Here is a 144,179-nt window from a genome sequence, read left to right as displayed (position 1 = left end):
TGTACGCCGGTATACTGTATTTATGTGTATATGTATGGCATATGTATGTACGGTATGTGTATACAATATGTGTACATAACTGTATGTGTGTATGTACAGTACGTGTATATATATGTACGGTATGTGTGTAGGTATGTACGGTATATGCCTGTATATGTATGTACGGTATATGTATGTACGGTATGTGTGTGAATGTACGGTATATGCATGTGTATGTACGCTATGTGTATGTATGACAGTATATGTATGTGTATCTGTGTGTATGTATGGTATATGTATGTGTTTGCATATACTGTATTTATATGTGTATCTGTATGTATGTATGGTATATGTAGAGCAGATACCAGACATATCGTGGTTATGTAATCTACTAGATGGTGGCCCGATTCGAACGCATCGGGTATTCTAGAATATGTGTGTATATAGCAGCCACATAGTATATACTGTAGCAGACACGCAGTATATAACACAGTCCACGCAGTATATGACACAGCCCACGCAGTATATAATACAGGCCACGCAGTATATAACAGTGGCCACGCAGTGTATAACACAGCCCACATAGTATATAACACTGCCCTCGTAGTATATAGCAGCCACGCAGTATATAACAGCCCACGTAATATATAGCACAGCCCACGTAGTATATAACAGCCCACGCAGTATATAACACTGGTCACGTAGTATATAGCAGCAACGCAGTATATAACATAGCCCACGTAGTATATAGCAGTGTGGGCACCATATCCATCTTAAAAAAAATAATTAAAATAAAAAATAGTTATATACTCACCTCCGGCGTCCAGCGAAGCTGTCCCGATGCACGTGCTGCTGCCGCCAGCTTCCGTTCCCAGAGATGCATTGCAAAATTACCCAGATGACTTAGCGGTCTTGCGAGACCGCTAAGTCTTCTGGGTACTTTCGCAATGCATCTCTGGGAACGGAAGCTGGCGGCAGCCGCGCGCACTGGCGGATGACGGAAGGTGAGAATAGCAGGTTTTTTGTTTTTTTTATTATTTTTAACATTAGATCTTTTTACTATTTCTGTGTGATGTGCAATATGTTAGTATTTGGGGCCCCATTTTAAACTTTTGCCTAGGGCCCCACTTTGCCTAAAACCGGCCCTGCATGGCTGTACTAGCTCAAAAGGGTGCTTCTACTCCATACTGAGCAAAGGGTCTGAATACTTATGACCACGTGATATTTCAGTTTTTCTTTTTTAATAAATTTGTAAAAATGTCTACATTTCTGTTTTTCAGTCAAGATGGGGTGCAGAGTGTACATTACTGAGAAAAAAATGAACTTTTTTGAATTTATCAAATGGCTGCAATGAAACAAAGAGTGAAAAATTTAAAAGGGTCTGAATACTTTCCGTACCCACTGTACACTAAGATTACTATGGCTTTAAACAATTCTGGACTGCCCATATGATGATGTCATGTGTTTGCAAGCTTCTGATAGGATTTTTTGGCAACATCTGAGTTAGAGACACACTTGTAGATGTATTTTAATGCACACCTGAAACACAGTGCTTCTTTGTGTAGCATCATAGTAAAGTCCAAAGAAATCATCCAAGTTATCAGGAAGGTGCCTCATTCATCTGCACAAACAATTATATGCAAGTACAAACAAGTTGGGAATGTCCTGCCATCATACCGCTCAGGGAGGAGACAGGTTCTGTGTCCCAGAGATGAACGCGCTTTAGTCCGACATGTGTATATCAAGCCAAAGACAAAAGCAAAAGACGAAGATGAATGGTGGAAGCTGGTTAGATTGTGTCAATATTCACTGTGAAACGTGTATCAACATGGGTTGAAAGGCCACTTTGTCAGGAAGAAGCCATTACTCAAAAAAAACAAACATAAAAAGCTAGATTAATTTTTGCAAATGCACACAGGAAGAAAGACTTTAATTTTTGGAGACATGTACTGTGGTCTGATGAAACTAAAATTGAACTTTTTGGGCATAATGTCCATCGTTACGTTTGGAAGAAAAAGGGACAAGCTTTGAAGCCTAAGAACACCATCCCAACTGTGAAATACGGGGGGTGATAGCATCATGTTGTGGGGTTGTTTTGCTGCAGGAGGGACTGGTGCACTTTACAAAATAGAAACTCGTGAGAAAAGAAGATGATGTGGTAATACTGAAGCAACATCTCAAGACATTAGCCAGGAAGTTAAAATTTGGTTGGAAATGGGTCTTCCAAATGGACAATGACTCGTGATGAGCGAGTGTACTCGTTGCTCGGGTTTTCCCAAGCACGCTCGGGTGACCTCTGAGATTTAGTTTTCATCGCAGCAGCTGAATGATTTACAGCTACTAGCCAGCCTGAGTACATGTGGGGGTTGCCTGGTTGCTAGGGAATCCCCACATGTAATCAAGCAGGCTAGTACCTGTAAATCTTTCAGCTGCCGTGATGAAAACTAAATCTCTGAGCAGTCATAAATACTTAGAGGTCACCCGAGCATACTCGGGAAAACCCGAGCCACGAGTATACTCGCTCATCACTAACAATGACCCAAAGCATACTGCCAATGTGGTAAAGTGGCTTAAGGATAACAAAGTCAATGTTTTGGAGTGGCCATCACAAAGCCCTGATCTCAATCCTATTGAAAAGTTATGGGCAAATATGAAAAGGCAGATGCGAGCAAGGCGACCTACAAACCTGGATCAGTTACACCAGTTTTGTCAGGAGTAATGGGCCCAAATTCTGACCAACTATTGTGAGAAGCTTGTAGAAGGATATAGCAAATCTTTGACCCAAGTCATTCAGTTTAAGGGCAATGGTACCAAATACTAATGAAATGTGTATAAACTTTTGACTTTGCAGTAATAAAAATGCCTTAAAACATTTTTTCTCATTATTCTGGCATTTGACAAATATTAATAATTATGGTAATCCTAATTGACCTAAAACCTTAAAGGTTTATTCTGAATTCTTGTTAGATATTGAGAAAAACATGCATATGTGTCTTTTGATATAGTGTATGCAAACTTCTGGTTTCAACTGTATATATCTATATACAATAAGTGTCCTGCCACTATGACTTAGCATTCTTAAATGGAGAAAGACCTGGTACCTCTGCCCACTAGGAAATAGCCACAACCCCAGATATAAGGCTGTTCTGTGGTGATGTCACAGGAGGGGAGGAGTCAGGGGCCACATGATCACATGACTCCTTTACAGAAATATCCAGAGTAAAGACGCTACATGTAAACTTACACAGTTACATAGGTTGAAAAAAAGACCTAGCTCCATCAATTGTACATTTTGTCACTAATTTAACTATAACTCACCATATTATTTGTACTGAGGAAATTGTCCAGCCCTTTTTTTAAAGCTGTTATAGTGTCGGCCTACTACTACCTCTTGTGATAGGGCGTTCCACAGTCTGAGTGCTCTAACTGTAAAGAACCCTTTCCTATTTAGCTGCCAGAATCACATTTCTTCCACCCATAATCAGTGTCACTTGGTCCTTAGTACAGTCTTTGGAAAGAATAAGTCATGTGCCAGTCCTTTGTATTGACCACACATATATTTATACATATAAATATAGATGAGAGACGTCTTTTTTTCTAAGCTAAACAAGCCCAAGTTTTCTAACCTCTCCTCATATGAGAGGCCTTCCATCTCGTGTAATAATCTAGTTGCTGAATATCCTTTTGTGAAGGACACAATGGCTAATTAAATCAATTATTAACCTTACATAAGCTAGTTCAAATGTGGTGTGGCAAGATGGTGTCTACATCCTGGAACTACGCCCTGGAATCCTTGGAATGTGAGGTGGATACACTGAAGACCATATATGGAATAGACCTGGCACGGACCGAACACAGACTGACACAATGGCTGCTGAGAAGCTGTGCAACACCCTCTTCCTGCCTGCTACATGATCTTTTGTTTATACTAATAAAGTTCAGTTCTGTGCCAGCTCTTGCTGAGAGAGGAGCACAGTCTGACCCGGCATCCGATGTCTTTCTTTTATGCATGCACTTGGCTCATATTTATCAGATCTGCACACCAATGTCCTTACATATAATAATTACCCATTTTTTTAGGGGGCAGCACTTTTTTTAAACAACTTATATTCTCAAATTTTTTGTATATCTCATTGATAATTGAAGAGACAAAAGAATTTATATTAAAATACTGAAATGTATTAATTCATTAGAAACCTTTAAAATACAGGAACAGAATGTTACTGGAAAAATGGAGGCTGTTTGCAAAGTCCACAAACTTGACTTTTTATAGCAATAAAACAGTCAAACTGCTATTATAATTCAATCATGATTATACAACTTTGGCTTTGTTACAAATCAAAAGTGCATGTGCAAAAAGTGCATGTGCGAGTGAAAATTAGTGATTAATCGGATGTGCGTCTTCAGGTTGTGCGGACATTCAGCTCCAATGTCCGCTGATCAGGATGTAGTCACCACCTCCCTCGCCCCATTAAGGAGAGCGATTGAGAGCTTGTGTCTTACAGGATCGCTGCCTTCGGGCTACATTATCATGAATGTGCTGCATAACCAGCGCATGCGCCATTGGACCTAGCAGCAGCCTATGTCACTGCTCTAGATATTTTCCCATTGGAGGATTTTTGTCTTCATGCATGCGCACTAGACACATAGCATCTGATGATGTCACAAAGGGAATTTTTCTCATTGGAGAGGCCCTGTATTTAGACACAAGCCTCCTTGTTCAGAACACGCCTCCGGAAGAAGCAGGGCGAAACGCGCGTCGTGGAAGAAGGCTGAAAGTCCTAACAACAGCACTAAATACACGGCAGTGGCACTTACGCATTTCATCACATTTTATGTGGTCATTACATGCTGGATCACTTGAGCTATACATCTTAACTTTATCTTTTCTGTCACCACGCTAATACTTTATAGGAACCATGAAATACCCATTGGGTAATGTAATGCCATGTGGAATTGCGACATGACAAAATCAAATGAATGCATACCGTGATAACAATTGTGCCAGCATTTTCTAGTGCTTGCATTTAGCAATACAATTCATTATTGTTTTAATACAAATGATTACAAAAACTAAAACTTGGTTTATATATGAATAAGAGGCAACACCACCATCTAGTAGTCAATCAATAAATAGCAATTGCTGTATGTTTACATTTATAGCCACATTTCTGGTTATTGTAGCACTTTATTTTTGCATTTTGCACCTTAAAATCATATGTTAATAATTGAAAAATTTGAGCACTTTCTTTGCACATGCACTTTTGCAACCAAGCTAAAGTTATATAATCATGATTGAATTATAATTGCAGTTTGACTGTTTTATTCCTAAAAAAAGGTCAAATTTGTGGACTTTGCAAACAGCCTCCATATTTCCCGTACCATTCTGTTCCTGTATTTTAACCCCTTCACCCCCAAGGGTGGTTTGCACGTTATGGACCGGGCCAATTTTTACAATTCTGACCACTGTCCCTTTATGAGGTTATAACTCTGGAACGCTTCAACGGATCCTGGTGATTCTGACATTGTTTTCTCGTGACATATTGTACTTCATGATAGTGGTAAAATTTATTTGATATTACCTGCGTTTATTTATGAAAAAAATGGAAATTTGGCGAAAATTTTGAAACTTTCGCAATTTTCCAAATTTGAATTTTTATGCAATTAAATCACAGTGATATGTCACACAAAATACTTAATAAGTAACATTTCCCACATGTCTACTTTACATCAGCACCATTTTGGAACCAAAATGTTTTTTTGTTAGGGAGTTATAAGGGTTAAAAGTTGACCAGCAATTTCTCATTTTTACAACACCATTTTTTTTTAGGGACCACATCTCATTTGAAGTCATTTTGAGGGGTCTATATGATAGAAAATACCCAAGTGTGACACCATTCTAAAAACTACACCCCTCAAGGTGCTCAAAACCACATTCAAAAAGTTTATTAACCCTTCAGGTGTTTCACAGGAATTTTTGGAATGTTTAAATAAAAATGAACATTTAACTTTTTTTCACACAAAATTTACTTCAGCTCCAATTTGTTTTATTTTACCAAGGGTAACAGGAAAAAATGGACCCCAAAAGATGTTATACAATTTGTCCTGAGTACGCCGATACTCAATATGTAGGGGTAAACCACTGTTTGGGCGCATGACAGAGCTCGGAAGCAAAGGAGCGCCGTTTGACTTTTCACTGCAAAATTGACAGGAATTGAGATGGGACGCCATGTTGCGTTTGGAGAGCCACTGATGTGCCTAAACATTGAAACCCCCCACAAGTGACACCATTTTGGAAAGTAGACCCCCTAAGGAACTTATCTAGATGTGTGGTGAGCACTTTGACCCACCAAGTGCTTCACAGAAGTTTATAATGCAGAACCGTAAAAATAAAAAATCATATTTTTTCACAAAAATGATCTTTTCGCCCCCAATTTTTTATTTTCCCAAGGGTAAGAGAAGAAATTGGACCCCAAAAGTTGTTGTACAATTTGTCCTGAGTACGCTGATACCCCATATGTGGGGGTAAACCACTGTTTGGGCGCATGGGAGAGCTCGGAAGGGAAGGAGCGCCGTTTGACTTTTCACTGCAAAATTGACAGGAATTGAGATGGGACGCCATGTTGCGTTTGGAGAGCCACTGATGTGCCTAAACATTGAAGCCCCCCCACAAGTGACACCATTTTGGAAAGTAGACCCCCTAAGGAACTTATCTAGATGTGTGGTGAGCACTTTGACCCACCAAGTGCTTCACAGAAGTTTATAATGCAGAGCCGTAAAAATAAAACAAAATTTTTTTCCCACAAAAATTATTTTTTAGCCCCAAGTTTTGTATTTTCCCGAGGGTAACAGGAGAAATTGGACCCCAATAGTTGTTGTCCAATTTGTCCTGAGTACGCTGATACCCCATATGTGGGGGGGAACCACCGTTTGGGCACATGGGAGGGCTCGGAAGGGATGGAGCGCCATTTGGAATGCAGACTTAGATGGAATGGTCTGCAGGCATCACATTGCGTTTGCAGAGCCCCTAATGTACCTAAACAGTAAAACCCCCCCACAAGTGACACCATTTTGGAAAGTAGACCCCCTAAGGAACTCATCTAGATGTGTTGTGAGAGCTTTGAACCCCCAAGTGTTTCACTACAGTTTATAACGCAGAGCCGTGCAAATAAAAAATATTTTTTTTCCACAAAAATTATTTTTTAGCCCCCAGTTTTGTATTTTTCCAAGGGTAAAAGGAGAAATTGGACCCTATATATTGTTGTCCAATTTGTCCTGAGTATGCTGATACCTGATATCTGGGGGGGAACCACCGTTTGAGCGCATGGCAGAGCTCGGAAGGGAAGGATCATCATTTGCAATGCAGACTTAGATGGATTGGTCTACAGGCGTCACATTGCGTTTGCAGAGCCCCTAATGTACCTAAACAGTATAAACCCCCCACAAGTGACCCAATATTGGAAACTAGACCCCCCAAGGAACTTATCTAGTTGTGTTGTGAGAACTTTGAACCCCCAAGTGTTTCACTACAGTTTATAACGCAGAGCGGTGAAGATAAAAAAAATAAAAAATTTCCCCAAAAAATTATTTTTTAGCCCCCAGTTTTGTATTTTCCCAATGGTAACAGGAGAAATTGGACCCCAAAAGTTGTTGTCCAATTTGTCTTGAGTACGCTGATACCCAATATGTGGGGGGAACCACCGTTTGGGCGCATGGGAGGGCTCGGAAAGGAAGGAGCACCATTTGGAATGCAGACTTAGATGGAATGGTCTGCAGGCGTCACATTGCGTTTGCAGAGCCCCTAATGTACCTAAACAGTAGAAACCCCCCACAAGTGACACCATTTTGGAAAGTAGAACCCCTAAGGAACTCATCTAGATGTGTTGTGAGAGCTTTGAACCCCCAAGTATTTCACTACAGTTTATAACGCAGATCCATGGAAATAAAAAAATTTTTTTTTTCCACAAAAATTATTTTTTAGCCCCTAGTTTTGTATTTTCCCAAGGGTAACAGGAGAAATTGGACCCCAAAAGTTGTTCTCCAATGTGTTTCGAGTATGCTGATACCCCATATGTTGGGGTAAACCCCTGTTTGGGCGCACGGGAGAGCTTGGAAGGGAAGAAGCACTGTTTTACTTTTTCAACGCAGAATTGGCTGGAATTGAAATCGGACGCCATGTCACGTTTGGAGAGCCCCTGATTTGCCTAAACAGTGGAAACCCCCCAATTATAACTGAAACCCTAATCCAAACACACCCCTAACCCTAATCCCAATGGTAACCCTAACCACACCTCTAACCCAGACACACCCCTAACCCTAATCCCAACCCTATTCCCAACTGTAAATGTAATCCAAACCCTAACCCTAACTTTAGCCCCAACTCTAGCCCTAATCCTAACCCTAGCCCTTACCCTATTGGGAAAATGGAAATAAATACATTTTTTACAATTTTTTAATTTTTCCCTAACTAAGCGGGTGATGAAGGGGGGTTTGATTTACTTTTATAGCGGGTTATTTAGCGGATTTTTATGATTGGCAGCCATCACACACTGAAAGACGCTTTTTATTGCAAAAAATATTTTTTGCGTTACCACATTTTAAGAGCTATAATTTTTCCATATTTGAGACCACAGAGTCATGTGAGGTCTTTTTTTTTGTGGGACGAGTTGACGTTTTTATTGGTAACATGTTCGGGCACGGGATATTTTTTTGATCGCTTTTTATTCCGATTTTTGTGAGGGAGAATGACCAAAAACCAGCTATTCATGAATTTCTTTTGGGGGAGGCGTTTATACCATTCCGCGTTTGGTAAAATTGATTAAGCAGTTTTATTCTTCGGGTCAGTACGATTACAGCGATATCTCATTTATATAATTTTTTTTTGTTTTGGCGCTTTTATACGATAAAAGCTATTTTATAGAAAAAATAATTATTTTGGCATCGCTTTATTCTGAGGACTATAACTTTTTTATTTTTTCGCTCATGATGGTGTATGGCGGCTCGTTTTTTGCGGGACAAGATGATGTTTTCAGCGGTTATTATGGTTATTTATATCCGTCTTTTTGATCGCGTGTTATTCCACTTTTTGTTTGGCGGTATGAGAATAAAGCGTTGTTTTTTGCCTCGTTGTTTTTTTTTTTTTTTTTACGGTGTTCACTGAAGGGGTTAACTAGTGGTATAGTTTTATAGGTGGGGTCGTTACGGACGCGGCGATACTAAATATGTGTACTTTTATTGTTTCATTTTTTTTTTATTTAGATAAAGAAATGTATTTATGGGAATAATTTTTTTTTATTATTTATTTATTTAGGAATTTTTTTTTTATTTTTTTTTACACATGTGGACGTTTTTTTTTTACTTTTTTACTTTGTCCCAGGGGGGGACATCACAGATCATTGATCTGGCAGTGTGCACAGCACTCTGCCAGATCTGCGATCTGCTGTGCAGGGCTGCAGGCTTACCAAGTGTCTGCTCTGAGCAGACACTCGGTAAGCCACCTCCCTCCCTGCAGGACCCGGATGCCGCGGCCATCTTGGATCCGGGACCTGCGGCGAGGAGGGAGGTAGGAGACCCTCGGAGCAACGCGATCACATCGCGTTGCTCCGGGGGTCTCAGGGAAGCACGCAGGGAGCCCCCTCCCTGCGCGATGCTTCCCTATACCGCCGGCACACCGCGATCATGTTTGATCGCGGTGTGCCGGGGGTTAATGTGCCGGGGGCAGTCCGTGACCGCTCCTGGTACATAGTGCCGGATGTCAGCTGCGATAGTCAGCTGACACCCGGCCGCGATCGGCCGCGCTCCCCCCGTGAGCGCGGCCGATCGCGTATGACGTACTATTCCGTCCTTGGGAAGTAGGGCCCACCCCACATGGACGGAATAGTACGTCTAATGACAGAAAGGGGTCAAAGGTTTTTCTAGTGAATCAATAAATTTCAGTATTTTAATATATATTCTTTTGTCACTTCGATTAATTTTTTGTCTCTCAAAGATTTGATGAGATATACAAAAAATTGGAGTATATAAATCATATTTACCAGGTCAGGGGCAGACAATCACTAAGATCTCACCTTAAGAGATCATCCCAACATTTTCAGAATGTGGAGCCCAAAACTGGATCCCATATTCTAGATGTGGCCTCACAAGTGATTTATAAAGTGGTAACAATACATTTGAATCGCAGGATTTTCTCTCTCTTTTTATACACCCTAAAATCTTGTTTGCTTTTGCAACAAAACTTGTTATTATTTAATGACTTTCAGCTTTGTCTTGAGCCGTGACTTGATCGATGAAGATAGAAATATCGATCTTGTGCAAGCCTACATAGGTCCACCAGTGTCTTTTCAGCTGTTATCTTGATTGTATCACGTCATAGGGTTGCTGGTCTTTCTCTTCGCCTTCTTCCTTCTGTTCTTCTGACAATTATGTAATTTTTCAGTGATTGCTCTCTTTGTATATGTACAAAGCAGGCAACTTGGTGATCCTTGCTGTGACATGTCTGGCTTTATTTGCTCTGAAATTAATATTTGATCTTCTTGCCATCCATGGTATTCATAACATTCTTCTCCAGCACCACATTTCAAAGGTGTTTTATTCTTCTTCTGTTTTGCGTCCAAATGTTACTACAGAAAATATCAGACTATGTATGAGCTGTGTCTTCGTCACCAGTGAAATGTTCCTCAATTTGGAGACCTTGTCCAGTGTCTTCATTGTTGATTTGCTCACAGCTATCCTATTGACTTCTGGTATTGTCGCTATGCAGAGCACGAGGGTCCTGGTCATTGAAGTAATATCATTCTCCTCTAGGGGGGAAGTGATGTTACGTTTGGAGGCTATAAAGGAGATCTCTTTACCAGGTATCACAAACATACAACACATTTCCTTCTCCGGTCCACCAGGGGGAGCTATGCTCCTATTTATTAGGGCACTCTTCACACTTAGGTAAAACTGGTGGCCTGGAGAGGAAGTTAGGCAGTTGCTGGCTGAGCTTGGCTCAGGTAGTTGGTCCCTGACAGGGGTGGGAGCCTGTCAGTGGCCTAGACAGAGGGTCATGGACCTGCGCCTGCCCTAAGTGTGGCAGTTCCTAAGAACGGACACCAAGGCGAACTGTATTGTAGAGAGGGTGAAAAAAAGTCATAGCAAAGGAGTGGATACCAGGAGAAGTTCTGCCCTACACAGGATGCATCCTTCTGAGGTGCAGAATCCCGGTAGTCGGATCACCGAGGGAGCAGCAGTCCTTTATGCCTTGCTCGAGACCGGCAGGACAGCTAATTGCAAGTTACTGATCCGCCCTTACACAGGAGGCAAGGTGGCACCGCTTAGAGGCCGGGGCATGATAGAGTCCCTGTAAAAAGCCTCAAGCCTCCGGTCATACGGGTTTGTCCTATCCATCTGGGGGACAGAGAGAGACATAACATCGATAACATCTACAACATCTGTGAGGACCTTATGAGACGCTTAGCAGTAAGGTACTACAACACCACAGCGCTAGAGGAAGGCTACTGATTTCCACCTGGATAAGGGGACTCTGGATTTGCCTCCAAACCGGCCAGACTCTGCCTGCCCTGTGATCTGGTGCTCTGGACTGTGGATGCTGAAGTCTTCAGTAAAGGTAAAGAGACTGCAACCTTGTGTCCTCGTTCTTCACTGCGCCTCTCACCATCCACCATCTACATACTGGGAAGCCCTGGGGACATACTTCACCTGTGGGAAGGTATACCATGTAGCTGCCATAAGGGTCAGTAAAAGCTGCGGGATAGACGCTGCGTACATCCACAACCCGCAGTGGCCAGATGTTACAGCCTAGTGGAAGGGATTTCAAGAAATCCCATGCACATAAGCATGCACCGGCGCCTGCTGCTTACCTGCAGAGACGCACATGCGGTGCATCTTTCCAAACTGCAGCATCTCTATTTATCTTGCAGAGACATGAATCTCTGCAAGATAAATATCCTCCGTACAATGCATTGGGCACTGTGAATCCGCACGATTCTATGAATACATGCAAAATCACCTGCTTTCAAAAGCCGGAAGTTCTTTGGATGCAGCATACATGTGCTGCATCCGAAACGTTGCCTAATACTGAATGTCTGCACATACTCCTACTCATCCCACATAAAAATGAGCACCCACTCAGCTGTCAAAATATTCATTAATCAAATAGATTAATTCACTGATGGCTATAATTTACAAAATGGAATCACTTTATGGGGTATTTTTCTACTCTAGTTTCCTGCCACACTGCATGCAGCATTGAAGCTGCTGCAAATGGTGTGTCGCATCTCCTCTGACATCTGCTACTGCGATTTCTGATCCTATCACCAGTCAAGGCCATCATTCATTCTGTAACCAGAAGCTCTGGTCGATGCAGGCTTTGTCCAGCCACTAAAAATAGGGTGACCAGGACCAGTACTAAAAACAATCTGGAAGTAAGAGTGTGTGTGCTGCCAAGCCAGATTAATCAGCTTCCTGCTGCAGCAACTTGGAATGCACCACACCATACTAAATCTCGAAACATATTGATGAAAGTTGGAAACAGCCTTGTTTTCCTCTGGTTCAGGCCTCTGTTCAGCTCCCGAGTTGTGTATTTGATCTATTTGTGATCTTGGCCGTTTCCGAAATTTTTTGTCCCCTGATTTTGTATTTTCTCTGCCTTCCTGGTTCCATCTAAACTATAGGACCCGCAAAGTAATTTTAAAAGTGATTTGCTACCCAAAGCTTTGTTACCTAGCTTTTGTACATCCTTCTGTCATCTTAAATAAGAATGTTGAAAAAATAAGATGGGATATTGGAAAAAAGCTGCCGACCTAAAGTAGAAATACTGTAAATATTATTTATTAACTATTTTGTCTGGTATCACTATCTGATTAAGGACCCTACAAATTAAAACTTTGAAAATGACAAATCTTTGTAAATTATTTGGCAATTTTCAGGTATTTAAAAAAAATAAAACGCAAAATATATCAACCTAAAATTACCAGAAACATCAAGTACAATGTGTCACAGAAAAAAATATTTCAGGATCACAGCAATCAGGAGAAAGGTCCAACGTTGTCACCACATAGTGACACGTCAGATTTGAAATATGGGGCCTAGTTAGGAACAAAATACTGGCTGCGGGAAGCGGTTAAATACATATTTTTGGAACTAAATACTGTAGTCAGAAACCGTGACTATAGACAATAACAAATCTATTGAAATGATCAAGCTCATGAGTCATCATGAGAAAAAAAATTAGTAACTAGTGGTGAAACATATCTGGAGTAATTGACCCCTTTACGACCCCAAGCCTGTTTTCACCTTTGTGACCCACCAAATTTTATAATTCTGTCCAGTGTCACTTTGTGCTAATAACTCTGGAACTCTTCAAGTGATCCCACTGATTCTGAAACTCTTTTTTTGTGAAATATTGTACTACAGGATAGTGGCAAAATTCCTTCGGTATGCCTTGCGTTTATTTGTGGAAAAAAAATGAAAATTTGGCAAAAATGTTGCAATTTTCAAACATAATTTTATGTCCTTTAATCCCTTCCCGACATGCGCCGTACTAGTACTGCTCAGTGGGAATTGCGTTCCCACAAACAGCAGTACTAGTATGGCGCACCAATCGCGCGGCCTCACGCTGACACAATCGGTGCTAGCACTGATCCCGGGCATTTAACCCTTCTGATGCCGCTATCAGTAGTGACAGCGACATAAAGGGGCATCGAGCAGGGAGGAGGCTCCCTCCGCGCTTCCATGAGGACAACGAGATGTGATCACGTTGTCCTGATGGTCTCCATGGAGATCCCTGGCCCCAAGATGGCTGCAGGGTACTTCCGGGTCCTGCAGGGAAGGTGGATTTTGAGCGCCTGCTGAGAGCAAATGCTGGCATGCCTCCTTCCCTGCCGATTAGATCCTGATCTGATACTCTGCAATACAGAGTGTCAGATTAGTGATCTGATGTAATACTGTAATGTCCCATGCGGGGACAATTTAAAAAAGTTAAAAAAAAATATTACAAAGTGCAAAAATATTTTTAATAAAATCCCTAAATAAAGAAAAAAAATTTTTTTTTCCAATAAATTAAATTATTTATGTAAATAAAAAAAACAATAAAAGTTCACATATTTGGTATTGCCACATCTGTAACGACTCTATAAAACTGTCACAAGTTAACCCTTTTAGTGAACACCGCAAAAAAAAAAACGAGGCAAAAAACAATGCTTTATCATCATACCGCGGAACAAAAAGTGCAATAAAAAACAATCAAAGACGGATGTAAGTAAAAATGGTCCCGCTGAAAACGTCATCTTGTCCTGCAAAAAACAAGCCACCATACAGCTCCATCAGCAGAAAAATAAAAAAATATAGCTCTCAGAATAAAGAGATGCAAAAATAATTACCGTATACACTCGAGTATAAGCCGACTCGAGTATAAGCCGAGACCCCTAATTTTGCAACAAAAAACTGGGAAAACTTAATGACTCGAGTATAAGCCTAGGGTGGAAAATGCAGCAGCTACCGGTAAATGTCAAAGATAAAAATAGATACCAATAAAAGTAAAATGAATTGAGACATCAGTAGGTTAAGTGTTTTTGAATATCCATATTGAATCAGGAGCCCCATATAATGCTCCATACAGTTCATGATGGGTCCCATAAGATGCTCCATACAAAATATGCCCCATATAATGCTCCATAAAATTTATGATGGGCTCCATAAGATGCTCCATATTAAAATATGCCCCATATAATGCTGCACAAATGTTGATTATGGCCTCATATAATGCTGCACAAATGCTGATTATGGCCCCATAAGATGCTTCATATAAAAATATGCCACATATAATGCTCCATACAGTACATTATGGCCCCATAAGATGCTCCATATAACAATATGCCACATATAATGCTCCCTACAGTTCATTATGGCCCCATAAGATGCTCCATATAACAATGTGCCCCATATAATGCTCCATACAGTTCATTATGGCCCCATAAGATGCTCCATATAAAAAGGTGCCACATGTAATGCTCCATACAGTTCATTATGGCCCCATAAGATGCTCCATATAACAATGTGCCACATATAATGCTCCATACAGTTCATTATGGCCCCATAAGATGCTCCATATAACAATGTGCCACATATAATGCTCCATACAGTTCATTATGGCCCCATAAGTTGCTCCATATAACAATGTGCCACATGTAATGCTGCTGCAATAAAAAAAATGACATACTCACCTCTCGTCGCTGCCCGCTGCTCCTCAGCGTCCCGTCTCTCCGCACTGACTGTTCAGGCAGAGGGCGGTGCGCACACTAATACATCTTCGCGCCCTCTGACCTCAACAGTCACTGAAAAGGACGCAGAAGACGGAGCGGCAGTGGAATGAGGAAAGGTGAAAATGAAATACTCATCTGCTCCCGGTGCGGTCCCTGGCAGCTTCTCCCGGACAGATGGTCTCCGGGAGCCGGCAGCTTCGTCCTCTGTTCAGCGGTCACTGGTACCGCTCATTACAGTAATGAATATGCAGCTCCACCCCTATTGGAGTGGAGTCCATATTCATTACTTTAATGAGCGGTACCCCGTGACCGCTGAACAGGGGTAGAAGCTGCCGGCACTGGAGACCATGGGACATGCAGGGACAGCGCCAGGAGCAGGTGAGTATGTGACAGTCGTCGTTCCCCTTCACCTGCCAACCCCCCACCAACCATGACTCGAGTATAAGCCGAGAGGGGCACTTTCAGCCCAACAAAATGGGCTGAAAATCTCGGCTTATACTCGAGTATATACAGTATTTTTTCTATAAAATAGTTTTTATTGTGTAAAAGCGCCAAAACATAAAAAAGATATAAATGAGGTATCGCTGTGATCATGCTGACTCGAAGAATAAAGTGGTCTTACTAATTTTATCACAAGCGGAACGGTATAAAAAAAACAAAAACAAAAAGCAATTCCTGAATTGCTGGTTTTTGTTCATTGTGTCTCCCAAAAATCAGAATAGAAAGAGTTTAAAAAATTTCATGTGCCCAAAAATGGTAAAAATAAAAATAGCAGCTCGTCCCGCGGAAAAAAAAGCCATAACATGACTCTGTTGGCCGAAAAATGGAAAAATTAGTGTGTGACAGCAGGCAAACATAAAAACCCGATATAAATCTGGTATCACTGTAATCACACCAACCCAAAGAATAAAGTCATCTAATCACTTATACCGCATGAGGAACAGTGTAAAAAAATAAATAAAACCAATTCTTCACCTGCTGCTGATTTTTTTATTCTGCCTTCCAAAACATCATAGAAAGGCTCGGCTCACATTTATCCTGTGCTCTGCCCTGAGCGCATACACTGGGGTTCCTGTGTAAATCTCTGAAATACGTGATTCAGACAGAACCCCTGGTGGAAAATTCCCTATAATGAGGCAGATGGAGGCACTGTGGATGCAATAGGACCTGTGATCCGGAGGTGCCCATCTTTTTAGGATTGCATAAAAGTGCCGTCAGCCACAGTTTTATGCGCTTCTGAAAAGGACACCGCTAAACAGAGGCCAGACTGAGTTTTTCTGATCAAATCCGGACTCCTTTCGCAGGAAATCTGCTCGCATTTTTTGCACGTTTTTCTCGCGTTTTTTTACGGAGCATCCCAATACAATTATATAGCGGCAAAATCACTGAAATTCTGCAAAATTAATAAACATGCTGCGTTTTTTTCCGAGATGCTTTTTTTGGCGGAAAAAAACACAGCATGGGCACAACAATGCGGAATACCATTAAAAATAATGGGATGCGTTTAGTAAGTGTTTTTAAGTGTTTTCACAGCGGAAAAATGCAGAAAAAATGCGAAAAAAATGCAACGCGTGCACATAGCCTCAGGGATTTCATCTGAATCACGTCAGGGATTTAGATGGAAACCCCAAAGTAAGCGGTCAGCATAGAGCGCCGGATAAATGTGATCCCAAATGTTATGTAAAATGTTCCCAATAAAAGCTTCAACTCAATCCACAAAAAAAAGCAAGCCCCGCTTAAATCTGTCATTTGCTAACGGAAATATAGGGGGCTTCCACATTACTGAAAGCACAAAGGCTCTGGAAAAGCTAAATGGCTCCCTGCTCCCTAAAAGAAATTCAGCAAATTCTCCTCTCTCAAATCCAAATGTCCCCCCCTACACAACAGTGTGCCTAAACAACATTTAACGCCCACATTGTTTGACATTTCTGTAGTGATGAGAGACGGCCTAATTTACAGGTGCGTCTCTCCAGAAGCACGAGATGGGCATAATGTACTGGTGACTGCAACGTATTGATCACTACAACGCACTGGTCACTACAATGGCAGTATGCAATTTTCATTCAGCAACTTTCACTGCTGCCTGTTTCTGGAAAGCACCCATGGAGTAAAAATTGTCACTACATCTGTAGATAAATTCCCAAAGGGTTATAATTTCCAAAATATGGTCACTTGCAGGGGATTCTGCTTTTCTAACACTTAGGGGCTCTTTATATAGAATCCGCAAACTAGTCTAGGAAAATCTGCGCTCCAGGAGGCAAATAGTGCTCCGTCCCATCCGACTCACTCTGTATGGCAAAGTAGTACTGTACAGTCACAAATGGGGTATTTCTACATTCAGCAGAAATTCAAGGTGCTCAATACACATCTAGATAAGGTCCCAAAGGTGTCTAGTTTCCCAAATGGTGTCATTTTGGGGGGGTTCCCACTGTTTAGCCACATCAGGGGCTCTTCAAACGCGACATGGTGTCCGCTAATTATTCCATCAAACTTTGCATTCAAAAAGTCAAATGGCGCTCCTTCCCTTCCAAGCCCTGCTGTGCACCCAAACAGTAGTATTCCCCCACATATGGGGTATTGGCATACTCAGTAGAAATTACACAGATTGTATGGAACAATTTCTCCTGTTACCCTTATGAAAATGCAAAATATTGAGCTAAAATGATTCATTTGGGATTATTATTTTTTTATTTTTTTATTTCTTCAGCTCTACGTTATAAACTTTTGTAAAGCACCTGTGGGTTCAAGGTGCTCAATACACATCTAGATAAACTCCATATGGGGTCTAGTTTCCAAAAAAATTGTCAACGGATCTAAGGGAAAAGGTTGACCTGTATAAAACAGGAAAGGGATACAAAAAGATATCCAAGGACTTGATAATGACAGACAGCTGCATTCAAACTGTGATTAACAAATGGAAAATCAGGGGCTCTGTAAAAACAAAACCACGGACTGGTAGACCAACAAAAATGTAATTCACAACTGCCAGGAAAATTGTTCAGTATGCAAAGAAAACCCACAAATAACATCAGTTGAAATACAGGACTCTCTAAAAACTAGCAGTGTGGCTGTTTCAAGATGCACAATAAGGAGGCACTTGAAAAAAATGGGCTGCATGGTCGAGCTGCCAGAAGAAAGCCATTACTGAGCAAATGCCACAAAGTATCTCGCCTACAATACGCAAAACAGCATGGAGACAAGCCTCAAAACTTCTGGAACAAGGTAATTTGGAGTGATGAAGCCAAAATTGAACTTTTTGGCCACAACCATAAACTTCACATTTGGAGAGAAGTCAACAAGGTCAATGATGAAAGGAACACCATTCCTACTGTAAAGCATGGAGGTGGATCACTGATGTTTTGGGGATGTGTGAGCTACAGAGGCACAGGAAACTTGGTCAAAATTGAAGGAAATATGAATGCAGCACGTTATTGTTATGACCTCACATACTTACCTGTCTTCTCCTGTCCCTCGGCGCGCTCCCGGCTCTGCTTCTCCCTTCTCTCAGTCACAGCGTTCTGTTCTTCCACGCATGTGCAGTCGTGTCTCCTGTGCCGCACTGCCTCCTGGGAGGTTGTGACCCAATGGCTCCACCCCAACATGGCGGCGCCCATTGGGTATTTCTTCCCGGCGTCTTCTCTGGTAAGACACCTTTGCTTTGTAGGTTTCCCTGTACTTCCTGTCAGTGTGCCTATGTCCTAGGCTCCCCGGTCTCTGTACCTTTGTCTCCGTTGTGCCTGCCCTGCGTTCCAGTCTTGTCTGCCCTGTCTGTTCGCCGTGCCTGCCCTGCATACTAGCCTTGTCTGCCTGTCTCTCCGCTGTGCCTGCCCTGTGTTCCAGTCTTGTCTGCCCTGTCTCTTCGCCATGCCTGCTCTGCATTCCTGCCTTGTCAGCCCTGTCTCTCCACCGTGCCTGCCCTGTGTTCCTGCCTTGTTAGCCCAGTGTCTCTGCCATTCCTTCTCCGTGTTCCAGTCTTGCCCACTCTGTGTCTCCGCTGTGTCTGTCCTCTTCTTTTGTTTTAGTAGCCGTCCCTTTGGCTCCAGCAGTTGTGTCTCCATCCCCCTTGGGCCTGCTCCTGTATAGGGGGTGGTTCCATTTGGTCCGATCGTCCTCAGGGGCTCTAGAGTCACGACCCAGAGGGTCCACTCTCGGGTTCTTCTCCGAATCCTTACAGTTATCAGCAAATACTGGAGGCAAATTTGCACTCATCAGCCCGGAAGCTGCGCATAGGGTGTACTTGGATGATCCAAAACACAAGGCCAAGTCGACCTGTCATTGGCTACAGAAGAACAAAGTGAAGGTTCTGTAGTGGCCATCTCAGTCTCCTTACTTCAAAATCATTGAGCCACTCTGCGAAGATCTCAAGCGCGCAGTTCATGCTAGACAGCCCAGGAATTTACAGGATCTTGGAGGCTTTTTGCCAAGAAGAGTGAGCAGTTTTAGCATCTGAGAAAATAAAGAACCTCATCCATAACTACCACAAATGACTTCAAGATGTCATTGATGTTAGAGGGGCAGTACACGTATTAAGATATGGGGTATGTGAAATTTGATCAGGTTCATTTGGATGTTTTCAGTTGTCATTATGATTTAAAAAGACAAAACACAGATGTTTGACAATAAATAGCTTAACCCAACCACTAACCATGAGTGGAGAAAATGTTTTGGTGTTACCATTCATATTCTCTGAAAAACGCCAAGAAAGCAAAAATTCTGCAGGAGTATGTAAACTTTTCAGCACAACCGTAGATGCCAATTCCGTAGAGGTCTGTCTTATTCCCTGAAGGACACTCTGGTTCTGCATGATTCCCTTTGTTCTTTGGCCAAAGCCATAACCCAGGCCATACTGATGGACCACAGAATTTGTGGGAGGCATGGTGGGCAGCAGGATGTCTTGTATTCTCCCCTGGAGCAGACCCGTTTACTCACGGTAGGGTAAATGGAGATTGGAGCTGCCAGTTCTTATGCCTTGAGAGAAAAAACAAAGGACTATGTTTCTACTGTGGTCTCGCAAGACATATTTTAAAGGACTGTTCAGCTCGCTCTCAAGCAAGTAAGTAATCTAAGTTTTGAGCGGATAATCATGGTCACCCAGATATCCAGGTACCCTTTTTCTTCTCAGATAAAGTTATGCTTAAGACGGTTTTGTCTTTCTAAAACGAAGTCTTGCCAGTATTGGCTTTTAATAACTATGGAACTGCTAACTTTATTGATTCTGAACTGGTTTAGAAATTAGGATTATGGACAGTTAGTCTGACAAAACCCATTCACATTTTTGCAATTGACAATACACTACTACTTTACAACTGTGTAAAATTTGTGAAGGTGAAATTCACTCTTCAATCCGGAGCACTTCACTCCATCCATTTGCTGCTTTGTATTGGATAAGTTACCTGCTGGGGTGGTATTGGGGCTTCCATGATTGCTCATTCATAATCCTGTTACTGATTAGCATCAGAAGTAAATTGTTAAGAAATTTCTAAGCTCGGTGTAAGTATGTTCCACAAGTCTGGAGGGTCTACCGGGGTGCCTGAAAGACTTCAGAGATGTGTTCTCGGCAGGGGCGGACTGGGACTGAAATTCAGCCCTGACATTTGAAATCACAAAGGCCCATGCTGTCCCCATCACTGATCACCAGATTGGGATATACAGTATTACAAATAATACCCTGCCTGGAGGAAATCTAAATTTACTAAAAGAACAATGTTTCTAATAGTGCCAATAATATTGCCTTATAAGATTAAATAATTATAATATCAAAATAATAATATTGCAATAATACAGACAAATACCATACTGATCGTTAAAGAAGTTGAGGTTAAAGTCTATGTAACGTCTTACTTCTGATTCCTCATAGCGCACATTGTGGGGATTCTCCGATGTCGGCATTGGGAGCGGGCCATTATGTGACCATAAATATGCAATTTTCACATCTCAGGCCATATTCCAACTAATTGTACTCGGCTTTGCTGATTTCACAAGTATTGAGCCAGACTGTGCACGTCTAGGTAGCGTGACCGCATGCATTCAAATCTTATACTTGCAGTAACAATCAAGGGGGTAACTACAGTAGGAACAGGGCTTGCAATCGCACCAGGACCCTGGCACATAGGGGGACAAAAAAGTCCTATTTAAATAGATAAATGCTATTAAAGACTTTCAATAATTGGGGGCCCCATTATAGCTTTGGCTTTGGGGCCGATGCTGTTCAAGTTACATCACTGCACATGATTACCAACTACCAGCGCCACCATCGAAGAGTGTATGCATTGCACTCTGCAAAGAGTCACTGCAGACTTTAACTTTAAGCTTGGACAACTACTTTAACCAAAACCCCTGTACTAACACTGATATTACCAGCATACATTGACCATATAATGGTAATATCAGTTTTACACCAGTGCCCTGCAGACCATATAAAAGTGCTACTCACTAAATTAGAATATCATCAAAAAGCTAATTTCAGTTTCTTCAATACAAAAAGTGAAACTCATAATATATAGAGTCATTACAAACAGAGTGATCTATTTCAAGTGTTTATTTCTGTTAATGTTGATGATTATGGCTTACAGCCAATGAAAACCCAAAAGTCATTATCTCAGTAAATTAGAATACTTTATAACACCAGCGTGAAAAATTATTTTAAAATCCGAAATGTTGGCCTACTGAAATGTATGTTCAATAAATGCACTCAATATTTGGTCGGGGCTCCTTTTGCATCAATTACTGCATCAATGCGGCATGGCATGGAGGCGATCAGCCTGCGGCACTGCTGAGGTGTAATCGAAGCCCATGTTGCTTTGAGAGCAGCCTTCAGCTCATCTCCATTGTTGGGTCTGGTGTCTCTCATCTTCCTCTTGACAATACCCCATAGATTCTCTATGGGGTCAAGGTCAGGCAAGTTTGCTGGCCAATTAAGGACAGTGATACTGTTGTTTTTAAACCAGGTATTGGTACTTTTGACAGTGTGAACAGGTGCCAAGTCCTGCTGGAGAATGAAATTTCCATCTCCAAAAAGCTTGTCAGCAGAGTGAAGCATGAAGTGCTCTAAAATGTCCTGGTAGACGGATGCGCTGACTTTAGCTTTGATAGAACACAGTGGACCTACACCAGCAGATGACATGGCCCCCCAAAACCATCACTGGTTGTGGAAACTTTACATTAGACCTCAAGCAGCTTGGAATGTGGTCTCTCCACTCTTCCTCCAGACTCTGGGACCTTGATTTCCAAATAAAATGCAAAATTTACTTTCATCTGAAAACAACACCTTGGACCACAGAGCATCAGTCCATTTCTTTTTCTCCTTGGCCCAGCTAAGACACTTCTGGTGTCTATTGGTCATGAGTGGCTTGACACAATTAATGCAACACTTGTAGCCCATGTCCGGACACGTCTGTGTGTGGCGGCTCTTGAAGCAATGACTGCAGCAGCAGTCCACTCCTTGTGAATCTCCCCCAAATTTTTGAATGGCCTTTTTTAACAATCCTTTCAAAGCTGCGGTTATCGCAGTCGTTTGTGCAACTTTTTCTTCTGCACTTTTTCCTTCCACTCAACTTTCCATTAATTAATATGCTTGGATACAGCACTCTGAACAGCCAGCTTCTTTGGCAATGACCTTTTGTGGCTTACGCTCCTTGTGGAGTGTGTCAATGACTGCCTTCTGGTCATCTGTCAAGTCAGCAGTCTTCCCCATGATTATGGAGCTTACTGAAACAGACTAAGGGACCTTTTTAAATGCTTAGGAAGCATTTGCAGGTGTTTTTTGTTAATTATTCTAATTTACTGAGATAATGACTTTTGGGTTTTCATTGGCTGTAAGTCATAATCATCAATATTAACAGAAATAAACACTTGATATAGATCACTCTGTTTGTAATGACTCTATATACTATATGAGTTTCACTTTTTGTATTGAAGAACTGAAATAAATAAACTTTTTTTTTTAAATCAAATAGTTTTTATTAAAGCACTAGATGGCAGCCCGATTCTAAAGAATCGTGAGTCTAGAATCCATATATACTTTATTTATTCAAATGTAAGAATAATACAATTAATAAATAATAGTAAGAAAGAACAAAAAATGGCTGCACTCACCAGCTCTTGACAATTCTTGTTATTTAAGGTACAGTTACACAGGATCCATGAACATGCTTATGAGGGGAGTGATGAAAGACATCAGACAACAACTTTGCGTGTTGTGGCAAATGCCACAACAACGGTTCTTTGCTTAAGAACAATAATGTAAATAATAAATAATATGTATCAATAACTATGTATATTGGTATGTTCTATGACATTTTAAAATATTTCATTATTATGTGGAAAAGCTCTTAGTACCCATACTGGCGCATACTTGTGTGCCCATCAGGTATTTTCACAGTAAAATTTTCACAGGTGGGGCCCCTCGTCCTCCGATTTGGTGGGCGGGGACCCTCGGCCTCCAATTTGGTGGGCGGGGACCCTCAGCCTCCAATTTGGTGGGCGGGGACCCTCGGCCTCCGATTTGGTGGGTGGGGACCCTCGGCCTCCGAATTGGTGGGCGAGGCCCCTCGGCCTCCAATGTGGTGGGCGGGGCCCCTCGGCCTCCGCTTTGGTGGGCGGGGACCCTCGGCCTCCGATTTGGTGGGCAGGGACCCTCGGCCTCCGATTTGGTGGTCGGGGACCCTCGGCCTCCGCTTTGGTGGGCGGGGCCCCTCGGCCTCCGATTTGGTGGGTGGGGTCCCTCTGCCTCCGATTTGGTGTGCGGGGACCCTCGGCCTCCGCTTTGGTGGGCGGGGCCCCTCGGCCTTCTATTTGGTGGGCGGGGACCCTCGGCCTCCGATTTGGTGGGCGGGGACCCTCGGCCTCCGATTTGGTGGGCGGGGACCCTCGGCCTTCGATTTGGTGGGCGGGGCCCCTCGGCCTCCGATTTGGTGGGCGGGGCCCCTCGGCCTCCGATGTGGTGGGCGGGGCCCCTCGGCCTCCGCTTTGGTGGGCGGGGCCGGGCCCCTCGGCCTCCGCTTTGGTGGGCGGGGCCGCTCGGCCTTCGATTTGTTGGTAGGGGCTCCTCGGCCTCCGATTTGGTTGGCGGGGCCCCTCGGCCTCCGATTTGGTTGGCGGGGCCCCTTATCCTCCGATTTGGTGGGCGGGGACTCTCGGCCTCCGATTTGGTGGGCGGGGACCCTCGGCCTCCGATTTGCTGGGCGGGGACCCTCGGCCTCCGATTTGGTTGGCGGGGCCCCTCGGCCTCCGATTTGGTGGGCGGGGACCCTCGGCCTCCGATTTGGTGGGCGGGGCCCCTCGGCCTCCGATTTGGTGGGCAGGGACCCTCGGCCTCCGATTTGGTGGTCGGGGACCCTCGGCCTCCGCTTTGGTGGGCGGGGCCCCTCGGCCTCCGATTTGGTGGGCGGGGTCCCTCTGCCTCCGATTTGGTGTGCGGGGACCCTCGGCCTCCGCTTTGGTGGGCGGGGCCCCTCGGCCTTCTATTTGGTGGGCGGGGACCCTCGGCCTCCGATTTGGTGGGCGGGGACCCTCGGCCTCCGATTTGGTGGGCGGGGACCCTCGGCCTTCGATTTGATGGGCGGGGCCCCTCGGCCTCCGATGTGGTGGGCGGGGCCCCTCGGCCTCCGATGTGGTGGGCGGGGCCCCTCGGCCTCCGCTTTGGTGGGCGGGGCCGGGCCCCTCGGCCTCCGCTTTGGTGGGCGGGGCCCCTCGGCCTCCGATGTGGTGGGCGGGGCCCCTCGGCCTCCGCTTTGGTGGGCGGGGCCGGGCCCCTCGGCCTCCGCTTTGGTGGGCGGGGCCGCTCGGCCTTCGATTTGTTGGTAGGGGCTCCTCGGCCTCCGATTTGGTTGGCGGGGCCCCTCGGCCTCCGATTTGGTTGGCGGGGCCCCTTATCCTCCGATTTGGTGGGCGGGGACTCTCGGCCTCCGATTTGGTGGGCGGGGACCCTCGGCCTCCGATTTGCTGGGCGGGGACCCTCGGCCTCCGATTTGGTTGGCGGGGCCCCTCGGCCTCCGATTTGGTGGGCGGGGACCCTCGGCCTCCGATTTGGTGGGCGGGGCCCCTCGGCCTCCGATTTGGTGGGCAGGGACCCTCGGCCTCCGATTTGGTGGTCGGGGACCCTCGGCCTCCGCTTTGGTGGGCGGGGCCCCTCGGCCTCCGATTTGGTGGGCGGGGTCCCTCTGCCTCCGATTTGGTGTGCGGGGACCCTCGGCCTCCGCTTTGGTGGGCGGGGCCCCTCGGCCTTCTATTTGGTGGGCGGGGACCCTCGGCCTCCGATTTGGTGGGCGGGGACCCTCGGCCTCCGATTTGGTGGGCGGGGACCCTCGGCCTTCGATTTGATGGGCGGGGCCCCTCGGCCTCCGATGTGGTGGGCGGGGCCCCTCGGCCTCCGATGTGGTGGGCGGGGCCCCTCGGCCTCCGCTTTGGTGGGCGGGGCCGGGCCCCTCGGCCTCCGCTTTGGTGGGCGTGGCCGCTCGGCCTTCGATTTGTTGGGCGGGGCTCCTCGGCCTCCGATTTGGTTGGTGGGGCCCCTCGGCCTCCGATTTGGTTGGCGGGGCCCCTTATCCTCCGATTTGGTGGGCGGGGACTCTCGGCCTCCGATTTGGTGGGCGGGGACCCTCGGCCTCCGATTTGCTGGGCGGGGACCCTCTGCCTCCGATTTGGTTGGCGGGGCCCCTCGGCCTCCGATTTGGTGGGCGGGGACCCTCGGCCTCTGATTTGGTGGGCGGGGCCCCTCGGCCTCCGATTTGGTTGGTGGGGCCCCTCGGCCTCTGATTTGGTGGGCGGGGACCCTCGGCCTCCGATTTGGTGGGCGGGGACCCTCGGCCTCCGATTTGGTGGGCGGGGACCCTCGGCCTCCGATTTGGTGGGCGGGGACCCTCGGCCTCCGATTTGGTGGGCGGGGCCCCTCGGCCTCCGATTTGGTGGGCGGGGCCCCTCGGCCTCCGATGTGGTGGGCGGGGCCCCTCGGCCTCCGATGTGGTGGGCGGGGCCCCTCAGCCTCCGATGTGGTGGTCGGGGCCCCTCGGCCTCCGCTTTGGTGTGCGGGGCCGGGCCCCTCGGCCTCCGCTTTGGTGGGCGGGGCCGCTCGGCCTTCGATTTGTTGGGCGGGGCTCCTCGGCCTCCGATTTGGTTGGCGGGGCCCCTTATCCTCCGATTTGGTGGGCGGGGACTCTCGGCCTCCGATTTGGTGGGCGGGGACCCTCGGCCTCCGATTTGGTGGGCGGGGCCCCTCGGCCTCCGATTTGGTGGGCGGGGCCCCTCGGCCTCCGATGTGGTGGTCGGGGCCCCTCGGCCTCCGCTTTGGTGGGCGGGGCCCCTCGGCCTCCGATTTGGTGGGCGGGGCCCCTCGGCCTCCGCTTTGGTGGGCGGGGCCGGGCCCCTTGGCCTCCGCTTTGGTGGGCGGGGCCGCTCGGCCTTCGATTTGTTGGGCGGGGCTCCTCGGCCTCCGATTTAGTTGGCGGGGCCCCTCGGCCTCCGATTTGGTGGGCCGGGCCCCTTATCCTTCGATTTGGTGGGCGGGGACTCTCGGCCTCCGATTTGGTGGGCGGGGACCCTCGGCCTCCGATTTGGTGGGCGGGGACCCTCGGCCTCCGATTTGGTTGGCGGGGCCCCTTGGCCTCCGATTTGGTGGGCGGGGACCCTCGGCCTCCGATTTGGTGGGCGGGGACCCTCGGCCTCCGATTTGGTGGGCGGGGCCCCTCGGCCTCCGATTTGGTTGGTGGGGCCCCTCGGCCTCCGATTTGGTGGGCGGGGACCCTCGGCCTCCGATTTGGTGGGCGGGGACCCTCGGCCTCCGATTTGGTGGGCGGGGCCCCTCGGCCTCCGATTTGGTTGGCGGGGCCCCTTATCCTCCGATTTGGTGGGCGGGGACTCTCGGCCTCCGATTTGGTGGGCGGGGCCCCTCGGCCTCCGATTTGGTGGGCGGGGCCCCTCGGCCTCCGATTTGGTGGGCGGGGACCCTCGGCCTCCGATTTGGTGGGCGGGGCCCCTCGGCCTCCGATTTGGTTGGCGGGCCCCTCGGCCTCCGATTTGGTGGGCGGGGACCCTCGGCCTCCGGTTTGGTGGGCAGGGCCCCTCAGCCTCCGATTTGGTGGGCGGGGACCCTCGGCCTCCGATTTTGTGGGTGGGGACCCTCGGCCTCCGATTTGGTGGGCGGGGACCCTCGGCCTCCGATTTGGTGGGCGGGGACCCTCGGCCTCCGATTTGGTGGGCGGGGACCCTCGGCCTCTGATGTGGTGGGCGGGGCCCCTCGGCCTCCGCTTTGGTGGGCGGGGCCAGGCCCCTCGGCCTCCGCTTTGGTGGGCGGGGCCGCTCGGCCTTCAATTTGGTGGGCGGGGTGTTGTGAATTTGGATTCTGGGCTCCCCCGGTGGCTACTGGTGGAATTGAACTGGTGTGTCATCTTCTCTGTTCACCTGTTCCCATCAAGATGTGGGAGTCGCTATATAACCTTGCTGCTCTGTTAGTTGCTTGCCGGTCAACAATGTTATCAGAAGCCTCTCTGTGCTTGTTCCTGCTCCTAGACAACTACTAGATAAGTTGGACTCTTGTCCATGTTTGTTTTTGCATTTTTGTTCCAGTTCACAGCTGTAGTTTCGTTTCTGTGTCTGGAAAGCTCTTGTGAACAGGAATTGCCACTCTGGTGTTATGAGTTAATGCCAGAGTTTTAAAGTAATTTCTGGATGGTGTTTTGATAGGGTTTTCAGCTGACCATGTAAGTGTCCTTTCTGTCTTCTGCTATGTAGTAAGTGGACCTCAAATTTGCTAAACCTATTTTCATACTACGTTTGTTATTTCACCTTAATTCACCGCCAATACATGTGGGGGGCCTCTGTCTCCTTTCGGGGTATTTCTCTAGAGGTGAGCTAGGACTAATATTTTCCTCTGCTAGCATTATTTAGTCCTCCGGCTGGTGCTGGGCATCTAGAATCAACGTAGGCATGCTACCCGGCCACTGCTAGTTGTGCGTTAGGTTTAGTTCATGGTCAGCTCAGTTCCCATCTTCCAAGAGCTAGTTCCTATATATGCTGATGCTATGTTCTCTTGCCATTGAGATCATGACAGTTTGACCGGCCCACTAAAGGGTTAAAATCCTTGGCTGAGAAAGGAGAGAAATAAGTAGTCTGCTGAAATTTTTTTTTTTTTTTTTCTCTCCTTCTAATCTTTGAATGGCTCTGTGTCCACCTGTTTGTAATGGATCTTCAGAGTGTAACTGCAGGTTTGAATAATCTCGCCACGAGGGTACAAAATTTGCAAGATTTTGTTTGTCATGCACCTGTATCTGAGCCGAGAATTCCCTTGCCGGAATTTTTCTCGGGGAATAGATCTGGGTTTCAGAATTTTCGAAATAATTGCAAATTATTTTTGTCCCTGAAATCTCGCTCTGCCGGAGACCCTGCACAGCAGGTCAGGATTGTGATTTCCTTGCTCCGGGGCGACCCTCAAGACTGGGCTTTTTCATTGACACCAGGGGATCCTGCGTTGCTCAATGTGGATGCGTTTTTTCTGGCCTTGGGGTTGCTTTATGACGAACCTCATTTGGAGCTTCAGGCAGAAAAAACTTTGATGTCCCTATCTCAGGGGCAAGATGAAGCGGAAATTTACTGCCAAAGATTCCGTAAATGGTCTGTGCTTACTCAGTGGAATGAGTGCGCCCTGGCGGCGACTTTCAGAGAGGGTCTCTCTGATGCCATTAAGGATGTTATGGTGGGGTTCCCTGTGCCTGCGGGTCTGAATGAGTCCATGACAATGGCTATTCAGATCGATAGGCGTTTGCGGGAGCGCAAACCAGTGCACCATCTGGCGGTGTCCACTGAGAAGTCGCCAGAGAGTATGCAGTGTGATAGAATTCTGTCCCGAAGCGAGCGGCAGAATTTTAGACGGAAAAATGGGTTGTGTTTCTATTGTGGTGATTCTACTCATGTTATATCAGCATGCTCTAAGCGCACTAAAAAGCTTGGTAAATCTGTTTCCATTTGCACCTTACCGTCTAAGTTTATTCTATCTGTGACCCTGATTTGCTCTTTGTCATCTATTACCACGGACGCCTATGTCGACTCTGGCGCCGCTTTGAGTCTTATGGATTGGTCCTTTGCCAAACGCTGTGGGTATGATTTAGAGCCTTTGGAGACTCCTATTCCTCTGAAGGGGATTGACTCCACCCCATTGGCTAATAATAAACCACAATACTGGACACAAGTAACTATGCGTATTAATCCGGATCACCAGGAGATTATTCGCTTTCTGGTGCTGTATAATCTACATGATGATTTGGTGCTAGGATTGCCTTGGCTGCAATCTCACAACCCAGTCCTCGACTGGAGAGCTATGTCTGTGTTGAGCTGGGGATGTAAGGGGGCTCATGGGGATGTACCTGTGGTTTCCATTTCATCATCTATTCCCTCTGAAATTCCTGAGTTCCTGTCTGACTATCGTGACGTCTTTGAAGAATCTAAGCTTGGTTCGTTACCTCCGCACCGAGAGTGCGATTGTGCCATAGATTTAATCCCGGGTAGTAAATACCCAAAGGGTCGTTTATTTAATCTGTCTGTGCCTGAACATGCTGCTATGCGAGAATATATAAAGGAGTCCTTGGAAAAGGGACATATTCGTCCATCGTCATCTCCCTTAGGAGCCGGTTTTTTCTTTGTGTCAAAAAAAGACGGCTCTTTGAGACCATGTATTGATTATCGGCTTTTGAATAAAATCACTGTTAAATATCAATACCCATTGCCGTTGCTGACTGATTTGTTTGCTCGCATAAAGGGGGCCAAGTGGTTCTCTAAGATTGACCTTCGTGGGGCGCATAATTAGGTGCGAATCAGGCAGGGGGATGAGTGGAAAACCGCATTTAATACGCCCGAGGGCCACTTTGAGTATTTAGTGATGCCTTTTGGTCTTTCAAATGCTCCGTCAGTTTTCCAGTCCTTTATGCATGATATTTTTCGCGATTATTTGGATAAATTTATGATTGTGTATCTGGATGATATTCTGATTTTTTCGGATGACTGGGACTCTCATGTCCAGCAAGTCAGGAGGGTTTTTCAGGTTTTGCGGTCTAATTCTTTGTGTGTGAAGGGTTCTAAGTGTGTTTTTGGGGTACAGAGGATTTCCTTTTTGGGATATATTTTTTCCCCCTCTTCCATTGAAATGGATCCTGTCAAGGTTCAAGCTATTTGTGATTGGACGCAGCCCTCTTCTCTTAAGAGTCTTCAGAAATTTTTGGGCTTTGCTAACTTTTATCGTCGATTTATTGCTGGTTTTTCTTATATTGCTAAGCCATTGACCGATTTGACTAAGAAGGGTGCTGATGTTGCTGATTGGTCCCCTGATGCTGTGGAGGCCTTTCGGGAGCTTAAGCGCCGTTTTTCCTCTGCCCCTGTGTTGCGTCAGCCTGATGTTGCTCTACCTTTTTAGGTTGAGGTCGACGCTTCTGAGATCGGAGCTGGGGCAGTGTTGTCGCAGAAAAGTTCTGACTGCTCCGTGATGAGGCCTTGTGCCTTCTTTTCCCGTAAATTTTCGCCCGCGGAGCGGAATTATGATGTTGGGAATCGGGAGCTTTTGGCCATGAAGTGGGCTTTTGAGGAGTGGCGCCATTGGCTTGAGGGGGCCAGACATCAGGTGGTGGTATTGACTGACCACAAAAATTTGATTTATCTTGAGACCGCCAGGCGCCTGAATCCTAGACAGGCGCGCTGGTCATTATTTTTCTCTCGGTTTAATTTTGTGGTGTCATACCTACCGGGTTCTAAGAATGTTAAGGCGGATGCCCTTTCTAGGAGTTTTGAGCCTGACTCGCCTGGTAACTCTGAGCCCACAGGTATCCTTAAGGATGGAGTGGTATTGTCAGCCGTTTCTCCAGACCTGCGGCGGGCCTTGCAGGAGTTTCAGGCGGATAGACCTGATCGTTGCCCACCTGATAAACTGTTTGTTCCTGATGATTGGACCAGTAGAGTCATCTCTGAGGTTCATTCTTCTGCGTTGGCAGGTCATCCTGGCATTTTTGGTACCAGGGATTTGGTGGCAAGGTCCTTCTGGTGGCCTTCCCTGTCACGAGATGTGCGAGGCTTTGTGCAGTCTTGTGACGTTTGTGCTCGGGCCAAGCCTTGTTGTTCTCGGGCTAGTGGATTATTGTTGCCCTTGCCTATTCCTAAGAGGCCTTGGACGCACATCTCGATGGATTTTATTTCAGATCTGCCTGTTTCTCAGAAGATGTCTGTCATCTGGGTGGTGTGTGACCGTTTCTCTAAGATGGTCCATTTGGTTCCTCTGCCCAAGTTGCCTTCTTCTTCCGAGTTGGTTCCTCTGTTTTTTCAAAATGTTGTTCGTTTGCATGGTATTCCTGAGAATATCGTTTCTGACAGAGGGACCCAATTCGTGTCTAGATTTTGGCGGGCATTCTGTGCTAGGATGGGCATAGATTTATCTTTTTCGTCCGCTTTCCATCCTCAGACGAATGGTCAGACCGAGCGGATTAATCAGACCCTGGAGACATATCTGAGGTGTTTTGTGTCTGCTGACCAGGATGATTGGGTTGCTTTTTTGCCATTGGCGGAGTTCGCTCTCAATAATCGGGCCAGCTCTGCCACTTTGGTGTCCCCGTTTTTCTGTAATTCGGGGTTTCATCCTCGATTTTCCTCTGGTCAGGTGGAATCTTCGGATTGTCCTGGAGTGGATGCTGTGGTGGAGAGATTGCATCAGATCTGGGGGCAGGTGGTGGACAATTTGAGGTTGTCCCAGGAGAAGACTCAGCTTTTTGCCAACCGCCACCGTCGTGTTGGTCCTCGGCTTTGTGTTGGGGATTTGGTGTGGTTGTCTTCTCGTTTTGTCCCTATGAGGGTCTCTTCTCCTAAGTTTAAGCCTCGGTTCATCGGCCCGTATAAGATATTGGAGATTCTTAACCCTGTTTCCTTCCGTTTGGACCTCCCTGCATCCTTTTCTATTCATAACGTTTTTCATCGGTCATTATTGCGCAGGTATGAGGTACCGGTTGTGCCTTCCGTTGAGCCTCCTGCTCCGGTGTTGGTTGAGGGTGAGTTGGAGTACGTTGTGGAGAAGATCTTGGACTCTCGTGTTTCCAGACGGAGACTCCAGTATCTGGTCAAGTGGAAGGGATACGGCCAGGAGGATAATTCTTGGGTGAATGCATCTGATGTTCATGCCTCTGATCTGGTTCGTGCCTTTCATGGGGCCCATCCTGATCGCCCTGGTGGTTCTGGTGAGGGTTCGGTGCCCCCTCCTTGAGGGGGGGGTACTGTTGTGAATTTGGATTCTGGGCTCCCCCGGTGGCTACTGGTGGAATTGAACTGGTGTGTCATCTTCTCTGTTCACCTGTTCCCATCAAGATGTGGGAGTCGCTATATAACCTTGCTGCTCTGTTAGTTGCTTGCCGGTCAACAATGTTATCAGAAGCCTCTCTGTGCTTGTTCCTGCTCCTAGACAACTACTAGATAAGTTGGACTCTTGTCCATGTTTGTTTTTGCATTTTTGTTCCAGTTCACAGCTGTAGTTTCGTTTCTGTGTCTGGAAAGCTCTTGTGAACAGGAATTGCCACTCTGGTGTTATGAGTTAATGCCAGAGTTTTAAAGTAATTTCTGGATGGTGTTTTGATAGGGTTTTCAGCTGACCATGTAAGTGTCCTTTCTGTCTTCTGCTATGTAGTAAGTGGACCTCAAATTTGCTAAACCTATTTTCATACTACGTTTGTTATTTCACCTTAATTCACCGCCAATACATGTGGGGGGCCTCTGTCTCCTTTCGGGGTATTTCTCTAGAGGTGAGCTAGGACTAATATTTTCCTCTGCTAGCATTATTTAGTCCTCCGGCTGGTGCTGGGCATCTAGAATCAACGTAGGCATGCTACCCGGCCACTGCTAGTTGTGCGTTAGGTTTAGTTCATGGTCAGCTCAGTTCCCATCTTCCAAGAGCTAGTTCCTATATATGCTGATGCTATGTTCTCTTGCCATTGAGATCATGACAGCGGGGCTCCTCGGCCTCCGATTTGGTTGGCGAAGCCCCTCGGCCTCCGATTTGGTTGGCGGGGCCCCTCGGCCTCCGATTTGGTGGGCGGGGACTCTTGGCCTCCGATTTGGTGGGCGGGGACCCTCGGCCTCCGATTTGGTGGGCAGGGACCCTCGGCCTCCGATTTGGTGGTCGGGGACCCTCGGCCTCCGCTTTGGTGGGCGGGGCCCCTCGGCCTCCAATTTGGTGGGTGGGGTCCCTCTGCCTCCGATTTGGTGTGCGGGGACCCTCGGCCTCCGCTTTCGTGGGCGGGGCCCCTCGACCTTCGATTTGGTGGGCGGGGCTCCTCGGCCTCCGATTTGGTTGGTGGGGCCCCTCGGCCTCCAATTTTGTGGGCGGGGACCCTCGGCCTCCGATTTGGTGGGCGGGGACCCTCGGCCTCCGATTTGGTGGGCGGGGACCCTCGGCCTCCGCTTTGGTGGGTGGGGCCCGTCAGCCTCCGATTTGGTGGGCGGGGCCCCTCGGCCTCCGATTTGGATGGTGTGGACCCTCGGCCTCCGATTTGGTGGGCGGGGACCCTCGGCCTCCGATTTGGTGGGCGGGGCCCCTCGGCCTCCGATTTGGTGGGCGGGGCCCCTCGGCCTCCGATTTGGTGGGCGGGGCCCCTCGGCCTCCGATGTGGTGGGCGGGGCCCCTCGGCCTCCGATGTGGTGGGCGGGGCCCCTCGGCCTCCGATTTGGTGGGCGGGGACCCTCGGCCTCCGATTTGGTAGGCGGGGCCCCTCGGCCTCCGATTTGGTGGGTGGGGACCCTCGGCCTCCGATTTGGTGGGCGGGGACCCTCGGCCTCCGATTTGGTGGGCGGGGACCCTCGGCCTCCGATTTGGTGGGCGGGGCCCCTCGGCCTCCGATTTGGTGTGTGCTCTGCCTGGGGCCACTGTGCTCTGCCTGGGGCCCCATATGCTGCCTGGGGCCCCTGTGCTCTGCCTGGGGCCCCATATGCTGCCTGGGGCCCCTGTGCTCTGCCTGGGGCCCCTGTGCTCTGCCTGGGGCCCCATATGCTGCCTGGGGCCCCTGTGCTCTGTCTGGGGCCCCATAGGCTGCCTGGGGCCCCTGTGCTCTACCTGGGACCACTGTGCTCTGCCTGGGGCCCCATATGCTGCCTGGGGCCCCTGTGCTCTGCCTGGGGCCCCTGTGCTCTGCCTGGGGCCCCATGTTCTGCCTGGGGCCACTGTGCTCTGCCTGGGGCCCCATAGGCTGCCTGGGGCCCCTGTGCTCTGCCTGGGACCACTGTGCTCTGCCTGGGGCCCCTGTGCTCTGCCTGGGGCCCCATATGCTGCCTGGGGCCCCTGTGCTCTGCCTGGGGCCCCATATGCTGCCTGGGGCCCCTGTGCTCTGCCTGGGGCCCCTGTGCTCTGCCTGGGGCCCCATGTTCTGCCTGGGGCCCCTGTGCTCTGCCTGGGGCCACTGTGCTCTGCCTGGGGCCCCATGTTCTGCCTGGGGCCACTGTGCTCTGCCTGGGGCCCCATAAGCTGCCTGGGGCCCCTGTGCTCTGCCTGGGACCACTGTGCTCTGCCTGGGGCCCCATATGCTGCCTGGGGCCCCTGTGCTCTGCCTGGGGCCACTGTGCTCTGCCTGGGGCCCCATATGCTGCCTGGGGCCACTGTGCTCTGCCTGGGGCCCCATATGCTGCCTGGGGCCCCATATGCTGCCTGGGGCCCCTGTGCTTTGCCTGGGGCCCCTGTGCTCTGCCTGGGGCCCCTGTGCTCTGCCTGGGGCCCCATGTTCTGCCTGGGGCCCCTGTGCTCTGCCTGGGGCCACTGTGCTCTGCCTGGGGCCCCATATGCTGCCTGGGGCCCCTGTGCTCTGCCTGGGGCCCCATATGCTGCCTGGGGCCCCTGTGCTCTTCCCGGGGCCCCATATGCTGCCTGGGGCCCCTGTGCTCTGCCTGGGGCCCCATGTTCTGCCTGTGGCCCCTGTGCTCTGCCTGGGGCCACTGTGCTCTGCCTGGGGCCCCATATGCTGCCTGGGGCCCCTGTGCTCTGCCTGGGGCCCCATATGCTGCCTGGGGCCCCTGTGCTCTGCCTGGGGCCACTGTGCTCTGCCTGGGGCCCCATAGGCTGCCTGGGGCCCCTGTGCTCTGCCTGGGACCACTGTGCTCTGCCTGGGGCCACTGTGCTCTGCCTGGGGCCCCATATGCTGCCTGGGGCCCCTGTGCTCTGCCTGGGTGTAGGACACTGGTGACGTCACTTATCTCCGGACATTAGCTCCGGACATTAGCTCCGGACAATAGCTCCGGACAAAGCCACGGAAGTTGGCACAAATTGCAGGAAGTAGTATTCTAGGCAATTATATATTAGATATGACATGCAGTAACACAGTCTGACACATTTTCCAGACAGGTACAATGAATACAAAACCTATTAATACATTTTCATTTTGTGAAAACAGGACCCTTACCCCATAACCAACCCCCCTCTTCCCTCCCTCCCCCCAATCCCCTACCCATTATCCAATAAAACCATGTGACAACATCACCTCTTGAAAAATGATACCAAGCTTTACAAAAGCTTAACAGTACATGTAGAAGTTCCTCCAGAAGCCCCTAAACAAAACCCATTCTACTCTGCAATAACTCAGCAGATGCCACGGCTGGGTAATCCATCTATCCACCCCACACATTTTCAAATTTTGTATTCTGACCTCTCTTGATGTAGATATTCCTTTCCATAAGGACAATAAAATTTATTTTATTAATAAATTCCTTTTTACCTGGTGGTCTTTCATCCAACTAATGCATCGCAATAAGCTTCCTCACACCATACAACAATCTTGCTATAGCCAAACTTCCACATTCATCCGTAGCAATTGTTCTGTCCTCACTAAATGAGGCAGGCTCATTGTAGCTATCCAGTCAGCTAAACCGCTATACCGGGTCCAATAAGGAGACTGTGGTTGAGTCTGTGCTTTATTAAACGTAGTGGTATATTGATGCGGTGAAACTGTGAACAATGATATACATGGAATCAGTACATGGTATAGAACAAATACATACTACACATGATAAACGTTATGCATTACATTTAGAAGGCTAGTAACTGAACTAGGAGAGCAACTGGTTAAGCTAGGCTAATATAGAAATATCTACAGAGAGCATAAAGACATACCGGCAATGCAATCGCAAGGGGGATGAAGTGCAAGCGTCTTTCCTGGAGAGCAAACTGGAAGTGAAAGGAAAATGGAGGGAAATGTAGGCTGAGCTACCATAATGCATTGCAAGGGAGAATCAGACATAAAAAATACATAACAGAAAAATAGAACAGTCAACATATCTCTGACCGCTAGAGGGAGCCAAAGCACTACAAATAAAGGTATGAATATATCAAGTCCTGTATACTGGCTGAGAAACTGCAAATTATGCAAACAGATAATCGGAGGTAACAAATTAGATGGCGGAGACAGAACACTCCCCGTCTGACATCAACGGATGTCACTACTCCTTTCTTCCGAAGGCAACAATAGGACCAGTTCAGATACCGGTCTGGAAAATGTCTTAGGTTCATTCCCTTTGGTCATCCTTAGTTCAACTTTGCGGACGTTGCCGTCCTTGTTCGGGAACGTTGCGGTAACTAGACCAAGTGGCCACTGGTTCCGGTGAATTTGACAGTCTTTCACAAGAACAAGGTCACCTACGTTCAAATTAGGTTTAGTAGATTGCCACTTCGTACGTGGCTGCAGGGTAGACAAATATTGTTTGCGCCACCTGTCCCAGAAAGTATTTGTAAGACTTTGTAACTGTCTCCATTGGCGCTTGACCAGATTGTGGTAATGTTGTACAATTAGGTAGGCAACATGACATTTACCGGGAAGTATAAGAGGGAATTTCTCCACAAACTCCATCTCAGCTTCTTTGAGTCGGCCTCCTACTCTCAGTAGGCCGCTGTTGTCGATGAATGGGTCGAGTTTTCTCAGTACGCTGTTCACTGGTATTGGAGCTTTGTTAATAAGACATTGGATTTTTGCAAAGTAGGTTTCTCTTTGAACAGTGAGGATGATGTGATTTCTAGAGAACTCTAAGTCAGAGGTAACATAGGTATTTTTACAAAGATGCCAACCTTTACATTTTTCTGTGCCACAAGTTCTGGTGGTCCTGAATGAGCGAGCTATATGTCAGGCAGGTAATGGCTCGAGTAAGTGACTTCCAACTTGAGAATCTGTCGAACCTGCAAGATCCAAGCTGGATAACAGAGGTCATTGTATGAAGTGTAGACACCTGAGGGCGGATTTCAGCATCTGAGTCCTCTCCTACTAGTTCAAAGGTGTCTGGAAAACATTCCTCATTGTACAATAGTTTTGGTCCTGAGAGCCACGTTGTGCTTCCTAGTCGACTTGCGTCAACTGCTCTAGTTGCATGATCTGCGGGATTCTGGTCCGTGGGTATGTAATGCCACTGCTTTGGATGAACTGATCTCCTGATTCGTAGCACTCTGTTATTGACATAAATGTAGAATCGCCTGGTTTCGTTGTGGATATATCCCAGGGCTACTTTGCTGTCTGAGTAGAACTTGGCCTGTGTCAGGTCGATATCCATTTCGGATGTGATGAACTCCGCTAACTCAACAGCTAGGACTGCAGCACAAAGCTCTAACCTGGGTATAGTGAGCTCTGGTTGTGGTGCGAGTTTGGCCTTTCCCATAATGAAACCAATGTGGCACTGACATTTGGAGTCTACAGTTTTGAGGTATGCAACAGCGGCAATTGCTTTGATGGAAGCATCTGCAAATACGTTCAGACTTTGGCTCAGTATCTCAGTAGATTGCACAGGGGCGTATGGTCTTGGCACATTCAGGTTGGAGAGTGCCGCTACCGAGTTCTTCCACTCTTCCCACTGGATCCTCTTATTAGGTGGCAGAGGTGCATCCCAGTCAGATGTTTCCCTAGTTAAGTCTCTTAGTAGGGCCTTGCCTTGTGTAGTAACAGGAGCTGCGAAGCCCAAGGGATCGTACAGACTGTTGATGGTAGACAGGACGCCTCTGCGAGTGAAAGGCCTTTCTTCCTGGCTGACCTGAAAGATGAAAGTGTCTGACTGTAGATTCCAGAGAAGCCCAAGGCTGCGTTGCATTGGTGCGGGGTCTGACCCCAGGTCCAGGTCTCTGAGACCATTACATAGGTCCTGAGAAGGGAATGCTTCCATGAGTTCTTGGCTGTTTGAGGCTATTTTATGAAGCCTAAGGTTCGAGCAGGCAAGCATGTCCTGGGCTCTCCTGAGAAGACTGATGGCAGTCTCATTTGAAGGCATGGCTTTCAGACAGTCGTCGACATAAAAGTCCTTTTCTATGAATCGTCTGACATCTGCTCCGTATTCTGTTTCTCCTTCCTGAGCCGACCTTTTGAGTCCGTAAATGGCGACTGCAGGGGAAGGACTGTTGCGATACTCTGTGACTTCTTTAGTAGGATCATTGTCTCTGTACCAGAAGAATCTTAGGAAGTTCCTGTCTCTCTCTCTCACAAGGAAACAATGGAACATTTGCTGGATGTCAGCGATGAAGGCAATGGAATCCTTGCGGAAGTGCATAAGTACACCCAGCAGTTTGTTATTGAGGTCTGGTCCTGTCAGTAGAACGTCATTCAGGGAGACATCATTAAATTTAGCACTGGAATCGAACACGACTCTTATCTGGCCTGGTTTTTTAGGGTGGTATACTCCGAACATGGGTAGGAACCAGCATTCTTCAGAGTCTTTGAGAGTGGGAGCTAGTTCTGCGTGACAGTTTTCGAAAATCTTTGACATGAAGGAGAAAAAGTGATCTTTCATCTCTGGTTTCTTTTGCAGACTACGCTTGAGAGAGGAGAAACGTTGTAATGCCTGATTTCTGTTGTTCGGTAGACGTGGTCTGTGGGTTTTGAAGGGAAGAGGTGCCTCCCAGCTGTTGGTCTCATCTTTAACGAGTCCCTTGTCCATTACCTCTAAGAACAACTTGTCCTCTACCGACATTGCCACTTGGTTGTCCTGCTTAGTTCTCTGGAAGACTGTGCACCCTAACTGATCCTCATAGCTTCCCGACACTATACTGCTGACATGAGTAAAGTCTATTGAATGGTTGGGCAGTTGGATGCTGTGTGGCAGTTCCCTGACATGGAACTCATTGTTACAAGGTTGAAACAGAGATGGTCGTCCTTTCTCCAATGTTTTTGTCAGCATACTTGTCACAGAAGATGGGGCGTGCATGCGTCCCAAGCATACGTTGCCAATTATGACCCAACCTAGGTCTAGCTTTTGGGCATAGGGAGCATTGTGGAGTCCATTGATATGACGTCTCACTTTATGAACCTCCAGGATATCTCTCCCCAACAGCAGAATTATCTGGGCCTGATGGTCGAGTTCCGGTATAAGGTGTGCTATTCGTTTTAAGTGAGCGTGATGGATTGCTACATCTGGCGTAGGGATTTCAGACCTGTTGTCTGGGATCTGGTTACATTCGATGATCGTAGGTAGCGGTAGGCAGAATTGTCCGTCTAATGACTCGATTTGGTAGTCAGTAACTTTCCTGCCCACTGTTGTCACAGTACCTGCACATGTCTTTAATGAGTAGGGAGTGCTTGGCCCTTTGATGTTGAATAGGTCAAAGAATGTTGATCTTGCCAAGGATCGATTACTTTGATCATCCAAGATAGCATACAGTCTTACAACCTGGTCTCTATGGCCTTTTGGGTATACTCTGACAAGGCATATTTTTGAACAGGACCTACTGTCTATTGTCCCTTTGCAGACCTCGGTACATTGTGAAGTGATCTCTGGCGTAACTGTATCAGTGTTCCTTTCCTCCCCGCCATGCTCACTGTCAGCTGGCGTGTTTTGTGCACTCCATGGAGCCGGGCCAGGGTGTAGAGCAGTGTTATGGTCTGTGGTGCCACATTCTGTGCATTTTACACTGACCTTGCAATCCTTGGTAAGATGAGTTGTGGATGAGCAGCACTTGTAGCAGATACCGTTCTCTTTCAGGAAGCTTCTGCGGTCTGGCATAGATTTTCCTCTGAAGGCTCTGCATTTCAGGAGAGGATGAGGCTTCTGATGAAGTGGGCACTGCTTGTCAGGGTCCTGCACCTTTGTCTCTGATTGGGAGCAGACAGCAGACCTGTAATTAGAACCTGGAGAAGAAACATAAGTCTTGTGTACTGCCACAGATGTTCTGCGTGGATTTGCAGGTGGTGACGGTGTGGCATATGGCATCGCAAAGTCAAAGCTGGGATCGTTTCTAATTCTCTCTTGTTGGTGTATAAAGTCTACAAAAACGGAGAAGGGAGGAAATGGAACACTGTGTTTGTATTTGTACGTGGAACCATGTGTGAGCCACCTCTCCTGTAGATTGTAGTGCAACTTCTGGACTATAGGGTTAACACCTCTGGCTGTGTCGAGAAATGCAAGTCCCTGTAGGTCGTCCTCGTATTTGGCAACTTGGACTTCCTTTAGTAGGTCGCTCAGCTCTCTAAGTTTCTGGAGACCTTTGTTAGAAATGTTAGGGAAGTCATCGATTCTTTTGAACAAGGCCTTTTCTATTACTTCTGCTGAGCCGTAACACTCATCCAGCCTCTTCCAGATCTCTTTGAGGCCAGTCTCAGGGCGGTTTATATTAATGTCTCTGATCCTTACTGCGTGTTTGACTGACTCTTCTCCCAGGTATTTGACTAACAGGTCTATCTCTTCCCTGTGTTGTAGCCCCAAGTCTCTAATGACATTTTGGAAGGAAGCTTTCCAAGCTCTGTAACCTTCAGCTTGGTCAGTGAATTTTATGAGTCCCTTGGCAACCAGTTCATGTCGTGTGAAGAACTTGGCAAATTCTGTTGTGAACTGGTTGTCAGCAGAGTATACTGGTGATGGGTCGCCCTGATAGTGATGTGAGGTGCGTTCATACCTGTTAGTGTCCTCAGGGTGGCGCCAGCCGGTGTCGTATTGCTTTGGCCTGACGTACGGTGTGTCAGCAGGATGATCCATGTTGGTTACCTGGTGAGGGGCAAGGAAGTCATTAGAAGAGTTGTTTTGTCTCACGTTTTCGAGTTTGTTTCTGTCCTGGAGCTGAGCCTCGTGATGACTCTCGCTCACTTCGCTGGAGACGTCGTATTCTTGTTTTGGTACTGATTCAGGGTTATAGTTTGGATCAGAAAGTTCATTAACATACTGAGATGTGCATTGTGGTGAGTCTTGTAGTGGAAACTCCAGACTCGACGTACTGCTTTGGCTATGCAGCTTGGGACTTTGCGCGTCTTCTAGCGATTCCGCTTCGACGAGGGCTGCGGCAGCTTCCCTTTTTACTGCTAGGCTTTCTAAGGCGGCATCCACACGTGCCTTTTCTAACTGCATCCTTCTCTCTTGGTCGGCTCTCTCTAAGCGTGACCTTCTCTCTTCATCATCTAGGCGTGCTTTTTCTAATTTAAGTTGCATCTCTTGGTCAGCAAAGCTTGCTCGTATTTTGGCGGCTTCAGCATTTGCGCGGGCAATGGCGACCGCGCTGCTGATGGATGTTGTCTTTGAGGAGACGGAAGTAACAGATCTTGTTCTATGTGATTTGTGAGACATGGTGTCTTGGGAAAGTGCTTGGCTGTGCAGAGATTGCTGTAGCTGTATTTAGTCTCTGAGTAGCCGGTGACTTGAATCCCACTAGTTGGATGGCTGCCGTTTCACTGTTCTGTCCTCACTAAATGAGGCAGGCTCATTGTAGCTATCCAGTCAGCTAAACCGCTATACCGGGTCCAATAAGGAGACTGTGGTTGAGTCTGTGCTTTTTTTAAACGTAGTGGTATATTGATGCGGTGAAACTGTGAACAATGATATACATGGAATCAGTACATGGTATAGAACAAATACATACTACACATGATAAACGTTATGCATTACATTTAGAAGGCTAGTAACTGAACTAGGAGAGCAACTGGTTAAGCTAGGCTAATATAGAAATATCTACAGAGAGCATAAAGACATACCGGCAATGCAATCGCAAGGGGGATGAAGTGCAAGCGTCTTTCCTGGAGAGCAAACTGGAAGTGAAAGGATAATGGAGGGAAATGTAGGCTGAGCTACCATAATGCATTGCAAGGGAGAATCAGACATAAAAAATACATAACAGAAAAATAGAACAGTCAACATATCTCTGACCGCTAGAGGGAGCCAAAGCACTACAAATAAAGGTATGAATATATCAAGTCCTGTATACTGGCTGAGAAACTGCAAATTATGCAAATAGATAATCGGAGGTAACAAATTAGATGGCGGAGACAGAACAGCAATATCATCCATACAGCCTGGAAGGCAAGTCAGCGGGTTACGCACCACATTTACTCCTGTCACCTCCTGAATCAAATTAAGCACCTTCACCCAAAAAGAGTTGGAGGTGAGCACACGACCACATCATATGTAGCAAATCTGCACCTTCCTCACCGCACCTTGGGCATTCAGAGTCACATCTCAGTCCTGCGTTCATCATCCATGCTGTGGTCCTGCACATCCTATAAACCAGGTATAACTGCGACACCCTCTTAGCTTCACTCAGGGAAGCCATGGGGATGTAATGAAGTATAGACTCCCACTGGGACTCCGACAAGGGACGCACGTCCGCCACCCATTTTTCCTTTATCTTTAACGGATGTTTCAATAAAAAGGTATCCATAAGACCCCTGTACATCAAAGAAATGAACCCCCTCGTACTCCTCCAAGGCCCAATAAGATTCAACAAGCTATCAGACTACAGAATCACCCCTCCTTTTGACAATTTAGGGCGTGCCTCAACTGCAGATATTGAATGAACATATTCTGGGTCAAAGGAAACTCAGTCCTAAGTATTTCAAATGTTTTAATAACATCCCCATCAAGCACCTGAGACACGAACCAAATGCCAATGCGCCTCCACTGACCGAACCCCTGCTATCTCATAAGCTCCGCCAGCCTAGGGTCAAACCAAATTGGCGTATATCTCGTAAATTCCGTTACTCCCTTCCATTGCTTAATTTTCCGCCAGACTTTCCAGAGCATAGCTATTGTTGGGAATTTTGGGGGGTTAATTCTGAATCTGCCTGCTTCTAGGCTAGCTAACAATGGGCCCTTCCCTACTTTGTGTTCAATGATTATCCCCGCTGAAGAACTCTGTTTCGGTTCTCCCCAACCTACTATATGCTGGCAATGGGATGCTATATAGTAGATCCATGGATTGGGGACCGCCAAACCACCCTCATCCTTTGCCCTTTGCAGATGTTCCAATTTAATGCGTGCCCATTCACCCTTCCAAATTAAGTCTCTAAATAGAGTATTGATCCTATAAAATTTTCTCTGAGGCACCCACACTGGAGCATTATGCAATATGTAGGGGAGCTGAGGCATAAGTATCATTTTGATCAAATTGACTCTACCTGCGACCGACAGAAATAGCTTCTTCCAGGCCCCAATCTTCTGCTGGAACTTCCCAAGCAAAGGAGTCAGGTTGAGCTGCACATAGTCCTCTATTTTGTCCGAAACCACGATGCCCAGATATTTAAACTCATGTACCACCCTTAAGGGAACCCCAGGGTCTAGTGTCAGAGCAGCCGCCGCGTCCATGGACAACAACACAGACTTACCCCAATTATTAGATAATCCGGAAAGAGCCCCAAATTTAGTAATACTGTTCATAATGGCCCCCAGAGACGCCTGCGCATCTTCCAAGAACAATAACACAGGGCTATCTTTTCTTTATAGTTTCAATATCGAAATCCCTTTATGTCCTTATCCCTTCATACCGCCAAGGGCTCAACAGCAATTGCAAACAGCAGAGGAGACAAGGGGCACCCCTGCCGCATTCCCCTATATAAAGGGAAAATCCCCGGACAAGAGCCCATTTATCCATATCTTAGCTCTCAGAGACACATACATCAGCTGCACCCATCTTATAAATCTCTCGCCGAAACCCATAGCCTTTACAACCTCCCACAAATACCGCCACTCCACACTACTGAACGCCGTTGCGGCTTCTAAAGACACCGCAACCCTCCGACCCATATTATCCACTTTTACCTGCATATTGAGAAACAATCGTATCAACCCAATTGCAGTACAGCGGTAGCACACTTATGCAGTGAGGAGGCAGTGACCCAACAAAGTTCTAAACCAAAGTATCTTTAATGCGATTACTTCAGAGCATTAATGTCCATTTCACACAAGTATACACCATTAATGTCCAATTCACAGCACTACATAGTACCCGATATGCTCTGGATCGCAGCCGTGAACCATGCCCTCCGGTTTGCAGCAGATAAACACGCTAGTCCTCCTTCAGGCACAGGACAGTCTACCTCTGGTTCACCTCCGGGCACAAGACAGTCCACCTCCAAGATCAGTTGCCATGGGCGACTGCACCGTTGTGTACGCTGTGGGTGCCAGGCCCCTAAGCTGCCTTGCCTGCTTGGCTCCGCTTGTCTGTTTTGCCTTACACAGATCCTGCAGTCTGTTTCAAAATACACAAAATACAAAAACCCCAGAGCAGGTATTCACAACTCTGCCTTTGATACTAACTTGTTCAAGACTAACACTTATTTTTAGTCTGCATTGCAATCACAGTTAAGCCTGTGCCTGCAACGCACTCTCATGGTCTTCATATGCCTTTGTGCTCATCCTGGGGAGAACACACAGTTACCCCTACCTGCGACATTGGTCACTGCCTCACAATTGCAATCACAGCTACGCCTGTGACTGCAATGCACCCCCATGGCCTCAATACACCTCCGTGCGCATCCTTGGGAGAACATTCAGTGACCTCTACCTGTGACACCGGTCACTGCCTCACACAATGTAAAAGGGACCTTTCCTTGTTTGCAATGCTCTAATACATCCAAACGTGATTTATTTACCCATCTTAGATCAGGTAAAATATTCCCAGTTTGACGCTATTTCACCTCTGATTCCTCATATGTCATTTACCTGATTAAGTGTTCGTGCAGTCTTGGATATGTTGGTGAGACTACCCAACATATCAGAGACCGCATATCACAACAAAAATAAGAGGTGCAAAAAAATCAAATGTTGTCCATTCCCTTCTCACTTTTTATCAGCAGGACACAATATTGCACAAATAAAATTCCAGGTATCCCATTGGCTAGGAGGGGTAGCAATAGGATCCTGAAACTCCGAAAAAAGGGACATGTTTTGGATCCACAGGTTGCAAGCATTGGAACCATGTGGTTTAAATAGGGAGTATGAGGTTTTTCACCAATAACATCTTTTATACTAGGTCCCACTCTTTTCCTAGGTTTTTGCCCCCTTTGACCTTTACGTTAATTTTGGCTTATTTTTCTTCTCCAGATCCCCCTAGTGATGGTTGAGGTATATTATTAATTCTAATTTTCCAGCAATTCTTCTGTTTCTTTTCCTTACCTTTTTCTCCCACCGTTTCTATTTTTCACTCTACCCTTTTTTCCCCCCTCTCCTTTTTTTCCCCCCTCATTTTCCTCTTTGTATTCCTTATATATCTCTAGTGCTCCTCCATTGCATGCATGTTCCTTTTACCATTTATTTCCTCTATCACTTTAAATATGATTGTGGACGTCTATAGCATCTCCGTCCTAATGCACATGCGCAGCTTTTTTTCTTTTTCTGTTTGGCCGGCTTCGGATACTTTTCGGCCATTTCGGTCAGTGTACATTCACAACTGACGGCAGCCAATTCCCAGCGACACGGCAATGCAACGTCAATGATACTGCCCCTTCACCCTATTTTAAGCTGGCAGCTCACTTCCGGGGACACCACGAAGCGTCGTTATACACGCCATTCACTTATAGGTGCCGGTACACAGCAAGGCAGGTGAATATAAATTATCCTCTTTCTTCTGTGCAATATATTTCTGTACTTACCATAATGCGTCCTCACCCTTTTTTCATTAATTCAATAAAATGGAGCGCCTTCATGTACGCCCTTTTGTACATAGACTCCGATAAACTGTTTTTATTTATTTTTTTCCAAATTTTTTTCAAGATGATATATATCATACAAATTCTCATATTCATTTTGTTACCTTCCCTTCTTTCTTTTTCTTATACAGTAGCGATAGACTATACCTGAATGAGCATCAACTTCCAGGAAATGATTTGAAAACCTTATATAGATATTACACACATTCTATAAGTGTTTTATTCAGGAAAATGCTATTCCTTTATTTTTTTACCAACCTGGCGAAAATCTTTTTTTCCTGCTTAATTTTGTATTGATTCTGTATATTATTGTCAAAACTCTACTGATTACATATGTCATATCTTGTGATATGTTTATATAGATATCCTTGATAAAGGCCGATTGGGCTGAAACATTGGAAACTATTTCTGCTACATACGGGTTGGCTAAATAAACTCAAGTAAAAAAAACTTTCTCTTGGATTCTGTGCTTAAAAGTACCGTCACACTCAGCGAAGCTGCAGCGATATAGACAACGATCCGACCTAAACTAGATCGCTGGAGCATCACTGTTTAGGTCGCTGTAGAGACGTCAAACACAGCAACTCCAGAACGATGCAGGAGTGATCCAGTGACGTAACGGCGACTCACTTATCGTTCTCGCTGGTTGTTAGCTCCATGTCAAACAGCCGGAGTGTACCGATCCGACACACAAAGGGGCATTGCAGCGTAGCCAGATAGGCGTGTTTCTCCACAGGGAGACACCCAGGATGTGACGTCCCGGAATATAAACCGCGACTCTACAGCGATTCAGTCGTTCCATATTTTTTGAGAGCTGCGTCTTCACGTTCTGCCTTTCCAGCGTCCTGTCCGGAACGACCCTCCGCCAGCTACGATCCACTTCTCCCGGGAGCGTTCTGTCCGGAACGCCATACTCAGTATACTGCAGGCGTCTTCATCGGTTCTTTTCTTGCTCATCAACGGTATGAAATATCTTGGAGTTGTTGTTTGTTTCTTCTATGTATAGTTATGGCTATGCAGCAATGCTTATCTATGTACTAGGTAAAATGATGTATAAAACATCTCCGGCAGCCATCTTGTGCATCTGGCAAGCGGACGCACAAGATGGAGGCACGTTAGGATGCGGTTAGCAAACTCTTTTGCGCTGGCTGCCATTTTGTGCGCACACTATATGGAAAGGTAAACCAACTCTTTTGTGTCTGCCTTGGCTTGGCTGGCCCTGGCCTGCTCCGCTAGTTAATTAAATCAGCACACAACATAACGGTAATATAAAACATGTATTTTTTACAACTATAAAAAAAAAAAAAAAAAAATCAAATCCTCCCACGGCGGTGGGCCAACAGGTGTCACAGCGTACGACCCTGCTGCTTTACTTGCTGCGACATCTCTGTCGCAGGTCTCCAGCAGGCGCTTCTGCCTGGTCAGCAGCTCTCTCACCGTGGGCATTTCTGTGGATAGAAGAGGTCGGAGAAGGGACGGTGATTACGCTGCAAATACGGCATGTGTGAACATACCATGAGATTTACTGGACACTCAATTTGGTCCTGTTACAGAGGGCGAGAACGTTTTTTCTTCTCGCTGTCAAATGTGACATCCCACCGATAACCCCTCCCACTGTCTGTATACTTACGGAGAAGGGACGCCGGTTGCTCATCCCCAGAAGAGCTGCTGACCTCCCAACCCCTTGCTTGTGCCGCACCTAAGGAAGCAAATACATATCTGGTTAACAATTGAACACGCTGTGGGGAACCGCTCGCAGTTTTGGTCACTTACCAATGCTCGCCTCTGGGGAGAACACCACTGACCCGGGGGAAGAAGACGAGTGGCAGAAGGGCGGTGTTGAGGCTGGGGGAGGGGTGCTAGCGCGCCTGGCCCTTACTGCACCTGTAATGTATACAATATTTCAGCTCCCCTCTAATGTCCCGTATAAATAAAATTGCAATGAATGATGGTTAACATACGTGACGGCCTGGGCTGTGGGCTGCCGCTGGTGGTGGATGAAGTGCTGGCAGGTGCCTGTTGCCGGCACCGTCTCTCTACACAAAAATTAAAGAACCGCAATGTTTAGACACCAAAAGTACAGGGCTCCAGACTAAAAAAAAATACCTAGGCGCCATTGGCGGCAAAAGTTAGGAGCCAAATGAAATTTTGAGTCACCAAATGTACGTACATATATAGAAAATAGAGATCACTCTTCCCAATGATGCTATACTCTGCATTGTCTGGGGGATCTGGTGTTCAATGCTCTGCGTGGCCTGGGACACGTATTATTGCATCACTAGGAAGCGCCTCCCGGCAGCGCACGTCTCCTGATTCCCCCCTCCCGGCAGCGCGCGCAGGGTTGCCAACCTCCTCCTAAATGATTTCTGGACAAATCTAGATAAAAATTGCGGACATCCCAAAATTTTATATGTTGGTGGAGATTATGGAACCCCTGACCTGACCATTTTTCACGAACACCGCATTTTCCTCTCAGACAATACGGACATGAGGAAAAAATGGCATGTTTTTCCAGGAATTCCAGGACAAGTTGGCAACCACGAGCGCGAGTCTCCCGATTCCCCCCTCCCGGCAGCGTGCGTCTCCCGATTCCCCCATACTGATACTTGCCACGCATTGTCTCCGCCCGCAACTCTGCTAGATGCTGTGGGGTCTTGAACCGCAAGTCTGCCCACTTCTTGCACTGCAGCGGATGCCGAATCGCCTCTACATAAGGCAAGCAATGCGGTGCAGCACCTCCTGCTTGTGCAGGTTCTTGTGGGCTGGTGCAGTCTCCAGACCCTCATAATCCCAGGCATATATCTTGGCTACAAAAAACTTCAGCTCCGTCAGCCCCAGAGGAGCACAACGATGTCTCGCCGCCATTTTACCTGGAATGACGCTGAGGAGGTCACGCCCAGAGAAGGTCCTTGACTCAGGCGTGATGCCGCGTGATCCGCATCGCTATAGCGTATCCGTTTATGCACAGCGTCGCGGTTATGGCGCCGGCTCCTGAAATCACTCTTTGGCGTTCCCGGTTTCATGCCGCTGCGGTCATCGTCCTGATTTCAGCGGCTTGTACAGTGATTTTAGGGTACGTTCACACATTGCAACTCAGCTGCATACTGTATGTCTGTATCTGTGCAGTGTATATGCTGCATAAATTGACAAGCTGCTTATGAAAAATACGCACCAGCGTAAAGATACACAGCGTATTTTCATATGCAGTGTGTGAACAACTGTTATTAGCAACCAAAGGGTGTCTATGGGGAATGGCAGAAGCGTCAACGCTGCTTATTAGCCCTGCGTATTTAACGGACATATAATATGCGGCAAATACGCGATGTATGAACGCTACCTTACAGTATTGGATATCTTGTGTCAGTGTAGCAAATCATAAATACTAATTTTTTTTTTGCTTTTTCAGGTTGCCATTAGTGTTGAGCGATACCATCCGATACTTGAAAGTATCGGTATCGGAAAGTATCGGCCGATACCGGCAAAGTATCGGACCTAATCCGATACTGATACCCGATACCAATACAAGTCAATGGGACACCAAGTATCGGACGGTATCCTGTATGGTTCCCAGGGTCTGAAGGAGAGGAAACTCTCCTTCAGGCCCTGGGATCCATATCAATGTGTAAAAGAAAGAATTAAAATAAAAAATAGGGATATACAGTCATGGCCAAAAGTATTCACACCCCTGCAATTCTGTCAGATAATTCTCAGTTTCTTCCTGAAAATGATTGCAAACACAAATTCTTTGGTATTATTATCTTCATTTAATTTGTCTTAAATGAAAAAACACAAAAAGAATTGTCCTAAAGCCAAATTGGATATAATTCCACACCAAACATTAAAAAGGGGGTGGACAAAAGTATTGGCACTGTTCGAAAAATCATGTGATGCTTCTCTAATTTGTGTAATTAACAGCACCTGTAACTTACCTGTGGCACCTAACAGGTGTTGGCAATAACTAAATCACACTTGTAGCCAGTTGATATGGATTAAAGTTGACTCAACCTCTGTCCTGTGTCCTTGTGTGTACCACATTGAGCATGGAGAAAAGAAAGAAGACCAAAGAACTGTCTGAGGACTTGAGAAACCAAATTGTGAGGAAGCATGAGCAATCTCAAGGCTACAAGTTCATCTCCAAAGACCTGAATGTTCCTGTGTCTACCGTGCACAGTGTCATCAAGAAGTTTAAAACCAATGGCACTGTGGCTAACCTCCCTAGATGTGGACGGAAAAGAAAAATTGACAAGAGATTTCAACGCAAGACTGTGCGGATGTTGGATAAAGAACCTTGACTAACATCCAAACAAGTTCAAGCTGCCCTGCAGTCCAAGGGTACAACAGTGTCAACCCGTACTATCCGTCGGCATCTGAATGAAAAGGGGACTGTATGGTAGGAGACCCAGGAAGACCCCACTTCATACCCCGAGACATAAAAAAGCCAGGCTGGAGTTTGCCAAAACTTACCTGAAAAAACCTAAAACGTTTTGGAAGAATGTTCTCTGGTCAGATGAGACAAAAGTAGAGCTTTTTGGGCAAAGGCATCAACATTGAGTTTACAGGATAAAAAAAGAGGCATTCAAAGAAAAGAACACGGTCCCTACAGTCAAACGTGGCGGCGGTTCCCTGATGTTTTGGGGTTGCTTTGCTGCCTCTGGCACTGGACTGCTTGACCGTGTGCATGGCATTATGAAGTCTGAAGACTACCAACAAATTTTGCAGCATAATGTAGGGCCCAGTGTGAGAAAGTTGTTTCTCCCTCAGAGGTCATGGGTCTTCCAGCAGGACAATGACCCAAAACACACTTCAAAAAACACTAGAAAATGGTTTGAAAGAAAGCACGGGAGACTTCTAAGGTGGCCAGCAATGAGTCCAGACCTGAATCCCATAGAACACCTGTGGAGAGATCTAATAATGGCATGTTGGAGAAGGCACCCTTCAAATACCAGTGACTTGGAGCAGTTTGCCAAAGAAGAATGGTCTAAAATTCCAGCAGAGCATTGTAAGAAACTCATTGATGGTTACCGGAAGCGGTTGGTCGCAGTTATTTTGGCTAAAGGTTGTGCAACCAAGTATTAGGCTGAGGGTGCCAATACTTTTGTCTGGCCAATTTTTGGAGTTTTGTGTGAAATGATCAATGTTTTGCTTTTTGCTTCATTCTCTTTTGTGTTTTTTCATTTAAGACAAATTAAATGAAGATAATAATACCAAAGAATTTGTGATTGCAATCATTTTCAGGAAGGAACTGAGTATTAACTGACAGAATTGCAGGGGTGTGAATACTTTTGGCCATGACTGTACTCACCCTCCGACGCAGCCTGGACTTTACCGCCGTAACCGGCTTTGTGATTGGTCGCGTAGCGGTCACGCGACCGCTACGGACCAATCAGAGCGCCGTGACGTCATCTAAGGCCCTTCAAGCGCGCATTCTTAGGTACAACGGCTCACGGTTATGGCGGTAAAGTCCAGGCTGCGTCGGAGAGGTGAGTATATCCCTATTTTTTATTTTAATTCTTTTTTTTACACATTGATATTAATCCCGATACCGATTCCCGATATCACAAAAGTATCGGATCTCGGTATCGGAATTCCGATACCCGATACTTGCGGTATCGGAATGCTCAACACTAATTGTCATGTCTATTACAGATGTACATGTGATTGTAGCGGCTGCGTTGTTGGTTGAAGCTCACCGCCAGCTGGAGGCTCACGCGCGGAACACTTGTACTAAGCGACAGCGCCGCATGTGGACTAGACAGTGGCTGCAGAAGAGGAATCAATTGTCCCATATGGGCCTAATTAGGGAACTGCAGGATAACAACCCGCATGATTTCAGGAACTACCTGCGAATGTCAGAGGATTCCTTTAATGTGCTACTTGCTGCTGTGGAACCTTCTATCAGGCGGCAAAATACCAGGATGCGAGCTGCTGTCCCTGTGGATGAGAGACTGGCTGTCACGCTGCGGTTCCTGGCGACTGGCAGGTCTATGCAAGACTTGCATTACTGCGCAGCTATTTCCCGATCCCTGCTCAGCATCATCTGTTATGATCCGGTGACCTTGGAGCCGCATGAGAGACTTTCTCAGGAGTAGGTGGTACCTGTACTGACCGCAAACCCTAAACTAACACCGCAACTAGAAGTAGCCGTGGGATGTACCTAACACGTCCTAGACACCTCGACACAGCCGGAGGACTAAATACCCCTATAGATGGAAATGGGAATTCTATCTTGCCTCAGAGCAGAAACCCCAAAGGATAGGCAGCCCCCCACAAATATTGACTGTGAGTATAAGAGGAAAGACACACGCAGGCAGAAAAACAGGATTTAGCAAAAGAGGCACTTCTAGCTAAATAGAAAAGGATAGGACAGAATTCTAAGCGGTCAGTATTAAAATCCTAAAAATATCCACAGCAGATAATACAAATATTCTACATCTAACTAAAGACATAGAAAGTATATCTGCATCTCCTGAGAATCCAGCATGACTGAAAAATCCAAACAAAGTCTAAGCTGGACAAAAACACAATGAATTGCACTGAATTGCAAAGCACACAGCATGTGTGCACAGAGACAAAAAAAACAGACTTATCTTAGCTGAATTGGCAGCAGGGCATGAGGAACCAGAGAGAGATGCAATCCCTCCAAGAACAATGGACAACTGGCCAGGAGTAATGGATCCTGCACACCTAAATACCTAGTAGAGCTGCAATCAGCAGAAACACCTGCCCTGGATTACAACCCCAAGACAACTGCACTACCACTAACAACCACCGGAGGGAGCCCAAGAGCAGAATTCACAACAGTACCCGCCCCCCTTGAAGAGGGGTCACCGAACCGTCACCAGAGCCCCCAGGCCGATCAGGACGAGCCAGATGAAAGGCACGGACCAAATCAGCAGCATGGACATCAGAGGCAAAAACCCAAGAAAAATTATCCTCCTGGCCATAACCCTTCCATTTGACAAGGTACTGAAGCCTCCGCCTCGAAAAGCGAGAATCCAAAATTTTCTCAACCACATACTCCAACTCCCCATCAACCAACACAGGAGCAAGAGGATCAACAGAGGGAAAAACGGGCACCACATATTTCGGCAATAAAGATCTATGGAAAACATTATGGATGGCAAAAGAGGCCGGAAGGGCCAAACGAAAAGACACCGGATTGATAATCTCAGAAATCCTATAAGGACCAATAAACCGAGGCTTAAACTTAGGGGAAGAAACATTCATAGGAACATGACGGGAAGACAACCAGACCAAATCCCCAACCCGAAGCCAGGAACCAACACACCGACGACGGTTAGCAAAACACTGAGCCTCCTCCTGAGACAACACCAAATTGTCCACCACATGAGCCCAAATCTGCTGCAACCAGTCAACCACAGAATCCACACCAGGACAATCAGAAGGCTCAACCTGCCCCGAAGAAAAATGAGGATGAAAACCAAAATTACAAAAAAGGGCGAAACCAAGGTAGCCGAACTAGCCTGATTATTAAGGGCAAACTCGGCCAATGGCAAGAAAGCCACCCAATCATCCTGATCAGCAGACACAAAGCATCTCAGATAAGTTTCCAAAGTCTGATTAGTTCGCTCGGTCTGGCCATTTGTCTGCGGATGAAATGCGGAAGAAAAAGGCAAATCAATGCCCAGCCTAGCACAAAAGTCCCGCCAAAATCTAGAAACAAACTGGGAACCTCTGTCGGACACAATATTCTCCGGAATACCATGCAAACGAACCACATGCTGAAAAAACAACGGAACCAAATCAGAAAAGGAAGGCAATTTAGGCAAAGGCACCAAATGAACCATCTTAGAAAACCGGTCACAAACCACCCAGATTACCGACATCCTCTGGGAAACCGGAAGATCTGAAATAAAATCCATAGAAATATGTGTCCAGGGCCTCTCAGGGACCGGCAAAGGCAAAAGCAACCCACTAGCACGGGAACAACAAGGCTTGGCCCGCGCACAAGTCCCACAGGACTGCACAAAAGAACGCACATCACGCAACAAAGAAGGCCACCAAAAGGACCTACCAACCAAATCTCTGGTACCAAAAATACCAGGATGGCAAGCCAACACAGAACAATGAACCTCAGAAATCACTCTACTAGTCCATTTATCAGGAACGAACAGTTTCCCCACTGGACAGCGGTCAGGTTTGTCAGCCTGAAATTCCTGCAGAACCCGTCGCAAATCAGGGGAAATGGCAGAAAAGACCACCCCTTCCTTCAGAATGCCGACCGGCTCAAGTACCTCAGTAGAATCAGGCAAAAAACTCCTAGAGAGGGCATCAGCCTTAATATTCTTAGAACCCGGAAGATATGAGACCACGAAATCAAAACGGGAGAAAAACAGGGACCATCGAGCCTGTCTAGAATTCAGCCGTTTGGCAGATTCGAGGTAAATCAGATTTTTATGATCGGTCAAGACCACAATACGGTGCTTGGCTCCCTCAAGCCAATGTCGCCACTCCTCAAACGCCCACTTCATAGCCAACAACTCCCGATTGCCGACATCATAATTGCGTTCAGCAGGCGAAAACTTACGGGAAAAGAAGGCACACGGTTTCATCAAGGAACCATCAGAATTACTCTGAGACAAAACGGCCCCTGCCCCAATCTCAGAAGCGTCAACCTCAACCTGAAACGGAAGAGAAACATCCGGCTGACGCAACACCGGGGCAGAAGTAAATCGGCGTTTAAGCACCTGAAAGGCAGAGACAGCCGCAGAGGACCAATTCGTTACCTCAGCGTCTTTCTTCTTCAAATCGGTCAGGGGTTTAACCACACTGGAGAAGTTAGCAATGAAACTGCGATAAAAATTAGCAAAGCCCAAAAATTTCTGAAGGCTCTTCACGGATGTGGGCTGAATCCAATCATGAATGGCCTGAACCTTAACCGGATCCATCTCTATAGATGAGGGAGAAAAAATGAAGCCCAAAAAAGAAACCTTCTGCACTCCAAAGAGACACTTAGACCCCTTCACAAACAAAACATTATCACGAAGGATCTGAAATACCATCCTGACCTGTTTCACATGAGACTCCCAATCATCGGAAAAAATTAAGATGTCATCCAAATATACAATGATGAATTTATCAAGATAATTCCGGAAGATATCATGCATGAAGGACTGAAAAACCGATGGAGCATTAGAGAGCCCGAATGGCATCACAAGGTATTCAAAATGGCCTTCAGGCGTATTAAACGCAGTTTTCCATTCGTCACCTTGCTTAATACGAACAAGATTATATGCCCCCGAAGGTCAATCTTAGTAAACCAACTAGCCCCCTTAATCCTGGCAAACAAATCGGAAAGCAAAGGTAAAGGGTATTGAAACTTGACCGTGATCTTATTCAAGAGGCGATAATCAATACAGGGTCTCAAGGAGCCATCCTTCTTAGCAACAAAAAAAAATCCCGCTCCCAACGGTGAAGATGGCCGAATATGCCCTTTCTCCAAAGACTCCTTAACATAACTCCGCATGGCGGTATGTTCAGGCACAGACAGGTTGAAAAGTCGGCCCTTAGGAAACTTACAGCCTGGAATCAAGTCAATAGCACAATCACGGCCCCTATGCGGTGGAAAGGAACTGGACTTGGGCTCATCGAATACATCCTGAAAATCAGACAAAAACTCTGGAACTTCAGAAGAGGAGATTGACATCAAAGGAACGTCATTATGAACCCCCTGACAACCCCAACTAGTCACAGACATAGACTTCCAATCCAACACAGGATTATGTATCTGCAACCATGGAAAACCCAGCACAATAGCATCATGCAAATTATGCAACACCAGAAAACGACAATCTTCCTGGTGGGCTGGCGCCATGCACATGGTCACCTGTGTCCAAAACTGGGGTTTATTTTTAGCCAAAGGTGTAGCATCAATGCCCCTTAAAGGAATAGGGTTCTGCAAAGACTGCAAGGGGAAACCACAACGCCTGGCAAATTCAAAGTCCATTAAGTTCAAAGCGGCGCCTGAATCCACAAACGCCATGACAGAAAATGACGACAATGAGCAGATCAAGGTCACAGATAACAGAAATTTAGGTTGTACAGTTCCGATGGTAACTGAACTAGCGATGCTCTTTGTACGCCTTGGGCAGACTGAAATGACATGAGAAGCATCGCCACAATAAAAACACAACCTATTCTGACGTCTGAATCCTTGTTGTTCCGTTCTAGACAGAATCCTATCACACTGCATAAGTTCAGGCATCTGCTCTGAGGACAACGCCACAGCGCGCACAGTTCTGCGCTCCCGCAAGCGCCGATCAATCTGAATGGCCAGAGACATAGAATCACTCAGACTAACAAGCGTGGGAAACCCCACCATAACATCTTTAACAGATTCAGAAAGGCCCTTTCTGAAAATTGCCGCCAAAGCATCCTCATTCCATTTAGTCAGCACAGACCATTTTCTAAATTTCTGACAATACAATTCTGCCGCTTCTTGACCGTGAGACAGAGCCAACAAGGTCTTCTCCGCTTGATCCACAGAATTTGGTTCTTCATATAATAATCCTAGAGCCTGAAAAAAGGCATCTACATTAAACAAGGCCGGATTCCCAGATTCCTGCGAAAATGCCCAATCCTGAGGGTCGCCACGCAGCAAGGAGATGATAATTTTAACCTGCTGAATGGGATCACCAGAGGAACGAGGCTTCAGAGCAAAAAAACAGTTTACAGTTGTTTTTAAAACTCAAAAATTTGGACCTGTCCCCAAAAAACAAATCAGGAGTAGGAATCCTAGGCTCTAAAAGCGGAGTCTGAACAATATAATCAGAAATACCCTGTACCCTAGCAGCAAGCTGGTCTACACAAGAAACTAATCCCTGAACATCCATGCTAGCACAAGACTCCTCAGTAACCCAGATGAAAAGAGGGAAGGAAAGACAAAACAGGCTACAGAAAAAAACATGGCTCAACACCTTTCTTCCCCTTCTTCTGAGATACATTTAACTCATTGTTGGCCAGTTGTACTGTTATGATCTGGTGACCTTGGAGCCGCATGAGAGACTTTCTCAGGAGTAGGTGGTACCTGTACTGACCGCAAACCCTAAACTAACACCGCAACTAGAAGTAGCCGTGGGATGTACCTAACACGTCCTAGACACCTCGACACAGCCGGAGGACTAAATACCCCTATAGATGGAAATGGGAATTCTATCTTGCCTCAGAGCAGAACCCCAAAGGATAGGCAGCCCCCCACAAATATTGACTGTGAGTATAAGAGGAAAGAGACACGCAGGCAGAAAAACAGGATTTAGCAAAAGAGGCACTTCTAGCTAAATAGAAAAGGATAGGACAGAATTCTAAGCGGTCAGTATTAAAATCCTAAAAATATCCACAGCAGGTAATACAAATATTCTACATCTAACTAAAGACATAGAAAGTATATCTGCATCTCCTGAGAATCCAGCATGACTGAAAAATCCAAAGTCTAAGCTGGACAAAAACACAATGAATTGCACTGAATTGCAAAGCACACAGCATGTGTGCACAGAGACGAAAAAACCCAGACACTTATCTTAGCTGAATTGGCAGCAGGGCATGAGGAACCAGAGAGAGATGCAATCCCTCCAAGAACAATGGACAAATGGCCAGGAGTAATGGATCCTGCACACCTAAATACCTAGTAGAGCTGCAATCAGCAGAAACACCTGCCCTGGATTACAACCCCAAGACAACTGCACTACCACTAACAACCACCGGAGGGAGCCCAAGAGCAGAATTCACAACAATCATCATCCCAGAGACATGTAATGCAATCGTCTCAGCTTTACACCGCACTTACATGCCTTTCCCGGAGACCCAGGATGATTGGAAACAGATTTCCCATGGATTTCAGCAGCAATGGCAGTTCCTAAATTGCGGTGGGGCCTTGGATGGGAAACATGTCCGCATCACCCAACCACCACACTCCGGCTCATTTTTCTACAATTACAAGGGTTATTTCAGAGTTATTCTCATGGCCCTCATTAATGCAAACTATGAATTTAAAAGTGTGGCTGTAGGGATCAACGGGAGAGTATCTGATGGCGGAGTTTTGGAGCACACCGATTTTGGGGACCGCTTGAAAGAACACAAAATGGCCTTGCCGCCCAACAGCGACACTACTGAAAAGATGAACTTTGTGTTTGTCGGAGATGAGGCGCTCCCCCACTGCATCCCAACCTTCTGAAGCCCTTCTCCCAGAAAACTCTGACACAGGAGCGACGCATTTTTAATTACAGACTTTCCAGAGCTAGACGCGTTGTGGAGAATGCTTTTGGTATTATGGCAAACCGATTTCGGGTTTTCCACACTGCACTCAACATGAAACTCTCGTCTATTGACTCTGTGGTGCTTGCCTGTTGCATTCTGCACAACTTTCTACGCCGCGGTGATGCCAGTGCATACAGCCCTCCACAATATGTTGACTCTGTTGACCCTGCAAACGGAGATGTAACCCAGGGCGAATGGCATTCTAGACGAGCACAGGGTTTCAGGCTTGGAAAGTCTTGGATCCGGAAGGAACTCTGATGATGCGACGATTTGCAGGGAGAAGTACTGTGACTTTTTCAATGGGCCAGGGGCTGTCCCATGGCAGCATCTCCAGCAGTAGCGCAACTGTTGCCATTTCCTTGTACCATGTATTATGGAATACATTTTTTTGGGTTGATGTGCTCTCGTGTACCATTTTGCTGATCACCCATGCATTTCCTTTTTCTGTCTCAATGTCTACATAAATATATCTATCTATGCACATACTCTAGTTCTGTAGCAAACGAGAATATATCTATCTATGCACATACTCTAGTTCTGTAGCAAACGTGAATCCTGGGAGTCCGCAGCATCCTCTGCCCTAGCGCTTTCCTGATTTATATATATATATATATATATATATATATATATATATATATATATATATATATATATATATATATATATATATATATATATATATATACATAAGCAATAAATGTAAAGAAAAGAGACCATATGAAGCTTATAAAGTTTATTAACATATTACACCAGTAACAAGTGAAAATTGTGGCCCACTCAACGACCGGTAAATGAAGGCCAAAAAAAAACGGCAGTGTGAACACATGAAGTGCTTAGGAAACAGAAGTCTATCTTTTTCAGTCCAAGAACACTACAGATGTTGATAGTAGGTGTCCATCTCGCTGTACTGGTGTGTGGCCGTAGAAGGTCCTTGCGAAAAGTCACCAAAAGAAGGGGGTGGAGGTGGTGTCCGGAACTGCAAATGATGTGGGGCCGGTCTGAGGACAGGAGTGCTGTGCATGGGGGTCTTGCTGGTGTCCCCAATAAAACTGGCCACTGGGCTGACGGTCGCTGCAGGTAAACATTGATGTCTCAGTCAGTTTGCCTGCGGCTGCCGCGTTCAAAACTTCGAACATGACTCTCTCCGCGTGCGTTCGCTGGGTACTGTCCAATTTATTTAAGCGTTCCACAACGAAGGATGGGAATCCGGTGAGCTGGGTTGTGGCATGCTGGGTCATAATGTTGCTGGCCAGTGCCAGGAGATCCACAGGTGTGCCCGCAGTCGCCTTTCTTTTCCGAGATGGGCGCTGTGGACGTGTCTGCTCCTCCACACACGGGCTTAGGGAGGACTGAGGGGTCTCGTCATTGTTGCCTTCCGGGAGCTGTTCAGGAGGCACCTGCGAGTACAGGAAAAAAATTTTTTTAAAAGTCAATAACATACAAACACATCAGCCCTAGAGAGCCCCCACCTCCACAACACCTCTATGCCCGTCCGTGGGAAGCTATGAGGAACAGTTATCTAGGTAGCAAACCACAGGGGTTACAGAGCTTACAGAGCTGGGCTGAACTACTTTTGCCGGCTATACTGTACAAATGTGTGGAAGACACAAAATTTAAATTTATGTTAGACTTTTGAAATTAGACAGCATTTAAAGGAAGGGAAGGACTGTTTGGACATACTTATCTGAACAGGAAGTGGCAACTGTTATTATCGGGTGGATTAACCCCTTAATCCCATATGACGTACTATCCCGTCAAGGTGACCTGGGACTTAATTCCCAGTGACGGGATAGTACGTCATAGCGATCGGCCGCGCTCACGGGGGGAGCGCGGCAGATCGCGGCCGGGTGTCAGCTGCCTATCTCAGCTGACATCCGGCACTGTGTGCCAGGAGCGGTCACGGACCGCCCCCGGCACAATAACCCCCAGCACACCGCGATCAAACATGATCGCGGTGTACCGGCTGTACAGGGAAGCATTGCGCAGGGAGGGAGCTCCCTGAGGGCTTCCCTGAGACGATCGGTACAAGGGAATGTACTCACCTTGTACCGAGCGTCTCCTCCCTGCAGGCCCCGGATCCAAAATGGCCGCGGGGCTGCATCCGGGTCCTGCAGGGAGTACTTCCGGGTGCCATGCAGGCGCTGGTAAGCCTGCGGTGATGTGAGTGAGATCGCCGATCTGATAGAGTGCTATGCAAACTATCAGATCGGCGATCTGTGATGTCCCCTCTGGGACAAAGTAAAAAAAAAAAAAAAAAATTCCACGTGTGTAAAAAAAATAAAAAGAAAAAATTCCTAAATAAAGAAAAAAAATATATATATTATTCCCATAAATACATGTCTTTATCTAATAAAAAAAACAAAAAAACAATAAAAGTACACATATTTAGTATCGCCGCGTCCGTAACGACCCAACCTATAAAACTGTCCCACTAGTTAACCCCTTCAGTGAACACCGTAAGAAAAAAAAAAAAAAAAAAAAAAAGAGCCAAAAAACAACGCTTTATTATCATACCGCCGAACAAAAACTGAAATAACACGCGATCAAAAAGACGGATATAAATAACCATGGTACCGCTGAAAACGTCATCTTGTACCGGAAAAAACGAGCCGCCATATAGCATCATAACCAAAAAAATAAAAAAGTTATAGTCCTCAGAATAAAGCGATGCCAAAATTATTATTTTTTCTATAAAATAGCTTTTATCGTATTAAAGCGCCAAAACATAAAAAAATGATATAAATGAGATATCGCTGTAATCGTACTGACCCGACAAATAAAACTGCTTTATCAATTTTACCAAACGTGGAACGGTATAAACGCCTCCCCCAAAAGAAATTCATGAATAGCTGGTTTTTGTTCATTCTGCCTCACAAAAATCGGAATAAAAAGTGATCAAAAACTGTCACATGTCCGAAAATGTTACCAATAAAAACGTCAACTCGTCCCGCAAAAAACAAGACCTCACATGACTCTGTGGACCAAAATACGGAAAAATTATAGGTCTCAAAATGTGGAGACGCAAAAACTTTTTTGCTATAAAAAGCGTCTTTTAGTGTGTGACGGCTGCCAATCATAAAAATCCGATATAAAAAACGCTATAAAAAGTAAATCAAACCCCCCTTCATCACCCCCTTAGTTAGGGAAAAATAATAAAATTTAAAAAATGTATTTATTTCCATTTTCCCATTAGGGCTAGGGCTAGGGTTAGGGTTAGGGCTAGGGTTGGAGCTAAAGTTAGGGTTGGGGCTAAAGTTAGGGTTTGGATTACATTTACGGTTGGGATTAGGGTTGGGATTAGAATTAGGGGTGTGTCAGGGTTAGGGGTGTGCTTAGAATTACAGTTGGGATTAGGGTTAGGGGTGTGTTTGGATTAGTTTCAGGTAGTATTGGGGAGTTTCCACTGTTCAGGCACATCAGGGGCTCTCCAAACGTGACATGGCGTCCGATCTCAATTCCAGACAATTCTGCGTTGAAAAAGTAAAACAGTGCTCCTTCCCTTCCGAGCTCTCCCGTGCGCCCAAACAGGGGTTTACCCCAACATATGGGGCATCAGCGTACTCGGGACAAATTGGACAACAACTTTTGGGGTCCAAGTTCTCTTGTTATCTCTGGGAAAATAAAAATTTGGGGGGCTAAAAGTCATTTTTGTGGGAAAAAAGGATTTTTTATTTTCACGGCACTGCGTTGTAAACTGTAGTGAAACACATGGGGGTTCAAAGTTCTCACAACACATCTAGATAAGTTCCTTGGGAGGTCTAGTTTCCAATATGGGGTCACTTATGGGGGTTTATACTGTTTGGGTACATCAGGGGCTCTGCAAATGCAACATGACGCCTGCAGACCAATCCATCTAAGTCTGCATTCCAAATGGCGCTCCTTCCCTTCCGAGCTCTGCCATGCGCCCAAACAGTGGTTCCCCCCCAAATATGGGGTATCAGCGTACTCAGGACAAATTGGACAAAAACTTTTGGGGTCCAATTTATCCTGTTACCCTTGTGAAAATACAAAACTGGGGCTAAAAAATCATTTTTCTGAAAAAAAAAAAGAATTTTTATTTTCACGGCTCTGCGTTATAAACTGTAGTGAAACATTTGGGGGTCCAAAGCTCTCAAAACACATCTAGATAAGTTCCTTGGGAGGTCTAGTTTCCAATATGGGGTCACTTGTGGGGGGGTTGCACTGTTTGGGTACATCAGGGGCTCTGCAAATGCAACGTGACGCCTGCAGACCAATCCAAGTCTGCATTCCAAATGGCGCTCTGTTGTGAATTCTGCTCTTGGGCTCCCTCCGGTGGTTGTTAGTGGTAGTGCAGTGGTCTCTGGATTGTAAGCTAGGGCAGGTGTTTCTGCTTATTGCCGCTCTATTAGGTATTTAGGTGTGTAGGATCCATCAATCCCTGCCAGTTGTCCATTGCATCTTGGAGGGATTGCATCTCTGTCTGGCTCCACTTGCCCTGCTGTCATTTCAGCTAAGATAAGTGTCTGGTTTTTGTTCTCTGTAGCACGCATGCAGTGTGCTTTTATGTGCAGTGCAATCTATTGTGTTTTTGTCCAGCTTAGACTTTGTTTGGATTTTTCTGTCATGCTGGATTCTTTGGAGATGCAGATATACATCCTATGTCTTTAGTTAGATGTAGTAGATAGTATATTCTGCTGTGGATTTTTCTAGAGTTCAAATACTGACCGCTTAGTACTCTGTCCTATCCTTTTCTATTTTAGCTAGAAGTGCCTCTTTTGCTAAACTCTGTCTTTTCTGCCTGTGTACGTATTTCCTCTTAAACTCACAGTCAATATTTGTGGGGGGCTGCCTGTCCTTTGGGGCTCTGCTCTGAGGCAAGATAGGATTTCCCATTTCCATCTTTAGGGGTATTTAGTCCTCCGGCTGTGTCGAGGTGTCTAGGCCATGTTAGGTACATCCCACGGCTACTTCTAGTTGCGGTGTCAGTATTAGGATTGCAGTCAGTACAGGTACCACCTACTCCAGAGAGAGTCACATGCGGCTCCAGGGTCACCGGATCATAACAGTACAACTGGCCTGCAATTAGTTAAATGCATCTCAGAAGAAGGGAAGAAAAGTGCTGAGCCATTTTTTTTTCTGTATTCTGTTTTGTCTTTCCTTCCCTCTTTTCCTCTGGGTGACTGAAGAGCTGTGTGCTAGCATGGATGTTCAGGGATTAGCTTCTCGTGTAGACCAACTGGCTGCTAGGGTACAGGGTATTTCCGATTATATTGTTCAGACTCCGGTTTTAGAACCTAGGATTCCTACTCCTGATTTATTTTTTGGGGACAGGTCTAAATTTTTGAGTTTTAAAAATAACTGTAAACTGTTTTTTGCTCTAAAACCTCGTTCTTCTGGTGATCCCATTCAGCAGGTTAAAATTGTCATCTCCCTGCTGCGTGGCGATCCTCAGGATTGGGCATTTTCCCTGGAATCTGGGAATCCTGCCTTGCTTAATGTAGAAGCCTTTTTTCAGGCTCTAGGGTTATTGTATGATGAACCAAATTCTGTGGATCATGCTGAGAAGACCTTGTCGACCCTGTTTCAGGGTCAAGAAGCGGCAGAATTGTATTGTCAGAAATTTAGAAAATGGTCTGTGCTGACTAAGTGGAATGAGGATGCTTTGGCGGCAATTTTCAGAAAGGGTCTTTCTGAATCTGTTAAAGATGTTATGGTGGGGTTTCCCACACCTCTTGGTCTGAGTGATTCTATGTTTCTGGCCATTCAGATTGATCGGCGCCTGCGTGAGCGCAGAGCTGTGCACGCTGTGGCGTTGTCCTCAGAGCAGACACCTGAGCCTATGCAGTGCGATAGGATTCTGTCTGGAGCGGAACAACGGGGATTCAGACGTCAGAATGGGTTGTGTTTTTACTGTGGTGATGCTTCTCTTGTCATTTCGGTCTGCCCTAAGCGTACTAAGAGGATCGCTAGTTCAGTTGCCATTGGTACCGTACAACCTAAATTTCTGTTATCTGGGACATTGATCTGCTCATTGTCGTCATTTTCTGTCATGGCGTTTGTAGATTCTGGCGCCGCTTTGAACTTAATGGACTTTGAATTTGCTAGACGTTGTGGTTTCCCCTTGCAGTCTTTGGAGAACCCTATTCCTTTAAGGGGCATTGATGCTACACCTTTGGCTAAAAATAAACCCCAGTTTTGGATACAGGTGACCATGTGCATGGCGCCAGCCCATCGGGAGGATTGTCGCTTTCTGGTGTTGCATAATTTGCATGATGCTATTGTGCTGGGTTTTCCATGGTTGCAGGTACATAATCCGGTGTTGGATTGGAAATCTATGTCTGTGACTAGTTGAGGTTGTCAGGGAGTTCATGGTGACGTTCCTTTGATGTCAATCTCCTCTTCCCCCTCTTCTGAAATTCCAGAGTTCTTGTCTGATTTTCAGGATGTGTTCGATGAGCCCAAGTCCAGTTCCCTTCCACCGCATAGGGACTGTGATAGTGCTATTGACTTGATTCCAGGTTGCAAGTTTCCTAAGGGCCGACTTTTCAACCTGTCTGTGCCTGAACATACCGCCATGCGGAGTTATATTAAGGAGTCTTTGGAGAAAGGGCATATTCGGCCATCTTCTTCACCATTGGGAGCGGGATTTTTTTTTGTTGCCAAGAAGGATGGCTTCTTGAGACCCTGTATTGATTATCGCCTCTTGAATAAGATTACGGTCAGATTTCAATATCCTTTGCCTTTGCTTTCCGATTTGTTTGCTAGGATTAAGGGGGCTAGTTGGTTTACTAAGATTGACCTTCGAGGGGCATATAATCTTGTTCGTATTAAGCAGGGTGACGAATGGAAAACTGCGTTTAACCCCTTCATGACCCAGCCTATTTTGGCCTTAATGACCTTGCCGTTTTTTGCAATTCTGACCAGTGTCCCTTTATGAGGTAATAACTCAGGAACGCTTCAACGGATCCTAGCGATTCTGAGATTGTTTTTTCGTGACATATTGGGCTTCATGTTAGTGGTAAATTTAGGTCGATAATTTCTGAGTTTATTTGTGAAAAAAACGGAAATTTGGCAAAAATTTTGAATATTTCGCAATTTTCAAATTTTGAATTTTTATTCTGTTAAACCAGAGAGTTATGTCACACAAAATAGTTAATAAATAACGTTTCCCACATGTCTACTTTACATCAGCACAATTTTGGAAACAAATTTTTTTTTTTGCTAGGAAGTTATAAGGGTTAAAATTTGACCAGTGATTTCTCATTTTTACAACAAAATTTACAAAACCATTTTTTTTTAGGGACCACCTCACATTTGAAGTCAGTTTGAGGGTTCGATATGGCTGAAAATACCCAAAAGTGACACCATTCTAAAAACTGCACCCCTCAAGGTGCTCAAAACCACATTCAAGAAGTTTATTAACCCTTAAGGTGTTTCACAGCAGCAGAAGCAACATGGAAGGAAAAAATGAACATTTAACTTTTTAGTCACAAAAATGATCTTTTAGCAACAATTTTATTATTTTCCCAAGGGTAAAAGGAGAAACTGGACCACGGACGTTGTTGTCCAATTTGTCCTGAGTACGCTGATACCTCATATGTGGGGGTAAACCACTGTTTGGGCGCACGGCAGGGCTCGGAAGGGAAGGAGCACCATTTGACTTTTTGAATGAAAAATTGGCTCCAATCTTTAGCGGACACCATGTCGCGTTTGGAGAGCCCCCGTGTGCCTAAACATTGGAGCTCCCCCACAAGTGACCCCATTTTGGAAACTAAACCCCCCAAGGAACTTATCTAGAAGCATAGTGAGCACTTTAAACCCCCAGGTGCTTCACAAATTGATCCGTAAAAATGAAAAAGTACTTTTTTTTTCCCCAAAAAATTATTTTAGCCTCAATTTTTTCATTTTCACATGGGCAACAGGATAAAATGGATCCTAAAGTTTGTTGGGCAATTTCTCCTGAGTACGCCGATACCTCATATGTGGGGGTAAACCACTGTTTGGGTGCACGGCAAGGCTCGGAAGGGGAGGCGTGCCATTTGACTTTTTGAATGGAAAATTAGCTCCAATCGTTAGCGGACACCATGTCGCGTTTGGAGAGCCCCTGTGTGCCTAAACATTGGAGATCCCCTACAAGTGACCCCATTTTGGAAACTAGACCCCCCAAGGAACTTATCTAGATGCATAGTGAGCACTTATAACCCCCAGGTGCTTCACAGAAGTTTATAATGCAGAGCCGTGAAAATAAAAAATAATTTTTCTTTTCTCAAAAATGATTTTTTAGCCCACAATTTTTTATTTTCCCAAGGGTAACAGGAGAAATTGGACCCCAAAAGTTGTTGTCCAGTTTCTCCTGAGTACACTGATACCCCATATGTGGGGGTAAACCACTGTTTTGGCACACGTCGGGGTTCGGAAGGGAAGTAGTGACGTTTTGAAATGCAGACTTTGATGGAATGCTCTGCGGGCATCAGGTTGCTTTTGCAGAGCCCCTGATGTGCCTAAACAGTAGGAACTCCCCACAAGTGACTCCATTTCGGAAACTAGACCCCCAAGGGAACTTATCTAGATGTGTGGTAAGCACTTTTAACCCCCAAGTGCTTCACAGCAGTTTATAACGCAGAGCCGTGATAATAATAAATGTGTTTCCTTTCCTCAAAAATATTTTTTTAGCCCAGAATTTTTTATTTTTGCAAGAGTAACAGGAGAAATTGGACCCAAAAGTTGTTGTCCAGTTTCTCCTGAGCACGCTGATACCCCATATATGGGGGTAAACCACTGTTTGGGCACATGCCGGGGCTTGGAAGGGAAGTAGTGAAGTTTTGGAATGCAGACTTTGATGGAATGGTCTGCGGGCATCATGTTACGTTTGCAGAGCCCCTGATATGCCTAAACAGTAGAAACCCCCCACAAGTGACCCCATTTTGGAAACTAGACCCCCCAAGGAACTTATCTAGATGTGTGGTGAGCACGTTCAACCCCCAAGTGCTTCACAGAAGTTTACAACGCAGAGCCGTGAAAATAAAAAATCATTTTTCTTTCCTCAAAAAAGATGTTTTAGCAAGCAATTTTTTATTTTCACAAGGATAACAGGAGAAATTGGGACCCAATATTTGTTGCCCAGTTTGTTGTGAGTGTGTTGGTACCCCATATGTGGTGGTAAACCACTGTTTGGGCACACGTCAGGGCTCGGAAGGGAATTAGTGACATTTGAAATGCAGACTTTGATGGAATGGTCTGCGGGCATCACGTTGCATTTGCAGAGCCCCTGATGTGCCTAAACAGTAGAAACACCCCACAAGTGACCCCATTTTGGAAACTAGACCCCCGAAGAAACTTATCTAGATGTGTGGTGAGCACTTTCAACCCCCAAGTGCTTCACAGAAGTTTATAACGCAGAGCCGTGAAAATAAAAAATAATTGTTCTTTCCTCAAAAATTGTGTTTTAGCAAGTCATTTTTTATTTTTGCAAGAGTAACAGGAGAAATTGGACCCCAACAGTTGTTGCCCAGTTTGTCCTGAGTACGCTGGTACCCCAAATGTGGGGGTAAACCACTGTTTGGGCGCACGTCGGGGCTTGGAAGGGAGGGAGCACCATTTGACTTTTTGAACGCAAGATTGGCTGGAATCAATGGTGGCGCCATGTTGCGTTTGGAGACCCCTGATGTGCCTAAACCGTGGAAACCCCTCAATTCTAACTTCAACACTAACCCCAACACACCCCTAATCCTAATCCCAACTGTAGCCATAACCCTAATCACAACCCTAACCCCAACACACCCCTAACCGCAACACACCCGTAACCCTAATTCCAACCCTAATCCTAACCCTAATCCCAACCCTAACCCTAATCCCAACCCTAACCACAACTGTAACCCCAACGCACCCCTAACCCTATCCGTAACCCTAACCACAAGCCTAATCTTAACCCTATTTCCAACCCTAGCCCTAATTCCAACCCTAACTCTAATTCCAACCCTAACCCTAAGGCTATGTGCCCACGTTGCGGATTCGTGTGAGATTTTTCCGCACGATTTTTGAAAAATCTGCAGGTAAAAGGCACTGCGTTTTACCTGCGGATTTACAGCAGATTTCCAATGTTTTTTTGTGCGGATTTCACCTGCGGATTCCTATTGAGGAACAGGTGTAAAACGCTGTGGAATCCGCACAAAGAATTGACATGCTGCGGAAAATACAACGCAGCGTTTCTGCACGGAATTTTCCGCACCATGGGCACAGCGGATTTGGTTTTCCATAGGTGTACATGGTACTGTAAACCTGATGGAAAACTGCTACGAATTCGCAGCGGCCAATCCGCTGCGGATCCGCGGCCAATCCGCTGCAGATCCGCGGCCAATCCGCTGCGGATCCGCAGCCAAATCCGCACTGTGTGCACATGCCATAACCCTAACCCTACCCCTACCCGTAACCCTAGTTCTAACCCTAGTTCTAACCCTAACCCTAGTGGAAAAAGAAAAAAAAATATTTTCTTTATTTTATTATTGTCCCTACCTATGGGGGTGATAAAGGGGGGGTTTATTTATTATTTTTTTTATTTTGATCGCTGTGATAGAACCTACCACAGCGATCAAAATGTACTTTGTAATGAATCTGCCGGCCGGCCGATTCGGCGGGCGCACTGAGCATGCGCCCGCCATTTTGGAAGATGGCGGCGCCCATGGAGGAGGCGGACGGGCACCGGGAGCCTCGGTAAGTATAAGGGGGGGGGGGAGATCGGGGCACGGGGGGGGCGTGGGAGCACGGGGGGGTGACATAGGAGCATGGGGGGAGCGGACAGGAGGACGGGGGAGCGGAGCACAGGACGGAGGGGACTACGGGACAGATCGGTGGCTTGGGGGGGGTCACTTCAGTATTTCCAGCCATGGCCGATGATATTGCAGCATCGGCCATGGCTGGATTGTAATATTTCACCAGTTTTTTAGGTGAAATATTACAAATCGCTCTGATTGGCAGTTTCACTTTCAACAGCCAATCAGAGCGATCATAGCCACGGGGGGGTGAAGCCACCCCCCCTGGGCTGAAGTACCACTCCCCCTGTCCCTGCAGAACGGGTGAAATCGGAGTTAACCCTTTCACCCGCTCTGCAGCGACGCGATCATTCCATGACGCCACATAGGCGTCATGGGTCAGATTGGCACGGGTTTTCATGACGCCTACGTGGCGTCAAAGGTCGGGAAGGGGTTAATATGCCCGAGGGCCATTTTGAATAGCTTGTGATGCCTTTCGGGCTCTCTAAAGCTCCATCTGTTTTTCAGTCCTTCATGCATGATATCTTCCGGAATTATCTTGATAAATTCATGGATTGTATATTTGGATGACATTTTGATTATTTCCGATGATTGGGAGTCTCATGTGAAACAGGTCAGGATGGTATTTCAGATCCTTCGTGATAATGCCTTATTTGTGAAGGGGTCTAATTGTCTCTTTGGAGTGCAGAAGGTTTCTTTTTTGGGCTTTATTTTTTCTCCCTCATCTATAGAGATGGATCCGGTTAAGGTTCAGGCCATTCATGATTGGATTCAGCCCACGTCCGTGAAGAGTCTTCAGAAATTTTTGGGCTTTGCTAATTTTTATCGCCGTTTCATTGCTAACTTCTCCAGTGTGGTTAAACCCCTACCGATTTGACGAAAAAGGGTGCTGATGTGACGAATTGGTCCTCTGCGGCTGTCTCTGCCTTTCAGGAGCTTAAACGCCGATTTACTTCTGCTCTGGTGTTGCGTCAGCCAGATGTTTCTCTTCCATTTCAGGTTGAGGTTGACGCTTCTGAGATTGGGGCAGGGGCCGCTTTGTCTCAGAGGAATTCTGATGGTTCCTTGATGAGGCCATGTGCCTTCTTTTCCCGAAAGTTTTCGCCTGCTGAACGTAATTATGATGTCGGCAATCGGGAATTGTTGGCTATGAAGTGGGCGTTCGAGGAATAGCGACATTGGCTTGAGGGAGCCAAGCACCGTATTGTGGTCTTGACCGATCATAAAAATCTGATTTACCTCGAGTCTGCCAAGCGGCTGAATCCTAGACAGGCTCGATGGTCTTTGCTTTTCTCCCGTTTTGATTTCGTGGTCTCGTATCTTCTTCCGGGTTCTAAGAATATTAAGGCTGATGCCCTCTCTAGGAGCTTTTTGCCTGATTCTCCGGAGGTCCTTGAACCGGTCGGCATTTTAAAGGAAGGGGTGGTCCTTTCTGCCATCTCCCCTGATTTGCGACGGGTTCTTCAGGAATTTCAGGCTGACAAACCTGACCGCTGTCCAGTGGGGAAACTGTTCGTTCCTGATAAATGGACTAGTAGAGTGATTTCGGAGGTTCATTGTTCTGTGTTGGCTGGTCATCCTGGTATTTTTGGTACCAGAGATTTGGTTGGTAGGTCTTTTTGGTGGCCTTCTTTGTCGCAGGATGTGCGTTCTTTTGTGCAGTCCTGTGGGACTTGTGCGCGGGCTAAGCCTCATTGTTCCCGCGCTAGTGGGTTGCTTTTGCCTTTGCTGGTCCCGGAGAGGCCTTGGACGCATATTTCTATGGATTTTATTTCAGACCTTCCGGTTTCCCAGAGGATGGTGGTTATCTGGGTGGTTTGTGACCGGTTTTCTAAGATGGTTCATTTGGTGCCTTTGCCTAAGTTGCCTTCCTCTTCTGATTTGGTTCCATTGTTTTTTCAGCATGTGGTTCGTTTGCATGGTATTCTGGAGAATATTGTGTCCGACAGAGGTTCCCAGTTTGTTTCTAGGTTTTGGCGAGCCTTTTGTGCTGGGCTGGGCATTGATTTGTCTTTTTCTTCCGCATTTCATCCTCAGACAGATGGCCAAACCGAGCGAACTAATCAGACTTTGGAAACTTATTTGAGATGCTTCGTGTCTGCTGATCAGGATGATTGGGTGGTTTTCTTGCCATTGGCCGAGTTTGCCCTTAATAATCGGGCTAGTTCGGCTACCTTGGTTTCGCCCTTCTTTTGTAATTTTGGTTTTCATCCTCGTTTTTCTTCAGGGCAGGTTGAGCCTTCTGATTGTCCTGGTGTGGATTCTGTGGTTGACAGGTTGCAGCAAATTTGGGCTCATGTGGTGGACAATTTGGTGTTGTCTCAGGAGGAGGCGCAACGTTTTGCTAATCGTCGTCGGTGTGTTTGTTCCCGGCTTCGGGTTGGGGACTTGGTCTGGTTGTCTTCCCGTCATGTTCCTATGAAGGTTTCTTCCCCTAAGTTTAAGCCTCGGTTTATTGGTCCTTATAGGATTTCTGAGATTATCAATCCGGTTTCTTTTCGTTTGGCCCTTCCGGCATCTTTTGCCATCCATAATGTTTTCCATAGATCTTTATTGCAGAAATATGTGACGCCCGTTCTTCCCTCTGTTGATCCTCCGGCTCCTGTGTTGGTTGATGGGGAGTTGGAGTATGTGGTTGAGAAGATTTTGGATTCTCGTTTTTCGAGACGGAAGCTTCAGTACCTTGTCAAATGGAAGGGTTACGGCCAGGAGGATAATTCTTGGGTTTTTGCCTCTGATGTCCATGCTGCTGATTTGGTCCGTGCCTTTCATCTGGTTCGTCCTGATCGGCCTGGGGGCTCTGGTGAGGGTTCGGTGACCCCTCTTCAAGGGGGGGTACTGTTGTGAATTCTGCTCTTGGGCTCCCTCCGGTGGTTGTTAGTGGTAGTGCAGTGGTCTCTGGATTGTAAGCTAGGGCAGGTGTTTCTGCTTATTGCAGCTCTATTAGGTATTTAGGTGTGTAGGATCCATCAATCCCTGCCAGTTGTCCATTGTATCTTGGAGGGATTGCATCTCTGTCTGGCTCCACTTGCCCTGCTGTCATTTCAGCTAAGATAAGTGTCTGGTTTTTGTTCTCTGTAGCACGCATGCAGTGTGCTTTTATGTGCAGTGCAATCTATTGTGTTTTTGTCCAGCTTAGACTTTGTTTGGATTTTTCTGTCATGCTGGATTCTTTGGAGATGCAGATATACATCCTATGTCTTTAGTTAGATGTAGTAGATAGTATATTCTGCTGTGGATTTTTCTAGAGTTCAAATACTGACCGCTTAGTACTCTGTCCTATCCTTTTCTATTTTAGCTAGAAGTGCCTCTTTTGCTAAACTCTGTCTTTTCTGCCTGTGTACGTATTTCCTCTTAAACTCACAGTCAATATTTGTGGGGGGCTGCCTATCCTTTGGGGCTCTGCTCTGAGGCAAGATAGGATTTCCCATTTCCATTTTTAGGGGTATTTAGTCCTCCGGCTGTGTCGAGGTGTCTAGGCCATGTTAGGTACATCCCACGGCTACTTCTAGTTGCGGTGTCAGTATTAGGATTGCGGTCAGTACGGGTACCACCTACTCCAGAGATAGTCACATGCGGCTCCAGGGTCACCGGATCATAACAGCACTCATTCCTTTCCGAGCTCTGCCATGCGCCCAAACAGTGGTTCCCCCCCACATATGGGGTATCAGCGTACTCAGGACAAATTAGACAACAACTTTTGGAGTCCAATTTATCCTGTTACCCTTGTGAAAATACAAAACTGGGGGCTAAAAAAATCATTTCTCTGAAAAAAAAAGAATTTTTATTTTCACGGCTCTGCGTTATAAACTGTAGTGAAACACTTGGGGGTTCAAAGCTCTCAAAACACATCAAGATAAGTTCCTTAGGGGGTCTACTTTCCAAAATTGTGTCACTTGTGGGGGGTTTTAATGTTTAGGCACATCAGGGGCTCTCCAAACGCGACATGGTGTCCCATCTCAATTCCAGTTAATTTTGCATTGAAAAGTCAAATGGCGCTCCTTCGCATCCGAGCTCTGTCATGTGCCCAAAAAGTGGTTTACCCCCACATATGGGGTATCGGTGTACTCAGGACAAATTGTACAACATCTTTTGGGGTACATTTTCTCCTGTTACCCTTGGTAAAATAAAACAAATTGGAGCGGATGTAAATTTTGTGTGAAAAAAAGTTAAATGTTCATTTTTATTTAAACACTCCAAAAATTCCTGTGAAACACCTGAAGGGTTAATAAACTTCTTGAATGTGGTTTTGAGCACCTTGAGGGGTGCAGTTTTTAGAATGGTGTCACACTTGGGTATTTTCTATCATATAGACCCCTCAAAATGACTTCAAATGAGATGTAGTCCCTAAACAAAATGGTGTTGTAAAAATGAGAAATTGCTGGTCAACTTTTAAGCCTTAACTCCCTAACAAAAAAAAAAATTTTGGTTCCAAAATTGTGCTGATGTAAAGTAGGAACATGTGGGAAATGTTACTTATTAAGTATTTTGCATGACATATCTCTGTGATTTAAGGGCATAAAAATTCAGTTGGAAAATTGTGAAATTTTCAACATTTTTGCCAAATTTCCGTTTTTTTTCACAAATAAACACAAGTTATATCGAATAAATTTTACCACTAACATGAAGTACAATATCTCATGAGAAAACAATGTCAGAATCGCCAAGATCCGTTGAAGCGTTCCAGAGTTATAACCTCATAAAGGGACAGTGGTCAGAATTGTAAAAATTGGCCCGGTCATTAACGTGCAAACCACCCTCGGGGCTTAAGGGGTTAAACATGAAAAACGTGAATTATTATAATTGGAGACCGTGCAGTCTCAAACATACAAGACACACGGCATGCTACAAGCAGGGAAGCTAGGGGGTACTTACATGCTCATCAGGAGATTCAGGCAGGATCTCTTCAGCTGATGGCGCACAAAGGCTTGTCACGGTCTGGCACGGGCGAGGGATTTCCTGGTCCCGAGTGAACGCCAGCAGGTCATAGTACCACAACTTGGGCACATAGGTTCCCGCCCCAGACTTCATGGACTTTTCGACCTTGTTGACTTCTTTTTTGTACACTGTGCGGAGAGCCTGGATCTTCTTCCGCACAATGTTTTCATCCACCGTCTCAGTGGGATGATGCTGCTTGTAGAGGGCCTCCAGTTTCTCGTATGCAGCTTTCCTCTTGTAGCGGTTGCTGTAATCCGCAGACTTGATCTTCCACAAGCAGGGCAGGGAGCGGTACATGTCGATGAGTGCCCGAACAAACTCCTGGCCATTGGCAGACATCTGAAAGAAAGAAATAGTAAGGTTACAGCAAGCAAGAAAGTGAACGCTCAAAATGGCTGCCAGCCAGCGCAAAAGCATATTTGTTTACCATTTCATAAAGCGAAAGCTCAAAATGGCTGCCAGCCAGCGCAAAAGTGTATTTGTTTACCTTTGCATAAAGCAAACGCTCTAAACGGCTCGTGAAGGGAAGAGTCATGTTAAACAATGTAAAAGGCTTATGAAGTTGTGTGGAATGCCAGAAGGGGGGAGTTTACAGTTTACAGCCCCTGGAGTGGCAGATTGTCTTGAAAAAAAAAAAAAAAAAAAAAAGGTATCCTAGAAGATAATGGATTGTTGTCTACTGCTAGGGCATGACAAAAAGTCTCTGAAAGTCTATATAGAGAAAATTGGGTAGAAGACAAAAGGAATAAAAAGAACAGAGTTTTGAGTTGTGTATTACAAAAATATATCCTGTGAGGGGCCACCACCGTATAATGGTGGCCCAGAGCCATGTGCTTAATCTGATGGCAGCCATTTTGAGGATGGGCCGTGTGCTTTTTCCTATTGTTAGCAGCCATTTTGTGGATGGGCCGTGTGCTTTTTCCTATTGTTAGCAGCCATTTTGTGGATAGAAAAAGTGTTAATTCTAATGGTGGCTATTTTCTGGATGGCAAATGTAAATTTGGCGGTGGCCATTTTGTTGGTGAACATCTTAAGGCTACACACCACATCATCAAATCCTTGTTACCCAGTAATGACCACTAACGGACAATACTACAGCGCAAAAGTGTATTTGTTTACAAACTTGCAAGCTCAAACAGATCTCTGCAGAGATGTAGTATACATCACTCTACAATACACTTTCCATAAAGCGAAAGCTCAAAATGGCTGCCAGCCAGCGTAAAAACGTATTTGTTTACCATTCCATAAAGCGAAAGCTCAAAATGGTTGCCAGCCAGCCCAAAAGCATATTTTTGTACCTTTCCATAAAGCGAACGCTCAAAATGACTGCCAGCCAGCGCAAAAGCGTATTTGTTAACAAACTTGCAAGCGCAAACAGATCTCTGCAGAGATGTAGTATACATCACTCTACAATACACAAATTTGCATTGCTGCATGGCAGATGAAACAAACAGCACAAAGATATTACTTACCGTTGATAAGCTGAAAGAGATAGAGAACGAAGACGATGCAGAGTTCTGGATTTCCAAACAGGATGCTCACGTGAGGCTCGTAGGTGGCGGAGGACGCACAAGTGATTGCAAAGGAGTAGAGTCGCAGTTTATATTTCGGAACGCAGCTACAGGTGATCCCGCTGTGGCCAATCAGCGTTCACAGGGAGACGCCCAGCTACCATTGTTCCTGCTGCAAGTTCCCTCCCAGGCCGTCGCGGCTGAGGGCGTCTCCTTTTGTAATGTAACACGCCTACCTGACTAGAAGGAGACGCTGCGACGCCCCCTATGCTCATTGCTGGCATCGTTGCTTTTGATGTCAAACATGACGATACAAAACGACCTGACGACAAAATAAAGTTCTGGACTTCTAGCTCCGACCAGCGATGGCACAGCGGGATCCAGATTGATGCTGCGTGTCAAACACAACGAGATCTCTATCCAGGACGCTGCAACGTCACGGATCGTTGTCGTTCTCGTTGCAAAGTTGCTGAGTGTGAAGGTACCTTAAGGCTTTATTCTATTTATTTTGTTAGGCAGTATAATGAAAAAGCAGTTTTTTTGCAGCATTTTTTATTTATTTATTTTTCTTATGGTGTTCACTAAAGAGGTTAAGTACAGGTTGGTCCAGAGGCAGCAATACCAAATATGTATACTTTTTTTGTTGTTTACCGTAATAGTCACATGCGGCTCCAGGGTCACCGGATCATAACAGTACAACTGGCCTGCAATGAGTTAAATGCATCTCAGAAGAAGGGAAGAAAAGTGCTGAGCCATTTTTTTTTCTGTATTCTGTTTTGTCTTTCCTTCCCTCTTTTCCTCTGGGTGACTGAAGAGCTGTGTGCTAGCATGGATGTTCAGGGATTAGCTTCTCGTGTAGACCAACTGGCTGCTAGGGTACAGGGTATTTCCGATTATATTGTTCAGACTCCGGTTTTAGAGCCTAGGATTCCTACTCCTGATTTATTTTTTGGGGACAGGTCTAAATTTAAGTTTTAAAAATAACTGTAAACTGTTTTTTGCTCTAAAACCTCGTTCTTCTGGTGATCCCATTCAGCAGGTTAAAATTGTCATTTCCCTGCTGCGTGGCGATCCTCAGGATTGGGCATTTTCCCTGGAATCTGGGAATCCTGCCTTGCTTAATGTAGAAGCCTTTTTTCAGGCTCTAGGGTTATTGTATGATGAACCAAATTCTGTGGATCATGCTGAGAAGACCTTGTTGACCCTGTTTCAGGGTCAAGAAGCGGCAGAATTGTATTGTCAGAAATTTAGAAAATGGTCTGTGCTGACTAAGTGGAATGAGGATGCTTTGGCGGCAATTTTCAGAAAGGGTCTTTCTGAATCTGTTAAAGATGTTATGGTGGGGTTTCCCACGCCTCTTGGTCTGAGTGATTCTATGTTTCTGGCCATTCAGATTGATCGGCGCCTGCGTGAGCGCAGAGCTGTGCGCGCTGTGGCGTTGTCCTCAGAGCAGACACCTGAGCCTATGCAGTGCGATAGGATTCTGTCTGGAGCAGAACAACGGGGATTCAGACGTCAGAATGGGTTGTGTTTTTACTGTGGTGATGCTTCTCTTGTCATTTCGGTCTGCCCTAAGCGTACTAAGAGGATCGCTAGTTCAGTTGCCATTGGTACCGTACAACCTAAATTTCTGTTATCTGTGACATTGATCTGCTCATTGTCGTCATTTTCTGTCATGGCATTTGTAGATTCTGGCGCCGCTTTGAACTTAATGGACTTTGAATTTGCTAGACGATTTCCCCTTGCAGTCTTTGGAGAACCCTATTCCTTTAAGGGGCATTGATGCTACACCTTTGGCTAAAAATAAACCCCAGTTTTGGACACAGGTGACCATGTGCATGGCGCCAGCCCATCGGGAGGATTGTCGCTTTCTGGTGTTGCATAATTTGCATGATGCTATTGTGCTGGGTTTTCCATGGTTGCAGGTACATAATCCGGTGTTGGATTGGAAATCTATGTCTGTGACTAGTTGAGGTTGTCAGGGAGTTCATGGCGACGTTCCTTTGATGTCAATCTCCTCTTCCCCCTCTTCTGATATTCCAGAGTTCTTGTCTGATTTTCAGGATGTGTTCGATGAGCCCAAGTCCAGTTCCCTTCCACCGCATAGGGACTGTGATAGTGCTATTGACTTGATTCCAGGTTGTAAGTTTCCTAAGGGACGACTTTTCAACCTGTCTGTGCCTGAACATACCGCCATGCGGAGTTATATTAAGGAGTCTTTGGAGAAAGGGCATATTCGGCCATCTTCTTCACCATTGGGAGCGGGATTTTTTTTTGTTGCCAACAAGGATGGCTTCTTGAGACCCTGTATTGATTATCGCCTCTTGAATAAGATTACGGTCAGATTTCAATATCCTTTGCCTTTGCTTTCCGATTTGTTTGCTAGGATTAAGGGGGCTAGTTGGTTTACTAAGATTGACCTTCGAGGGGCATATAATCTTGTTCGTATTAAGCAGGGTGACGAATGGAAAACTGCGTTTAATACGCCCGAGGGCCATTTTGAATAGCTTGTGATGCCTTTCGGGCTCTCTAATGCTCCATCTGTTTTTCAGTCCTTCATGCATGATATCTTCCGGAATTATCTTGATAATCTAAACCTTTCTGCCATCTCCCCTGATTTGCGACGGGTTCTTCAGGAATTTCAGGCTGACAAACCTGACTGCTGTCCAGTGGGGAAACTGTTCGTTCCTGATAAATGGACTAGTAGAGTGATTTCGGAGGTTCATTGTTCTGTGTTGGCTGGTCATCCTGGTATTTTTGGTACCAGAGATTTGGTTGGTAGGTCTTTTTGGTGGCCTTCTTTGTCGCGGGATGTGCATTCTTTTGTGCAGTCCTGCGGGACTTGTGTGCGGGCTAAGCCTTGTTGTTCCCGCGCTAGTGGGTTGCTTTTGCCTTTGCTGGTCCCTGAGAGGCCTTGGACGCATATTTCTATGGATTTTATTTCAGACCTTCCGGTTTCCCAGAGGATGTCGGTTATCTGGGTGGTTTGTGACCGGTTTTCTAAGATGGTTCATTTGGTGCCTTTGCCTAAGTTGCCTTCCTCTTCTGATTTGGTTCCATTGTTTTTTCAGCATGTGGTTCGTTTGCATGGTATTCTGGAGAATATTGTGTCCGACAGAGGTTCCCAGTTTGTTTCTAGGTTTTGGCGAGCCTTTTGTGCTGGGCTGGGCATTGATTTGTCTTTTTCTTCCGCATTTCATCCTCAGACAGATGGCCAAACCGAGCGAACTAATCAGACTTTGGAAACTTATTTGAGATGCTTCGTGTCTGCTGATCAGGATGATTGGGTGGCTTTCTTGCCATTGGCCGAGTTTGCCCTTAATAATCGGGCTAGTTCGGCTACCTTGGTTTCGCCCTTCTTTTGTAATTTTGGTTTTCATCCTCGTTTTTCTTCAGGGCAGGTTGAGCCTTCTGATTGTCCTGGTGTGGATTCTGTGGTTGACAGGTTGCAGCAAATTTGGGCTCATGTGGTGGACAATTTGGTGTTGTCTCAGGAGGAGGCGCAACGTTTTGCTAATCGTCAGGTGTGTTGGTTCCCGGCTTCGGGACTTGGTCTGGTTGTCTTCCCGTCATGTTCCTATGAAGGTTTCTTCCCCTAAGTTTAAGCCTCGGTTTATTGGTCCTTATAGGATTTCTGAGATTATCAATCCGGTTTCTTTTCGTTTGGCCCTTCCGGCATCTTTTGCCATCCATAATGTTTTCCATAGATCTTTATTGCAGAAATGTGACGCCCGTTCTTCCCTCTGTTGATCCTCCGGCTCCTGTGTTGGTTGATGGGGAGTTGGAGTATGTGGTTGAGAAGATTTTGGATTCTCGTTTTTCGAGACGGAAGCTTCAGTACCTTGTCAAATGGAAGGGTTACGGCCAGGAGGATAATTCTTGGGTTTTTGCCTCTGATGTCCATGCTGCTGATTTGGTCCGTGCCTTTCATCTGGCTCGTCCTGATCGGCCTGGGGGCTCTGGTGAGGGTTCGGTGACCCCTCTTCAAGGGGGGGTACTGTTGTGAATTCTGCTCTTGGGCTCCCTCCGGTGGTTGTTAGTGGTAGTGCAGTGGTCTCTGGATTGTAAGCTAGGGCAGGTGTTTCTGCTTATTGCAGCTCTATTAGGTATTTAGGTGTGTAGGATCCATCAATCCCTGCCAGTTGTCCATTGTATCTTGGAGGGATTGCATCTCTGTCTGGCTCCACTTGCCCTGCTGTCATTTCAGCTAAGATAAGTGTCTGGTTTTTGTTCTCTGTAGCACGCATGCAGTGTGCTTTTATGTGCAGTGCAATCTATTGTGTTTTTGTCCAGCTTAGACTTTGTTTGGATTTTTCTGTCATGCTGGATTCTTTGGAGATGCAGATATACATCCTATGTCTTTAGTTAGATGTAGTAGATAGTATATTCTGCTGTGGATTTTTCTAGAGTTCAAATACTGACCGCTTAGTACTCTGTCCTATCCTTTTCTATTTTAGCTAGAAGTGCCTCTTTTGCTAAACTCTGTCTTTTCTGCCTGTGTACGTATTTCCTCTTAAACTCACAGTCAATATTTGTGGGGGGCTGCCTATCCTTTGGGGCTCTGCTCTGAGGCAAGATAGGATTTCCCATTTCCATCTTTAGGGGTATTTAGTCCTCCGGCTGTGTCGAGGTGTCTAGGCCATGTTAGGTACATCCCACGGCTACTTCTAGTTGCGGTGTCAGTATCAGGATTGCGGTCAGTACGGGTACCACCTACTCCAGAGATAGTCACATGCGGCTCCAGGGTCACCGGATCATAACAGCGCTCCTTCCTTTCCGAGCTCTGCCATGCGCCCAAACAGTGGTTCCCCCCCACATATGGGGTATCAGCGTACTCAGGACAAATTGTACAACATCTTTTGGGGTACATTTTCTCCTGTTACCCTTGGTAAAATAAAACAAATTGGAGCTGATGTAAATTTTGTGTGAAAAAAAGTTAAATGTTCATTTTTATTTAAACACTCCAAAAATTCCTGTGAAACACCTGAAGGGTTAATAAACTTCTTGAATGTGGTTTTGAGCACCTTGAGGGGTGCAGTTTTTAGAATGGTGTCACACTTGGGTATTTTCTATCATATAGACCCCTCAAAATGACTTCAAATGAGATGTGGTCCCTAAACAAAATGGTGTTGTAAAAATGAGAAATTGCTGGTCAACTTTTAACCCTTATAACTCCCTAACAAAAAAAAAAATTTTGGTTCCAAAATTGTGCTGATGTAAAGTAGACATGTGGGAAATGTTACTTATTAAGTATTTTGCATGACATATCTCTGATTTAAGGGCATAAAAATTCAGTTGGAAAATTGTGAAATTTTCAACATTTTTGCCAAATTTCCGTTTTTTTTCACAAATAAACACAAGTTATATCGAATAAATTTTACCACTAACATGAAGTACAATATCTCACGAGAAAACAATGTCAGAATCGCCAAGATCCGTTGAAGCGTTCCAGAGTTATAACCTCATAAAGGGACAGTGGTCAGAATTGTAAAAATTGGCCCGGTCATTAACGTGCAAACCACCCTCGGGGCTTAAGGGGTTAAACATGAAAAACATGAATTATTATAATTGGAGACCGTGCAGTCTCAAACATACAAGACACACGGCATGCTACAAGCAGGGAAGCTAGGGGGTACTTACATGCTCATAAGGAGACTCGGGCAGGATCTCGTCAGCTGATGGCGCACAAAGGCTTGTCACGGTCTGGCACGGGCGAGGGATTTCCTGGTCCCGAGTGAACGCCAGCAGGTCATAGTACCACAACTTGGGCACATAGACGTCGGTTCCCGCCCCAGACTTCATGGACTTTTCGACCTTGTTGACTTCTTTTTTGTACACTGTGCGGAGAGCCTGGATCTTCTTCCGCACAATGTTTTCATCCACCGTCTCAGTGGGATGATGCTGCTTGTAGAGGGCCTCCAGTTTCTCGTATGCAGCTTTCCTCTTGTAGAAGTTGCTGTAATCCGCAGACTTGATCTTCCACAAGCAGGGCAGGGAGCGGTACATGTCGATGAGTGCCCGAACAAACTCCTGGCCATTGGCAGACATCTGAAAGAAAGAAATAGTAAGGTTACAGCAAGCAAGAAAGTGAACGCTCAAAATGGCTGCCAGCCAGCGCAAAAGCATATTTGTTTACCATTTCATAAAGCGAAAGCTCAAAATGGCTGCCAGCCAGCGCAAAAGTGTATTTGTTTACCTTTGCATAAAGCAAACGCTCTAAACGGCTCGTGAAGGGAAGAGTCATGTTAAACAATGTAAAAGGCTTATGAAGTTGTGTGGAATGCCAGAAGGGGGGAGTTTACAGTTTACAGCCCCTGGAGTGGCAGATTGTCTTGAAAAAAAAAAAAAAAAAAAAAGGTATCCTAGAAGATAATGGATTGTTGTCTACTGCTAGGGCATGACAAAAAGTCTCTGAAAGTCTATATAGAGAAAATTGGGTAGAAGACAAAAGGAATAAAAAGAAAAGAGTTTTGAGTTGTGTATTACAAAAATATATCCTGTGAGGGGCCACCACCGTATAATGGTGGCCCAGAGCCATGTGCTTAATCTGATGGCAGCCATTTTGAGGATGGGCCGTGTGCTTTTTCCTATTGTTAGCAGCCATTTTGTGGATGGGCCGTGTGCTTTTTCCTATTGTTAGCAGCCATTTTGTGGATAGAAAAAGTGTTAATTCTAATGGTGGCTATTTTCTGGATGGCAAATGTAAATTTGGCGGTGGCCATTTTGTTGGTGAACATCTTAAGGCTACACACCACATCATCAAATCCTTGTTACCCAGTAATGACCACTAACGGACAATACTACAGCGCAAAAGTGTATTTGTTTACAAACTTGCAAGCTCAAACAGATCTCTGCAGAGATGTAGTATACATCACTCTACAATACACTTTCCATAAAGCGAAAGCTCAAAATGGCTGCCAGCCAGCGTAAAAACGTATTTGTTTACCTTTCCATATAGTGAAAGCTCAAAATGGCTGCCAGCCAGCGCAAAAGCGTATTTGTTTACCTTTCCATAAAGCGAAAGCTCAAAATGGTTGCCAGCCAGCCCAAAAGCGTATTTTTGTACCTTTCCATAAAGCGAACGCTCAAAATGACTGCCAGTCAGCGCAAAAGCGTATTTGTTAACAAACTTGCAAGCTCAAACAGATCTCTGCAGAGATGTAGTATACATCACTCTACAATACACATAAATTTGCATTGCTGCATGGCAGATGAAACAAACAGCACAAAGATATTACTTACCGTTGATAAGCTGAAAGAGATAGAGAACGAAGACGATGCAGAGTTCTGGATTTCCAAACAGGATGCTCACGTGAGGCTCGTAGGTGGTGGAGGACGCACAAGTGATTGCAAAGGAGTAGAGTCGCAGTTTATATTTCGGAACGCAGCTACAGGTGATCCCGCTGTGGCCAATCAGCGTTCACAGGGAGACGCCCAGCTACCATTGTTCCTGCTGCAAGTTCCCTCCCAGGCCGTCGCGCCTGAGGGCGTCTCCTTTTGTAATGTAACACGCCTACCTGACTAGAAGGAGACGCTGCGACGCCCCCTATGCTCATTGCTGGCGTCGTTGCTTTTGATGTCAAACATGACGATACACGCCGACCTGACGACGAAATTAAGTTCTGGACTTCTAGCTCCGACCAGCGATGGCACAGCGGGATCCAGATTGATGCTGCGTTTCAAACACAACGAGATCACTATCCAGGACGCTGCAACGTCACGGATCGTTGTCGTTCTCGTTGCAAAGTTGCTGAGTGTGAAGGTACCTTAAGGCTTTATTCTATTTATTTTGTTAGGCAGTATAATGAAAAAGCACAGTTTTTTGCAGCATTTTTTATTTATTTATTTTTCTTATGGTGTTCACTAAAGAGGTTAAGTACAGGTTGGTCCAGAGGCAGCAATACCAAACATGTGTACTTTTTTTTGTTGTTTACCGTATATACTCGAGTATAAGCCAAGATTTTCAGCCCAAATTTTTGGGCTGAAAGTGCCCCTCTCGGCTTATACTCGAGTCATGATCGGCGGTGGGGTCGGCGGGTGAGGAGGAGAGAGGTCCGTCATATACTCACCTGCTTCCGGGGCTCCTGGCGCTCCCCCTGCCTGTCCCACTGTCTTCGGTGCCGCAGCTCGTCCCCTGTTCAGCGGTCACGTGGGACCGCTCATTAAAGTTATGAATATGGACTCCACTCCCATAGGGGTGGAGCCGCATATTCATTCTTCTAATCAGCTGTAACGGTGACCGCTGACAGAGGAAGAGGCTGCGGCACCCGGAGACCAGCTGTCCGGAATAAGGAGCCAGGGACGCCAGGAGCAGGTAAGTATCTCATAGTTACCTGTCCACGTTCCACCCGCCGGGCGCCGCTCCGTCTTCCCGTCCTCTTGCAGTGACTGTGCAGGTCAGAGGGCGCGATGATGTACTAGTGTGCTCGCCGCCCTCTGCCTGAACAGTCAGTGCGGAGAGACGCTGAGACGGGACGCTGAGGAGCTGCAAGCAAGAGAGGTGAGTATGTCATTTTTTTTTTTATTGCAGCAGCATTCTATATGGCACAGCTTTATGTGGAGTGTTATGATCCTAGTGGTTGAGGATCACAAAATACTCCAGCTAAGTAACAAAACATAGGACAAGCTCTAGGGAGGTGGTAAACTGGACTGACCGCAAATCTGAACCTATCCAACACACTAGAGGTAGCCGGTGAACGTGACTAAAATCCTAGACGTCTCGAGCCAGCCTGAGGAACTAACTACCCCTAGAGAGAAAGAAAGAAAGACCTCACTTGCCTCCAGAGAAATAATCCCCAAAGATATAGAAGCCCCCAACAAATAATAACGGTGAGGTAAGAGGAAGGCACATACACAGGGGTGAAAGCAGATTCAGCAAATGAGGCCCACTAATACTAGATAGCAGAAAATAGAAAAGGGTTCTGTGCGGTCAGTAAAAAACCCTTACAAAATATCCACACTGAGATTTCAAGAACCCCCGCACCAACTAACGGTGTGGGGGGAGAAACTCAGTCCCCTAGAGCAACCAGCAAGCGAGGAAATCACATTTTAGCAAGCTGGACAAGAAACATGATGAATGCTGATAATCAAAAAATAAACAAACAAAAACTTAGCTTGTCTTGGAGAGACTGGGAGAAAGGTAGTCACAAGGAATCTGAAGAGCACTGAATACATTGAGAGCAGGCAAGGAACTGAGTATCCAGGTGAGCTAAATAGGAAACCAACCAAGGATAACGAACCAGCTGATGCTGCCAACCTGCAGAAAGACAACACTACACAGTACCGCTTGTGACCACTAGAGGGAGCCCAAAAATAGAGTTCACAAGAGTACCCCCCCTTGAGGAGGGGTCACCGAACCCTCATCAAGACCCCCAGGGAGATCAGGATGAGCCGCGTGGAAGGCACGAACCAAATCGGCCGCATGAACATCAGAGGCGACAACCCAGGAATTATCCTCCTGACCATAGCCCTTCCACTTAACCAAATACTGAAGCCTCCGTCTTGAGATACGAGAATCCAAAATCTTCTCCACCACGTACTCCAATTCGCCCTCGACCAGCACCGGAGCAGGAGGCTCAACAGAAGGAACCACAGGTACCACATACCTCCGCAACAAAGACCTATGGAACACATTATGAATGGCAAACGATGCTGGGAGATCTAAACGAAAAGACACCGGGTTAAGGATTTCCAAGACCTTATAAGGACCGATGAAGCGAGGCTTGAATTTAGGAGAGGAGACCTTCATAGGAACATACCGAGAAGACAGCCACACCAAATCCCCAACACGAAGTCGGGGACCCACACCGCGGCGGCGGTTGGCAAAGCGCTGAGCCTTCTCCTGTGACAACCTCAAATTGTCTACCACATGGTTCCAAATCTGCTGCAACCTATCCACCACAGAATCCACCCCAGGACAGTCAGAAGACTCAACCTGACCCGAGGAAAAATGAGGATGGAAACCAGAATTGCAGAAAAAAGGCGAAACCAAAGTAGCAGAACTAGCCCGATTATTAAGGGCAAACTCGGCCAATGGCAAAAAAGTCACCCAATCATCCTGATCAGCAGAAACAAAACATCTCAAATAAGTTTCCAACGTCTGACTAGTTCGCTCGGTTTGGCCATTAGTCTGAGGATGGAAGGCTGACGAAAAAGACAAATCAATGCCCATCTTAGCACAAAAAGTCCGCCAAAACCTGGACACAAACTGGGATCCTCTATCAGACACAATATTTTCAGGAATGCCGTGCAAGCGAACCACATTCTGAAAAAATAGAGGAACCAAATCGGAGGAAGAAGGCAACTTAGGCAAGGGCACCAAATGGACCATCTTGGAAAAACGATCACACACCACCCAGATGACAGACATTTTCGGAGATACTGGAAGATCCGAAATAAAATCCATGGAAATGTGCGTCCAAGGCCTTTTCGGAATAGGCAAAGGCAAAAGCAAACCGCTGGCACAAGAACAGCAAGGCTTAGCCCGAGCACAAATCCCACAAGACTGCACAAAGGAACGCACATCCCGCGACAAGGAAGGCCACCAGAAGGACCTAGCCACCAAATCTCTGGTACCAAAAATCCCAGGATGACCCGCCAACACCGAAGAATGAACCTCGGAAATAACTCTGCTGGTCCATCTATCCGGGACAAACAGTCTCTCTGGTGGACAACGATCAGGTCTATCCGCCTGAAATTTCTGCAGCACTCGTCGCAAATCTGGGGAAATGGCAGACAAAATCACTCCCTCTCTGAGAATACCAGCCGGCTCAGAAACTCCCGGAGAGTCAGGCACAAAACTCCTAGAAAGTGCATCAGCTTTCACGTTCTTCGAACCAGGCAGGTATGAGACCACGAAGTTGAAACGGGAGAAAAACAACGACCAACGAGCCTGTCTAGGATTCAGGCGCTTGGCAGATTCAAGGTAAATCAGATTTTTGTGATCAGTCAAGACCACCACACGATGTTTAGCTCCTTCGAGCCAATGTCGCCACTCCTCAAATGCCCACTTCATAGCCAACAACTCCCGATTACCAACATCATAATTCCGCTCGGCAGGCGAAAACTTTCTTGAAAAGAAAGCACATGGCTTCATCACAGAGCCATCAGAGCTTCTCTGCGACAAAACAGCCCCTGCTCCAATCTCAGAAGCATCAACCTCGACCTGGAAGGGGAGAGACACATCTGGCTGACATAAGACTGGAGCTGAAGAAAACCGGTCCTTCAGCTCCCGAAAGGCCTCCACGGCCGCAGGAGACCAATTAGTCACATCAGAACCCTTCTTGGTCAAATCCGTCAAAGGTTTAACCACGCTAGAAAAATTAGCGATGAAACGACGGTAAAAATTAGCAAAACCCAAGAACTTCTGAAGACTCTTAACAGACGTGGGCTGAGTCCAGTCATGAATAGCCTGGACCTTGACTGGGTCCATCTCCACAGTAGAAGGAGAAAAAATAAAACCCAAAAAGGAGACCTTCTGTACTCCGAAGAGGCATTTTGAGCCCTTCACAAATAAAGCATTAGCACGTAGGACCTGAAACACCATCCTGACCTGCTTCACATGGGACTCCCAATCATCAGAAAAGACCAAAATGTCATCCAGATAAACAATCATAAATTTATCCAGATATTCTCGGAAGAGGTCATGCATGAAGGACTGAAACACAGAAGGAGCATTAGAGAGTCCAAAAGGCATCACCAAGTACTCAAAATGGCCTTCAGGCGTATTAAATGCTGTTTTCCATTCATCTCCCTGCTTAATGCGCACAAGGTTATACGCACCACGGAGATCTATCTTGGTGAACCAACTGGCACCCTTAATCCGAGCAAACAAATCAGACAATAGTGGTAAAGGATACTGAAATTTGACTGATTTTATTCAGAAGACGATAATCTATACAAGGTCTCAAAGAACCGTCCTTCTTGGCCACAAAAAAAAATCCTGCACCAAGAGGGGAAGAGGATGGACGAATATGTCCCTTCTCCAAAGACTCCTTTATATAACTCCGCATCGCGGCATGCTCTGGTATAGACAGATTAAAAAGTCGTCCCTTAGGGAATTTACTACCAGGAATTAAATTTATAGCACAGTCACAATCCCTATGAGGGGGCAGGGCACTGGACCTGGGCTCATCAAATACATCCTGGTAGTCAGACAAAAACTCAGGGACCTCAGAAGGAGTGGAAGAAGCAATAGACACCAACGGAGCATCGCCATGAATTCCCTGACAACCCCAACTTGACACAGACATAGCTTTCCAATCTAAAACTGGATTATGAGCCTGCAGCCATGGCAGACCCAAAACGACAACATCATGCAAATTATGCAGAACAAGAAAGCGAATCACCTCCTGATGTACGGGAGTCATGCACATGGTCATTTGCGTCCAATACTGAGGCTTATTCTCAGCCAATGGCGTAGCATCAATTCCCCTCAGAGGAATAGGAAATTCCAAAGGCTCCAGGACAAAACCACAGCGCCTGGCAAACGACAAATCCATCAGATTCAGGGCAGCACCCGAATCCACAAAAGCCATAACCGGGTAGGACTACAAAGAACAAATCAAAGTAACAGACAAAATAAATTTAGGCTGCATAGTACCAATGGTGACAGGTTTAGTGATTTTTTTTAAGCGTTTAGAGCATGCTGAGATAACATGAGCAGAATCACCACAGTAAAAGCACAACCAATTTTGACGTCTATGACTTTGTCGCTCAATTCTGGTCAGAGTTCGGTCACATTGCATAGACTCAGGTCTCTGTTCAGAAAATACCGCCAAAGGATGAGCAGATTTGCGCTCCCGCAAACGCCGATCAACCTGAATGGCTAAAGCCATAGAATCACTCAGACTTGTAGGGGTGGGAAACCCCACCATAACATTCTTAACGGCCTCAGAAAGACCTTCTCTGAAATTTGCAGCCAGGGCACACTCATTCCATTGAGTAAGCACCGACCATTTCCGAAATTTTTGACAATACACCTCTGCTTCATCCTGACCTTGAGAGATAGACAGCAACGCTTTTTCTGCCTGATTCTCAAGATTAGGCTCCTCATAAAGCAGTCCAAGAGCCAGAAAAAATGCATCTACATTAAGCAATGCAGGATCTCCTGGCGCCAGAGAGAAAGCCCAATCTTGAGGGTGCCACGCAATAAGGAGATAACAATTTTAACTTGCTGAGCGGAATCACCAGAGGAACGAGGTCTCAGAGATAGAAATAACTTACAATTATTCTTAAAATTTAGAAACCTAGATCTATCTCCAGAAAACAACTCAGGGATGGGTATCTTTGGTTCTGACATAGGGCTATGAATAACAAAATCCTGAATACTTTGCACCCGTGCAGCAAGATGATCCACACTAGAAGCCAGAGTCTGAACATTCATGTCTGCAGCTGAGCTCAAAACCACCCAGAGTTCAAGGGGATGAAAGAAGCTAAACAGACTGCAGCAAAGGAAAAGCGGGAGGAAAAAAAAAAATGTACTCAGGTCTTTTTATCCCACTTCTGCGATGCATTAAACACTTTTTGGCCTGCTCTACTGTTATGATCCTAGTGGTTGAGGATCACAAAATACTCCAGCTAAGTAACAAAACATAGGACAAGCTCTAGGGAGGTGGTAAACTGGACTGACCGCAAATCTGAACCTATCCAATACACTAGAGGTAGCCGGTGAACGTGACTAAAATCCTAGACGTCTCGAGCCAGCCTGAGGAACTAACTACCCCTAGAGAGAAAGAAAGAAAGACCTCACTTGCCTCCAGAGAAATAATCCCCAAAGATATAGAAGCCCCCAACAAATAATAACGGTGAGGTAAGAGGAAGGCACATACACAGGGGTGAAAGCAGATTCAGCAAATGAGGCCCACTAATACTAGATAGCAGAAAATAGAAAAGGGTTCTGTGCGGTCAGTAAAAAACCCTTACAAAATATCCACACTGAGATTTCAAGAACCCCCACACCAACTAACGGTGTGGGGGGAGAAACTCAGTCCCCTAGAGCAACCAGCAAGCGAGGAAATCACATTTTAGCAAGCTGGACAAGAAACATGATGAATGCTGATAATCAAAAAATAAACAAACAAAAACTTAGCTTGTCTTGGAGAGACTGGGAGCAAGGTAGTCACAAGGAATCTGAAGAGCACTGAATAAATTGAGAGCAGGCAAGGAACTGAGTATCCAGGTGAGCTAAATAGGAAACCAACCAAGGATAACGAACCAGCTGATGCTGCCAACCTGCAGAAAGACAACACTACACAGTACCGCTTGTGACCACTAGAGGGAGCCCAAAAATAGAGTTCACAACAGTGGAGCATCTATGGGGCCATACTGAACAGTGCAGAGCATTTTATATGGCACAGCTTTCTATGGAGCATCTATGGGGCCATACTGAACAGTGCAGAGCATTATATATGGCACAGCTTTATGGTATACGGAGCATCTATGGGGCCATACTGAAGGGTGCAGAGCATTTTATATGGCACAGCTTTCTATGGAGCATCTATGGGGCCATACTGAACGGTGCAGAGCATTATATATGGCACCGCTTTACGGAGCATCTATGGGGCCATACTGAAAGGTGCAGAGCATTTTATATGGCACAGCTTTCTATGGAGCATCTATGGGGCCATACTGAACAGTGCAGAGCATTTTATATGGCACAGCTTTCTATGGAGCATCTATGGGGCCATACTGAACAGTGCAGAGCATTTTATATGGCATAGCTTTCTATGGAGCATCTATGGGGCCATACTGAAGGGTGCAGAGCATTATATATGGCACAGCTTTACGGTATATGGAGCATCTATGGGACCATAATGAACGATGCAGAGCATTATATATGGCACAGCTTTATATGGAGCATCTATGAGACCATAATGAACGGTGCGGAGCATTATATATGGCACAGCTTTATGTGGAGCATTTATGGGGCCATACTGAACGGTGCAGAGCATTATATATGGCACAGCTTTATGTGGAGCATCTATGGGGCCATAATGAACGGTGCAGAGCATTATATATGGCACAGCTTTATGTGGAGCATCTATGGGGCCATAATGAACGGTGCAGAGCATTATATATGGCACAGCTTTATATGGAGCATCTATGGGGCAATAATGAACGGTGCAGAGCATTATATGTGGCACAGATTTATATGGAGCATCTATGGGGCCATAATGAACGGTATGGAGTATCTATTTTTATTTTTGAAATTCACCGGTAGCTGCTGCATTTTCCACCCTAGGCTTATACTCGAGTCAATAAGTTTTCCCAGTTTTTTGTGGAAAAATTAGGGGGGGTCGGCTTATACTCGGGTCGGCTTATACTCGAGTATATACGGTACTTAAGTTTTTACATAAATATACCTATTTATTGTTGTAAGTTTTTTTTTCTTCCCTCTTTTACTTGGTCCCTCTATGGAACTTTAACTTTTATTATTCTGATCGCTGGTATAATGCATTGCAATGCATCATACCTGTCAGTATTACACTGACAGAAGTCCCTTAGACCAGAGGTGTCAAGCTGCATTCCTCGAGGGCCGCAAACAGGTCATGTTTTCAGGATTTCCTTGTATTGCACAGGTGATAATTTAATCACCTGCACAGAATGATTCCAGCACCTTGTGGAATGCTAAGGAAATCTTGAAAACACTCATGGTTTGAGGCCCTCGAGGAATGCAGTTTGACACCCCTGCCTTAGACCATGCTCCTGGCATGGTCTAACAGGCTTGCTGTAGGTCTCTAACCCGGGGGTCATCATGACAATAAAGCCCTCGAGATTACATCATGGGGCACCCACAGTCATAGCACGGGCACAGCTTCTGTGCCGCGCACAACTGCCAAGACGTACCCATACATTAAAGGTCACGGAATCCTATCCGACCATGACGTATGGGTACGTCAAAGGTCGTGAAGGTGTTAAATAGAGATGAGCGAATATGTTAGAAAAACGATCCCAAATCCGAATTTGCTATATTCGTGACAAATTTATGTTTGACAATCGTTTCCGAACATACTCGCTCATCTCTACTCCCATTGACTCCAATGGCGTTCCACTATGTTCTGCGAAGGTTGCAAATATGGTGATTGTAATGCGAACCAAACAACAGGTCAAGTTTTCAGGAAATCCTCAGTATTGCCCAAGTGATAATTTCATTGTCTGCTCAAGCATTAATTCCATCACCTATGCAATACTAGGGAAAACCTGAAAACATGACCTGTTGAGAAACACTGCTTAGAGTTGAGAAACACTGGAGTTGTGAAAGACTGTCTTAGAAGCCCATCATATTTATCCTCAAGTGATTTCCTAACTTGTCAACACATTCTACGTACGTCGACATATGGAATTGTAGTTTACAGATCTGGGCCGGTAAGCGTCAGTATCTTCTGATTCCAGGATGTAGGAGGATTCTCCAGGTTGTAAGCTCTATAAAGCCAATGCCCAAAGTAATTTGAAAATTATCGGGTGGAGGAACATGAAGGGTTCAAACGGCAGATTGGTGATCACATGGTTGTGATATGTCTGGACTACACCACCAATAAAGCAGTGAAAGCTGATGACTAAGAAGAATCTGGGATTTCTTTGCATTTAGTGGTTACTACTCACCTGGATGGTTATCTGTAGGAATCGCCTCTTTACACCACTCCTCACATATGTCTCTGTAGTATTAATATGGGTCAGATCTTCACCCTGAAACAAATATTGCAAAAGTCTCAGACAGATGGAGAAGTCACATCTATGATCAGCTCTAATCCTGCCATCTCCACTGTTCTCAATACACAAGTATAAAAAATATAATACGGGTGGATAAAACAAGACTGAGCACAAGACCTTCACAGACATCTACACATCATAGGGGAGATCTCATGACACCTTCTCTCCATCTACCTGATGATCCTGAGGAACATTGGGATCTTCTTGTTCATAGTCCTGTGGAAGAAGAGGATGGGGATATCTCTCTGGTGTTGTCCTCTTACTGGAGAGAACTGAAGGAAACACATACAGGGACTGAATTCATTCTTTACATACAGATAATTATAGGCCGTGTGTATTTTGTCCTGTCTAGTACCTGGTGAAGTGAGGGGCTGGGGAACCTCTATCATGACGTCCTTGTACAAATCTTGGTGTCTTTCTAAATACTCCCACTCCTCCATGGTAAAATAGACGGTGACATCCTGACACCTTATAAGAACCTGACATATAATGATACCGTCATCTCCCCAATCCCTTCATAGCGTTACTGTATAATGTCCCAGCATTCCCAGCAGTGTCACCTCTCCAGTCAGTAGCTCAATCATCTTGTAGGTGAGTTCTAGGACCTTCTGGTCATTGATGTCCTCATGTATCAGGGGGTGAGGATGAGGCCCCGTGATTGGGCTCAGGAGTCTTCCCCATCCCTCAGGCACAGGGTCCTGACAGTGCTCACTAGAGGTCTTCTTCACTAATGTGTAATCCTGGTTATGGAGAGACACATTAATAAATCTCACTACAGACATTTCCCAGAGTCCTCACCTCTCCAGTTCTGTCCATCTATTATTATCATAGATAACAACGATGTAATGTGACATCATCAGAATCTCTCACCTCTCCAGTAAGTCGGAAGAGGATCTCTAGGTTAAGTTGGGACAGCTCATAGAATCTCATGGCTTTCAGTATCACCTCTATGCTGATGACACACAGATCTACATCTCTGGACCAGATATCACCTCCCTACTAACCAGAATCCCTCAATGTCTGTCCACTATTTCATCCTTTTTCTCTGCTAGATTTCTGAAACTTAACATGGACAAAACAGAATTCATCATCTTTCCCCCATCTCACGCGACCCCCCCAACGAACCTATCCATTACAGTAAATGGCTGCCCACTCTCCCCAGTCCCACAAGCTCGCTGCCTCGGGGTAATCCTTGATGCTGATCTCTCCTTCAAACCACATATCCAAGCCCTTTCCACTTCCTGCTGACTTCAACTCAAAAATATTTCACGAATCCGTTCATTCCTCAACCAAGAATCTGCAAAAACCCTAGTCCATGCCCTCATCATCTCTCGCCTTGACTACTGCAACCTCCTGCTCTGTGGCCTCCCCTCGAACACTCTCGCACCCCTCCAATCTATTCTAAACTCTGCTGCCCGACTAATCCACCTGTCCCCCCGCTATTCTCCGGCCTCTCCCCTCTGTCAATCCCTTCACTGGCTCCCCATTGCCCAGAGACTCCAGTACAAAACCCTAACCATGACGTACAAAGCCATCCACAACCTGTCTCTTCCATACATCTGTGACCTCGTCTCCCGGTACTTACCTACACGCAACCTCCGATCCTCACAAGATCTCCTTCTCTACTCCCCTCTTCCCACAATCGTATATAAGATTTCTCTCGCGTATCACCCCTACTCTGGAACCCTCTACCACAACACATCAGACTCTCGCCTACCATCAAAATCTTCAAAAAGAATCTGAAGACTCACCTCTTCCGACAAGCCTACAACCTGCAGTAACCACCGATCAACCAAACCGCTGCATGACCAGCTCTACCCTCACCTACTGTATTCTCACCCATCCCTTGTAGATTGTGAGCCTTCGCGGGCAGGGTCCTCTCTCCTCCTGTACCAGTCGTGACCTGTATCGTTTAACATTATTGTACTTGTTTTTATTATGTATACCCCTCCTCACATGTAAAGCGCCATGGAATAAATGGCGCTATAACAATAAATAATAATAATAATAATAATAATAATAATAATAGCCTCTCCACCATTTTGTTCTTGCCCATATCCATCCTTGAAGGGTAAAACAGAAAAATTATCTAAATATATAAGATCTCCACTGAAAAGATCCGGTATTGTAGGAACCTGAATGTAAAGAAGATGAGACTGCTGTATCATCATAAAGAATCGCGTGTAATAATACAATTACTGAAGGTAATAAGAGGAAACATAAGATGAGATATAATTTGTAGGTGTCGTATTCTCTTATCTCATACACACTAGAACATAAGTTGAATTGCCGACCAAGTCATCTCCTCCACGCTCTCAATCACTGACTATGATGGCCATTGCTTCAGAAACTAATTGGTCATAGGTATCACAAGTTTGTTGGGACTAACACGCTAATACAGAGACTGTTGGAAGACTCAAGCAGTGGTGACACAGGAGTATTGTGGAATCATTAATGTGTTATCTTTACTACATTATAGTTTTTTTTCATGACATCTATTAATAAAACCTATATACGTTAGTCCACACATCAATGTAGAAAGTAACAATCTTTATTAGGTAAAAGAAGTCTCTCGGTCCATAAGATGAACATAGCAGTTTAAACCCATAGCCCACCGCTAAAGGAAGGCAGGACTGGCGCCATTCCAGGAAGAGGACACTTATTGGTCTGTGTATGTCTCTACTTCCCAACACTGTAAAGGTACCGTCACACTGAGCAACTTTTGAACGAGAACGACAGCGATCCGTGACGTTGCAGCGTCCTGGATAGCGATCTCGTTGTGTTTGACACGCAGCAGCGATCAGGATCCTGCTGTGACATCGCTGGTCGGAGCTAGAAGGCCAGAACTTTATTTTGTCGCTGGATCACCCGCTGTCATCGCTGGATTGGCATTTGTGACACTGATCCAGCGATGTGTTCGCTTGTAACCAGGGTAAACATCGGGTTACTAAGCGCAGGGCCGCGCTTAGTAACCCGATGTTTACCCTGGTTACCATTGTAAATGTAAAAAAAAAAACACTACATACTTACATTCCGGTGTCTGTCACGTCCCTCGCCGTCAGCTTCCCGCACTGACTGTGAGCGCCGGCCGTAAAGTAAAAGCAGAGCACAGTGGTGACGTCACCGCTGTGCTGTGCTTTACGGCCGGCACTGACACAGTCAGTGCGGGAAGCTGACGGCGAGGGACGTGACAGACACCGGAATGTAAGTATGTAGTGTTTTTTTTTTTACATTTACAATGGTAACCAGGGTAAACATCGGGTTACTAAGCGCGGCCCTGCGCTTAGTAACCCAATGTTTACCCTGGTTACCCGGGGACTTCGGCATCGTTGGTCACTGGAGAGCCGTCTGTGTGACAGCTCTCCAGCGACCACACAACGACTTACCAACGATCACGGCCAGGTAGTATCGCTGGTCGTGATCGTTGGTAAATCGTTTAGTGTAACGGTACCCTTACTGCTATTGCTGTATATACAGCTAACAAAGAAATCCCCTAAAATATCAATATCTATTAATCCATTTAAGAACAAACCCAAGGGGGTGTGTCCTGGCCATAATGGAGGAAGGCTGCTAGTCCCTGAGCTCCTGCTTCCCCGGCCGAATAAAGCCCTGCAACAGCCCAGAAACTGACTTTACCGGAGTCTATGCCTGCTAAACGGAGGCCTGCACGCCCCAACACCCCTTCTGGACCCCCTGTGGAGTTCTCTGCAAGTATTTCTCGCTTTTTAAGAAGCTCTGGGAAGGGGCCTTGGAGCTGCACTGATCCTAAGACGGCTGATCCCTCCCCCAAGCCCTGCAGCACTACACATGAGGCAAAAAACAAACAGAGAGAGAAGGAGACACTGCAGGCCTGCACTGAGGTTTCCAGAGCGTCTGTCACCAGACTGTTTACTCAGGAGAGGCCCCTGGAGGCCCCCCTGCAGGGGGTCTCAGATGAAGGTACCGCAGGGGAGAGGGAGGATGGTGGGGGCTCGGATCATGAGACTGTACAAACAGAGGGAGAAGCGGTGAGGTCCTGGACACAGAGAGCTGATCTCTACCCCTCCCAAACTGAGTGGCCTGTGCTGCAGGAGACTCAGCTGCCTCCTAGCCTGTCACCTCGGCCACTTACACCTGCAGAGGGGGTGCTTCAACAACTCTCTATTCAGAAACCGGGCTGTGGAGCAGGTTATCTCCCCCCTCTACTAAATCACCCCACAGAAGCCACAGGGGGTGAGCGACGAGTGGAGCCGACCATCGGTGGAGGCACCAGTGGTTCCCCTATTTTACCAAATATGCGGCCACAAGATAGCCCTGACCCAGACATGTGGGAAGCTTTTAAGGCCCGTATTAGCAACGTTCCAACTAAAGAGGAACTTGAGGGCTTTATCTCCAGGGTGGAGAACTCCTTTAAAGCTGAAACAATGGCCCTGAGAGGGGACGTCTCAGCTCTAGCGGGCAGAGTCACACTTACTGACACTACTGTGGAAAATCTCTCCAGCAAGATCCTAGCCCTTGAGGATAAACGGTCAGCCCAGACGTCCACCTTTGAGAGCTTTCTAGACCATATGGAGGACTTGGAGAATCGGGAGAGAAGGCAAAATCTGAGAGTGAGGGGTCTACCGGAATCAGTCCAAGCCAGTGACCTAACTGCGACTCTTCAAGCTTTGTTCAATTCCGTTAGGAACACTGCCCCAGAGTTGGGTATTGAATTTGACAGAGCTCATAGGTCGCTGGGTCCTCCCCCTGAGGATGGAGGTCTGCCTAGAGACGTGATTTGTCATTTTCATAGGTACCAAGTGAAGGAAGAAATCCTCAACTGTTCCAGAAAGACCCAGGAGATCCGTTTCCAAGATTGCCAATTACAGTTCCTCTCGGATCTGTCACGGACAACCCTCCAAAAGAGGAGAGCTCTGCGACCTCTACTTAACCTCCTTCGCCAGAGCCAGATCCCCTATTCTTGGGGATATCCGTTCCGCCTTCAGGTTCGGCGGGGAACCCAGATGGTGTCCTTATCTCACCCCAGGGAGCATCATTCATTTCTCTCCCTTCTGAACCCCGAGGATCCGGGCCTACAATTCCCTGACTGGCCTTATCCCATTGGTCAGGATATGGGCCCTATGCCACAGCGCCGAAAGAGGGCGCGTCGCAACCGTGGAAGAGGCCGCACTAGATCTCGTGGTAGAGGACAGAACTGTAATGATGTATCTGAAGACGGCTGATATGCAAGCGTCCAGTATTTTTGGTTCAGTCGGTTGCAGACCCTTAGGTTTTTGGTCTAGCTTTAGGCAGTAATGGCCGTGTTGATGATATATGCTTTGCTCTTTTCCCTTGGTCATTTTCCCTTCCCTCTCCACTATTCCATTCTCTTCCTTCCCCCTTCCTCTCCTTTGATTACCCCTCCCCCCCTTTTTTCTTCTCCCTTTCCCTCCCCCTCTGGTAGTTCGGTTGTACTGGGTAATTTTGTGTATTTTTTTTGTCTCAGGGAAGTTTGCCGGGGAACATGGTGTGTTATACAGCTATATTGTTTATCGAATCCGTCGGTATATGATTTATTTTGTTATATATTGTTTTGACTTTCTTCAGTGGAAAGGACGCGACCCGTTAAGGGGTTATACGGTTGGTCCAAACCGTGATATTCGTGAAACGACTATACCCCATATCTTAAGTAAGAGTTTTTAATTTTCAGCTCCCCCAGGGGTACAATTTACTGCTACATTCCTTTTTTTCTTCTATATTTGCCTACTCTTTTTCTTTTCTTTTTCTTCTAATTTGCTGCGTCTTGTTTTCTGCTCTCATCTCTCAGGTGGCAGGATAACCCCTTTTTGGGGCCTAACGGTTGGGTACTCGACGTTCTATTGAAAAATGGGTTCCTTAAAATTCGGTTCCCTAAATGTACGGGGATTCAATACTCCCCAAAAACGAATCCACGTACTTTCAGATATGCACAAGCTAGGGGTTCAGATACTTTTTCTTCAAGAAACTCATTTTAGAGCTGACCGGATACCAGTTGTCGGGGGTAAACTTTATGATGGTCCCATAGTTCCAACCCCGAATCGAGGACAAAATGTGTCTCAATAGCCTTTTGTAAGAATTTAAATATCATATTGATAGACAAGGTCATAGATGAAGGGGGACGCTATTTTTTTATGAAAGTTAAAGTTGCTGAACGGATCCTGACCCTAGTTAACTGGTATCTCCCGAACCGGGAACAGCCTAAGGTCTGCAAGTCTCTATTGTTGAAACGGTCTTCATTTGCGGAGGGCCAGGTTGTGATAGGTGGTGATTTTAACTTTGTCTTTGATCCCAAACTAGATACCTCCTCTGGTCGGGGGGCGGTCCCATCGAGAAAGGTGAGAGCCCTACAAAAATACTTACTTAAACTACATCTGATAGATGTTTGGAGAATCCTCAATCCTAGAGGTAAGGATTATACTTTTTATTCTACTCCACATAACTCCTACAGCAGAATTGACCTTTTTCTGGTCAGCAGGGGGGTCTTATCATGGAGGCCTGATGCCAAGATTGGTAATATGGTTCAATCGGATCATTGCCCTATTTTTCTATCCTTGGAGATACCCGGGCTGGCTATGAAAAAATTCTCATGGAAATTGAATGGCAACCTTTTACGAGACACCACCTGTTTGAGTGATTTGAAATCTGACATTGCAGCGTTCGCCCATACTCATGCGTCAGATCCCACACCTCAGGCAATTAAATGGGAAGCACTGAAGTGCATCATGAGAGGCACCTTAATCAAACATGGGGCTAGAATCAAAAACTTCAGACTGAGGAAATAGACGCTTTGCTGTTACAAATTCAGACCCTGGAAAGCAGGCATAAGAATTCGAGGTCCTCTGAGACTTTGGTCGAGCTCACTACAAAAAGGCTTGAACTTAAAGGCCTGCTGGATAGACGGTTTATGGGTGACAAGGAAAGAACTAAAGGGTTTTTCTACAAAAGAGCTAATGTTTGTGGGCGCCCTCTAGCACGACTGCTTCATCCCAGATCGGGTCCCACCCTTATCTCATCACTCAAAAATGATGAGGGCCAACTGGTCCATAGTAATGAGGAGATCCTAGAGGTCTTTCAAAAGTTCTATAGATCCCTGTACAACATTAGGGGCAGGTTCGCTGACTTGGATCCCACCACGTTGAAAAATAAAATTAAATCTTATATGAATAGGATCAAGGTCCCGTCCCTCCCTGAGGCGGATTTGGCGGTCCTGGAAAAAGACGTAACCCCTGAGGAGCTGTCAGAAGCTGTTAAATCCACGTCCACCTCTAAATGTCCTGGGCCGGATGGGTTCACTCCCTTATTCTATAAATCCCTTCTATCTGACTTGCTTCCCCAAATGGTCCTCACCTTTAATGCGATTTCTGAGGAGAATAGCTTTACCCCCCAGTCCCTAGAGGCTCATATTTCTGTTCTGCCAAAGCCTAATAAAGATCCCCTGCTGGCCGGGAGTTATAGGCCAATCTCCCTGATCAACGTCGATGTAAAATTATTTGCCAAGGTATTGGCTGACAGATTGTCGGGACTTCTCCCATCTATTATCGACCTTGATCAGGTGGGCTTTGTCAAGGGCCGGGAGGCGCGGGACAGCATTATCAGGTCTCTTCTCCTTATTGAGAGGACCAAGATGCAAAAGTCCCCTCTTTGTCTTCTGTCGATTGACGCGGAAAAGGCCTTTGATAGAGTCCATTGGGACTTTCTACGGGAGACTCTGACCCATATTGGCTTACAATCCAATTTCCTGGGGAAAATTATGTCATTATATTCAAAACCCTCAGCTCGTGTTAGAGTCAATGGATCTTTGTCCGATCGTTTTTATATTCAGAACGGTACTAGACAAGGCTGCCCGTTGTCGCCCCTATTATACGTTTTAGTTATTGAGCATTTGGCTAAGGCTATCCGAGTTAATGACAGTATCTCAGGGATTCAGGTTGGAAACTCTAACCATAAAACGGCCCTATTTGCCGACGACATCCTCCTCTTCGTCTCTAACCCAGTCATCTCTTTTCCAGTGCTTATGAAGGAGTTCGAATCCTTCGGGGATTTAAGTAACTTCAAGATTAATTACTCCAAAACTGAGGTCCTAAACATTTCTCTATCTTCTTCCGTGGTGGCTTCCTTGAAGCGGGCCTTCCCCTTTAGATGGCAACAGGATCAGATTTCATATCTTGGGGTGAACCTCACCTCGGATCCTCTTCAATTATTTTCTTTGAACCATCAGGTCATTTTGAACAGGGTGGGATCCCTTCTGGAGTGTTACGGCCCATTGAGGCTGTCGTGGCTCGGTAGGATTCAGGTGGTTAAGATGGATATCCTGCCGAGATTTCTTTATATCTTTCAGGCGATTCCCATTTGGCCAAATAAATCTTTTTTATTAAAATACAGTCCTTGATTTCCCGTTTTATCTGGAAGGGGAAAACACCGAGGGTGAGTTACAAGGTTTTATCTAGGCCACGCCAGTTTGGAGGGGTGGGTCTACCCAACCTCCGAAACTATTGCAGGGCAGCCATATTAGTTCGCCTCTTGGACTGGAAATATAAAATTAAATTTAAAAAATGGGTAGAGTTGGAACAAGAATGGTCCGATTTGCCTCTTCATTATCTTCAGTGGATCCCAAAGCAATATGCTCTTCAACGGGGGAGATTTTCCTTCTTAACCTCAGAGGCTATGAGGGCATGGCACTGCAGTGGTGTGAAGGGGTCCGCTCCTCCTGGGGCCAGCCTTCTTACACCTATTTTTTGCAACCCGGCATTTAGTCCGGGCATTCACAGGAAAGCCTTCATGGGATGAAAATACGAGGATGATATACGGGTTGGTGATATCTTACAGAATGGCGAGATTCCCACCCTCTGTTCCCTCCAAACCCAATCTCCCTCCACTAAACTTCTTTGGTGGGAGTACTTGCAGGTCCGGTCCTTCCTGGCCTCTTTGAATTTGCCAAGGGGTTCGAACTGTAGATTCTCTCCCTTGGAACTGTTGTTTGCCGGTGGAGACGCCCCGAGCAGGGGAATCTCTTCCCTCTACTCAATTTTTTCAACACCTGACTCTGACGCAAGGCTCTATTTCCAGTCTGCTTGGGAGAAGGATTTAGGGCGGACTTTGTTGGATGAGGAATGGGAGCGTTGCTTCCTGATGAACCATAAACTCCCGAGTTCCAGTGAGGCCTCGGAGAAGGGGTATAAACTGCAATATAGGTGGTACCTCACACCTGACAGGTTACACAAATTTTCTCCCTCAATTTCAAACTGCTGCTGGAGGTGTGGAAATGGCATTGGCTCCCTTTTGCATATCTGGTGGGGCTGCCCCTTGATTAGAACATTCTGGGACCAAGTGTTCCGAAATTATGGTTTGATCACAGGCAAGCACATCACCGGTACTCCGGAGATTGCATTGCTCTCCATGGATTCCCGGTTCGGTGGGATCCCAAAAAAAGGACATCCTTAAATTTTGCCTAGCGGCTGCTAGGACGGTGATCCCCCGCCGATGGCGAGACCCGGTTCCCCCCGATGTTGGGGAGTGGTTTTCAGAATTTGAAACCATCTTTAGGATGGAGGAAATTGATGCAGACCTTTCACAGACAAGGGTCTACTTTTTAGGTATCTGGACTGAATGGATTCTATTTAAAGATTCTGCTCGTTTCCCTGACCTGTTTACCTGAATACACCTGTCTATTCTACAGTCGATTACTAAGCTACTCTTCTTTTCGTGTTCTCATTTTATATTTCTTTTCTTGAGCCCCACCTACTTGGGCTCCCCCCTCTATTTCCTCCTCTTTCTATCTCCCCCCTGGGTGAGCTGTTCACCTTCCACCAGCTCGGTGTGATAGGTTTGTACCATGATTTACCAGTTACTTTTATAATGTTACTATTTGCGTGCATGTCTCGCTCTAGGGGACATGGGCGAACTGATTTTAGGTATGCTTTCTTTTATTCACGGTAATGAAAGTCCTCGCCTGTTGCGGGGGCAAGGAGTTATTGCTTATATGTTAAAGTTACCGTATTCATTCTAGAGGGTTTACTCCCTCTAATTTTTTTTTTTTTCCTTTCTTTTATGTAAGATTTATGCAAGGTTTGTGAACGAGTGTTTTTTGTGTTACTCTTCTCGAATTGTATATTATAAGAAAAAGTACTTTGATCATTGTCGTAGTTTTCAACTACTGTTTTTCTTGTAAAATTCTCTTCTCTTTAATAAAAATATATTTACCCATAAAAACAAACCCAAACTGTACGAGATATGGAAAAAAAACATTATGGTGAGGAGATATGTCTGCTAATATCTGTACATAGTGGAAACAGATGAGAAGGAAAAAATCCAGCATCCACAGCAAGGTTTAGTAAAATTAAATCATTAAAACAAAAAATGGGTAAAAAACATGGAAAAAAAAAAGGGGGGGGGGGGGGGGAGGAAAGGGGGCGGGTTAAAGAATCCCAGGGGACACAGAGCTACACATTTTGAGCACACGCTCTTAGTCCTGACACTGTGTGTGTCCAATTTCCAAACATTTGTAAGGGAATGGGGAGGGTAAACACCAGGAAGAAAGTGGGATTGTTCATCAAACCATGGAATAATCGGGAAATCAGGAAAACATAGAATGAATGCCAGCAAAACACATAAATTGCATACATTTAAGATTGGACAACAGTATGTAACAATGTAGATATATAAATATGACAAAAGGACAACATCTGCAAAGAGTTGGTATGTTCTCTCCGTGTTTGCGTGGGTTTCCTCCGGGCACTCCGGTTTCCTCTCACATTCCAAAGACATACTGATGGGACAGTGATGATAATGTGTTCAAACTGTAAAGAGCTGCGGAATATGTTAGCGCAATATAAAGATTATTATTATATATAATGATTCATGAAGAACTCACAAAAAACTCTATAGTAAGCAGCATAGCAATTTATTATTCCATTATAGGATTTCTAATGCAAAAGAATGTAGAATTAAATAATCATGTGTATGTTGTATGAATAAAAAAAATATAAAAAACACCTGTTTTTTTCCCTTGTTCCGTTTCCTCTTCTATTTTATAAAAAAATATATTAATGCAGATAAAGTAAATCCATTTTATAATAAAGTCCAGTGGCTTGTCTAGTATTTAATTTTAGGATCCAATATGCTTCGCGTTTGAGCAAAGCCTTGGTCCAATAACCTCCTCTCAATGGGGGGTTAACTATCAATGCCAGTGACTGAGACAAGAAGTATCACACTGGCATTTGTCTAATAAATATGCCTGGCACTGAACGTTTTATTTTAAAGTGGATCATATTTGGCAATATGGGTTTTTAGTTTCCATGTATTGTAACCTATGTATTGGGCTACACAGTCTGAACATTCAGCTAGATCGACAAGATGGGTGGTGTTGTAATTAATGAAAGAGTTAGTAGACTATATGGCTGAAGAACTGTGCGATGAGAATTGAGAACTTCTTGACATATATTTGAATAGATTAGATTTAGAAAAACCACACGTGCAATTTCCCTTAGTGGACAACCAGGACTGCATAGGAAAACCCTCGCTCTTGGTATAGACTAGGAGATAAAATATTATGTAGTGATTTTGCTCTGCGGGCAGAATGTCTAACACCACGGAATAAAATGTTAGCAGGTTTTTCTTCATGATAGAGTAATGGAAGATTTTTGTTAAATGAATGGGTTGGAGAAAAGGATTTTACGGTGAGTACACAAAAATCCCTATTTCTCCTTCGCCTCATTGGGGGACACAGACCGTGGGATGTCCCAAAGCAGTCCCTGGATGGGGACAACATCAGATCAGGCCTTGTGTAACCGCTATTTACAAGTGCGCCACCGCGGCCTGCAGAGTCCGCCTGCCCAGAGTCACATCTGTGGAAGTCTGGGAATTATAGTGCTTCAAGAATGCATGCAGACTGGACGAACCCGCAAACTTGCAGGCGTGCTTTGCCGACGCCTGGTGCCTAGAACCCAAGAAACCTCGATAGACAGGGAGATAGGCTGACATCTAACACGGAAGGACTCCTGGATGGTGTAACAAATCTACCAGGCTATGAAACAGCTAAACCTTTCCTGTTACCATCAGGAAGCCTTCTTCTTACAGTCAGGAAGCCCAAATAAAGAGTCCAACCTTCGGAAGGACGCCGTCCTCGAGATGTACCTACTCAGAGCACTCACTGCGTCCAGAATATGGGAAACCCATTCAGTTTTGTGGACTGGTGCCGAAAGAGATGAGGGAAGAACGATGCCCTCATAACAGTGGGAATACAATACCACCTTGGTAACAAGGGACAGGGATGGCCTGAGGACAACCTAGATTTGAATGTAATAAGGGAAAAAAAAAAGTCTGAAAGATCAGAGCGGCTAGCTCCAAAGAGTTGTCAGGATGACGAAATCGCAGAGAAAAAAGGGTGACCTTCCCTGATAGTAAAGTCTGTCTGGATCAAAAGGAGTCTACTGTAAGACTCCCAGGACCATTAAGGTCCCAATGATCTAACGGTATGCAATAGGGAAGAACCACATGTGAAAACTCCCTGCAAGGAAGTCCTTACTTGCAGTTTTGTTGCAATAAGACGGAAAAATACTAGTTCCGCAAATGAAAAAACCTGACGTGGTCAGTGAGGATCTCCCAGGATCACTGGGGTCCTTCCTGCTTCCGAAAGGCTCTCGGAAGTAGTGGAAGAGAGGTTATGGAAACTGGTATCATGGAAGAACCAGAGCATGCACTGCGATGGCTTTTGGATCTCGAGGCCGAACCATGAACTAGAGTACATTGGCGTTCAGTTTGGACGCCATCCGACCTAGATCTGGAGTGCTCCAAAGAAGGCAGATCTGATGGAAGACTTCCAGGTGAAGTTCTCACTCACTTGAGGCGGGACCCTGATGGCATCTGCCGTCCAGAGTTCTACTCCTGGGATGTGTAGTGTCGAGATCACCTGAATGATAGATCTCGGCCCATCAGAGAATGTGAGGTACCGCGACCATGACGCCTGACCGTGGGTACCTGCTAGATGATTGACGTATGGCACAGCCGTGGAATTGTCCGATTGAATTCGGATGTGGTGACCCGTCATAAGGCAGTGGACCTGCTGTAGAATTAGCCGTACCGTTCGGATCCCCAGAACAATGATCAGGATAAGAGGACTGGCATCAGTAGTCACTAATAACCATTGAACCGGGAGAAAGGATCTCCCCTGGATGAGGAAGGAGCTCAGACTACCCTCTGAAAGCCTGTTTTACCTGCAGAAAATGAGAGGAGCGAAGGAAACCGCTTCCATTGTCATCACCATTTTCACTCAGAACCCTCCTAGCAAATCAAATGGAATGAAGGGATGAGTTCAAGTGCGCAAGCTCCCTGTTGAAGGGCCACAGCCTTGTCTCAAGGGAGGATTACCAACCTTCTGGAAGAGGAAAAACTTGTCTAAGATTAGCTGCCAGCCCAGGTGAGAAAGGGTATCGCAAGATATATAGATGACTCAGCGCAGTCCTGGAAGAGCAGCTAAAAAGTCAACCAGATAGGGCAGGACGACCATGCCTCTAGGGTGCAAGAGGAACATGACAGCCTCCATAACCCCTGCAAACACTCTGGGTGCGGTAGCAAGGCTGAAGGACAAGGTCGTGATTTGAAAATGCTGTTCGTGACTGGAAAAGTGAAGGAATTTTTGAAGAGGGGAAAAAATAGGAATGTGAAGGTAAGCATTCCGAATGTCGGTGGATGCCAGAAACTCCACTTTTTTCTGTCAAAGTAGTGGCTGAGCGGAGGAACTCCATCCGAAGAAGGGGGACCTTGTCAAGCTTGGTAGAAGTTTGAGGTTCAGGGTCGGTCTTACTTTTCCGGTCCCCTTTTTGGAACCAAGATCCCTTAGATCTAGACCGTCCAGGTCAACTCATCCACTGATGGTTGGGTCTATAGGAAACATGCGAACCTTTGTTCCTGTGTGGGGAATGCTCCCAAACTCTCACCGAATAGCCGATCACCCTGGTAAGGGAGTGATGTCAGAGGCTTTTTGAACGCAGAATACGCTTCCATTCTCTGAGCTGTAAAGTCCTTCTGAGTGTAATGGCATTTGCTGCTGACAGCGCTGCACAAGTAGCCGCATCCGAGAAGCGTGAAGCAGCTAGTCTCCCACTCAAGAAATTTGATTGACCAGCTGTACTGTCTTCGGGAAAAGGTTACTGTGATGTGAATCAAGGAAGTTAAGGTCTCCGACCAGGAGACAACTGCTGTAACAACCCATGCGGCGGCTAAGGAAGGGTAGAGCGCTGAACTCGAGACCGCAAGACAGAACGAATCAGATTTGCTATCTGACAGTCCATTGAAAAGCCGTCTCTTGCAATCGCCACTCTCTTTTGACGGTGCAGAGTTAAAATTATGAACCCTCAATCCACCACCCTCTTAACAGGGAAGTGGAGAGGGATCGTCCGCCTTCTTGCATCATCTGTTAAATAGTGGGGACACAGAGGGGGATGTTCGGACACCAAAAAGAGTGCCTCTGTACATCCACAGAGTTCAGGTCACCGGGTGGACAGGGCTGGTTGTCTGGCGTTAGGCCTGGCTGCAGAAGGGGATACTTGGAGGCGACACTCCGTGTGCTCATCTATTGATGGTGTGGGGAAATCGGTGCCCTTTAAAAGGACCCGCCGCCCCTAAGAATCAGACCAGGCATGGCATCCCACGTTCTAGGGGGGTGTACGTGGAGGGGACACCCCATCTGTTTGCATATTGGCTGAAAAAGGATACCGCGCTTGCAGAGGCTTCTGTCCAGTGAATCGCTTATCTGGAAGCTCCCTGTCCGGGTGAATGGCAAATGCTCTGTGAGGGAGTTTAGTTTCCTTATGTGGGACATTGCGTGATCTAGAGTAGAACCGAAGTCCTAATCAATCTACAGAGATTGGTTGATGATATAAATAGGCGAATCCATCCTTTTCTGAAGTTCTGGTGAGTCCAGGACCAAGGAAATATCTGATCCATATTCAGGGTCTTGTTCTCAGCAAATCATTGGTGAGGGATCAGGAAATGAAAGTTCCGTTTTCTAGACACCTGTATGTTTCTAGAATACTTGCAGCCCCTGCTAGCCGACGGCTCGCAAGAAGGAGAGGGACCATCTATAATCGGTCCTGCGAGCACTCCGAGCCACAGAGGGTTCACGGAGGGATTCAATCTCTTGGTCAGAGAAGCCATGGGTTGCAGCATTGACGAAGCCCACTCAGGGAACTAAAAACTCTGGGATAAGATGGGATCAGCGGTGGTGGGCTCCTGAGCTCATTTAGGGTGAGCAGTTCCGGACTGGTCATGTGACTTTAAGACTAAGGAATATTGGTCATGAGCCTTTAAGACCAGGGAATGCTGGTCATGTGCCTTTAAGACCAGGGAATGCTGGTCATGTGCCTTTAAGACCAGGGAATGCTGGTCATGTGCCTTTAAGACCAGGGGATACCGGTCATATGCCTTTAAGACCAGGGGACACCAGTCATGTGCTTTTAAGACCAGGGAACACCGGTCATGAGCCTTTAAGACCAGGGAATACTGTTCATGTACCTTTAAGATCAGGACATACTGGTTATGTGCCTTTAAGACCAGGGAACACCAGTCATGTGCTATTAAAACCAGGGAATACTGGTCATGTGCCTTTAAGATCAGGACATACTGGTGATGCACCTTTAGGACCAGGGAGTACTGGTCATGCACCTTTAAGACCAGGGAATATTGTTCATGTACCTTTAAGTATTGTACAGAACACGGCACTCTGCAGGATGGTGAGGTTTGATGCTCAAGTAGGGTATCCAACCCGTCAATCAATATATGCAATAAACTTGGCACTCAAATTAGTTGTAAGGTGAAGTTAGTTAAGTCTTAACCAGCAAACCAGATAATTGGAAATTGTTCTGAAGAAGGTCCAGTAGGACCGAAAACGTTTGACGAACTGTGGAAACTGTGTCTGGGACGTGCAATAAAGATAACTAACTTCACCATACAACTAATTTGAGTGCCAAGTTTATTGCATATATCATGTGCCTTTAAGATCAGGAAATACTGGTCTTGCACCTTTAAACCAGGGAATACTGGTCATGTGCCATTAAGACCAGGAATATTGGTCATGTGCCTTTAAGATTAGGGAATACTGGTCATATTCCTTTAAGCACAGGGGGAAGATGCAGGGGGGAGAGCAGTACTTTCTCATCCGGTTGCATGTGACACTTCAATGCAAAACCATAGCCCCTGTGACTTCCATGAATATGCCCAAGTAAGGGCCTAAATTTCTGAAGCCGGCGTGAGCAATACCGGGGTAGAATAGAGGGGCGTTGCCGAGAGAAGCGATCGCTCCCGTGCCAGGGAAGAAGCGCCAGAAAAGGTGGGCGGAGCAGCCTTAGCGCGCCATAGTTCGGGGGCGGCTTCCGGGATGAGACCTACACATCGGCCAAAGCCGGGGGCTAAATTTTTGCAGCCGGCCGAAGCGCTACCTCAGGGAGGTGGGCCACAGGGAAGCCATGGCTGAGGCTGCCTGTCAGCATGTGAACATCCCCCTGCAGAGGCCCATCGCTGACTGGATCCACTCACCAACGGTGCACGTCCCGGCATGGAGCCGTTGTGATGACTGGGTTTCAGCACAGAGGAAAGCGAACACTGTGCTGTTCTGCTGCAGGTCAGGTATTGCAGCGTGGACGGTGCAGGGATAGAGGGGTAAACCTCAATCCACCATCCCTTTGTTAGGAAGGTGGAGAGGAACCGTAAGCCTCCTTGCGCCATCCGCTTTCACAATGGTGGGACAGTGGGGGCTGCTCGGACGCCAAAGAGAGGGGCCACAATATAGTGTGTGGGGGATGGCGGTACTGGGGGAACATTATACTGTCTGTGGGAGGGATGGCGGTGCTGTGGGAATACTATGCTGTGTGTGGGAGATGGCGGTGCTGTGGGAACATTATCATAGCTCCCAACCGTCCCTCATTGTGCGGGACTGTCCCAGTTTTGATGCTTTGCCCCGCTGTCCAGCACGGGACGCTCTGGTTCCCGCAGACAGCAGGAGAAGCAGCCGACACGCCCCCTTGTGTTAAGCCACGCCCCTCCCCTTGCAGTCTGTTTATCTTCCAGTGTGCGCGGTACAGCTCAGAGGGAGAGAGAGGGGACATTTTTGAGGTACGTGTCACGCCCCCTTGTGTTAGGCCACGCCCCTTCCCCTTCTAGTATGTTCCTGAGTGAGTCTCCAGTGTGCGTGCGGTACAGAACTTCAGAGAGGGAGACACTGAGAGGGGACACTTCTGTTCTTTGAGGTACATAAGTTACAACACAGTCAGTCACCACCTCCAGGGCTTATCTGCCGAACACATCCCTGGGTGCCGCAATAAGGAGCAGACCAGTGGACTGCTGAGCAAATCATGCCTGGCTAGTAAACTAATCATGCGTGGAATGAGTGGGGCTGAGCATGGTCGGATGGACACTGACAGCCTCTCTGTTGCTGGCCTCTGCTGCAGTGATTGCAGATCGACGTATCAGGTATGGAGAATGTGACGGGGTGTACGGCAGAGCAAGAAGGGACAACAGGCCAAGGGATGATTCAACAGATTTATTATCAAGAACGCTGGAACAACACATGCAGGTAGATCTACAGAGTCCACAATTAGTCCAACGAAACAGGTTTGGGGCACCTCCCGATAATCCTTGTGCCAGCTAACAAAGCAATAGTCCACAAGAGTCCAAGGGATCCCAAAACAATCTCACGAACAACGAGATATGTCCCCAGCTCAAGTCTCGCCCCGTTCGCTTCCGCAGTCACAGATGGACGTGGGGTCTTGCCTCGGCTAAGAATCCCCACTCCTTCTCCTTCAAGGGTCAACTCACATCTGATCTCAAAAATAAGAATGGATTGTCTGAGCTCCTGGGATCAGCCCATGAAGGGGGTAGGGGTCACACCTTCTATTCAATGGTTGGGTCCACCAGAAGATTCTAGACTGGTCGGCTCCGCTTAGTCTATCCAGTATGTGCATTTGACTAGCCACCTGCTGTGAGGAAGAATGGCTATTCCTTCACTAGTGGTGTTGACAAAGCTTAATTACATTATAGCTTAGGGCTGCAAGTTTTGGGGGAAGGAGACAGGTTAAGTTACATACATCCCATGACATTGCAAAGTGTACAGTAAATACAACCAAAGAGAAGTCGCACCACATCATGACATATTATACAAAATATAGGACAGGGAAAAAAGTACATATGACAATCCCTTCCCCTCCCAATTTGTGTACGTACTAGGGACCTCTACAGGTCCCTGGTTAAGTACACACAGGCATGGCTGACCGGACTCAGGGCTCCATTTTACATCCTCTTTGACTTAAACTTGGCTTCTGGCACCCACAAATCGACACTGTAGCTCTCCCACATCATTTCCTTAGACAATATCTGCAGGCAGGCCCCTCATCACCCCAACCACGCATTGCTTGACCCCAAAACCAAAGTCCAGTTCTACACTTGCTTTTGGGATATTCTTCTATTGGCCTCCAGCTAATTCAATGGTAATCCCAGGACCATGCTGTATTGCCTCTGGCCGAACCACTCTGGGATCAGCTATGGTGAGAAATGCCCCAGAGTCACAAAAGCCAATAACTCTCCGACCGTCCAGCATGACCTCCTGTAAGTGCTTTCTTTGCGGATTAAAGGAACTCGTGGCTGTGGCCCGCACCCCATAAACCCTCAATGGTTGAACATGGGTTTCTGAGCTATTAGGCAAATCAATTTGTAGGGGTGGCACCTCTTCTTCCATTGTGTTTGGCTGTAAATAATTGATAGGTCGATTTGGTGCAGGGTCAATCCTCAATCGACCCTGAGAGCAGATGTCTTGCAGATGCCCAGTCTGCCCACATCGGTAACATCTGCGCTGTATCGCACCCCTTCCCCTGTGCACTCTGGGGATGGAGGTAAGGGAACCTGGAGGCTGATATCCATGTGACGGTGTATGAGGTGGTTGTTGGGGTTGAGACCGATTTCTCCACTGTATAGCTGGGCATGTAGCCTGCAGATGCCCAGGATGCCCACATCCATAACACCTGCGCTCTACTACTTTCTCTCCTTGTAGCATTTCAGAGGAAGGGGCAGGACCAGCTGGAAGGTGAGTCACATGGGAATCAACATGAGGTGGTTGTCTAGTGGGACAGCAAATTTTGGGGACTGAAGGACAAGAGACCACTGGTGGTGGCGTGGTGTTAGTTTTTACTCCATCCACCAGTAAATTTTTCCACTGAGGCTTTATGGTGAGAACCTCATCAGCTAAAGCAGCAGCTTGCTCCACTGTCATTGGTTTCCTCTCTCGCACCCATTCCCGGATCTCAGCAGGGCATTGGTCATAGAACTGTTCTTTTAGGATGACCTGGAGGAAGGCCTCCCAAGTTAAGGCCCCTCTCCCTCCAGCCAGCGGTGACACTTGTTTGAGCCTGTGGGCATACATCTTGAAAGACACTTCCTCATCACAGGCTAAAGTACGGAACTGAGTCCTGTAAATGTCTGGGGTAACAGCATAATGTTCTAGAATAGTCTGTTTAATCTCCGCATACTCACAGTTCCCCCGAGGGTCCATAGCTCTATAGGTTGCGGCAGCTCCACCCTCTAAGAGCCCCACCAGATGTCGGACTCGCTCCCTTTCCAGGACTTCCATTAATCGACACTGATGCTCAAAGTCCTGGAAGAAGCCCTCAATGTCGCCTGCAGCCTCATTAAATGGCTTGAAGTCTTTGTGGGACACTATGGGGAGTTCCCTCATGGTGGGTGCTGGGGTTACAGTCTGTCTGGAGCTTCTAGCTGCTTCCAAAGCGATCTGCCTCTCCAGCAATGGCATCTCCTGAGCTCTGAATGGCCTGCCTCTTATCGTCTATGGTGGCCTCTTCTCCCAGCAATGCCAACTCCTCCTCGTACCACACAACCCACTGACTTTTTTGGGTATTTACCTCTGGCTGCCGTCTTTCCTCAGTTTGCTGTGGGGATCCTTCCTCAGTGTAATCTTGCAGGCGAACTCCTTCCAAAGCCTCAATTAGCTGCTCCTTGGAGAGTCCCTTGTAGCCTTTGTTTGTAGGTTCATTGCAGTCCAGTTCTTGTACTCTGCGGTGCTGGTTCCCGATGTTGATGGGCCTTTGTCCTCCTTTCCTTCTGCTCTGATCCCACTGCTTGCCACCAGTTTGTGACGGGGTGTACAGCAGAGCAAGAAGGGACAACAGGCCAAGGGATGATTCAACAGATTTATTATCAAGAACGCTGGAACAACACTTGCAGGTAGATCTACAGAGTCCACAATTAGTCCAAAGAAACAGGTTCGGGCACCTCCCGATAATCCTTGTGCCAGCTAACAAAGCAATAGTCCACAAGAGTCCAAGGGATCCCAAAACAATCCCACGAACGACGAGATATGTCCCCAGCTCAAGTCTCGCCCCGTTCGCTTCCGTAGTCACAGATGGACCTGGGGTCTTGCCTCGGCTAAGAATGCCCACTCCTTCTCCTTCAAGGGTCAACTCACATCTGATCTCAAAAATAAGAATGGATTGTCTGAGCTCCTGGGATCAGCCCATGAAGGGGGTAGGGGTCACACCTTCTATTCAATGGTTGGGTCCACCAGAAGATTCTAGACTGGTCGGCTCCGCTTAGTCTATCCAGTATGTGCATTTGACTAGCCACCTGCTGTGAGGAAGAATGGCTATTCCTTCACTAGTGGTGTTGACAAAGCTTAATTACATTATAGCTTAGGGCTGCAAGTATTGGGGGAAGGAGACAGGTTAAGTTACATACATCCCATGACATTGCAAAGTGTACAGTAAATACAACCAAAGAGAAGTCGCACCACATCATGACATATTATACAAAATACAGGACAGGGAAAAAAGTACATATCATGACAGAGAAGTCTGTGCAGTTAGCCGTGTGTGTATGAGGTGTAAGGAGCAGAGCCGTGTGTGTATGAGGTGTAAGGAGCGGAGCCGTGTGTGTATGAGGTGTATGGAGCGGAGCCGTGTGTGTATGAGGTGTATGGAGCGGAGCCGTGTGTGTATGAGGTGTATGGAGCGGAGTCGTGTGTGTATAAGGTGTATGGAGCAGAGTCGTGTGTGTATAAGGTGTATGGAGCGGAGCTGAATGTGTATGAGGTGTACAGAGCGGAGCCGTGTGTGTATGAGGTGTATGGAGCAGAGCCGTGTGTATGAGGTGTATGGAGCAGAGAAGTGTGTATGAGGTGTATGGAGCGGAGCTAAAATGCGTACGAGGTGTATGGAGCGGAGTCGTGTGTATGAGGTGTATGGAGTGGAGCTAAATGTGTACGAGGTGTATGAAGCGGAGCCGTGTGTACGAGGTGTACGGAGCGGAGCCGTATGTGTGTGAGGTGTATGGAGCGGAGCTGAATGTGTAAGAGGTGTACGGAGCGGAGCTGTGTGTGTATGAGGTGTATGGAGCAGAGCTGAATGTGTGCAAGGTGTATGGAGCGGAGCTGAATGTGTGCGAGGTGTACGGAGCGGAGCCGTGTGTGTATGACGTGTATGGAGTGGAGCTAAATGTGTACGAGGTGTATGGAGCGGAGCCGTGTGTATGAGGTGTATGCAGCGGAGCCGTGTGTGTACGAGGTGTACGGAGTGGAGCCGTATGTGTGTGAGGTGTATGGAGCGGAGCTGAATGTGTACGAGGTGTACGGAGTGGAGCCGTGTATGAGGTGTATGGAGTGGAGCCGTGTGTACGGAGCGGAGCCGTGTGTGCAAAGTGTACGGAGCGCAGCCGCATGTGTAGGAGTAGCTATGTGTGGCCATTATACGGTACGAAATATCATGTGCGGCCAATATACAGTATGCAGCATCATGTGCGGTCATTATACAGTATGGAGCATCATTTGCAGCCAATATACAGTATGGAGCATCATGTGCGGTCATTATACAGTATGGAGCATCATTTGCAGTCATTATACAGTATGGCGCATCATGTGTGGCCATTATACAGTATGGCGCATCATGTGTGGCCATTATACAGTATGGAGCATCATGTGTGGCCATTATACAGTATGGAGCATCATGTGTGGCCATTATACAGTATGGAGCATCATGTGGGGCCATTATACAGTATGGAGCAGCATGTGTGGTCATTATGCAGTATGGAGCATCATGTGGGGCTACTATACAGTATGGAGCATTGTGGGGCCATTATACAGTATGGAGCACTGTGTGGCCATTATACAGTATGGAGCACTGTGTGGCCATTATACAGTATGGAGCATCATGTGTGGCCATTATACAGTATGGAGCACTGTGTGGCCATATTTTTTTGTTCATAATTATTCTTTATGAAACAGTGATCAGCAGTGCTAAATGGGTGTGGTTGGGACGTGGATATGAGTGTGACTAGTTATGAATGGGTGCGGTCAGAGGCGTTGCCTAAAATTTGCCGCGTTGCGCACCGCAGACTTTGTCCCTCTTTCCCATCTTCAAAAGTTGGGAGGTATGCATTATACTGTGTGTGGGGGATAGCAGTACTGGGGGACCAATATATTGTGTGTGGGGATGGGGGAATATTATACTGTCTGTGGGGGGGATGGCGGTACTGTGGGAACATTATAGTGTGTGGGGGAGATGGCTGTACTAGGGAAACATACTGTGTGTGTGGGAGGGATGGCAGTACTAGGGGAACATTATACTGTCTGTGGGGGGATGGAGGTACTGTGGGAACATTATAGCATGTGGGGAAGATGGCTGTACTAGGGAAACATACTGTGTGTGGGAGGGATGGCGGTACTGTGGGAATATATGGTGTGTGGGAGGGATAGTGGTACTGTGGGGACATTATACTGTAGGGGTTGGCGGTACTATGGGAACATTATACTGTGTGTGGGAGGGATAGTGGTACTGTGGGGACATTATACTGTGTGGGGGGATGGCAGTACTGAGGAAACATTACACTGTGTAGGGGGCAAGAAAGGGTCAATATACTATGTGAGTAATATATGTTTCATTGTTTCTCATCTTTCACAGTTGGGTCATATGTAGTGATGAGCGAGTATACTCGTTGCTCGGGTGGTCTCCGAGTATTTGTAAGTGCTCGGAGATTTAGTTTTCCTTGCCGCAGCTGCATGATTTAGCCAGATTGATTACATGTGAGGATTCCCTAGCAACCAGGCAACCCCAAATGTACTCAGCCTGGCTAGTAGATGTAAATCATTCAGCTGTGGTGATGAAAACTAAATTTCCGAACACTAACAAATACACGGAGCCCAACGAGTATACTCGCTCATCACTAGTCATATGTATTTATCAGAAGAAAAGGAACAAAAAAGTTAATTCTTATAAAGTGAGAACACAAAAACACCAAAATAGTCTCAGCACTGAAGAGGTTAATGCCTCTTGTGCCCAGTATTAGGGAACAGGGCCGGCATCAGCACCCAGGCAAGTGCCGGGGCCCTGAGTAGGCAGGAGGTCCACTTGTCGTCGGGGACACTGGCACGCTATGGGGGCCCGATGCCTGTGCCAGCACCTGCGAGTGCCCCCCCTCCTACTCAGGGTCCCGATACTTGCAATATTTACCTCTCCCAATTCCTCGTCTTTTGACTGACGTTTCAGGTCAGATAGAGCGATAACATGACTAATGTGAGCCCTCTGCCTGAACAGCCACAGTGCAGAATGCTGGAAGACGCTGAGGAGTCAGGAGCAGAGCAACGGCCAGCGAGGAGAGGTGAGGATTTCATTTTTTTTAATGTTTGGAGCAATATATGGGAACCATCATACATTGGAGCATCATATATGGTGCCCATTATATATGGAGCCATATATGGGGCTCATTATATATGGCGTATTATATGGGGCCATTATAAATGGAGCAATATATGGGGGTCATTATATATGGAGCATTATATGGGGCTCATTATATATGGAGCATTATATGGGGCTCATTATATATGGAGCATTATATGGGGCTCATTATATATGGAGCATTATATGGGGCTCATTATATATGGAACATTATATGGGGCTCATTATATATGGAACATTATATGCGGCCCATTATGTCACAGAGTTACCGCGACAGAGCAGTACCAGAAGACCGCAGCGTCTCTTGGCTCCCGCTTTGCCACTGAGAAGAAGCACTTTTCCGGTGTATTAAATGTTTGTTTTCTTTCAGCGGGACAGGGGTTAATAGGCAATGTGGAAATCCCTGCATTCAGCTGTGCACTTGCTAGATAGACCTGGAGAGTGAGGAGCTGGTGTCTGGAGGAATTTATTGTGCGACTGTTGCTTGATTTGTATGCTTGGAAATTCCTCATCCTTACCTGCCTTATTTTCTTCTCCCATCCTTCACACCCTGGTGAATACCTCTTATTTGAGAGAGCATATTTTGTGTGAGTGGAATTTCTTTTTACCCTTGGCTCTGTTCCTCTGTGCAATATATGAGGCCCATTATATATGGAGAAAATATACGGGGCTCATTATATATGAAGCATTATATGGAGCCCATCATACACTGGAGCATCATATATGCCCAGGTGAGAATTCCATCATCTAGACAGGCAACAATTCCATCACCTGGGCCATACTAAGGAAATCCTGAAAACACGACCTGCTGGTGGCTCTTGAGGACTGGAGTTGGGGAACACTACTCTTCGGCATCATATGGAGTCCATTATATATGGAGTCCATTATATATGGAGCATTATATGGGGCCCATTATACAGTATATGGAGCAATATACGGGGCCCATTATATATGGAGCAATATATGGGGGCCATTATATATGTAGCATTATATGGGGCCCATTATATATGTAGCATTATATGGGGCCCATTATATATGGAGCAATGGAGCAACATATAGGGTTCATTATATATGGAGCATTATATGGGGTCCATCATACACTGGAGCATCATATATGGAGCAATATAAGGGGTTCATTATATATGGAGCAATATAAGGGGTTCATTATATATGTAGCATTATATGAGGCTCATTATATATGAAGCATTATATGGGTCCCATCATACACTGGAGCATCATATATGGGGCCCATTATATATGGAGCATTATATGGGGCCCATTATATATGTAGCAATATATGGGGCTCATTATATATGGAGCATTATATGGAACCCATTATATATTTTGCAATATCTGGGGCTCATTATATATGGAGCATTATATGGGGCCGATTATATATGGAGCAATATATTAATGGTGTCTGGGGCTGTAATGTGCAAAGGTCTAATAATCTATCAGAGGGAGAGGAAGAAAAACGTTATTGATTTTTACAAGGAAAGAAAAAAAAAAGACACCAAAATAGTCTCAGCACTGAAGGGGTTACTGCCCCTTGTGCCCAGTAATGGGGAATCTCCAGCACCTACCTCCACCTGCAGAGCCGCACACCACATATATGGCTGTTCTGTGCGCACAGGACCTGTGATGAGGTCACAAGAGGGGAGGAGTCAGGGGTCACATGATCAGGGGCCTCAGTGTATGCAGGACTCTGCTGTGCTGGTTGTCATGGTGCTGGATGAGGGGAAGTTTATGTGTGGGGTCAGGAGGGGTTTACAGGGTGGATGTAGCAGAGCCGTGTGTGTACGAGGTGTACGGAGTGGAGCTGCGTGTGTACGTGGTGTATGGAGCGGAGCCCTGTGTGTACAAGGTGTACGGAGTGGAGCCGCGTGTGTACGAGGTGTACGGAGCGGAGCCGCGTGTGTACGAGGTGTACGGAGTGGAGCCGCGTGTGTACGAGGTGTACGGAGCGGAGCCGCGTGTGTACGAGGTGTACGGAGCGGAGCCGCGTGTGTACGAGGTGTACGGAGCGGAGCCGCGTGTGTACGAGGTGTACGGAGCGGAGCCGCGTGTGTATGGGGCGTATGGAGCATAGCCACATGTGTACGACGCATAGTACCCGGAAATAGTGTAGCGAGAGTGTCTGCTGCAGAAAGGACAGTGTGGTTAATATAGAGCTCCAGTGCAACAATAAACCAACAGCCCTTTATAGGGCTAATTCAAATAGATTCTATTCTATTATACTGCTCTTAGCTGCAATTAGGGTAGTATTAGCTGCTGGAGTAGGAATAGTGCTGCTACGTTAAACCGATTGGGGATTCTGCCTTCTGATCACCCTGACCAGTTGTGGGACACACCTTCCCACCAATCTGCCAGACTCAGGTACAATTTTCCCACTCCTCTGACAGGCATGGATATCTCTTTCCCATCATCCTGCCAGACTGTGGGACACACATTCCCCTCGCCCTGCCTGGTTGTGGGACATACCTTCCCAACCCCTCGGACAGGCTGGGAATAAGACTTTCCCTGCCCTTCTTTTAAGTCCTGCTAATCATGGGACAGCTACCACCCTCAATGTCACAGTCTGTCGACACACTGGTCAGCTGCACGGGACCACCTACTTCATGGTCTCAATGCCTACTCCCATTGCCCTTAGCACTTATGCTGGCTCCTTTTAGGGATTGCTCAGCAACGTCACCCTGCAGCGTGACGTGGCCAAGCTCTTTTTTGCCATAACACACACTTTCATTAGGCAGCACATTCACATTATCCATTTTTGCAATGCACGACATATCAGATCTAAGAGGATTGTCAGGGTTCAGTCCCAGATCAGTTCCCAAAAACACATTTTTGGGGAGATTCTTGTACACCCCCTGTTATGATCCGGTCACCTTGGAGCCGCATGTGACTTTCTCTGGAGTAGGCGGAACCTGTACTGACCGCAAACCCTAAACTGACACCGCAACTAGAAGTAGCCGTGGGGTGTACCTAATACATCCTAGACACCTCGACACAGCCAGAGGACTAAATACCCCTATAGATGGAAATGGGAATTCTATCTTGCCTCAGATCAGAACCCCAAAGGATAGGCAGCCCCCCACAAATATTGACTGTGAGTATTAGAGGAAAGACACACGCAGGCAGAAAACAGGATTTAGCAAAAGAGGCTACTCTAGCTAAATAGAAAAGGATAGGACAGAATACTAAGCGGTCAGTATTAAAACCCTAAAAATATCCACAGCAGATAATACAAAAATTCCACCATCTAACTAAAGACATGGAATGTATATCTGCATCTCCTGAGAATCCAACTTGACTGAAAAAGTCCAAACACAGTCTAAGCTGGACAAGAAAAAACAATGAATAGTACTGAATTGTAAAGCATACAGTATGTGTACTGCAGAAACAAAACCCAGACACTTATCTTTGCTGATTTGGCAGCAGGGCAGGAGGAACCAGACAGATGTAAAACCTCCAAGAACAATGGACAACTGGCAAGTTCTAATGAATTCTGCACATCTAAATACCCAGTGAGAGCTGCAATCAGCAGGGACACCTGCTCAGGATTGCAACCCAGGGACAGCTTTATTACCACCAACAACCACTGGAGGGAACCCAAGAGCAGAATTCCCCATTGAGGAGGGGTCACCGAACCCTCACCAGAGCCCCCAGGCCTATCAGGACGAGCCAGATGAAAGGCATGGACCAAATCAGCAGCATGGACATCAGAGGCAAAAACCCAAGAATTATCCTCCTGGCCATAACCCTTCCATTTGACAAGGTACTGAAGCTTCCGCCTCGAAAAGCGAGAATCCAAAATCTTCTCAACCACATACTCCAACTCCCCATCAACCAACACAGGGGCCGGAGGATCAACTGAGGGAATCACGGGCACCACATATTTCCGCAATAAAGATCTATGGAAGACATTATGGATAGCAAAAGAGGCCGGAAGGGCCAATCAAAAAGACACTGGATTAATAATCTCAGAAATCCTATAAAGGACCAATAAACCGAGGCTTAAACTTAGGGGAAGAAACCTTCATAGGAACATGACGGGAAGACAACCAGACCAGATCCCCAACCCGAAGCCGGGAACCAACACACCGACGACGGTTAGCAAAACGTTGAGCCTGCTCCTGAGACAACACCAAATTGTCCACCACATGAGCCCAAATCTGCTGCAACCTGTCAACCACAGAATCCACACCAGGACAGTCAGAAGGCTCAACCTGCCCCGAAGAAAAACGAGGATGAAAACCAAAATTACAAAAGAAGGGCGAAACCAAGGTAGCCGAACTAGCCCGATTATTAAGGGCAAACTCGGCCAATGGCAAGAAAGCCACCCAATCATCCTGATCAGCAGACACAAAGCATCTCAAATAAGTTTCCAAAGTCTGATTTGTTCGCTCGGTCTGGCCATTTGTCTGAGGATGAAATGCGGATGAAAAAGACAAATCAATGCCCAGCCTAGCACAAAAGGCCCGCCAAAACCTAGAAACAAACTGGGAACCTCTGTCGGACACAATATTCTCCGGAATACCATGCAAACGAACCACATGCTGAAAAAACAACAGAACCAAATCAGAAGAGGAAGGCAATTTAGGCAAAGGCCCCAAATGAACCATCTTAGAGAACCGGTCACAAACAACCCAGATAACCGACATCCTCTGGGAAACCGGAAGATCAGAAATAAAATCCATAGAAATATGCGTCCAGGGCCTCTCAGGGACCGGCAAAGGCAAAAGCAACCCACTAGCACGGGAACAACAAGGCTTGGCCCGCGCGCAAGTCCCACAGGACTGCACAAAAGAACGCACATGACATGACAAAGAAGGCCACCAAAAGGACCTACCAACCAAATCTCTGGTACCAAAAATACCAGGATGACCAGCCAACACAGAACAATGAACCTCAGAAATCACTCTACTAGTCCATCTATCAGGAACAAACAGTTTCCCCACTGGACAGTGGTCAGGTTTGTCAGCCTGAAATTCCTGAAGAACCCGTCGTAAATCAGGGGAAATGGCAGAAAGGACCACCCCTTCTTTCAGAATGCCGACCGGTTCAAGGGCCTCAGGAGAATCAGGCAAAAAACTCCTAGAGAGGGCATCAGCCTTAATATTCTTAGAACCCGGAAGATATGAGACCACGAAATCAAAACGGGAAAAAAAACAAAGACCATCGAGCCTGTCTAGGATTCAGCCGTCTGGCAGACTCGAGGTAAATCAGATTTTTATGATCGGTCAAGACCACAGTACGGTGCTTAGCTCCCTCAAGCCAATGTCGCCACTCCTCAAACGCCCACTTCATAGCCAACAACTCCCGATTGCCGACATCATAATTGCGTTCAGCAGGCGAAAACTTACGGGAAAAGAAGGCACACGGTTTCATCAAGGAACCATCAGAATTCCTCTGAGACAAAACGGCCCCTGCCCCAATCTCAGAAGCGTCAACCTCAACCTGAAACGGAAGAGAAACATCCGGTTGACGCAACACCGGGGCAGAAGTAAATCGGCGTTTAAGCTCCTGAAAGGCAGAGACAGCCGCAGAGGACCAATTCGTCACATCGGTCAATGGTTTAACCACACTGGAGAAGTTAGCAATGAAACGGCGATAAAAATTAGCAAAGCCCAAAAATTTCTGAAGGCTCTTCACGGATGTGGGCTGAATCCAATCATGCATGGCCTGAACCTTAACCGGATCCATCTCCATAGATGAGGGAGAAAAAATGAAGCCCAAAAAAGAAACCTTCTGCGCTCCAAAGAGACACTTAGACCCCTTCACAAACAAAGCATTATCACGAAGGATCTGAAATACCATCCTGACCTGTTTCACATGAGACTCCCAATCATCGGAAAAAATTAAAATGTCATCCAAATATACAATCATGAATTTATCAAGATAAGTCCGGAAGATATCGTGCATGAAGGACTGAAAAACAGATGGAGCATTAGAGAGCCCGAATGGCATCACAAGGTATTCAAAATGGCCTTCGGGCGTATTAAACGCAGCTTTCCATTCATCACCCTGCTTAATATGAACAAGATTATATGCCCCCCAAAGGTCAATCTTCGTAAACCAACTAGCCCCCTTAATCCTAGCAAACAAATCGGAAAGCAGAGGTAAAGGGTATTGAAACTTGACCGTGATCTTATTCAAGAGGCGATAATCAATACAGGGTCTCAAGGAGCCATCCTTCTTAGCAACAAAAAAAAAATCCCGCTCCCAACGGTGAAGAAGATGGCCGAATATGCCCTTTCTCCAAAGACTCCTTAACATAACTCCGCATGGTGGTATGTTCAGGCACAGACAGGTTGAAAAGTCGGCCCTTAGGAAACTTACAGCCTGGAATCAAGTCAATCGCACAATCACAGTCCCTATGCGGTGGAAGGGAACTGGACTTGGGCTCATCGAATACATCCTGAAAATCAGACAAAAACTCTGGAATTTCAGAAGAGGAAGAAGAGGAGATTGACATCAAAGGAACGTCATTATGAACCCCCTGACAACCACAACTAGTCACAGACATAGACTTCTAATCCAACACAGGATTATGTACCTACAACCACGGAAAACCCAGCAAAATAGCATCATGCAAATTATGCAACACCAGAAAACGACAATCTTCCTGATGGGCTGGCGCCATGCACATGGTCACCTGTGTCCAAAACTGGGGTTTATTTTTAGCCAAAGGTGTAGCATCAATGCCCCTTAAAGGAATAGGGTTCTGCAAAGACTGCAAGGGGAAACCACAACGCCTGGCAAATTCAAAGTCCATTAAAGGGCCACTGTCACCCCCCCCCAGGCGTTATAAACTAAAAGAGCCACCTTGTGCAGCAGTAATGCTGCAGTCTAACAAGGTGGCTCTTTTAGTTTTTGATTAAGTTATTACCGCAATAAAACGTTTTAAAAATTGGCCAAACGTACCAGCGATTGTACCGGGAGGCGGTCCGAAGCGTCCTCTATGAATCTTCAAACTGCCGTCACTCTTCTCTTCAGGGCCGATGGTACCCGCCCCCTTCGCGTTGTTGCTTCAAATCCGGCGCCTGCGCTGTGCGTGCCTGCCTGGGGCCTGCGCAGTCTTCTTTGGCCGTCATCACTCACACGCAGGGTGCCTGACTGCGTCTGTGCGGGCAGTGCGGCCGCCCTGTTACTGAATCCCCGCCCCGCACTGTGTTATTCATTATGCACACTGCGGGGCTGGCATTCCTGGGCATGCGCACTGCACTGCGCTGTTCAGGCCCTCCCCCATCTCGGACGTTCTCCCTTGTCTGACGTTCCCCCTGCTCCCCCGCCTTCCGGCATTATTTTCGGCTGCCAGATTCCAAAATCTGGTGAGGATTAGTGTATATGGCGGCAAGCTGCTGTGTGCTTTGTCTCTCTCTATGTGTTTGTATGTTTTAATGCAAATGCATATTTACACCAGCAGCAATGAAAATTTGGTACTTGTGTGGGTGGCCATAAATTACAAAGCACTGATGATCAATACTGTTTTTTGGGGGAGCATTATAGGTTTACATTGCGTTCGGGCAATACGTTTTGCGAATATAGCTAGCGTATTGCACCAGCGCAATGTCTTTAGCGGGATTGCTTTTGCCGATCCCGCTATCGCAGATCCACAATCTGCGCTAGCGAGGAACGGAGCTGGGACGCTGAAAGCAGCATCTGAGGTCCGACTGAAAATAACGGCACATCGCAAGGGCGTGCCTAAAAAATGGCATGCGCTAGCGATGCGATCCAGATCCTAAACACATTGCCGTCAATGGGTGCGCTAACGGACCCGTTGCATGGCGTAACTTGCGACAATCACGCCATGCAGCGTACTCCTTTAGCGTTAACCCATTAACGCTTAGTGAACCTATTCGTAACGCACTGAACATCACTAAAGGAGGAGGGGTCTGCATTATACCACATCAAAGAACAATAAACGTTGAGGGGTGACCATTATTACACCGTACTGCAGATCAATGCACGGTCAGGGGTCTGCATTATTATACCGCACTGATCATCAATAAACGGTGAGGGGGGATCATTATTATTCCGCACTATAGATCTATAAACGGTCATGGTGGAGCATTGAGTGGAGCACTTAAATACGTGGCACTGAAATACGTGGCACTGAAATACGTGGCACGTGGCAATGAAATACGTGGTACGTGGCACTGAAATACGTGGCACTGAAATACGTTGCACATGGCACTGAAATACGTGGTACGTGGCACTGAAATACGTGGCACTGAAATACGTGGCACGTGGCACTGAAATACGTGACACGTGGCACTGAAATACGTGACACGTGGCACTGAAATACGTGGCACTGAAATACGTGGCACTGAAATACGTGGCACTGAAATACGTGGCACTGAAATACGTGGCACTGAAATACGTGGCACGTGGCACTGAAATACGTGGCACGTGGCACTGAAATACGTGGCACTGAAATACGTGACACGTGGCACTGAAACACGTGGCACTGAAACACGTGGCACTGAAATGCGTGGCACTGAAATACGTGACACGTGGCACTGAAATACGTGGTACGTGGCACTGAAATACGTGGCACGTGGCACTGAAATATGTGGCACGTGGCACTGAAATACGTGGTACGTGGCACTGAAATACGTGGCACGTGGCACTGAAATACGTGACACGTGGCACTGAAATACGTGGTACGTGGCACTGAAATACGTGGCACGTGGCACTGAAATACGTGGCACTGAAATACGTGGCACGTGGCACTGAAATACGTGGCACTGAAATACGTGGCACTGAAATACGTGGCACTGAAATACGTGACACGTGGCACTGAAATACGTGGCACTGAAATACGTGACACGTGGCACTGAAATACGTGGCACTGAAACACGTGGCACGTGCACGGAAATACGTGGCACGTGGCACTGAAATACGTGGCACTGAAATACGTGGCACGTGGCACTGAAATACGTGGCACTGAAATACGTGGCACTGAAATACGTGGCACGTGGCACTGAAATACGTGGCACGTGGCACTGAAATACGTGGCACGTGGCACTGAAATACGTGGCACGTGGCACTGAAATACGTGGCACGTGGCACTGAAATACGTGGCACTGAAATACGTGGCACTGAAATACGTGACACGTGGCACTGAAATACGTGGCACGTGGCACTGAAATACGTGGCACTGAAATACGTTGCACTGAGTGCCACGTGCCACGTATTTCAGTGCCACGTATTTCAGTGCCACGTGCCACGTATTTCAGTGCCACGTATTTCAGTGCCACGTGCCACGTATTTCAGTGCCACGTGCCACGTATTTCAGTGCCACGTATTTCAGTGCCACGTACCACGTATTTCAGTGCCATGTGCAACGTATTTCAGTGCCACGTATTTCAGTGCCACGTACCACGTATTTCATTGCCACGTATTTCAGTGCCACGTACCACGTATTTCATTGCCACGTATTTCAGTGACACGTGCCACGTATTTCAGTGCCACGTATTTCAGTGCCACGTATTTAAGTGCTCCACTCAATGCTCCACCATGACCGTTTATAGATCTATAGTGCGGAATAATAATGATCCCCCCTCACCGTTTATTGATGATCAGTGCGGTATAATAATGCAGACCCCTGACCGTGCATTGATCTGCAGTACGGTGTAATAATGGTCACCCCTCAACGTTTATTGTTCTTTGATGTGGTATAATGCAGACCCCTCCTCCTTTAGTGATGTTCAGTGCGTTACGAATAGGTTCACTAAGCGTTAATGGGTTAACGCTAAAGGAGTACGCTGCATGGCGTGATTGTCACAAGTTACGCCATGCAACGGGTCCGTTAGCGCACCCATTGACGGCAATGTGTTTAGGATCTGGATCGCATCGCTAGCGCATGCCATTTTTTAGGCACGCCCTTGCGATGTGCCGTTATTTTCAGTCGGACCTCAGATGCTGCTTTCAGCGTCCCAGCTCCGTTCCTCGCTAGCGCAGATTGTGGATCTGCGATAGCGGGATCGGCAAAAGCAATCCCGCTAAAGACATTGCGCTGGTGCAATACGCTAGCTATATTCGCAAAACGTATTGCCCGAACGCAATGTAAACCTATAATGCTCCCCCAAAAAACAGTATTGATCATCAGTGCTTTGTAATTTATGGCCACCCACACAAGTACCAAATTTTCATTGCTGCTGGTGTAAATATGCATTTGCATTAAAACATACAAACACATAGAGAGAGACAAAGCACACAGCAGCTTGCCGCCATATACACTAATCCTCACCAGCTTTTGGAATCTGGCAGCCGAAAATAATGCCGGAAGGCAGGGGAGCAGGGGGAACGTCAGACAAGGGAGAACGTCCGAGATGGGGGAGGGCCTGAACAGCGCATTGCAGTGCGCATGCCCAGGAATGCCAGCCCCGCAGTGTGCATAATGAATAACACAGTGCGGGGCGGGGATTCAGTAACAGGGCGGCCGCACTGCCCGCACAGACGCAGTCAGGCACCCTGCGTGTGAGTGATGACGGCCAAAGAAGACTGCGCAGGCCCCAGGCAGGCACGCACAGCGCAGGCGCCGGATTTGAAGCAACAACGCGAAGGGGGCGGGTACCATCGGCCCTGAAGAGAAGAGTGACGGCAGTTTGAAGATTCATAGAGGACGCTTCGGACCGCCTCCTGGTACAATCGCTGGTACGTTTGGCCAATTTTTAAAACGTTTTATTGCGGTAATAACTTAATCAAAAACTAAAAGAGCCACCTTGTTAGACTGCAGCATTACTGCTGCACAAGGTGGCTCTTTTAGTTTATAACGCCTGGGGGGGGGTGACAGTGGCCCTTTAAGTTCAAGGCGGCGCCTGAATCCACAAACGCCATGACAGAAAATGATGACAATGAGCAAATCAAGGACACAGATAACAGAAATTTAGGTTGTACAGTACTGATGGTAACTGAACTAGCGATCCTCTTTGTACGCTTTGGGCAGACTGAAATGACATGAGAAGCATCGCCACAATAAAAACACAACCTATTCTGACGTCTGAATCCTTGTTGTTCCGTTCTAGACAGAATCCTATCACACTGCATTGGCTCAGGCATCTGCTCTGAGGACAACGCCACAGCGCGCACAGTTCTGCGCTCCCGCAAGCGCCGATCAATCTGAATGGCCAGAGACATAGAATCACTCAGACCGAAAGGCGTGGGAAACCCCACCATAACATCTTTAACGGATTCAGAAAGACCCTTTCTGAAAATTGCCGCCAAAGCATCATCATTCCATTTAGTCAACACAGACCATTTTCTAAATTTCTGACAATACAATTCTGCCGCTTCTTTACCCTGAGACAGGGCCAACAAGGTCTTCTCCGCTTGATCCACAGAATTTGGTTCATCATATAATAATCCTAAAGCCTGAAAAAAAGGGGTCTGCATTAAGCAAGGCCGGATTCCCTGATTCCAGGAAAAATGCCCAATCCTGAGGATCGCCACGTAGCAGGGAGATGACAATTTTAACCTGCTGAATGGAATCACCAGAGGATCGAGGTTTCAGAGCAAAAAACAGTTTACAGTTGTTTTTAAAACTCAAAAATTTGGACCTGTCCCCAAAAAACAAATCAGGAGTAGGAATCTTAGGCTCTAAAACTGGAGTCTGAACAATATAATCAGAAATACCCTGTACCCTAGCAGCAAGCTGGTCTACACGAGAAGCTAATCCCTGAACATCCATGCTAGCACAAGACTCCTCAGCCACCCAGAGAAAAAGGAGGGAAGGAAAGACAAAGCAGGCTACAGAAAAAAAAAATGGCTCAACACCTTTCTTCCCTTCTTCTGAGATGCATTTAACTCATTGTGGGCCAGTTGTACTGTTATGATCCGGTGACCTTGGAGGCGCATGAGACTTTCTCTGGAGTAGGTGGAACCTGTACTGACCGCAAACCCTAAACTGACACCGCAACTAGAAGTAGCCGTGGGATGTACCTAACACATCCTAGACACCTCGACACAGCCGGAGGACTAAATACCCCTATAGATGGAAATTCTATCTTGCCTCAGAGCAGAACCCCAAAGGATAGGCAGCCCCCCACAAATATTGACTGTGAGTATTAGAGGAAAGACACACGCAGGCAGAAAACAGGATTTAGCAAAAGAGGCCACTCTAGCTAAATAGAAAAGGATAGGACAGAATACTAAGCGGTCAGTATTAAAACCCTAAAAATATCCACAGCAGATAATACAAAAATTCCACCATCTAACTAAAGACATGGAATGTATATCTGCATCTCCTGAGAATCCAACTTGACTGAAACAGTCCAAACACAGTCTAAGCTGGACAAGAAAAAACAATGAATAGTACTGAATTGTAAAGCACACAGCATGTGTACTGCAGAAACCGGTTTTTACGTACCGGTAATAGGATTTTACAGAGTCCACGACAGCACCCACAACGAGAGAGGGGATCCGCCCACCTTCCGGACAGGAACCTACAGGTTAAAAAGGGGCGGTCCCCCTCGCCCTCCAGTTTGTGTTCCAGAGTACAAGGGATACCGCCAATGAATCAGTACATGAAAACATTATCTTAAACACTACTAAATGCCACCACCTCTATAGAGTGATCTCTAAAGCACACCCTCAAACAGAGTGCAGGAATAAGTAACTAATTACAGGGGGGGGAATGTATGGGTGCTGTCGTGGACTCTGTAAAATCCTATTACCGGTACGTAAAAACCGGTTTTCCTATCGCCACGACAGCACCCACAACGAGAGACTTTCAAAGATTATTAACTGGGAGGGACTACAGCACTAAGCACTGAGCGGCCAAATTGTAAGCTAGCGTTAGCTGATAGATCAAGGCGATAGTGTTTATAAAAGGTTGAAGGTGATGACCACGTTGCCGCCTTACATATCATTTCAATAGGGACATCTGCCTTCTCCGCCCAGGATGTAGCCATGGCCCGAGTGGAGTGCGCCCTGATGCCTTCTGGTGGTGTTACTCCCTTGGCTGAATAGGCAAGCCATATAGCTTCTCTAATCCATCTGGCGATAGAGCTCTTCGTGACACCAGAACCCTTTTTCTGATTCTGGAAAGAAATAAACAGAGCCCTACTCTGTCTCCAGCTTTGTGTCCTATCCAGATATTCTAATATTACCCTCTTAACATCTAGGGAATGATATTTCCTCTCCTCTTCTGAAGCTGGATTTTCATAGAAAGATGGTAAATAAATCTCCTGAGTTCTATGAAATTTAGTTGCTACCTTCGGCAAGTATGCAGGATCAGGCTTTAAGACAATCTTATCCTGGAGAATCATTAGGTAAGGAGGATCTACAGATAGAGCATGTATATCACTGACTCTCCTGGCTGATGTTAATGCTAAGAGTAGTGCTGTTTTCAAAGTTAGGTTCTTTATTGAAATAGAGTCTAGAGGCTCGAAGGGAGGTTCGGTCAATGCGTCAAGCACTAAATTTAGATCCCAAGGGGGAATTCTTACAATATGGATTGGGTTAGAACGCTGACATGCCCTAATAAATCTAGCAACCCATCTATTACCAGCTATATCACTGTTATATAGAGCTCCCAAGGCTGAAACATGAACTCTTAGAGTGTTCACTGCTAAACCTAATTCCCAGCCCTTCTGGAGAAACTCTAAAATAGCTGAAATTGGAGCCTTATCTCCTAACGGTTGCTGATGAAACATAAGAAATTTTTTCCATATTTTTGTATAGATTTTTGTAGTGACCTCCTTCCTGCTTTTTAATAAGGTAGTTATTAAGGCACTAGAGAACCCCCTTTCCCTTAGAAGCTCCCTCTCAAGTTCCAAGCCGTTAAGTGAAGAGTCTCCAAATTTGGATGACGAAATGGACCCTGAGAAAGGAGTTCCGGAACCACTGGCAACACCCAGGGATCGGTCACCGACATTGTTCTTAGGAGAGAAAACCAAGGCCTCCTGGGCCAGAAGGGAGCAATTAAAATTACTCTGGCTCCTTCCTCCCGGATCTTCCTGAGAACTATCGGAAGTAGACACATAGGGGGAAAGGCATACGCCAGCTGGAAGTCCCAACGGACGCGAAGGGAATCCAGTATGAATGGTTGGTCTGCCATCTGTAGTGATGCAAACCTCCTGATTTTTCTGTTCTCTCTGGTAGCAAATAGATCTATTGTTGGTAGACCCCACAGATTGACTATGTGACCGAATATGTGTTGGTCTAAGGCCCATTCTCCCTGACGAAGGGAATGGCGACTGAGGTAGTCCGCCTGTATATTGAACTCTCCTCTTATATGAACTGCCGACAGGGATCGTAGATGATTCTCGGCCAGACTCAATATCTGAGCTGTAGTAATCATCAGGGATCGTGATCTTGTCCCTCCCTGATGATTGATGTAGGACACCACAGTCATATTGTCTGTCTGTATTTGTACATGCGAGTTCCTCAGGGATGGTAGGAAGCAAAGAAGAGCTTGCCTGACTGCAGTAAGCTCTCTTAGGTTTGAGGATCTCTGGGATTCTTGAGTCGACCACCGTCCTTGGGTCAGACTGTCTCCCGTATGGGCTCCCCAACCGAATGGACTGGCATCCGTCGTAACTACGTTGTCCGGAGTGATGTTCCAGAGAACTCCTTCTGACAAATGCGCCAGGTTGAGCCACCATGTCAGATCGTGAAGAGTGGCGGTTGATAGACTGAACTTTTTGCTTAGCGCACCATGAAGATCTCTTTCTGCTTGAAGAACTTCGTATTGGAGCATCCGGGTATGAGCTTGAGCCCATCTTACTGCTGATATACATGCCGTCAAAGATCCCAGCAGAGACATTGCGTCTCTTAAACTTAAGTTTGGAGCTTTCTTTACGGCCGTGACCCTTTGGATGATCTTCAGCTTCTTGTCTTCTGGTAGGAAGGATGTCTGATTTTCCGAGTTTAGAAGAACTCCTAGGAACACCTGATGTCTTGTGGGTTCCAGTTTTGATTTTTCCCAGTTGACTATCCATCCGAGTGCCTGCAGGGACGATATTATGGCATTTACCCTAGACGTACACTGAGCAATTGAATTTCCAACTATTAAAAAATCGTCTAAATAGGGCACCACAAGGGTTTCTTTTTCCCTAATATGGGCCATTACTTCAGAAACCATCTTAGTAAAAATTCTAGGGGCCATGGACAGGCCAAAGGGCATTGCTAAATATTGGAAGTGTTTAAGCTGATGGTTTACCCATACTGCCATTCTGAGAAATTGCTGGTGATTTCTGTGAACTGGAAGATGGTAGTACGCATCTTTTAGGTCCAAAACCGCCATGTAGCACCTAGGAAACAAAAGCTTAGCTGTAGATTTGATGGATTCCATCTTAAAGGCGCGGTATTGAAGATATTCGTTTAATTTACGCAAATTTATGATAGTCCTAAAGGACCCATCAGGTTTAGAGATTAGGAACAGGGGAGAATAAAAACCCGTCTTTTCCTGATGCTTTGGTACTTCTTCAATAACCCGCTTTGCGAGCAATTGTTGAATCTCTAACTCCAAGGCCTGTTGTTGGGCCTGAGTATCCAGTGATGTAATAATAAAATGATTTGGGGGAGTTCTCAAAAATTCTAATTTTAATCCTGACTCGACTACCCCCATTATCCAGGCACTAGATGTTATCTTTCTCCATTCCGCTGTGAAGAACTTTAGTCTTCCTCCTACTGGTAGACTTGTTCTATCTGTAATTACGTCTACGTCTCGAAAAGGATGGAGGATTTTTATAGTATCCACCTTTTTTCTTGTGGTCTGACGTCTCCCAGTCCCGATTATATCCCTGTTGGTCTGACTGGAATTTCCTGAAGGGTATGCGTCTCCTGAAGGCATTCCTAAAAGTGGGATTAAATATTTTAGGAAATCCCTTTTTCCTGTCTTCTGCCTTTGCAAGGATGTCATCCAGCACTGGGCCGAATAGGTACTCACCCCTACATGGAATGGAGCATAATTTGGCTTTTGCCTGAGCATCACCTTTCCAGGTCTTTAGCCAAAGGGCCCGTCGAGCTGCATTTGAGAGCCCCGCCGATCTTGCAGCCAATTTTAGAGAGTCAATCGATGCGTCTGCTAGATAAGCTGCTCCTTCTCTGACCTGAGACAGGGAGCTTAACAATTTATCTCTGGGTACTTTAGCCTTAAGCTGTTCTTCCATCTGAGTAACCCAGACCATAACCGATCTTGCCATACAGGTGCCTGCTATCGCAGGCTTAAAGGCTCCAGATGATGCTTCCCACACCTTTTTAAGAAGCATGTCCGCCTTCCTGTCTGAAGGATCTTTAAGGAGACCCACATCCTCCAATGGTAGTGACGCTGTTTTTGAGGTAGAGGCAACTGCCGCATCTACTTTTGGGATTTTCAACCACTGGGATAAGGTGTCATCCTCAAAGGGGTACCTTCTTTTTGCGGCCGAAGGTAAAAACCCCTTATCTAGTTTGTCCCATTCCCGTCTGACCAGATCCTTGACGGTATCAACCACTGGGAAAGCTTTGCGACTTTTCTGGCTCAGACCAGCGAACATAATTTCCTGGGTTGTTTTCGGCTCCTTACTGTCTGCCATACCCATAGTTGTACGGACAGCTTTAATCAAAGTCTCCATATTTTCGATAGAAAAGCAAGGCCTTCCTTCCTCATCCGAGGAGGATGGCAATGGACTCTCTGAGCATTCGCCCTCTTGTAACGAAGGGGTGGAGTCAGACTCTATTTCTCCACTGTCTTTCTCACGTCGTCTAGATTTAAGGGATGATTTAATTTCCTCCCTAATAACTTCTCTCAAATCTGATACGCGGAGGGGGGCCTCTTCCTCTAGCGTCTGGCATATACACGTCTGACATAACTTCTTTACATAAGCGTCAGGTAGTGGCTCTGTGCATAATGCGCACTGTTTATGTTTTGTCTTTGAGACCTTTTTGCCCTATAACAAAACATAATATAGAAGACAGCAGTATCAGCAAATGGTTTCAGATATTAACTCACCACGGCTGAAGAACTTTAGAGTACCGGTTTCTGAGGGGGTGAGGTGTGACGTGACGTGCCAGGGTCCTGCTGCCCGCGTGTCACTTCTCCACCATGAGATCTGCTGCTGCTCCTTTCTCCTGATTGTCGGTGTTCGGCGTCTCCTGTGGAAGACATGTTGCCGCACACACTCACCAAGCGCTGCTTCTTTTTAAAAGTCCCGCGCTCCTCCTCCCGGCCTCTTCCGGAAGTCCTCAAATCACTTCCGGGTTATAAGCGCCGACCTGCTCCCGCAGCGTCGCGCGCGTGTGGACGATCCAGGGCGGCGTGCCTTCCCCCAGAAACGCCACGGTCCGGCCCTGCCGTCCCTGCCAGACGAGGGGGGAAGCTGAAAACAGGACTTCCCCCGACGCTGCTTCCGGGCCCCCGACTCTGCCGTTCCCTTCGGACACCGCACAGAGGCTTGGCGGACCCGGGTAAGCGATAACCTGTAGGCTCCCGCCGTCCGGACAGGAACCCAAACTGGAGGGCGAGGGGGACCGCCCCTTTTTAACCTGTAGGTTCCTGTCCGGAAGGTGGGCGGATCCCCTCTCTCGTTGTGGGTGCTGTCGTGGCGATAGGAAAACAAAACCCAGACACTTATCTTTGCTGATTTGGCAGCAGGACAGGAGGAACCAGACAGAGATGTAAAACCTCCAAGAACAATGGACAACTGGCAAGGGCTAATGAATCCTGCACATCTAAATACCCAGTGAGAGCTGCAATCAGCAGGGACACCTGCTCAGGATTGCAACCCAGGGACAGCTGTATTACCACCAACAACCACCGGAGGGAACCCAAGAGCAGAATTCACAACAACCCTCGCTCCCCTTATCCCCCTCGCTGCATTCCATTCCAAGAAAACACAGGCCATCGGTAAGGGACAGCGAACACCCCCAAATCGGTTGACAGTCAGTGTCTTCCCAGAAAATAGTTCTTCCGGTAACACAAACTCAGGGTGGATTATGGTTCGCTCAACATCGGTGTCCTTGAGCCCAAGGTGGTGACTGACAGTCCTTAGATCCACAGTTCAAAGTTAGCTCTGAGCCCATCCACCACATCACTGTAGCTGTTGTGTGGTCCACGCTGGAGGGCTCAGAACTTTTTACTGTACACTTCAGGAGTCAGCTAGTACTTTTTTTTTATCGAGGCCTGTTTGATGGTCTTCTAGTCTCCATATTGGTCTCGAGGGAGAGAAGCAAACACCTCCAGAGCTTTTCCACCAAGCCCTGGGGTTAAATATCAGGTTCTCTGGTTCTCAAGAAGCTGGTACTGCCTGTAGGCCATTTCAATCCCCACAGAAATATGTCCAATTCCCTGTCCTTTACCATTACAGGAAAATGCTCAGGACCGGGTTTAAAGCTGTTAGCAACTCGGGACTTACTGCTTGATGAAGAAGATCTCTGCATCTGGATTTGGGCTAACTTCAGCTGGTCCGGACACTCTGCTTGATGCTCAGCTCTCTCTCAGCCTCTCGATACTGCTGAATCAGGTTCAGACGTCTCTCACAATTGTCTGCGTTGAGTTGCTGAAAGGCTATCTGCAAGTGGGGGTCCACACTCCCCTGGTTGCGGCTATGGCTGGCATTCACAAGTGGGACCTCTGCAGCAGCATCACCTGTGGCTTGCCTTGCCACCCCATCATCAGGGCTTGGGTGATGGACTGGCTCTGCGTTCCATTGCAACAGTTCAGCAATCATTTGGTGCCTGGTTTTGCAAATGGAATCAATTTGTCTCGGCGTATAGAGGGCAATAGAAGTGTCCTTGGACTGCTGGTCATACCAGGGCTCTCCAACTGCATCCATCATTGCCAAATAAAAGGACAGAAAAGAAAGAGAAGGGGGGGGGGGGGGGGGGGATGTAAATGCTGCATGTATAATATTGTCCCAGATGAAAAAAAATTAGAACACGGAGTATGATTCCTCAAAGCTCTGCACAGAAGTCTCACAAGAACCGCTTGCCACCAATTTGTCAAGGATCTCAGCCCAGAAAGGTCACGCAGAACCATCCATTGTGATCTTCGAACAACCCTCTGCTGCCTCCTATCATCCAGACAATTACACAATTGACCGACAATTAACGGAGGAGGCCGCAGGCTGTTTCCACTAATTGGCCTGTTAACAGGAATTTAAGAGTGAGTGTATAGTATATACACCTCTGATTCCAAAGCATGGGAATATATGTATATACCCCCGATGCAGTCACTACGAACTCCATGATAACCCCAGCACTAGTCACTGCCACCACCAGTCAATTTTTGTACAGGCTGCCTGGAGTCTTAGTTCTGACATCACAGAATTAGGGTATGTGCACACGTTGCGGATTTTGCTGCGGATTTTTCCGCAGCGGATTTGTAAAATCCGCAGTGCAAAACCACTGCGGTTTTCACGTGGTTTCTTCTGCGGGTTTTCAACTGCACTTTCCTATTGGTGCAGGTTGAAAACCGCTGCGGAATCCGCAGAAAGTGACATGCTACTTCTTTTTTTCCGCAGCGTTTCCGCGCGGAATTTTCCAAAGCATGTGCACTGCGGTTTTTGTTTTCCATAGGTTTACATGGTACTGTAAACTTAGGGAAAACTGCTGCGGATGCGCAGCAAAATCCGCAGCGTATGCACATACCCTAATAGTAACAGAATAATAGTCCCATCAGCTGCCCCCTGCTGCTGCTTAAATGTAACTCTCATCATTCTCCCCTGCTTACGCCAATCGCTGGCAGAGCAGGGGAGAATGATGAGAGCCATGTTCAGCACACGGTGCCAGGGAAGAAGTGTTACAGTACGCGCTGTTCCCCATCCTTGTGGTACTGATGCGGCACACACATGCCACACGTGTGCCGCAAGTATTACACACCCCGACACTGACATCTCTGGTACCGGAAATATCAGGCCTTATAGCGGGTTTTTATGTTTGGCAGCTGTCACACACTAAAAGACAGTTTTTATTGCAAAAAATTTTTGCATCACCACATTTTGAGAGCTATAATTTTTCCAAATTTTGGCCCACAGATTCATGTGAGGTCTTGTTTTTTTGCGGGACGAGTTGACGTTTTTATTGATACCATTTTCAGGCACATGACATTTATTTATCGCTTTCTATCACGATTTTAGGGAGGCAGAATGAACAAACACCAGAAATTCATTAATTTCTTTTTTTTTTGGGGGGGGGGGCGTTTATACCGTTCTGCGTGTAGTAAAATTGATAAAACAGTTTTATTCTTCGGGTCAGTACGATTACAGCGATAACTCATTTATATTTTTTTATGTTTTGGCGCTTTTATACAATAAAAACTATTTTATATATATAAAAAAAATTATTATTTTTGCATCGCTTTATTCTGGGAGCTATAACTTTTTTATTTTTCAGCTGATGTAGCTGTATGGGGGCTTGTTTTTTGCGGGACAAGATGACGTTTTCAGCGGTACCATGCTTATTTATATCCGTCTTTTTGATCGCATGTTATTCCACTTTTTGTTTGGCGGTATGATGATAAAGCATTGTTTTTTTGGTTTTTTTTATGGTGTTCATTAAAGGTGGTTAATTAGTGGGACAGTTTTATAGGTCGGGTCGCTACGGATGTGGCGATACCAAATATTTACTTTTATTGTAATTGTTTATTGTATATTTTTACAATTATTTTAAAAAATTATTTACTTTTTTCTGACTTTTTTACTTTGTCCCACTATGGGACAATCATTTTTTGCAGGCTGATCGCTTCTATAGCATGCAGATGAAGCAGCATCTGCATGCTATAGAAACTGTCAGCGCTGTACTTAGTGCACTGACGCTGAGACTTCTTAATCATGCACTGCGCAAGACCGCTCCTGGCACCTAGTGCCGGATGTCAGCTGTGGGAATCAGCTCCACCTGGCGGCAATCGACCGCGCAACCCCGTGTGCGCAGCCGATCAGGATGACGTACTATAGTATCCAGACAGGCCCAAGTCAAGACACGGACCCATTGACTTTAATGGGTCCGTGTGATCCGTGCGCTCCCACAAACACTGACATGTCTCCGTGTTTTGCAAACGGACACACGGTCCGTGAAAACACGCTGACATGTACAGAGACACATTTATTTTATTTTAATGTGTCTACGTGAGTCAGTGTCTCCAGGACGTAAGGAAACTGTCACCACACGTACCGGAGCCACTGACATGTGAAACCGGCCTAAAGGTGCACTGCACACGGTATTTATCCAGAGTGCTCCTTTTTTGTCCTTTGATGCATATTATACATATCTGGGTGTATGATTCAAGCCATTTATGGCTAAAATGTTAGTGTTATTTATTGTATTTATCACTACACACACGTTCAGCTTGCAATAGTTTCAATAGGTTCCCTACAAATATTTGCATTGTTTTTCTAGCGGGCTCATGTTTTGCTATAGTATATTTATTATTGAGTGGGGGGGGTGTTTTTCATTGTATGTTTTTAATTGCTTTTATATGTATTCTCTGAGGTGATAATAAAGGTTTTTGGATATTTTACAATTATGGTATGTGGTTGTGCATACCCCTACTAGTCTAGTCTTTTCTCTTTGTTAGCAATCTATTATTACAGACTAGGTATTGCACCCCTGTTGCGTAATATTCGCTCTATATCAACAAAAAAGTGCACCCCTTTCCTTTGGTTTCTATGACACATCATACATGCTGGACAACACAAGCTCATTACAAACACTTGATATAGTCGCACAGGCACACACATCATACATGTACACAGCACACACGGTGGACAAAACAAGCTCATTACATACACCTGATATAGTCGCACAGGCACACACATCATACATGTACACAGCACACACGCTGGACAACACAAGCTCATTACATACACCTGATATAGTCGCACAGGCACACACATCATACATGTACTGTATAACAAAATGCTCTGCAAGTACACATATACACAGCACATGCATACTGGACAAGTATCACACACACTACAGATACCTCACACACACACAAGTATTACACACACGCAAACACTACAGAAACCATACGTCACACACTACAGATACCACACACACATTACACACTCACACTACAGATACCTTACACACTCACACTACAGATACCGCACACACACGTATTACACTACAGATACCGCACACACACGTATTACACTACAGATACCGCACACACACGTATTACACTACAGATACCGCACACACACGTATTACACTACAGATACCGCACACACACGTATTACACTACAGATACCGCACACACACGTATTACACTACAGATACCGCACACACACGTATTACACTACAGATACCGCACACACACGTATTACACTACAGATACCGCACACACACGTATTACACTACAGATACCGCACACACACGTATTACACTACAGATACCGCACACACACGTATTACACTACAGATACCGCACACACACGTATTACACTACAGATACCGCACACACACGTATTACACTACAGATACCGCACACACACGTATTACACTACAGATACCGCACACACGTATTACACTACAGATACCGCACACACACGTATTACACTACAGATACCGCACACACAAGTATTACACACACACACATAAGTATTACACACACACACATAAGTATTACACACACACATGTATTACACACACTACAGATACCATACCCACATGTATTACACACTCACACACTAGATACCACACACACACACACATTACAGATACCACACACACACACACACACACACACACACACACAAGTATTACACACACTACAGATACCATACACACATGTATTACACACTCAGACTACAGATGACACACAGACACACAACTATTACTACAGATACCTCATTCACAAGTATTACACTACAGATACTGCACACACAAGAATTGGGCTACGTTCACATTTGCGTTGTGCGCCGCAACGCACACAAAAACGCAGCAAAACGCATGCGTCTTTTTTTGATTGATTTTGGACGCAGCAAAAATGCAACTTGCTGCGTCCTCTGCGCCCAGACGCGTGCGCCGCAGTGACGCATGCGGCGCAAAACGCAAGTGCGACGCATGTCCATGCGCCCCCATGTTAAATATAGGGGCGCATGACGCATGCGGCGACGCTGCGGCGCAGACCGCAAATGTGAACGTAGACTTACACACACACACACACTACAGATAGCGCACACATAAGTATTACACAACACTATACACACACAAAAGTATTTCACACACACACTACAGATACCACACACAGGTGCACAAGTATTACTTAGACACACACACACCCTCTTCTGTGGTGCAGGGGAGGCTCTTCAGGTTCTAGTGCTCACAGCAGCTTTGTCCCGGCACCTCCCCCGGTCTCTCCTTCTCTGCTGGGAAAGCAGATGAGATCAGAGCAGGAGACGATGTCCCCGTGCTGACTGTGGGCTTCCAGGCAGAGCTAGGGGAGCAGTTCCGCAGGCAGGTATTACCTTTTATCTTGCGTGCTGCTGGCTCTCTCCACTTTTCTCTAATGCTGGTACTTGCCAGCGTCAGACAGAGAGAGGCAGGAGTCCTGTGCGTGCTGCGGCGGCCTTTTCAAACTTCTCAGTAGGTCCTGTGTCCGCTCCCCTGCTTGCCTGCACTCTCAGGACGGAAGCGTCTAGATTGGAGTTGATTTCTTGAGCGGGAGGAGTGATCCCATGAAATCATGATGTCACCGGAAGGGGCGGGGCCTCCTTTAGTCCACTCAATGACGAGCCGAAAGCTGGAAGTTGCGTTTTGCTGAGGCTGCTGCTGGAGAAGAGACGCGGGAAATGAAATGGAGCCGTGTGAGGAGAGGACCGAGGAGCCGCAGCATGGAGCCAGTGAGGAGAGGACCGAGGAGCCGCAGCATGGAGCCAGTGAGGAGAGGACCGAGGAGCTGCAGCATGGAGCCAGTGAGGAGAGGACCGAGGGGCTGCAGCATGGAGCCAGTGAGGAGAGGACCGAGGGGCTTCAGCATGGAGCCAGTGAGGAGAGGACCGAGGAGCTGCAGCATGGAGCCAGTGAGGAGAGGACCGAGGGGCTTCAGCATGGAGCCGTGTGAGGAGAGGACCGAGGGGCTGCAGCATGGAGCCACTGAGGACAGGACCGAGGAGCTGCTCCATGGAGCCAGTGAGGAGAGGACCGAGGGGCCGCAGCATGGAGCCGTGTGAGGAGAGGACCGAGGAGCCGCAGCATGGAGCCAGTGAGGAGAGGACCGAGGAGCTGCAGCATGGAGCCAGTGAGGAGAGGACCGAGGAGCTGCAGCATGGAGCCAGTGAGGAGAGGACCGAGGGGCTGCAGCATGGAGCCAGTGAGGAGAGGACCGAGGAGCTGCAGCATGGAGCCAGTGAGGAGAGGACCGAGGAGCTGCAGCATGGAGCCAGTGAGGAGAGGACCGAGGAGCTGCAGCATGGAGCCAGTGAGGAGAGGACCGAGGAGCTGCAGCATGGAGCCAGTGAGGAGAGGACCGAGGGGCTGCAGCATGGAGCCGTGTGAGGAGAGGACCGAGGGGCTGCAGCACGGAGCCGTGTGAGGAGAGGACCGAGGGGCTGCAGCATGGAGCCAGTGAGGAGAAGACCGAGGGGCTGCAGCATGGAGCCAGTGAGGAGAGGACCGAGGAGCTGCAGCATGGAGCCAGTGAGGAGAGGACCGAGGGGCTGCAGCATGGAGCCGTGTGAGGAGAGGACCGAGGGGCTGCAGCATGGAGCCAGTGAGGAGAGGACCGAGGAGCTGCAGCATGGAGCCAGTGAGGAGAGGACCGAGGAGCTGCAGCATGGAGCCAGTGAGGAGAGGACCGAGGAGCTGCAGCATGGAGCCAGTGAGGAGAGGACCGAGGAGCTGCAGCATGGAGCCAGTGAGGAGAGGACCGAGGGGCTGCAGCATGGAGCCAGTGAGGAGAGGACCGAGGAGCTGCAGCATGGAGCCAGTGAGGAGAGGACCGAGGAGCTGCAGCATGGAGCCAGTGAGGAGAGGACCGAGGAGCTGCAGCATGGAGCCAGTGAGGAGAGGACCGAGGAGCTGCAGCATGGAGCCAGTGAGGAGAGGACCGAGGAGCTGCAGCATGGAGCCAGTGAGGAGAGGACCGAGGAGCCGCAGCATGGAGCCAGTGAGGAGAGGACCGAGGAGCCGCAGCATGGAGCCAGTGAGGAGAGGACCGAGGAGCTGCAGCATGGAGCCAGTGAGGAGAGGACCGAGGGGCTGCAGCATGGAGCCAGTGAGGAGAGGACCGAGGGGCTTCAGCATGGAGCCAGTGAGGAGAGGACCGAGGAGCTGCAGCATGGAGCCAGTGAGGAGAGGACCGAGGGGCTTCAGCATGGAGCCGTGTGAGGAGAGGACCGAGGGGCTGCAGCATGGAGCCACTGAGGACAGGACCGAGGAGCTGCTCCATGGAGCCAGTGAGGAGAGGACCGAGGGGCCGCAGCATGGAGCCGTGTGAGGAGAGGACCGAGGAGCCGCAGCATGGAGCCAGTGAGGAGAGGACCGAGGAGCTGCAGCATGGAGCCAGTGAGGAGAGGACCGAGGAGCTGCAGCATGGAGCCAGTGAGGAGAGGACCGAGGGGCTGCAGCATGGAGCCAGTGAGGAGAGGACCGAGGAGCTGCAGCATGGAGCCAGTGAGGAGAGGACCGAGGAGCTGCAGCATGGAGCCAGTGAGGAGAGGACCGAGGAGCTGCAGCATGGAGCCAGTGAGGAGAGGACCGAGGAGCTGCAGCATGGAGCCAGTGAGGAGAGGACCGAGGGGCTGCAGCATGGAGCCGTGTGAGGAGAGGACCGAGGGGCTGCAGCACGGAGCCGTGTGAGGAGAGGACCGAGGGGCTGCAGCATGGAGCCAGTGAGGAGAAGACCGAGGGGCTGCAGCATGGAGCCAGTGAGGAGAGGACCGAGGAGCTGCAGCATGGAGCCAGTGAGGAGAGGACCGAGGGGCTGCAGCATGGAGCCGTGTGAGGAGAGGACCGAGGGGCTGCAGCATGGAGCCAGTGAGGAGAGGACCGAGGAGCTGCAGCATGGAGCCAGTGAGGAGAGGACCGAGGAGCTGCAGCATGGAGCCAGTGAGGAGAGGACCGAGGAGCTGCAGCATGGAGCCAGTGAGGAGAGGACCGAGGAGCTGCAGCATGGAGCCAGTGAGGAGAGGACCGAGGGGCTGCAGCATGGAGCCAGTGAGGAGAGGACCGAGGAGCTGCAGCATGGAGCCAGTGAGGAGAGGACCGAGGAGCTGCAGCATGGAGCCAGTGAGGAGAGGACCGAGGAGCTGCAGCATGGAGCCAGTGAGGAGAGGACCGAGGAGCTGCAGCATGGAGCCAGTGAGGAGAGGACCGAGGAGCTGCAGCATGGAGCCAGTGAGGAGAGGACCGAAGTGCTGCAGCATGGAGCCAGTGAGGAGAGGACCGAGGGGCTGCAGCATGGAGCCGTGTGAGGAGAGGACCGAGGGGCTGCAGCACGGAGCCGTGTGAGGAGAGGACCGAGGGGCTGCAGCATGGAGCCAGTGAGGAGAAGACCGAGGGGCTGCAGCATGGAGCCAGTGAGGAGAGGACCGAGGAGCTGCAGCATGGAGCCAGTGAGGAGAGGACCGAGGGGCTGCAGCATGGAGCCGTGTGAGGAGAGGACCGAGGGGCTGCAGCATGGAGCCAGTGAGGAGAGGACCGAGGAGCTGCAGCATGGAGCCAGTGAGGAGAGGACCGAGGAGCTGCAGCATGGAGCCAGTGAGGAGAGGACCGAGGAGCTGCAGCATGGAGCCAGTGAGGAGAGGACCGAGGAGCTGCAGCATGGAGCCAGTGAGGAGAGGACCGAGGGGCTGCAGCATGGAGCCAGTGAGGAGAGGACCGAGGAGCTGCAGCATGGAGCCAGTGAGGAGAGGACCGAGGAGCTGCAGCATGGAGCCAGTGAGGAGAGGACCGAGGAGCTGCAGCATGGAGCCAGTGAGGAGAGGACCGAGGAGCTGCAGCATGGAGCCAGTGAGGAGAGGACCGAGGAGCTGCAGCATGGAGCCAGTGAGGAGAGGACCGAGGGGCTGCAGCATGGAGCCGTGTGAGGAGAGGACCGAGGGGCTGCAGCATGGAGCCAGTGAGGAGAGGACCGAGGGGCTGCAGCATGGAGCCAGTGAGGAGAGGACCGAGGGGCTGCAGCATGGAGCCGTGGGAGGAGAGGACCGAGGAGCTGCAGCATGGAGCCAGTGAGGAGAGGACCGAGGAGCTGCAGCATGGAGCCAGTGAGGAGAGGACCGAGGAGCTGCAGCATGGAGCCAGTGAGGAGAGGACCGAGGAGCTGCAGCATGGAGCCAGTGAGGAGAGGACCGAGGAGCTGCAGCATGGAGCCAGTGAGGAGAGGACCGAGGAGCTGCAGCATGGAGCCGTGTGAGGAGAGGACCGAGGAGCTGCAGCATGGAGCCAGTGAGGAGAGGACCGAGGAGCTGCAGCATGGAGCCAGTGAGGAGAAGACCGAGGGGCTGCAGCATGGAGCCAGTGAGGAGAGGACCGAGGGGCTGCAGCATGGAGCCAGTGAGGAGAGGACCGAGGAGCTGCAGCATGGAGCCAGTGAGGAGAGGACCGAGGAGCTGCAGCATGGAGCCAGTGAGGAGAGGACCGAGGGGCTGCAGCATGGAGCCAGTGAGGAGAGGACCGAGGAGCTGCAGCATGGAGCCAGTGAGGAGAGGACCGAGGAGCTGCAGCATGGAGCCAGTGAGGAGAGGACCGAGGAGCTGCAGCATGGAGCCAGTGAGGAGAGGACCGAGGAGCTGCAGCATGGAGCCAGTGAGGAGAGGACCGAGGAGCTGCAGCATGGAGCCAGTGAGGAGAGGACCGAGGGGCTGCAGCATGGAGCCGTGTGAGGAGAGGACCGAGGGGCTGCAGCATGGAGCCAGTGAGGAGAGGACCGAGGGGCTGCAGCATGGAGCCAGTGAGGAGAGGACCGAGGGGCTGCAGCATGGAGCCGTGGGAGGAGAGGACCGAGGAGCTGCAGCATGGAGCCAGTGAGGAGAGGACCGAGGAGCTGCAGCATGGAGCCAGTGAGGAGAGGACCGAGGAGCTGCAGCATGGAGCCAGTGAGGAGAGGACCGAGGAGCTGCAGCATGGAGCCAGTGAGGAGAGGACCGAGGAGCTGCAGCATGGAGCCAGTGAGGAGAGGACCGAGGAGCTGCAGCATGGAGCCAGTGAGGAGAGGACCGAGGAGCTGCAGCATGGAGCCGTGTGAGGAGAGGACCGAGGAGCTGCAGCATGGAGCCAGTGAGGAGAGGACCGAGGAGCTGCAGCATGGAGCCAGTGAG

At 47.0% G+C, this 144,179-nt stretch overlaps 1 protein-coding gene across 4 annotated transcripts; it reads right to left on the bottom strand.

The window, feature by feature from the left end:
* Positions 1–59,099: 59,099 nt before the first annotated feature.
* Positions 59,100–139,578, bottom strand: LOC143766243 (uncharacterized). 4 transcript variants are annotated; one of them, XM_077253765.1, is made up of 6 exons: positions 139,389–139,578; positions 92,445–92,542; positions 92,163–92,246; positions 81,201–81,608; positions 73,987–74,388; positions 59,100–59,778 (listed from the first exon to the last, which is right to left on the bottom strand). In XM_077253765.1, the coding sequence occupies exons 4-6, from the start codon at positions 81,606–81,608 to the stop codon at positions 59,323–59,325; spliced, it is 1,266 nt and encodes a 421-aa protein (XP_077109880.1). In that variant the 5' UTR covers positions 92,163–92,246; positions 92,445–92,542; positions 139,389–139,578; the 3' UTR covers positions 59,100–59,322. The 4 variants fall into 4 exon arrangements, with proteins under 4 accessions (XP_077109880.1, XP_077109881.1, XP_077109879.1 ...); XM_077253766.1 differs by lacking the exon at positions 92,445–92,542 and adding an exon at positions 82,803–83,232; XM_077253764.1 differs by lacking the exon at positions 92,445–92,542.
* Between the last annotated feature and the right edge of the window lie 4,601 nt (positions 139,579–144,179).

The sequence above is a fragment of the Ranitomeya variabilis genome, chromosome 4 (assembly GCF_051348905.1).
Source record: "Ranitomeya variabilis isolate aRanVar5 chromosome 4, aRanVar5.hap1, whole genome shotgun sequence".
Classification (NCBI taxonomy): Eukaryota; Metazoa; Chordata; class Amphibia; order Anura; family Dendrobatidae; genus Ranitomeya; species Ranitomeya variabilis.
The sequence above is the reverse complement of the archived record's forward strand: the minus strand, read 5'-3'. Positions and strand labels throughout refer to the sequence as shown.

What these genes read in the sequence shown, in the direction of transcription:
- LOC143766243 (XM_077253763.1), bottom strand. Translation starts at nt 81,686, where the DNA reads ATGCTTTTGCGCTGGCTGGCAGCCATTTTGAGCGTTCACTTTCTTGCT. An exon ending in CCGAGTCTCCTTATGAGCAT is followed by an intron (nt 74,389 to 81,200) that starts GTAAGTACCCCC and finishes TCTTTCTTTCAG; the next exon opens with ATGTCTGCCAATGGCCAGGA. An exon ending in CTGAATCTCCTGATGAGCAT is followed by an intron (nt 59,779 to 73,986) that starts GTAAGTACCCCC and finishes CTGTACTCGCAG; the next exon opens with GTGCCTCCTGAACAGCTCCC.